The sequence below is a fragment of the Babylonia areolata genome, chromosome 2 (genome assembly GCF_041734735.1).
Source record: "Babylonia areolata isolate BAREFJ2019XMU chromosome 2, ASM4173473v1, whole genome shotgun sequence".
Lineage (NCBI taxonomy): Eukaryota > Metazoa > Mollusca > Gastropoda > Neogastropoda > Buccinidae > Babylonia > Babylonia areolata.
In genome coordinates, this window is record NC_134877.1 from 41,576,779 (window position 1) to 41,720,957 (window position 144,179).

Genomic DNA, 144,179 nt, shown 5'->3' on the forward strand with positions numbered 1-144,179 from the left:
GTATACTGCCACACAATGAACATACATGATGCATTTCTGACAATATCCACACAATAATGGAACACATACAGAAACTGCATCATGCAAAACATTTAGTATACTGCACCTATTGCAGCACCTGGTTATCCAGTGAACTGAAGATGACATCAATTCAACATAATCTTTTTTTTTTCTCTCTTTATCCAATACTTAATTTGAAGTAAGTTCGCAGAGACTCTCACCAATATTTCAAACATCCACACCTGGGTATATCTATGTTTGTTGTTGCTGTATTTTGTTTTCTGGTTTGGACTCATCATTTACAGTATGGTTAATAACTGCCAGTGTTTTTGTTTGCATACCTGTCTTTTATCCACATACTTTCGAGACTGATGTTTTATGTTTGTGATCATGATTGTTGATACTTTTAATCTTTGAAAACTAGCTATACATCTTTTTTCAGGGAAATTTATTTAAAATTATAAACCAGAAATATCTGCTGTATTTTCATGCATTCAGTGAATACAAGCATGCATATATAACGAAAGAAACTGCATCCTATGTAAGTTCATGAAACGGAATGAATATCAGTAACAATATATAGTGAACTTACAGACTTTTTTTTTTAACATACAAAAACATAGGCAGATAGAGAGAGAGTGAGTGAGATGGACAGTGAGAGAGAGAGAGGGACAGGCAGACAGACAGACAGACAAAGACAGAGACAGGGACAGAGACAGAAAGAGGCAGCAAGACAAATACAGGTGTTCTAAAGACAAGTTACTGATTCCATATGCAACATCAGGGTTGCACTTTACACACAATATACAAACATAATGATAATACAACATTTATAAATGAACATTCAAGCACCTTCTGCTGTATTACGATACTGTGTGATTTTTTAGCATATTCATACGGGCAGGAACGTGCACTCTGTGACAACAATCAATACAGGAGACAGAAGGCGCCAAAGTCATCGAGAAATGCAAAACCTGCACAAATATTTATGTGCCCATATTTACACAATAGTTTACATCATCATCTCTCCAGCAAAGTCACAATGCAAACCACAACAGAAGGCAACACCTTGAAAGCTAAAATATGGCAAGTGTTCTTTCCAACCATCTAGAACTCAAATTCATTGTGTGTGTGGTTGGGATAAAAAAATAAAATAAAAGGAAAAGAAACGTACCAGTCTATACCATTCACTGACAATCCATTCCCAGCATTTTGTGAAAAGGATTGAAAATCGTGATTTCCAGTTTGTGTGAAAAATGGTAATTTTTCAGTTTATGCGATACCCCCCTTTGCCCCCATCCCTCCTCTCTCCATGGACAGACTCCAGCCACCAAACCAATGTTTGCAGCTTATTTTGATTTCTCTTTTTCTCTTCCTGATGTCAGACTGTCTGGGGACAAGTTTTAAATACACTGTACATCCAGAATGGGCTATAGCAGACGTACCTACCTAAGAATTTGACAATCAGTTCTACAGTCTCCAAAATTCCCAAACAAACCAAAATTATCAGTCTCATCATGAAACATTTGCTTCCAGTCATATTACAGCACATACACAGATCAAAAGAGAGAAAAAAAAAAAGCAGCTCTGAGCTTGTCACAGCTGTAGACAACTTGTGTGCTTATTTTGCCTATGGTGGTTTTTAGCATGCATCCTCTTCATCACTGCTTTATAGTCTTTTCAAATACTCATTCCTTTTCTTCACCATGTTGGTTTGTCATATCATTTTGTGGCCTTCATAAATTTCTGGTTCCAACAGAATTCTCATACATGCATGCGTAAACTGCCACTGTGACCATCTGAAAAAATCAAACGTGCATGATCTTATTCCTCAGAATGGCCACATATTTGTCCTATTTCCATAATGTGGTGACATTTCTGTTGTTTTCCAGGGAAAACAAGCATGTCTGCAGAAGCAGTCATGACTGAAGTGGACGACCTTGAACCTTAGACACATGAAACAATGCAAGAGGCCAAAAACCAGTCTAATGCAAAGTGTGAACATCAAACCAATCTATCAGATCCAGACACTCCCCATCTATCAATCAAACTTGCATAAAAGTATACTTTTTTTCTGTTCAATTCATCAACTATTCCACACGTTATTGTTTCACTGGCAGACTTCTTTTAACGCTGATGTAACAGCAACCAAATCACTGCCATCTGCCATGTAATGAGCAGGAAGTAAACTATCAGAAAGGTTCTTTCATTTCAACACTGAATCACGTAAGTGTTTGGCTAACTGCTTCCATGCAGTGCCTGTTTGATCCATACAAATGACACTGTTCAGACATATAAACACGTCGTGTTTTCTGATCACTGGGTTAGACAAGCTTTACCCACCATTTTATTATTTTTTAAAGTGAGAATGATGATATTTATGGATGAAAAATACACATTAGTAATCAAGTCATTTCATCATACATTTGAGCACTCACTAACAGTCAGCAATCTTTATGTCTGACAAATCTTTTCCGTAGTACCAAAAAATACCTTCTGGTCTAACAGCAACCACTTGCATGCGTTTCTGCTTACCATTTGTGTACGTGTGTGTGATCAAACAACACAAAGTCATGAACATCAACATAGCATTATATTGAAAACTTGAGATTAGTGACACTGACAGACACACAAATAACAACACAGTTTACATTATGCGACTTGGTAATTCAGTATACATAGGTTATATGTTTACTAAAATTGTATACCAAGGTAAGACTGGCTAGTGACTCGTCAGTCACAACAAAGGTAGAGGAGGATAGGGGGGTTATGGGAGGGCTGGGGTGAGGGGGCATGAGGGAAGGGCGGGAAGAAGGGAGGCACAAGCACCACCAGGCAATCCACATTCAGATTATGCTAGTCCAAATGCAGGTTGAGAAAACTTCCCCCTACCATCACCCAGTCCCCTCCCTATTCTCCCTCCTTCCTTTCCTCTCCTTGGTTGCTGTATCACACGGTAATCTCATTCAAATGACTAGACCAGAGTTTATATCATGTAGATGGTACAGCACCCATAACCCCTATAGTGAAGATGTTCAGTCTCTCCACTTCATGTTATGCAGACACTGGAAATCAAGTACAATCAAGCTCTTAAAAGATACTATCCACTTTTCAAGGCTTGTACTCTTTATATCAGGGCATACATGAACAGATGAGAAGCTAAATATATGTGTATGTATATATATACATATTGGTCACCCAGCTGATGTTACACTTCAAGTCATGTGTATTACAATACTGTTGCATATGATGCCCTTCTTCCAAGACTTGTTGGGAGTTTGGTGTTGGGAACCCAGTGTTAAGTAATGTTGACTCATTCTACACCCAGAAAAGTTAACTCGTACCATGATTACTTCCCCTGTGGACCAGGTACAAGTGTTCTCATACCAACATACTATTCTAATTTCATATATCCTGGCTTGGTACAACTGGCGTTCTAGGCTGAACCATTTATGGATTCCAGAAGCATGAAAACGAAGTTTTGTTTGACTGATTAAATCAAGGACAAAAGTGATGTTAACTCCTTCTACTCCAGGAACGAGTTAACTCGTACCATGATTACTTCCCCTGTGGACAGGTTACAAGTTTTCTGCCTGCAGATTACGATAAATATTATCAGAGAGAAAAAGAAACAGAAAAAATGAATGCCTATACACTTGTATATAATATGTATATATGAAAGGATTTGACAAGAGCAATGACATATCTCATTAAGACCCATAGAAATTACATTAAACTGTCCACTTTCTGAATACTACTGTTAACTTGCTAAAGAAAATCACATGAAAGAGATAAAATGATTTCATCAAGACAAAACAGTCCACAGTCAGGCTTTTAATTAGTATTAATACCCATCAGTACATTTCAATAGTACATTAACAAAAAGAACCAAAAAGAAAAAAAAAAGATTTAAAATTCCCAAGTAAGTAAACCAATTACATACTGATATTACTTAAGATAACAAAAAAACAAAAAAAATACAACAAAAAAAACCCTTTTGTTTCAATTTAATATTTTTTCATCTAATTTGTATTCAAGATCCATGTGCCAGTTCAAAAAAATTCTTTTTATATAAGCCTTTTAGAAAGTGATAAACCTCAAGATGGACAAAGTTCCATTGGTTTTTTTTTTCCCTCAGTCACAAACTTGAGTAGTATCACAGTAGAAAAATAATTTCTACAGGGAGATTAAACAGAACTGTTCTCAAATGTAAGCAACCTACCTGTTGCTTGTCCAAATGATAAGCCCAGTTCTGTTTCTGTACTGGTCTCAAACAACATGATCCCCCCAAAAACGTTAAGGGAACAATACAAATATCATGAGCAATGCAACATTAACTTTTTGTTGAAGAAATATCAATGACGACATGACATTCATCAGACTAAGAATCTAAAGCTGAAGGATAATATGGAAAATGATGACTACCCCCCCACCCGACCCCCCAAAAAAAATCTTATTTGTGGTTGTGTGTTTTAGCTATTTCAGACTGACACACACAAAAAAAACAAAACAGGAATCATCATCATAAAAAAACTGCATGTGACTGAAGTCTGACTGAATGACACAGGAAACAAATAATGAGCGCCTAAAGGCAGCTTTAAGTCAGCTCAAACCACGTCGACAACCTGTTGTTCAAATGACTATAAAGTGCTTAGAGTTTGGCCTCTGACCCAGAGGACTGGCACAACATAAGTATCAATAATAATATATATAAATATATTGTCACAGTAATGTTGCATCAGTCATGTAAGTTGTTTTTTTTTGTTTCATTTTTTCCCCAGGTGATTTTCATATTTCTTTTCCACTGTGTCATAAACCACATGAACAGCCCTCTTTTACATCAAGTGAATTATTGCAGAATTTAACTGATATATGTATATAACTTGAATCTACATAAATAACAGCCGTTATTTACATGACAGACTGGCTGGCACTTCTAGTGTCTCATTTTATGCTTTGACCTCCCTGAATTAGTTGTGTAGGTACTAAAAATACCCATAAAATAACCCTTTGCTAAATGAAACTTATATCTGTGTTTCAATAATTAAAAAAAAAGAAAGTGTTGTCACAGTAATGGAATATCAAGAGAAAGCCAAACTACAATAAGCCTGGAGGTTCAATCCCCCCTCCCTTAACTCACTCGGGACAACAAGTTTTCTCCCTTGCTTTTCCCCACAGATGGCCCATTTGTAAGGGTTTGGAAAAAAATTACAAAAAATACAAAATACTGTGTAAGAAAATGAAACTTTCAGAACTGGTTTATTATGTGTTGAGCTATTACATATAAAAAAAAATCAAATTTCTCATCTTATTTTTACAGTTTTGCCATATGTAGAAAATACTGCCAATTTTTCATCCCGAATCACCATACCCATGCTCGTTTTCTGCATTAAATTCGCTTTCTTCTTCATCATCATCCACCTCTTCAATGTCCGACCCTTCAGTTTGTAGCATTTCAAGTACTTTGGCAACCCTAAAACATTGGCGTCACTGCCTTGTTCGCTTCACAACATTCTCAGAAGAGCCCGCTTTGCTAACAGGCTGGCACGCGAGTAGACGACCGGTCAGTGACTGTCAGCGTGTGTGCGAGACAGGCCACACATCCCAGGCTGACCAATCATACTGTTCGATTGTGGAGTGACCCAGAATAGCGCACTCTGCTTGGCTAATCACATAATCACGTGTACAGCGCATGATGGAATTTTACTTTCAGAGAATGCTATTCCATTCCTTCGTCCGAATCCGAATGTGTTTTGTGTAGGAATGCGTGAACATTCCTTCGCCCAGAGAGACTTAATAACAGAGATGATTATAAACAAACATAAACAAACAACTAAAAACCAAACAAGTATGCACAATTAGTTTTATATCTACCAAAAAACCAACCAAAAACAACAACAAAAACACACACATAAAAAATATGTTTCCGAAAAAAAAATATTCTAAAGGTAGGATATCCATTCACAAACATATCAAATACTAACCAGTCCACGAATAAATAATTAGAAAAAATTCAACTCATCTGCCTCTGCAGCACAAACTTTATGCACATGCACATGTACACACAGAGGCAGATAGTCATTAAAAAAAATTTTTTAAGTATATATAACAAAGCAAAAAAACGAATAATATAATGAAAAGTCTTGTCTATGCCGATTTAAGCAATTTTTCACCTCAAGTCATCATTATTTCATCCTACAGATTCAATTATTCTGTATCTAAATCAACATCCCCCTTCTTTCATTCCATGATAATAAAATGTGTACACCAAGAGCGTTTAAGTTTATTTTGTTACTTTTTTGGGGGGTGGAATGTTTTGATCATGTGTTCTTCAGTTTAACATCTATTCTGGTAGTATGATTTTACACAAACGTTTTGAAGGGGATGTTTTTTGTACAGTAGCCATTTTCATTTATTCTCTTGATTCTTGTCTTGAAAAGAAATATATTTTCATTTTGATGTTGATGGGCATAAAAAAAATCATGTACAATCAGATTCAGAATAAGTGTTTACTATCTTTGACTCATTCAGTAACAACCGACATACATAAGCATAAATTTTGTAAATAATAAAAATGATTCAACTCATTAAGTGTGGTTTATTTTTTGTGATTTCAGTCTGTTTGTTTTTGAACTCTCTCTCCAACATGACAATGGGCTAAATTACACATGAAGGTGAACGTACTGGGACTATCTCCCCTCAAATATAATCCAGCAGTTAAGACTCTAAAATGATGCCAAGAGTTGCCTGAATGAACGTACTTTATTTACTTGATGATTGTTGCTTTCCTGGCAATGGAGTCCATTTCAGGGCTGAAAACACATTATCATAAATAATATAGATCAGTTATTTGGTGTTCTTTTTTTTTCTTTTTTCTTTTTTTAACTTCAAGGAGAAAGCAAGACCAAGACAGAATTCCTCTGGCAAGAGATACACACAGAAACCATGAAAATGGCAACCACACTGACCAACTCTTACAACTAATAAAATCAGATTAGCTAAGGCACCAACATTATGCTTAAATTATACTTCTTTTTCTTTTATGGTGTTTTTTTTGTTGTTTGTTTTTGTTTTGTTTTTTAAGGAAACCAGGAAAAACTTGCTGAACTTAACATTGCTGCTTTGTTGTCTTATTCACAAATGACACTATTTCCAGACTGGTCTGTGGGTCTTCAGATTCCTAGCTGATCTGACTAAAGAGTTTACATCACTTCACAAACAATAAAATAAAATGAAATACAATAAAACAAAATAAAATAAACTTGATGGTTTGAGGAAACTATGGAGAAACTCCGACACCTCTAAACTTTAATCTCTCTGATGACAATGCAAACTGTCTAGACTCTCTTTGAGCCAGAAATCAAATAAAGCATAAGCAAAATAGAGCAAGAGAGATATATCTAAGCACAAAACAAGTAGTGTTACCCTTCGAATTACGGAAGAAAATAACCGTTATGAATCACCATTCTCTTCTGTACAGATGGTGTATTACCAAAGATCCATTCCATTGTAATGTTAACCATGACTTTTGATAAAATAATAATAATAAATAAAAGATAAAGAGGAAGCAGAATTTATTTGGACTGTATCTGACAGTCACAGACCACTTCATTACTGGCTACTTGTTTTGTTTTTGTTTTTTCCTTTCTTATGAAGAGACAAGAAGTATATATGGAAAACATTCAATGTGATTACCATGAATTCTGTAACATCTGTATTCATCAAGAGACAGGTTCCATAGCATGTCAAATCATGTACCTGTCATAATTAATACATCTACAGATTCAACACTGTGAACAGTATTAATTATCAGATAGATACATATACCACAATGTTAAATACTCTTTCTTTCATATTCATCAGAGAAACATTCCACAGTATGTCAATCAAGGAGGCAAGTTTCATCATTTCGATTAAGGGTCATTTTGTCATTAAATCAGCTAACTAAACTTTCTTGCCTTGACGCCAACTATCTCAACTCCCTTGGAACACAATTAATTATCTGAACTGTATCTGAACTTAGTTTTCCAACCTTTCTGTTTCAGGAAATCAACTGTCTAAGCAGCTATCAACTACTTAAATTTTCCTTGCCATGAAGTTAGACCATCTTACGATTTAGCTCACACACAAAAACCTATGATCCTACCCAAAGTACATTTATTCAGTAAAGAATAAATCAAATTTGATTTCTTTCTCATGTGTGATCCTTGACAACAACCTAATTAACCTGGGTTACCATACAAAATGAGACTCGGAGTCAGTACTACCAAAACCCTTTCTAACTGGAAGAATCAAGGCAGTCCCGGTACAAGTCTTTTCCAATTTATGTCATACCATGAAATATGAAGTGATATTCCTTCACTTGAGCAATAATAATTGTGTAACATTCCGTCAGACTTCTTGTCAGGTTTCTGAGTGTTTCAACAGCGTTCAACCTGTGACATGGATTGTAGTTCAAAATGATATGGTTGGTTAGCTCAGGATTTTTTTCCCCTCATGAATTTGCATCCATGGATGAAGTTTTGTTCAAACAAATCAAAATATGTAAGGTTGATGAAATGATTAAAATGCTGGCTGTTTTTATTATTATTTTTCTACTTTTTAGCTTTTTGATCAAAAATACTGATAATTGGCCAATCTTTCTGGTGAGTTTTAATGGATATGGAAAGCCTCGGTTCACAGATGCAAAGCTGAATCAGTTGCTGTGCACAGACACACACAGACAGAAAGACTACATGGTGCATGACTCCCAACAGTTTTCACATCCCCAAACCCTACCCAACCACCCTCCCATGTTTGAAGCAAATGAAAAGGTGGAAAACAAATGAACATGCGTAATCTGAGGTGGAAATGAGAAGGCCATGCATAATGTCACATGAAGAAATACAATCTTAACTGCATACTTGACCAACTCACTGTCAGCCCAGTTTCTTTCAACATTCATTTGCCAACTTTTCACTGTGAAGATGCTGACTGAACACCATCAGACAGAAACACAGTGTCAGACAAACATCTTCAACTGTTCTGGCACACGATAAGACACACACACACCAATCCAGTTGGCTGTACAATTCGTCACAAGAGCTACCTTCTTGTCCTTCAGTGAAGACATTTGAATCAGACTTTTGCTCCATCACTTCTGCCAAAGTATGTCTCTGACAAACAAAAAGCCTTCCTGGCACGCACACCATCTCTCGCACCATCCCCCACCCCCCTCCCCTTATCAACATGAAGAAAAAAAAAGTGCTATGCTGGATCTACCTATCAGTTGTTACTAGCGTCTATGAATGGCATCACACGAAACATCAAGTCACTGTGCAGGTACATCGATTCCCCTGTGGTCCTTTCTTGGCACTGTCTGGGTGGTGACACCGCCATCAGAGTGATGTGTACACACTGACGCTGTCAACAGACCGGCCGCTTTCCTCCAAGCCCCAAAGCACCAAAGTCAATGTCCAAAATTGCCTCTGAGAAACGAAGAGTTGCAGAACGAACTTTGAAAAGACCGGCCATCCAGTGACGTCTCCAAGTGGGGTATGAGTATGGTCAAGTGTGCACACTACCGGGCCGGAGCCTCTGGAGGAGGTGATGTCACCAAAGCAACCACTGACTTAGCAGGGGACGCAGAGCAGCACATTAGGTGGGTGTGAAAGTTAGAAGACAGGGAACGAGAGAGAGAGAAAGAGAGAGAGAGAGAGACATTCACTCGATGCACTTTGAAATGAAGTCCAAAAAGCGGCGAGCATACTGATCGGGTCTTGCGGTAGATATTTCAGCACCGGTGCCATGTTTGACAGTCTTTGCTGCTTGTGCTGTGCGCTTCTTCATGCCATACTTGGTCAGCACGTCGATCAACGCAATGAAATACACCTCCGTCTTACCAGAAGCTGCCAAACACAAACAACACTCTTGTCAGTGATTCATCAACATAACATTCATCTTCATTATTTTCTGAGCATTTAATGAGCATGCACATTAACACACAAAGACAGCCATTTTCCCACTCCCACATGTCCAAGACAGTTTGATCTGAATGTGTTCAAACATGAAACGACTTAAACCCAATGATACTTTGAGGAGACTGAGGGGCAGGGTATAATGGGGAGAAGAGATGGGGACAATGCATAGATTGTGAAAGTAAAAACAACAGTGTCACAAATAAACTGCAACATTCTTTGTTGTTGCTTTTTTTACACTGGGGGAAGAGCAGGAAGAAAAGTTAAATCCTTACCAGGGAACTTCAAGTTTTACATTCTTGAAATGTCATTCTTCAATGTTTACATTCTTTATGTTATTCTCCAGGGAACAGACTATGATGACCATTTCTGATCTTATATTCTTATCTGAAGTGGTATCTCAGTTCATAACCTTATGAACAGCAGGCACTGTTTCTTTATATCTAGTCAGGACAAGCTCAGACATATGTGTACTCACCTAATAATACTTGCTATGGTTACAATCTGAGTAGAAAATACAATCACCAAGAAAAGAAATTCCCTTGAAAAGATCTGCTTTCAGTACTATCTCATACTTTTTCTGCAAAAAAGATTCTGTTCAGTGGTACTGAGTTTACAAACATAAATTTACAAGGTACTTATCATCATCAGCAAAACTACAATCACCAAGAAAAGAAATTCCCTTGAAAAGATCTGCTTTCAGTACTATCTCATACTTTTTCTGCAAAAAAGATTCTGTTCAGTGGTACTGAGTTTACAAACATAAATTTACAAGGTACTTATCATCATCAGCAAAACACACACACACACACACACACACACAATTAACTGGCCTGATAAATACATACACAGTATTTTATCAGACAGAAACGCTGACAGAAAGATAGCTACATCACCCATCTGTCAATCATTTTCAGTCATTTGTTTTTGTTTTACTTTCTCTGGCTGTTATCATCACTTCTAAGAAGAAACTAGCAAACAAACAGATGACCTTTACAAACAGGTCACACAGGAAAAAAACACAGACAAAACTCAAAACTCTGCATCTTGATGATGAATGAAAACATTAAAAGACATGCAAGGACCATACTCACTCTCTGCAGATCGAATGCCAAATCTCTCCAGCTCTCCGTCCAGCTCTCCACTGAAAGGCGGCATGGGCGTGATGGGCTGGGGGGAATCAGGCGGGGTGGGGATCCCATCCCCTTCCTCATCCACCCCGTTCTCCTCCTCCTCCCCGCCCTCCTCCGCCACCTCCTCCCCCAGCCCCTCCTCTTCCTCCTCTTCCTCGTCTGCGGGCACGGGGAAGGTGTTGCGCTGCAGTTTGTCCTGCGCCGTGCAGTCATGGATGCCCACAATCAGGCTGTAGTCCATGATGTGCAGGCCCGACAGGAACTGCACAACCACAAGCAGGGGATGCAATATCAGCACAGCACAGTACAATGCAAAATTTTAACCTCCTTATTCCAGCAGATATGGTTCCATTCATGGATCAGTCAACACACCACAAACAGGATGGAATTCAACATCACCACGATGCCAGTGCAACACAAACCTGTTTTTTTTTTTCTTCCAGCAGACATGACGTGGTGTATATGGATCAGTCTGTTTGCTTGATATGCTGAAACTGATAAACCATTCCGGGCTTGCTGAAAGAAAGCTGCTCCCCCCACCCCACCATTCCTCCTTTCCCAATCCCTTATTCTCTGGGCTGTAGGAAAAATACCACTATGTTGATGGGATGAAAAAAAAAATTAAAAAAACAATCACTCCAAAGATTAATCAATTTTTCCATCAAAGAGAATCACAATGACAGAACCAAGAAGTCTTTCGTTGGTTTTGTTTCAAAGAAAGCAGAAAAATAAATACAATTATCAATGAAGCAAGGAAATGGGGGTGGTAAGGAACAATGGAAACAAGTAAAACAAAACAGACATACCAAATATATAAATACACATAAAAAAAATAAGATAAAATAAATATATAAACTATATAAAACATAATTATTCATTAAAAGAAAAAAAACAACACCAAAAACCCCCAAGTATACTGACCTCTGTATCTTTCTGAAGCATCTGCATGACCTTCTCTTTCTCTTCAGTGCCGACACTGATGACTGCGCCGTCGTTAACAAAGTCGTTGTCTTTGAACGTAGGCAGCTCTTTCGCCTGCAACCAACATAGCCAGCACTGAAACGCCCCTGTTAGAACACCGTCCATACTGATCGTTACCAGATCTATATAAACGAAAAAATATAACAATAAATATCACGGAAATTTCATTTTCAGTTATGAATCAGAAATGAAACCAGTACTGAAGTACAGCTATCGATAGGAAATAAAACAAATATCAGTCATCATTAGTGTATCAAATATCAAATAAGTCAAATATCAGTCATCATTTGTAATCAATTAAAAGAAGACAAACATAAAATCAGGTCATCATCAGTAATAAATCAGAATCATTACAATTAAAGACTGAAGTAAATCATCATTCCAGTCAGAAAATATTTATCAGTCATTCAGTATCAAGTCAGAAGGCACACAAGCACATTTTATATATAAAAAAAAAAATAAAAATTAAAAAAATAAAAAAATAAAAAAAGCAAGGTTTCTCCCTCAAAGGTGCAAGTTTTCATTTTGGATATAAAAAAAATAAAAATAAAAACCAAAAAGCTGAAGTAAACTGCCACCCTTCAATGAATGCAAGGCAAAAAATATGTCTTAAGACTTATAACTATAGCTAAGATACTCAGGGATATGTCTTCACCACTGGTGAAATAAACTGCGAACAGATTCACAAAAGCAAGCACTCAATGGTCCAAGTTGCCCAAATATCTCATCACTGACATCTCATTTTCATCCAACAACTTACCCGCTCTTTGTTGCTGGCCTGCCTGTCAACTGTTGAACCCTGGAAAAACAAAAAAACAAAAATTTACTATCAGAAAATGTCAGGAACATCAAACTTTACAAAGCCATCAGGCAAACCAAACACTCAAGCTATTATGTTCAATTCTCCTCACACATATACCACATAAACTGAAACAACAGAGCCTTGGAGGAAAACAAAGGTACTGAACAACTGTTCCCATCATTTTTGAAAATGACTGCAAAGATTCACAGAGAAACCAAGTCGGGAACAAGTTGAAGGGCTCTCTCAAAGACAGCGATAGCAGGTACCCACAGCACCTTCATCAGCTTGAACAACAAACTTCCAGAGTCACCATTGTTCTCACCTCACGATCTCCAGACACAGACTGCTGAACCACCTCTGTATCTATGAGTCTCACAGGAACATAACATTTTCAAGTATAGGCCACTGCTCCTAACAAAGGGGTGCAAACACATGATGATGGAGTCTCCCGTCAGTCCGACGGATGAGTAGGCAGGCAGGCTTATCTGTCGGTGTGTGTCCTCAAATGGGAGAAGAGGCAAACACATGAACATATAACAAAAACAACAAATAATATGTGGTCAAGTTTTTTTCTCCTTTTTTTTTTTTTCTCCTTTTTTTTTTGCTGCCCCATCATCTGCACCATTTCAGTGGCATTACTCCCACACAGCTCATTTAGATTCCCCCATACACGGCCACACCCGGGTTTGTCCGTCACAGTTCCAGTGTTGGCAGTCCTCAGGGAACTATTGATCTTAGGTCACCAGGAGGCCAATCTGTGGTCAAGTTTGTTTCTTGTTAGAGAGAGAGAGAGAGAGAGAGAGAGAGAGAGAGAGAGAGAGAGAGAGATACACACTCTGGGATATATACCTTCCAACAGAGTACTGGAGAACAAGCCCATGTAAACAACCCTTCTGTCACTGAGAAAATGAATATGCAAAGACACCTAACAAACAAAAACAAAACAAAACAATTTTTTTTAATGTGATGTGGTGTATGAACAGATGATTCCCCACCAACGTGTTCCATTTTTTGTTAGTGAGATGATGGGAGCAGGATGCATAAGAATAAAATAACAAGTGTAGATCTCCACAAACAGGGGGAAAAACAAGCAGCTTGTGATCTGTTGTTTTTCAATCAACAGGACAAAGTTAATTGTAATGCAACTAGACATGAAAAACTAAAGAAAAAAAAAGCTCACTAAACTTCTCACAGAACAAATCAACACATCTCATTAACCTGAATTCAACAGACAATGCCACACAATGACACATGCAAAACAATCCGTGAAGATTTGCAAAGAACAAGGACAAATCAAACGCATGATAGATGCATCATCTATCCCCTCTCATCATGAACTGGTGAACCCTTATTTACTATTCTGTTATATCAATGACCAGGCAGACCTCTAGCACAGTGCGCAGTTGCAGCTTTGACATAAAGAATGTGCCTGTACATGCGCATGCTCACCCCCACACAAAATCTATGCCTCTCTCTTACTTGCACATCTGCATACTTATCAAAACATGAACGCACAACAAACATTCATGCAAATTCATGTATCATAAACTCAGGAACATACTCATTTACCTACACACAAACACATGCACATATCTATACACACAAAAACATAAACTCTCTCCGCATAAAAAAAAAGCCAAGGGGAAAGAAACATGTTATGATTAAGGGCCTGAAATCATTATAATAAAGCATGCTTTTTAAAGCTTTGTCTGAAAAGACAGAGAGAGAGAGATGGGAGGGTGGGGGTGGGGGTGGGACGTTCATAAATAGAACATTATCAAGGTGTAGCTGATGAAGAAGGGTAGGGATTTTTCTTGTGGTGACTGTGTGTGTGTGTGTGTGTGTGTGTGTGTGTGTGTGTGTGTGTGTCTCTCTCTCTCTCTCTCTCTGTATGTTTGCTCTATACAGACCCATGCATCGCAGACTCTGGGGGCAAGGGGTGTGTTCGAGGCTTTTTTTTTCCTTGTTCTTTTTTTCAACACAATTAAATAACATCTAAAAAGGAGCAGGGGGGGCAGAGAGGTTTACTGCTTTCTCAATCTTCTAGCAAGGAAGGGCGGTCACCGAAAACAATCACATACATTGACAAGCAGCAAACATTTTAAGTGTGCCATGCAACAAGACCTGTGTATAAACTTGACCAAACCCATTTCAAAGATAAACACTTCAGCAATGATAACAAGAAACAGAAGATTAAGAAAGAAAAAGTGGGGAGAAAAAAGATTGAAAACATGTAAGATTTCTTCTTTTTTTTTCTAATTCAGAGACACAAACAAAAAAACAAAAAAAAGTAAAAGAGTGAGAGAAAACAGAGTGTGATTGTGCCTTTGCTCATGTGTGTGTGCGTGTCATGTGTGTGTGTGTGTGTGTGTGAGAGAGAGAGAGAGAGAGAGAGAGAGAGAGAGTTTAAATGTATGCGCATGTCAACACATGTGCATTTGCATGCATGTATGTGTATGTGCAGGTGAATGAATGCACCTTTGTATCTCTTGAATGTGTGTGTGTGTATGTGTGTGTGTGTGCACATGTGTATGTCTGTGTCCATTTTTTTATGTATTTATGTATGGGGCAAAAAATGTTAACTATTCTCAATTACATGGGGGTTTTGTTTTTGTTTGTTGTTTTTGTGTTGTTGTTTTTTTGTTTTTTGTTTTTTATATTTATCATAGCACACTCAATAATACCTCAATGATACTTTTCATCACACTGTACTTGACCTTGACAACTGAACTATAACCTTCACTTTTTAAAGTGATTACGTTTTGACCATAATCAGTCACTGTACTGATGAATATTATATGCAAGACCTTGTATCTTTTTTGCCTACAAATTTATTAGTATATACTGCATTGTGACCTTGACCTTTTACGTCAATAGGGATTGTGCTGCTGCAATGGTGACTCACTACATTATGTGATGAAAACTGAATGTAGACATAAGTTCTATTGAACTTTTTTCTACTTTGCCAAATAATGATCCTGACCTATGGCCTCTCATCCTGCTTATCATAATTATCACAATGAAGGGGATGACTGGAAAAATCTAATCAATGCTTACCATCCAAGTTTTGTTCCTATACCCACTTATTCCAAGAAAATACCTATCCAATGTTCACCAAAGATATATGCCGACTCTGACAACCAAGACCAAGTAATTACTGGTGTGTAGACTCACTCTGTTATCCAAGACAAGGTGATAACATAGACTCACTTTGTTCATTCACACACACACACACACACACACAGAGTAAAAAATACACACACAAAAATGAAGAAGGGATGAGAACTATGGTAACACTTTAGAGGCAGAGCAAAGCACCACCTAGAAACTATTAACAATCAACACAGCTGACACTATAGCACCCACCTATGCAGATGACACACATTAAGTCGCTATGCTATCCCCAGCCACACAAGCCAGTTCTTTTGACCCATGAACCTTTTTTTCCTCCCCAATCATCATCATCATCATCCGTTGCAGCAGCAACAGAGGCAAGTCAAAGATATTCTGCACCGCACTTGGCATCTTGTTTCTGTGGAGGGGATAACTGATATGTTTATTGGGGGGGAGCTGATCTGCTTGCCTTCAACCTGTGTGGTGAAGATCAATATTCTTTTTTCTGCTGATGCCTTTCCCCGACAATGGCATGAACCCCTGTTCTCCTGACTCCTCTGGGCCTGGAGAGACAGAAGTTCCCCTTCATGCGTGTCATTTTACTCTGTCGCTGTTGTCTTTTCTTTAAAAGGCGTCCTTTTTCACTTTCCTTTCCCCTCTTTCCCCCCATAATAAATGTGAACAAATGGACACTAGTTTTATCAGTTCTGTCAAGTTCCTCCAGAGGAGCAAGGCTCTTTTTTTTGTGCTGATAACTCTAACCTAACATGGTCAATTTGCAGTGTTTATGCTGTTTGTTATGTCAAAACATGTGACAATGTTATACAGCATCTCTCCTCCTCTCTCCCCTTAAAGGCCCCTTCCAATTTCATGCCACTCTTGCCTCAGCAGCATCCCATGGCAACATTATGTATGGACTGCTGAAGGAGAGGATGAGAAGATTCTGATCGAGCGAGTTTTTGTCTGGCATAATGTGATGCATGTGCATGTCCTCTGTGTGTTTGTGTGTGTGTGTGTGTGTGTGTGTGTGTGTGTGTGTGTGCATAAGCATGTGCGCTTCAGTATGAGTGCCGACTGGCATGCATACAAATGAAGGTGAATGAGAGCATATGCATAAGAATGTGTACTGTACAAACACTAACAAATCTTAGAAGCTTTTTCATTAAAAACTCGAATCGCTGTTTTTTCCGCTTCTGATATTAAAATGATCACTTCCTAAACACCATATCTGAAGCACAATCTCACAACACACAATACATACACATTAGCATGCAAACTTCACTCATACACACAGAACAGAGACTTTTTATAATATTTAAACCACCTCACTCTTAACAAAGAAAATCAAATCTCAATATGCATGAAATGCTCAGTGTACATCATGATAATAATGATGTGAATACAACAGTTACTGCATCTATTCTCGAAACAGGACTCTTTACAAAACTGGGTTAACAGAAACACATAATATATACACACACAAACTGTCATACGAGTTATTAAAATCTTTTAATGAATATTAAAAAAAAAAAAAACACTAAGAAAAAAAACCACTTTGAAATTCTAATCTCACCTTGAGATCGTATTTTTTGTGAATGGTGAGCCGGGGACTGAAGACGTTCCTCATGACAACCATGTAGGTTTCTGTGTCGTTCACTGTCAGCCTGTACATTCCCAGGTACTGAGGCAGTAACGTTTGAGCATGGCACTCCACAATGTACTGTAACACATGCAGCATAGCCCCAAATCAAGCATCAGTCAGACAATGATGCACTGCCTTCCCTGATAAAATAATAACACCGAGAAGGCACTGTGGTGAGTGCCATACCATTGCTACACTAGTAGTTTAAACACTGTATTAGCTTGTATTGAAAAGAAACAACATTTTACGTGTGCACGCGCGCGCACATGTGTACGCAGCTTGTATGCCTGCGCTTCATGCACATACACACATTTGACAGGATGTGTGCCAATCACTAAAATGATTTTACCTCCCCCTTGACCAAACGTCACAGAAAATGACAACATTACGCTGATACTAATCATCACTCAATCGATGATGATTTAATCAGTGTATTTGATAAACATCATCTTAGCAAAGGAAGCCAAAAATAATCAATATTCTAAGAAAGAATCAATATTCTCATGAAGAGAGGGGTGAATAAACTGATCCAGAAAGGAAAAGAAATAATACATGCCTCCAGAATGCAAATAGCCCCATTTGGCTGGAATGCATATAATGCAATCAGCCACATCCACTGTGCAGTAAATGGTGTGGTTTGCATTTTATTTCCTCCACGCACCCTTGTCTCCACACTTTACTGCTGGCCATCAGCATACATTGTTCAGTCTTTTGTGAAAGCTAGCTTCATCCCACCCCCTTTCTTCTTCAGACTGGTAAGGATGGTGCCTGACGACTATAATGACCATAACTACCCCCTACCTTTTCAATCTTCTTCTTGGGAAAAATGAATAGGTGAACAACAGAATCAGGATGATGGTCCTGATGTAAGAGTGAACAGGATGGGGTTTGGGGGGAAGAAGTCATCAATATCTGTGCCATGACAATAACTTTAAAGATGGTCTGCTGTTGGGATTGAGAAAATAAAAAAACTCATATAGATAAAATGGCTAAATATGTGTTCTTCCCTAACCACAGAGTTTACAAATCAAATTTCATGAAGGCTAGAAATTCTATTTAACACGGAAATGAGATAAACAACTGATGTTTTTTTTCCATCCAGCCTTGGGACTTGAGAAAGGGTTAATGTGTATGAATGCAGTAGAAGAAAAACAATGTGTATGAATGCAGTAGAAGAAAAACAAAGACATTACCAACAAAGAACAAAACAAAAAACAAACAAAAAACATATATACACAAGAAAAGCATCAAACTATGCACACACTCAAAAGAAAAAAATCAACAGACATCTAACAGGATCACAGAAGCTGGCATGAATACATAAACAAACAAACAAAATAAAATGATACTATTTAAATCAATGAATGCTGCTAAAAACAAACAAGAAAGTTCTTTTCATCAGAATTTCTTCTTGTCCTGTTGAATTCATTGTATTTATGATTGTGACATTTTGAGATAGAATATTGCTTAAAATCAAAACAAATCAAAACAATCTTGTAAATTGAATTCAATTATACAACCAATCAACAATTAATGCTGCATTGAAAACATGGCCTTGAGAGTCCCATCCCGGCCAAGGAAAACATTTTATTGAAAAGATCCCAACATACCAATGGAGATAAGTAGTTTCCTCAGCCACTTGAGAGAACTTCCTTCCACTTTCTGAATCATTGTTTGCTCAACTGAACATGAATATTCACCATACCCACTCAAATGCACATACCTTAATCTGCTCTGCTACACTAAATCACCCACATCTGTGACACAGCTATTCATAAAACTAGTACTGTACCCTTGCTAACACACTTTTTCTGTCAGAAGAACAACAGAACAAACAAAACACCCATGTTGGACCTGAAAATATTTTTGTCACATCAGAATAACAACAAAAGCTGAAATGGAAATGCTGAAATGTTCTTTCAATTTATCATGTTAAAAAAAGAAAAAAGAAAAAAAAAGAGCATCTATAATAACAGTAACACACACAAGAAAGCAGGAAAGGAAACAAATTATGTGTTTTTATGTGACTGTGAGCACACTGTGGAAGGACCTACGGAAAATACTGTGATTACATATCCAACTCACTACACATAAACTACATTATTACTTTCTCTCCCCTCCTCTTTTTTGGCATCCTTATGCACCTCGAGTATGTTTCACATGTATGGATCACACTGGTTATTAGAACATCACAACAAAACACTGAGCTACAAATCAACTTAGCCATGGAAAAAGCTCCCTCTATCTATCTTTCAGTAACACAAAAACATCTTAAGTACCCCCTGTTTTGACTAAAGATAATCATCACCTTGCAAGCGAATACACATCGAAGACACAATCACACAGGAAAGGTATGATTTTAAACTGTATAAACCACAGCACCAATCAAAACAATGATGATGCCAAGCAGTCAACATGCTAATTAGACTGTTGACATACATGCTCTCACCTGATGATACTGTTTGAGTATGTGATGCATCATCTCCACCTCTTCCGACACAAGTGTTTTGATGAAGTAGCGTTTATCACGAGACAAAAACAATCGGGCACCACTCTTCCCCGCTGAATCGGTGGACATGATGTGTTTTGTCAATGAGACCTGCAATTCACAATGCCAGTGTCAAAAATGAGAGAATGGGTGATTGGGGGGGAGGAGGGACTGGAAAGATGGGAGGGAAGGAGATAAACATAGGAAGAGAAAAAAAGATTGTAAAAAAGACAGAAAAAAGGAGAAAGATACAGTATATTACAGCACGAAACGAGAGAGAAACAGAGAGACAGACAGACAAACACACAGAAATGTCAAACAAATTATGTTCAAAGTGGAAATCAGTATCTACATTACACATGCTGCCAAACAAACATGACAAAAATCAAGAGCTCAGCTGGAAAGAGAAAGTAACGCACAGTTTCAACACAAACATGAACTGCTGTTAATGTGGTGGTGCCAACCTTTCAGAAACCTAAAGAGAAAAACTGAAAACAGGGGTGGATGTAGCTGGGGGGGGTGTGGGGGTGACAAAGGCACAGAACTTCAAGCCAAAGAATCAAGTTTTCAATCAATATCTGCAAGAGGTGTTGTGAAGAAGTAAAGAATTTTGCACATCAAACACATCTTTTACAAAATCATTGCAAAACAAATGCAATGAAACATGAAGACCAAAACAAATGGTATCCTCTTATTAGTCTTAAGTCAGGAATGATGATAGATTTAAAAAAAAATTTTTTTTAAGTAACACAGCTTTCTATCAAAACGGTCAAGACCAATCAGCCAAACAGATTTTTCAACTGAATAAAGCAAAGCAAACCAAACCAAAACAAAGCAAACAAACAACAATAGAGTAATACCCATATCAGCTAAGATACCACGTATCTGAATACAAAATGTAATGCATGCAGTGGCAAGTCCCAAACAGATTAAGAATTCTCTGCAGAAAATACAGAAGAAATGTGTCCACTTGACATGCAGCACTGTGTTCTACCACCTGGCAGGTTTGGACACTATATACCAATGTTTGATTCCAAGCAAGCCATAAAGATCCATTGCAAAACATTCTTTTATACTTTAGCAATGTAAGGGGCATAAAAGGAAAAGATACAACACAGCCATGAATGTGGTCTGATTGGACTGCTACTGCTAACTTGATGCATGGATGATACAATGCAAGAGAACTCTGTTATAACAATTCTGAATAAGCTGACTGGCATCTAGTTTCCTCCATGTTTGTTTTTTTAACCTTTTCGGTGATTCTGTGTAATGTAAAAAAATACAAATAAATGAAATAAAAACAAACATTTAAAAAGAACTAAATCACAGCCATACTGCATTGCAGATTCATGTTACTAAAGTATTTCTGATGCACAGGTATTTATATTACCATGCTCATAAATCACACACACACACACACACACAGAGAGAAGCAGAATGGAGACAAAGCAGAAAACATTAGATCTCTTCCAAGAAGAGACTGAAAACGTACCATGTATTGTGTATCATCTATACCGAATCTGTCCCGCAAATTCTTGAACACAAGGGGGCAGTACTCTTTGACTTTAAAGTGGCTGGGCATGCTGTCCCTGAAAGAAAGCATGGTACACATTGTTACAATGCAGTTTATTTCCTTGCTCTGTCCTTCTCCCCTACTCTTTCCCTCCTCCTACTCTCTTCCCTTTGAAGGTGAGTAATACAACTTACAGGATCAAACGCTACCGAGTTAAAATTCCTTATGATTTTTAGTCCTTCAAAATGCCAATGGACCATAAGGAATTTAACTTAATTTAAAAGCATGTCCATAAAGGCTGGAATCATCTAAGAAATGAAGCACCAAATTTTTGTACTGCTACTGAATTTTCCTCATCTTGATCTGGCCTTTCAGCGCAAATCTGTTGTTGTGTGTTGGTTTTCTGGGGGTTTTTTTGGTGTGTGTGTGTGTGTGTGTGTGTGTGTGTGTGTGTGTTTTGTTTTTGTTCTGACTTGGAAAAATGAACCCAGGCATCCTCTCCAGCCTCAATCATGGCTATGAATGAGCATCTTTTAGCTCACCATGGTTGCCAGGTATGCAAGATCTTTATAGACAGGAAAGTGCTACTGGATACATCATAATTTAAAACAATTTCAAGGAAGAATCAGCTGATCAGCTCCTTGTCCTTGTCACCGCTGGATGATGAAAAAGAGACTATCCTGTACACTTGTCTGAATTCCCTCCTTCAAGAAGTATCATAATCTGATACTCAGAATGCTGCAAGCCCTGACAGGACAGGACCAGAAATGTGTTTTAAGTATAAAATGAAATCTTTCATGTCGCCTACCCAGTGCCTGTTAAGCCAGGTACAATATAAAACCAGTTCAGCGGGTATGAATAAAGGTAGTTTTCTGTGTAAAAATTTTGAATAGGGTCTGAAGTTCTATTTTTACATGGGTAAACATTGTGGTTTTGTTAATACCCAGCCAAATCCTCAGCATGTGGAAAGTAGCTTTTTGTCATGAAAAATATTCTATTTTCAAAATGAATACATCCAGGAACACTCCGGGCTTTTTCCCCCAATGATTTTCTATTCAAAGGTCACGCAAAAACGTTTGTTTTGACACACTCAGCATGCACATATGTACTCATATACACTTGCTCTCTCACACACACATGTGCACACAGACACAAACACCCACCCACCCACACACACACACCCACACACACACCCACACACACACAGTTTCTCTCTCTCTCTCTAACAAACACACACACACATACACACACTGAGGCTTTTCTGTAAACATTTCTGGCAGCACGAAGTAGGTACACATAATGATATACATTCATATTTTTGTGTGTAAGTTAAATCTATTTGGGTGCATTTAAAAAACAAAAACAAAAGAAACATGTTTTCATTTCAATCATGTATATTCTAATTTAAATCTGATTATGCACTGGTGTCACCTAAACACAATACCAATCTTGCAATAGCTGTTTTCTTATTTGAACAGAGTGCATGCACTGAATATCCTCACCCATGATATTTGTGTCATTTCCATATCTTGCTGTCATCCTGTATGTGCAAGCATGTGTGTGTGAACATTTTAAATAGAAGAAAAGAGTACAAGCTCTGTGCATGCATGCATTTCTGCATGCACACACAACAGATTTGGTGAGTAGCTTTGGTGCTTTTATTTCAGCTCTTTTTTGCTTTGTATTTGTAAGACATCTCTGGATACATTTACTCTACAGTTCCAGAAGACTACAGAACTGTATGTACAGAAAAATCAGCATAACCAGTGATTTATTAACACATTTCTTTCTAAATAACCCATTCATATAAACATAATGTCATCTGTTTGATAATATGGGATTTTTTCGTAAAAAGACACACATATAAATATGTCTTCGTTTTCAGCTGGATGATTCCTGCTAATATATTTGTTAAACACATAGTGGTCTATATGCATGTAAAATACAATACAATCTTGTTGAACACGTGCTTGTCCACTTACAGTGTAACAAACAGCCTTCTGTTAGATGCCTGCCAACTTACTTGTTGAACATGTGGTTGTCCACTTTGATCTTGCTGTAGGACTTGAAGTCATCAGGCATCAACATAACATGCATGTTGACACGGTTCAGCTCACTGACCTGTAACAGACAAAGGTTCAACATGTCATCACTGGACTGCACATGCCCTAATTTTGGTATGAATGCTATACCAATGTCAAACACCTGCTAAAGCGGACGTACACCCCCCCCCCCACCCCCCCCACCCCCCCAATGCCCCATTACAGATGCAACAACACCAACAAGCCCACACAGAAATGGTATGAATGTATTTAAAAAAATAAATTAAATAAAATAACGGAAAAAAAATTACTTAGAAGGAACAACAACAAAAGTACTCATTTCCTTCAACAAAGTATCCAAAGGATACTGATGGGTATGGCCACACTGTCAATTACTAAAGAAACACTTCAAGTTTACTCGGGGGGCCCTCATCTCAACCCCACTCACTCCAACATTTAAACACAGATAACCAACATTAAACACAGGAAAGCATCATTTCAGTCCACACTTTCTCTCTCACTCTCCACAAGTGAGTATCATGTATATGTGCGAGTATGTGAGTGTATGCGAATATGCAGTTGACCAAGTTTCAATTATTATCTCACACACACAAATAAATAAAAAATATATGTTACTGAAGCACAAATGTCAAGAGTGAAATCTGACCAAGAGTCCTCAGGAGCAGAAAAGAAAAAAACTGAAGCATTGAATTGTCTTTCCCTTTTGAACATGGAACTATCACTGTCAAACATGAAAAGGTGAAATCCTTGAAGACGCTAGCAGGCTGAAGAAGTGGTCCTCCGAACGAAGCGTCAGTAGCAACGTTGGCAGACCCGTTGCCGGTACCATGAGGCGGGTGGTCAAAAATAATGTGACCTAGAGACCAGTGGAAGATCCAACGCCACGAAGACGAACACTAAATGGAGCCTCTTGGTTAGAACAGCGTCCAGGAAAACTTTGACCAGACAAAAAAAAACAAAACAAAACAAAAACCTGCAACCACTGGCCTACGCACCAAGGCAGAGCTGAAGCAGCAAGGGACCAACTGGACTGGAATGACCAGAACAGCTCAGAACAGAGTGCGATGGTGAGGGGTCGTCGATGGCCTATGCTCCACCAGGAGCGATGGGCAAAATGAATGAATGAATGACTGGCCTACGCACAGCGACAACAACTAAAGGTGCCAAACACAGAAACGAAGATACACCGTACGCTGATATTCCCATCTGGCGGACACTTGGTTGTCAACAGAGGGAGAATAGAACAAACAACAAACAACCAAACAACTGCAGCAGCCAAACGCCGCTCTCCTCATGACCTCCTCCAAGGACACTCTCCCCAAGATCCATTAAACACCTACGTCAACCTACAAATACATTATACACGAAAACTTTAAGAAAAACTTAACACATAAATTATGTCGCAAAACATTGTTACACAACCATGGCACGCCTCTGGCCCTACAACCAGCTACAAAGAGAAACATGCATGATAAAAAGCCTGAGCACAAACAACAGCAACACACCCGCCTCAGAAATAAATCCCAGCAGTACACTGCACCCGCCAACTTCGCCTGCCGAAAAGGGGATGATAAAGATTCAAACCCCCATCTGAACAAAAAAAAATATATAACAAAAATACTACAACCTTTTGGTCGTCTGTGACAACCAAGATGGAAAGAGCTGCCTGTGTGAATGACTTGAGAGAGAGAGAGAGAGAGAGAGAGAGAGTGCATGTTTGTGTTTGTATGTGTGAACAGAGAACAGAGAACAAAGTATGTGAATATGCACATGCATGCTTGTTAAAAAGAAATTTGTTTGAAAGTAGTATGGATATGTGTATGAATATGCAAGTACGAGATAAGTGTGTCAGTACATGTGCATCCAAGCGCACATGCATGAGCACGCACACAGGAATATGTACACTGTGAACTCTTTGAGATGTCACTGATCCTCAACTATCTGTTCCATACTTGTGATCATCTTAATCCCTATTCAACACATGAAACCTTCAGCAACATCCTAAATATCAATGACAGCTTGGATCAACTTGAAAAAGTGTGTGTGTGTGTGTGTGTGTGTGTGTGTGTGTGTGTGTGTGTACGTGTTTGGACATGTGTATGCTTCTATGTGTAGTGTTGGGCCTGCATACAGTTGTTTGTTGGACCTTTGTGTCTGTGAGACTGCAAACTGTTGCATACATGTTGTGCATGTGTGTGTGTGTATTTGCAAAAAATTGTGTGCCTGCGTGTGTATGAGTGGATGGAGGGAAAATCAAATGGGCAACAGGAAAGGGCAGGGAGATGACCTGAGGTTATCAGGGAAGATGAAGGGGGTTGTGGGGAGAAGGGCTATAAATCTCACTTCAATTGATTTTGTCAAAGCTAAAGATAGTGCGTTTGTGCAAGTGCTTGTTCACACAATGTTTTCCTTGACAGCCCAGTGTTTTAATTACGCAAATATTATGCTGGTGATGTATGGATCTATCCATTTGACATTAGCTGAGATTGTTTTTTTTTGTCTCCTTCCTTTCACATTTCTATAAACAAAATTCTGCTTTATCATTACTCGTAAATTCTCAGTACGAGACATCATAACAGGCTTCTAGGAGTTCTTCACAACAATGGAACAGTTGAGAAACAAAGAAATGCCACTGATTCAGTTCAAATTATTGACCTATAAACTATTTCTTGTTCAGAAGACAAGTGATAACTGTATCATATGCAGTCAAGTGTGTGTGTGTGTGTGTGTGTGTGTCTGTGAGTAAGCGTGGATTCATGTTATGTGTGTAAATTGTAAAGACAGAGAAGGCTTGGACAAAGTACATGGACAGATAAACTGAGACCTAATGGCTTGGACAAAGTGTGAATGGACAAATAAACTGGGATATAATGGCTTGTGTGTGTGTGTGTGTGTGTGTGTGTGTGTGTGTGTGTGTGGTGTGTGTGTGTGTGTGTGTGTGTGTGTGTGTGTGTGTGTGTGTGTGTGTGTGTGTGTGTTTACAACAGATTCACATCATCGGATCATCAGGAAATGTTCAGTAAGGTAATTAATCAACTAAACCTGAACTGAACTATTCAACATCTGATTCTATGAGTATGACATACACCCATTTATGCCTTTATAAATGCACCACAGACCCTCTTCTCTTCGATCACTTAATGGATTGGTGGAACACAAAAGCACATACAGAGATGGGTGTGTCTCCAATGTTATTACACACACACACACAAATCTGTTTTCCCCATACCAAGGTTCTTCCTTCCCCATACACTTGCCAGCTTTCTGTTTTCCTGATCAGTAGGAAGCTTAAGATGTTAGAGCCATTTTCACAGAGAAAAGGAAACAACGCTGGCTATTGTTCGCCCCAAGCATTCCCTTCCCACCTTTTTCAAACGATCACCAACTGCCTCTTAAAAAAAGAAAAGAAAAAAGGACCCTTCTCCACTTGGATTACTCATGTCTGGTGCACACAGTTTCCTCTTTCCTCTCTTTCCTTTCTCTTCTTCTTTTTCTTTTATGTTCGTGGGCTGAAACTCCCATAAAAAAACAAATATATATATTCACTTACAGTACAAATGTTGAAGTAGGCTTTTACAAGTATGATCATCTTATACCCTGCTGTGAATGCAGCAGTATTCTGTTTTCAAGTGTGAGCATGCTGGGTATGATAAAGATTCCAAAACCCACATAACACTGACATGGAGTTCACGATCTCTTACATGCATATTTGATCATCTGCATGTTTTTGTACATGTGAAAGGGATTATTATACTAGTAGTTTCCCCGGGAGACTGGAAAAAACAATCTCCACTTTTAAACCATATGGTGACAGGACAGAGGTTCAAACCTTGGACCCTCAGACAGTCCAGTGCTCTAATCACTTGGTTATTTCACCCTTCTATTAGTCTAACATCCAATGATTAACTTCATCTATCCAAAACATAATGACAACGTATATGTGAATGAATGATATTCAGTCGTGTCTGACTATCACCACCAGGACAGCAGTGGAGGTATCTGCTGTCCCGACAATCTGGGCTAGAATTTGATTATGGTGGAGAATTTCTTGCCAAAGTTACATCACCACTTTCTCATACAAGAGGGTTTTTAGGACAGCTGGTGTTGGGATGGTTCCCAAAGGACGACTAGCCCCCAAGGCTGCAGCACTAAGAGCCAGTACAAATCTTGCCTCCTAATTGCATAGTATGGCCAGGAACTTGAAGAGATGGAAGCCTTCAATTACTTGGGAGCAACACTTACAAAGGACGGCAGGTCGAACACAGAAGTGAAGATCCGCCTTGCAACAGCAACATCAGCAATGGCAAAACTGGACAAGATCTGGAGGAGCAGGAGCATTTCCCTTGCCATCAAACTCAAACTGTACAGATCTTTAGTGCTCACCATTCTCCTGTATGGATGTGAAAGCTGGACACTGTCAGCCGAGCTTGAGAAGAGGATCCAAGCATTTGAGATGAAATGCTACCGAAAGCTGCTCCACATCTCATGGGTCAAACACAAGACCAACAACTATGTCCGGAGCAAAGTCGAAGCCTTTGCCGGACATCAAGAATCCCTCCTGGCCACCATCAAAAGGAGGAAGCTGACGTGGTTTGGCCACGAGACCGCCACAACACCCTGTGCAAGACCATCCTGCAGGGCACCACTGAGGGCGGAAGAAAGAGGGGAAGACCAAGGAGAAGCTGGACAGATGACGTCAAGACCTGGACTCATCTGAAGATGCCAGAGCTGGTGTCAGAGGCCAAAAGCCCACGACCCGGTGGGTCACGGGACAAAAGGTGAAAGGTGAAGGTGAATTTCATAGCACTTCACAAAAGACTAAGCTGTAAATTAATTCACATTGCAGTGGAAAAACCACTGATAATATAGCTCTCACTCTGATAATATTTTCTGTCCGTTATATACTAAATCAGTAAATGAGCCCTTCCTTTATCAGCCATCCATGTCCTATCCATTTCAGTTTCAAGGAGGTGTCAAAGCGTGTGAACTAATCCATGTGCATTACACCACATTTGCTGTTGCAAAAAGAAAAGCAGATGCCTGACCTTGACATACACAAGCCCATCATTTGATCTGGCTTCTTCTTCTCCAATTCTTTAACAAGCAGCTTAAATGCATTTGAACCACCTTTTTTCTTTCAACAACGTGAATTTTCAAATAAATCCAGATACACTGCAATCTTTCAGTTACCTTTTAAAGTCCAATCTAACGAATGATCACCAGCATTCCTGAAACTTTTCTACTAAATAAAACTTTTGCATGCATGTGTGTCATTGTGCATGTAAGCAAAGGTGCATAAAACCTCAGAAACCATTCCAAGGTCACTCACAACCTCCAAAAGTACTTACTTCTCAAATGATCAAAATCTGATTTAAAAAACAACACACACACACACACACACACACACACACACACACACATTATATATATATATACCACTTGTTTTTGCACCCTAGAAACCACAATACCAGCTTTTAAAATAAATGGTCTGTGGCACGGATCAACAGATGCAGAGTTTCAAATTTAACAAAAAACTATCACCAGTCACCTTCACTCTGAAACTGGGTCAAAATACACAATAATACCCCCTGGCCCCCTCCTCCTTCAATACCACCCCTGAAACTCTCTCCATCCAATGGCAATCTCCATCTTCATTGTTGAGAAATTGCATAGCGAAAAGGAAAAGGAGTGAATTCTAACATTTCATCTCCAAAACTCAATCTAATCTTTTTCTCCATCAAGAAATGTATGGCTGACAGCTACTAGAAAACACATAATTTGTAATGAAAAAAGAAGAAAGAAAAAGAAACAAAAAAACAAAAGAAATGTGACGCAGGCCAATATCAAACACAAGAGAAGAGAGCACAGAGGAATGATCTTTCTCTGTTGTCAGTGACCTACAAAAAAAAGAAAAAAAAAGGGCAATAGGCAAGGTATTCCATCCACATTGAAGCTGCGTCACATCAACTCAAGGGGAAAGAAATGAAAGAAAAAAGCTGCGTCACATCAACTCAAGGCCGAAGGGGAAAGAAATGAAAGAAAAAAGCTAACATGTATGACAGGACTATGTTGGTTTATTATGACATAATGCCACAACCAAGACAACACTCGGCAGGAAATTAACACACACAGTTCAGGTATTAGGCTATCAGAGTCCTATATCATCAACACAACCAGTGGGGACTGATTAAACACACACACACACACACACACACAAGAGGTTAAACATTAACAGAGCATTATGTACCAACACACCTGTCATGGAAGCCTTTTTAACTTTAAGGGATGTTCTGCAGGTGTATACATGAACCAGAAAACAAAAAATCTATAAAGCGTTTTTATGACAATTCCTCTATCCATATATTATGCACATATAGGTATTCACATTACATAATGTAGAAAACTAATTTGAAAATGTTGTATTACTCAACAATACATTTCTTAAGTTATTCATCTATGACTCACAGTATTTGTTTGTTCATCTACATATTCATTACACGTCTGTATATTCAAAGGCTTTTCTCTCACACATCACTACACACACTCACATACATGTCCATACACATTATCTACACATGCAGACAATTTGCTAGCACATTTCATCTCTTAAGCAGTTTTGTGCTTTTGATTGATCAGACCAAACCCACAATCGAAAGTGACAATGTTCATGAATAGTAAAAGCTCTGAGGGGAGTTTTTCCACCCATTCATTTTGACTCCTGGCATTGCTCCACTGAGCCGCTCAGGAGACGTATACAGTACTGTCCAGTCACACTCCTCCCTATCGATGTTCTCTTCTCCATTCCCTCTGGGAGGCTGAGGCAAATCTAATAAAGAATCTCATCAGAGTATTGAAGATACCCCCATAACACATCTGCAGTAAGTTACAGGCATACCCCTAAAAGTATCCAGCATATCTTATTGGACAGACTCATACACCACTCTGCAATGTAATCATTTTTAATATTATAGTAGTTATTAAAATCGGATTCTTTTAAACCCCAATGTACATAGTTTGAGAACTGAAATTTCATTCTTTTGGTCACAACAGCAAATATATTCAACCAGCATATCAAAAGTCTGCTTGTGTGTGTGTGTGTGTGCGCGCGCGCGCACGTGTATGCATGCATGCGTGTCTGCATGGATGCCTGCATGCATGCATGTGTGAATGAAGGCATACACGTCCATCCATCTGTGTATGTACATATCATTGTGCACACACACATGCATGCATGAGTGAGTGAGTGAGTGCTTGTGCTTGTGTGTGTGCGTGCATGCGTGCGGGCATATGTGTCTGTCCATCTGTCTCTACACGAACATGCTCACACACACACACATGCATGCGTGCATCCAAGGGTGTGTTAACTTCATGCTCGCACATAATCTCGAGCATACTGATGTAAAGGAGAGGCATGGATGTATATGAAGTGGAGAGCTGAAGAAGTCAAATTTAAAAAAAGCAAGGAAGAGAGAGTAAGAGAAAGACAGAGAGAGATATGGAAGCCTCCAGACCAGCTAGGATTATCTATCTGTCCACAGCAAAATGCATTAATCATCAAGGATTTCTCTTTTATCCATGGGTGAACCAAATGTAAAGCACAGGAAATGAAGTCTATCTTCGGGCCGTAATGGGCACAGTTTTCTTTTCACTTCCTTGTGACTGAATGGAGAACACCCCTTTTGAAACCTTTACGAACATGCTTTTGGAAACCTTTATGCAATATTTCATAACTGCCACAATCAACATGATAAAATCTAAGTTTACATGAGAAGTTATATTCAAATGCCACAATTACCCATACAACTGTCCAGCAAACACATGCTCAGTACCATTCACACATGCATGTTCATGCACACAGATACACACACACACATGTACACAAACACACACTATATTAGTATATATATTATATATCATGTTATTTTCCTGACCCTAGCCAGTTCCTGCCTTCAGGACTCAAATGAAATGACTGGGGCCACAGTCAAGTGTTATCTATTTCACAGATGTATATCATTTACAGTGCTGCTCACATTTCTTGACCAACACTGCAAGGGTCTGTTTCCTCAGGTCGAGTTGCCTCTAGGGCAAGTTACTAAAGGAAGCATACTAATGCCACAGTGCATTTATGTAGTACTGAACACTGAACTTTTGAATTTAAAGGATTTCTATTGTTCGCATCATCATCATCATACTCGTCCATCACAAAAATACAAAGTATCCCAAATTGTGTGGCCTTTCATGCCCTGTTCCCATGGAGACAAGACTCCCAGAACAGTAGAAGAGTCTCAGAGAAGACTCCATGACAAGTTTCTCTTTTGATTTCCCATTCACTTCTGTCTGTGGTAAGTTCACATCAGAGTCTTCAAATCTGGCAGATTCAAAGGGATTGTCACTGGATGGAACAATGGCAGTCTCTACTCTAGGGGTGGTGCTCACTCAGCCTGGCTCATTGAAATCACTCAGCAGCAGCACAGGATCTTCTTTAATGGGTAGTCTCATGGCAACCTGACATACAAACATTCCTGAAAGCTGCTGGCACTGGGATGGCAATGGAATAAGCCTGGGTGTGGCAGTGTGTATGGGTTGAGAGCTATAAAAGGTAATGCAATCAAGACAGTATGAAAGGTGGAAAGGCAAAACCAAACCCCCCCAAAATGAAACAATAACAAGTAAACACCTCTGTACTGGCACATTCCTAAAACACACCTTTCAGCTATACTAAATGTGAGGGGAGTTGGCAAATAGGCCAGCCAACCTTGTAAATATACTGTATATATACAATGACAGGAGACTGACATTAGTCAAAAGTCTTTCAAGTGTTAACACAAGCTCCAGCTGCTCCTCATGGTCTGCTTCAGAAATAGTAATTTCCCTACATTTCACTTTCCCTTCTTCTGACAAGAATGTTCTAATGTTTATGCATGGCAACCAGCCTGACAAGACAATAATAATAATATATAATTTATTGTTTTGTTTTTTGTTAATAACAATTCAATGGCCATTTCAATCTCTTCATCTCAAATTATCTACTCCATTCAGCAACTTATCAATTTTGCTCCTGAAAGTGCATACATCAAGACATCCCTCACTACCACGCCCCATCCCCACACTGCACTCCTTCATCCCTTCATCCCCTCCTCTCCACCCCTCTCCTGCGATCACTGAGTGTTCAGCTAAGGAAGGCAAATAACAATGCTGGAAGAGGTGATGATTTATCCTAACGAAACTCTGTATTGATTTGCCTGTGTTTTTCATGTCAGGGTGGGTTCCAATGCAACTGTGCAACTTTTCACCGAATGCCTTCTTCTTCTTCTTCTTCTACAACTCAGGGGGTGTGTAGACAGTCGTGCTTCCATTGTTGCCACTGCTGCTGCCACATTGATTTCCAGACTTCCAACTTATGCTGCTCTGCTCTTCTTCAGTCTTCACCTTACCTGATTTTTTTTTCTTTTTTCTTTTTTAACAATCAAATGTCAAAGGTGAAACCTGGTCCTTGATGACGCTCATGTGTGTGTGTGTGTGTGTGTGTGTGTGTGTGTGTGTGTAAGTGTATATGCATGCAAACAGGAGTAAGCGTGTGCATACCTGTATTGCCCAATGTAAGGATACAAGCCAAAAGTTTGAAATACAATTTCTTCTTTCATATAAAATAAATAAATAAATAAATAAATCATATGACTATCATTTTCCCCCCCAATTCCTGAATGTTGTTTTGCCAATGCTTTTTTCTCCTCACAGCATGAGTGCATGCAACAGTACAGAATTATGCCACAGCAATGGTCTTTATCATTCCTCCATTATTCTCATTAGCCTAACCATGTAATGATATACACTGATTTGTTGTTAGAGCTGAAACCTAAACATGTGACACATGTAGACCAATTAGGGACATGGCACTGCACTACATTATAATGCTGTGTTTGGGCTAGCTTAATCATTCAGTTAAAGGCAGCCATGGAAGTGTGATCAGGCTGATGGTAGTTCAAAGACTGATACACTCTCACTGGAGCACTGCGCAGAATATCTTTATGGATGGCACCTTGCCCACCGAACCCCACCACCAACCTCCGAAACAACAACAGACATCAATAGATCCAGTCATTTATAGTCTCCAGACTGTTTAAGTGTTTTCCCTAAAAACAATTGTGGTAGACCTGGCAAACAGATGGAATAATATTCAACAACAACAGAATCATTGAGATAAACAGTCTCAAACAGACATGAAATACAAGAACAGGATGACACAGCAGGCTTGAGATTTTTTTTTTTTTTTAACTCATTAGACTCAGCAGGAAAAATGAATTATTGAAGCCTGACATCCAGATCCCAAAAGATGACATTTCCTTCTTTCAAATCTTTTTCTTTTCTTCCTTTTTTTTTCTTTTTTTTTAACATACCGGTAGTCCTAAGGAGCTCTATATTCTGCATCAAGGACATATCAGAACTGTCCACACCCATTTCTATCTCTGTCTGCATGTCAAAAGAAGATACACACACTGACTCAGTTCAAATCCAAATGACAAGACACAAGCCTAAGAAGATATATCAAGGAATACACAAACCCACCTCCACACAAAAAGATCAAGACCTGATTGCTTTCCCATTTACTGCTTATTTCAATCAGAAATTAGCAAATCATTATTTGTACATTATAGTCAATCTTTCTGAGCTTTCCTTGTTATACATCTTCTTGGCAAACAACTACTATCCGGCCCTTTACTCTCCCACGTCCACAAATTCATGATCCCGATCAATGGGCTGGGTGATGCTCACAGACATCAAGACAAGAACAAGAGACTGCGGAAATGGCAATGGTTAATACTTTCTGCCTCAACGAGTCCACCGAAATGGGTAAAAAAAACAACAAAAACATAGGGGGAAGGAGAATCAATAAAGCATATTCCTATTAATGTCATATGGGAGTTTGAAGGCGTTCTCTATTTTGATAAGGAAGTCAATAAAAGCTTACCGTTTCAGAGCACAGAATGGTCATTAATGTCAAAAAATCAAGATTTCTACACACTCTTGAAAAACAAAGAAACACACAATCAGTTGTACAGAGAAACAACAAGACAATGCAACAAAAAAAAAAATAAAAAAATAAAAATAAATAAATAAATAAATTAAATAAATAAATAAAATAAAAATAACAATCAAACAAAAATTGGTTTACTGTAACTCTTGGACCTCCTGAAGCTTGTACACATATCCCTCCTCCAACCACCACAATCATTTATTCATGTTACTCACATCATCGTCATGCACAGGCTATCTCAGGAATAAAAAACAAAAACAAAAATAAAAATAAAGCGTATCAAAATTTAAACACCCAATATTTAACACACTAACACTGATTGATTCTTCAAGCTAAAAAGGATAACTTAAAGAATCAGGTTTTCTTGAATCAATATGATTTTTTTCACTTCCTTCAAATTTGTCTCTGGTGAACAACATATATACTGGGATCTTCAACAATTGACAGCAGTAAAATGCACCAAAGCTAATCATTTCAAGGGTTTTTTTTTGTTTTTGTTCTGTTTGTTTGTTTGTTGCTGCCTCATTAGCTGACTGTTTCAGTGGCATTACTCCCACACCGTTCATTTTGAGTCCCTTATAGTTATACACAGCCACACCCAGTTCATCTGTCACAGTTCCAGTGTCAACAGTCCACATGGAACTATCGATGTTAGGCAGCCAGGAGACCACACACCAGAGGTGACCCTGCACTGCTGCTGAGTCACTTTAGTGGTGTTCAGTAGTGCCTGTTCTGATTCAATGTACTTTGGCCACCACCTACTATGCCCCCTACTGACGACAATAATGGCATAGTCATGATACCAGACTGAGCGAGCGTCCATGCCCAGAGTGGAGACTGACACCACATCTCTCCAAAGACAGTCCCCTATGAATCTGCTGACAATGAAAACCTTGACAGGACCCACCCCAACAGGGAAGTAGAGGGGTATTGAAACCATGAGAGCATGGCATGAAAGGCACATAATTTGTGACATTTCCATGTATTGATGATAAGGAAGAAAGAGGAGGATGACGATGATACTATAGAGGTCCATGTTTTAGGTTTGGGACTATGTGACAAGGCTGCACTCTACACTTTCTGTCATTATGATATCTCAGCATTAACCATGCTTGAGAGACTGAGACGCTTGCAATGTTGTTCAAGAAATTTGAGCAATACACCTAAAGACGCATTAATGAGTTTGTAATATTTGTTTTAAAAATTATTCACCAATGACAAATGTAAGCTGAGAAGTCTGTGCTCACATCCGTCAAATGACAAACACTTAGCATAAGGCAGTCAGATATTCACCTTTATTTCAAAATTTCAAGTGTGAAACAATTCAAATTTCAGCATCAGAATAATACAATACCAAGGGGGAAAATGATAATGAGGAAGTGGAAGACAAAGAACAAAAATACCCATCACTTCCTCACACACACACACACACACAAACAAAAACACACGCACAAACACACTGTTATGGACACACAAACACAGACACAGACACACGCAGACACAGACACACGCAGACACAGACACAGAAGGGGGTGGGGGCAGAAGGGAAGAAAGCTTGGATGTTGATCCGAAACTTACTCTTTGGATAGCAAGTTTTCTTCTCAATAAAACTCAGTCCGTCCGCTTTCATTCTGCCCACTCTTCTCTGAACTCTACTTCTACTGGTGCACCCCAAGGTACAGTGCTGTCCCCTGTTCTATTTACACTGTACACAAATGACTGCAGAGGCACGGAGGAAACTCCTGCCATAAAATATTCTGGTGATTCAGCTATTGAAGATCTGTCCAACTCTGATGCTATTTATTTCAGTGAAATTAAAAAGTTTTGTTCTTGGTGTGAGGAAAACTATCTGGATCGCAACATATTGAAAACAAAAGAAATGTTAATAGATTTTTGGAAAGACCCCTTGCCTGTAGCTAACCTTGTTATTGATGGTCAAACAGTGGAGAGGGTCAATGAATATAGATATTTAGGGACCATCTTAGACAATAAGCTGACTTTTGACAGACATGTTGATTCCATTCATAAGAAATGTCAATCTAAAATTTTTTGTTTACAGAAGCTTAGAAATGTTGGTATAAATTTAACTATTCTTCAAAGTTATTATTGATGTTGTATTGAATCAGTGCTCACAGTTTCATTTATGTGCTGGTATGGAAGTTTGGGAGTGAGGAGTAAGTGTTTTGAACGATGTCATGAGTGTAGGCAGTAAAATTGTGGGAGTGAAACAAGCTAGTATGCAAGAGCTGTATGAAAGTCGAGTGGTTAAAAAAAGCAGGCAGATAGCAATTGACAACCCCCATATTTTAGCAAAGTATTATGAGCTATTGCCATCAACACGACGCTACAGAACTTTTAAGTTGAAATCCAGAGCTCTGAAGACTTTTATTCCACGTTCAATCCACCTTTTAAATTCTTGAGAACTGTGTGTGTGTGTGTGTGTGTGTGTGTGTGTGTGTGTGTGTGTGTGTGTGTGTGTGTTCACTGAGCTTAAAAACATGATAATTGGTTATTATGAATGTGCAATATGTAGGATGAATAATGTGCAATATGCAGAATGAATGTACAATGGAATATGTCTAATGCTAACGTCCATATTCTAAATATATTTCTGTTAATAATTACGATGTAATAATTAATTGCAATGTTTTAAAAGCAAATATGCGAAATGCTTTTATATGAGAACATATGTTTATTACTCTTGTTTAATCAAGTAAACCGTGTGTGGGGGGTGGGTGTGGGTGTGTGCTGATTATCTGGTTGTGGTTTTCCGCAATTTATCTTTATTCTTATTTTATCTGTCTATTATAATCAATGTGCAATATAGTAGGCTATGCTTATAATTATATTCAAAATAATGTTTCTTAATTCTTTCTGTTTTTATATTAAGAATACCAGTTACTACCTGCAGTGTGTGGATGTATGTATGAAACGGTGTATGTGATATTTTTTACATTTGTGTCTTCGTCATATTTGTAAAAGCTGTTGTTGACTTTTACAGTTATGGTCCCCATGTTGTTTACTTGTCTATGTTGTGATAAAGCACCTGACCAAATTTCTCCAGTTGGAGATAATAAAGTTATTCTCATTAGGACTTAAGACAGTTTCTATTAAACTGTGATATAAAATGGGTCATGCCAACTCCTTGTTCTATATGACATTTATAATTATGACACATATAAAGATATCTAAAATCAAGATTCAGCCATGAAATCAGTATATAGTTTTCTAAATCAGCAAAAGTTTCACATTTTACATGGAGTCAGTATGAACTTTTTTTTTACACCCAGTATGATAGTTATTCTAGTCTGAAAGTGGGTCTGTGTAAGTGGGTGTGTGTGTGCGGTGTGTGTGTGTGTGTGTGTCTGTATGTGCGCGCACACACGCGTGCGTGTGTGGATTTTCACAGCCAGTTAACTGATATTGATGACGAAGACATTAATGGCTAAAACCCATCCATAAACATGATAAAGTGAAAGGACAGGTTCATTGACACATATGTTTTCATCACAGACAGAAGCACACTCACACACAGTCATGCCCTGGCAAATTCTCTCTCTCTCTCTCTCTCAGAAAGGGAGAGGTTTTTTGTTTTGTTTTTAAATCATCCTTGTAATCATGGTGAAATGGCGGCAATCTTCTCCAAAAGGCAATATCACAGAGATTGCAGTCATCTATTTTATAACACCTGAGCCAAACAGTCAAAATACATACATATTTATATAAAAGGGGGTGTGGATGGGTGACATGATGACTGAACCTCAAAACTGCCTGCAGGTAGAAAACAAGAATTTCATTTTCTAACCCCCCACCCCCATCCCCCTGGAAATAATGTTTCCATCATGGTTATAAGGTCAAAGATCTGAAAGATAAACAGGAGCAAGAAAACAACTTGATTGAAGGGCAGCAAGTGTAGGGAAAGGAGGGGCACAAATGCACAAGATAAAAAAAGAAAAAGAAAAAGAAAATAAAGCAAAAGCAGCAGTATGAATGAGCCCCCACCCCCTTACCCCCTCCACCCAAAAAGCAAATCAACTGCCCTCCCCCCCTATCACTTTATCATGGATATATATCAATTATTAGATGATTTTTCAACCCCAACCATCTCCTTATAAATCAGAACTGGAGCATCCATTGATGTGTGCATATGTTCATGTGTATGCAAGTACATGTCAATGAATGGGCTTTTTTCCCCCACCCTGTTACATGAAAATTGAAATGATTTCATCAGTCAGCGTGATTCTATTTTTAAAAACTTGCATGTACTTCAGTTTACTCATAGCATGTTCCCCCCCCCCTCCAGGAGTGATAACCGGTCACTGGTATTCAGTGATTCACTAGTGATTCAGCACATTTGATTTAACTGTTAACATACTAAACAATAGTTAATCAAATATGCATCAAAGTTCACCCAAGCTTTGGGGACGCTGTTCACTGATTTCTCAGTCAGTGTATTGATATGAGTCATTAACAACTGATGGAAGTGTCAAAATATCCTAGTTGACAAAAGCATTGTCTGACCATTTGTAACTGACAGACTGATGGCTGACAAAACAGGATCTATCACACCACATTAAGTGGCCATTCACCTTTGGGGCTTTTTTTCCCCCTTCTTGTGACAACTAGACCAGTCTTAAGGCATGAATCAAACAGTATGACAACTGGCACACAGAATCAAGCACTATGAATAGACCAACTATAGCCTGTTCATTGCCATTCTATCAAGATGAGTGTATACTTACACTTTTTACAGAAATTATTTTGCTCCATTAAATCTATTCTTTTTATTGGCCAACATTTTAGAATATCCAGTAATCTCCGGACACACTTCATTCAACACTGAATTTAATGATTATACCATAGACTAGGAATGAAGGGGAAACAAAGAAAACAAAGACAACAACAACAAAAACAAGCGAATAATAAAATGTAATTGTGTGGGCATGAGCAGGTAAATGTGCACATGTATGTATGTGTATTTATACTATGTACTGATTATCATGCTGTGTTTATGAGAGAAGCTAGAACTAGAAGAAGGGGTGAGGTGTGAATTAATGGGTATAATCAGTTAATCTAATTGATTGATACTAGTACTGGAGAAAAAGAATTTTTTTAAAAACTTTAAAAAGACATTCTTCACTTCATTTAAACATTCTTCTTTTTTTTTTTCAAATTCCCTCAAAGCTTGACAAAGTGCGATGAATTACACTGCTGGTCAAGCATCATTTTAGCAAATGTGGTGTAGCATAAATGGATTTTTCTTTTTCTTCTTCTTCTCCGTTTGTGGGCTGCAACTCCCATGTTCACTCATATACGTGTACACAAGAAGGCTTTTGCGTGTATGACCGTTTTTACCCTGCAATGTAGGCAGCCATTTTCACGGGTGTGCATGCTGGGTATGTTCTGGTTTCCATAACCCCCGAATGCTGACATGGCTTGCATGTACACACGAAGAGGGTTTAGGCACTAGCAGGTCTGCACATATGTTGACCTGGGAGATCAGAAAAATCTCCATCCTTTACCCACCAGGCGCTGTTACCGAGATTTGAACCCGGGACCCTCAGATCAAAAGTCCAACACTTTAACCACTGACTACTGCACCCATATGGATTTGTCTGAACGCAGTGACGTCTCCTTGAGCAACTGAAGCAAACTGCTGTGATATGAGATATTGTTTATGCTTCTGTAAATGCACCAATGAGAATAAGCCATGAATGAATGTGTGTGTTGTGTGCATACATGTATGTGTATGTGTGTGTGTGTGTGTGTGTGTGTGTGTGTGTGTGTGTGTGTGTCCATGTATCAATGCGAGCTGGTGATGTGGAATGGAGAAATGCCATGTCTAGTGTGATTTACTGTGTGTAGTATGATAGGTGAAATGCTGAGCTTGCTTGCATTTATAAACACATGCATGAAATGAAAATTATGAATAAATGTACATACAGCGTGTGTGTGTGTGTGTGTGTGTGTGTGTGTGCGCGCGCGCGCGTGTGTATGTGCGTGTGTCTATGTGCATACACGTATGCATGCCAATCTGTGTGTGCGTGTATATATGTATGTGGCTGGGTGGATGAATGGGTGGGTGGGTGACTGCATTCAAGTGGAGACTGGTGGTTGAGTTAGCCAGCAAATAAAGCGCATATTTTTGTGCATTGTATACTTTGTAATGTCAAAAGTATAGAAAACAATGTAGAGATAATTATAAACAGGCCTTGTAGAACTTACATAAACATGACTTAAATCATTTCAAAAACATGTATGTTTAACCATGCATCTAATTTTCATCACTTTATTTGCAAATTTATGTTTACTTTCAACTTTGCATGCTTTATATTATATTCTTTCAACATGTGAAGGTCTGTATTACTTTGAGTCTACATGGAGGGTGAAGTAAGTGCTGAACAACCATGACACACAAAGAAAGATTGCATGCTGCCAGCAATATGCATGGGGCTACTATTCTTATTTACTTTCTGATAGCTAATCCAATTAGACAATTTGTCTATAATGAATATGAATGTGTGTTGTGTTGCATGTGTATAATAAGAACATTGTGTGTATGTGTGTGTGTGTGTGTGTGTGTGTGTGTGTGTGTGTGTGTGTGTGTGTGTGATATGTGTTTATAACTATTTAGTATTTGATTTTACAGGTTACTTCACAATAATATAAACAAAAAAAAAGGGAAACACTATAACACATTAACAGTATGCAGATATGGATTCCTGCAGATGTTTTGCCTGTAAATTCAGCAGACACTCCTATCCTTACATGCATCCACCCCTTGACAAATGATATATATATTATATTCCTTAACTGTCACATAAACCACACCCCTTTATCTTTTCGTGAGCACCCCACTTGTGTGTAATCAGGTCAACTACATATGGCGATATGCACACTGCTAACACTTATTCTTAAAACACAAATTAGCGCATATTCACACGTTATGTCACTAGAACATGTCACAATATTACATTTTGCAACTCACTGCAGAAAACTGTGTCAGAAATGTTGTATTAGTCTAGGTATGGGACTAACACTGCTGCCCATGCTTCATAAATCATCATTGTTTTAATGGTTATAGTGCCTGAGGCTGAATCATTAGGAAACAGTTTCAGACAAAATACATTCCCTTTCTCCTTCCTTACTTTTTAACAAAATTTGGTACCTAAACGGTTAAAGGACACAAATATGTATTTTTAAACAATTCATAATTTTGCGCGTCTTCCTTTAAGAATCTGTGTGAAAAAATGCTGCTATTCTGTTCCATTTCAGTATTCATATCCAAAATAAACAGCATTCTTAATCGATTAAAGATTACAATGTGAAGGGGAATAAAATCGTACTCCAGATTGAATGTTTGTTTTCATAATAAATAATGCTCTGAATGTTTTGCCAAGATCAGTCAATGGCAGAAAAGGGGGTGGTGAAGCGAGGATATATACTGCTTCTAACGCCAAACAAACAATTACAGACTAAACAGGCTACGATATTCAGATAAACAACACAGAGTCCTTACCGTGTGATTTATGCCCCACATAAAGACACTCAGCAATGGTTCGTTGGCACGGAAGAGCTTCTGTTTGGGAGCGACAGCCTTGAGTTTCAGCTGCTTTCGCTTCGCAGTGACTCCAGACATGATGATGCGAATATTGCACAAAGCCGTTGAATACAGGGAAGCAATGCGATTTGCTTTTTTAGTCTTTTTCTTCAGACAGAAAGACTTCCTACGCTGATATCAAGCAGCCGCATTGTCTTGTTGTCTAATCGACGGGCCGCAAAATGCTCGCAGCCTGCAAGATGGCGAAAATTTCCCAGCATCCAAACGCTTCGAAGGGATATAACTCAAGTTGTCTCTTTCGTTTCATTGCTGCACTGGGCCCCGCCCACTTGGAAAGAAAAAAGGGTCAGTTGGAAAACTGAAACTTGCTGTCATCCGGGACTTAAGTTTATTCCGTCGTGTCTGATTGGTGGCTGAATAATATCACACAATGAAAAGAACCAGCATTCACACTATATGCCATGATCAATGGTGAGCAAGTTGTCTTCTGTGCATCGTGTAAAATAATTATGTCACACGATCCAGCGTAGCGTTGCGTTGGAAGAGCGGTTCAGTCCTCAAGCTTCACAAATCAGCCGTCCTTTTCTGTCTGCTCTGACACACCGTGTGTGTGTGTGTGTGTGTGTGTGTGTGTGTGTGTGCGTGTGTGTGTGTGTGTGTGTGTGTGTGTGTGTGTGTGTGTGTGTGCCATGTGCGTGTGCGTGTGTGTGTGTGTGTGTGTGTGTGTGTGTCCGAGTGTGTGAGTGCATGCCAGTGTGCGTGTGTCAGTGTGCGCGCGCTCGCGCGCGCGTCAGTGTGTGTGTGTGTGTGTGCGTGCGTGCCAGTGCGTGTGTGTGTGTGTGTGTGTCGGTGTGTGTGTGTGTGTGTGTGTGTGTGTGTGTGTGTGTGTGTGTGTGTGTGTGTGTGCGTACGTACGTGCCAGTGTGTGTGTGTGTGTGTGTGTGTGTGTGTGTGTGTGTGTGTGTGTGTGTGTGTAGTCAGTGTGTGTGTGTGTGTCAGTGTGTGTACAGTGCCTGCGTATCACAGGTTAGTGAGTATAGTGATCAATATGCACTCTTTGCTATCCTCAGCATCTAACTTACAGCCAGTATAGGTATTAATCTTTTTTTCATCAGAAAGGTGATATCAGCCTCTCACTGATGTGTGCATCGTGCTAATTGATTTCACTGTTAGCTAACACCGTCTGGGAGTCCTTTAGTGGTCGAACCAATAATAAATGATTGTGGAAATCAGTTTGAAGAGTTGTTTTTGTTGGGCTTTTGTTTGTTTGCTTTGGGGTGGGTTGTTTTTTTTTTTATAGTCGGCATGGCTTTCCGACTTTTTTTCTGTTTTTTCTTCTTCTTTTTTAGATAGAAGTCAAATTTAAGAAACCATCAAATGGGGAAATAGACAAGAATTACTTTAAGAACACCAGTTTTTGATTAACATAAACAAAAGGCGTCAGAAAAAAAAATTTCCCGGCGGTAGCCTAGGCTTTCAACTCTTTTCCGGTTTTAGTCTTTCTGGCACAATTCTTTCTCTTGTTTATGTTTGACTGAGCTGGCTGAAAGTACATCGAAGCAGAAATTGCAGCCGGCAATCGGTAGTCAGTGAAAGTTAAAAAGAAAAATCAATTATGCAAGTCACTTAAAGATCATGTACCCCAAGCAGAGTTCCCTTGGTACCTTTACATCGGAGCGCCTATATGCGCGCGCGCGCGCGCACACACACACACACGCATGCACACATGAGTCCCTGTCAGTATATCTATCTCTGTCTCTCCGCCTGTGTGTCTGTTTCAGTGTCAGAGGCTGTAAGTTCGTCTGCTCCTTTGATTGAGCCAGTACTTTATTTGTAAATAGATATTGCCCTGCATAGACAATTATGAATTCGACGGGACTTCTTCGTTCAGTTCGTGGGCGACTGGGCTTTTTCGTGTATGACCATTTTTATCCCGCCATGTAAGCAGACATACATCGTTTTCGGGGGTGTGCATGCCAGTGCTGGGTATGTACTTGTATCTATAACCCACCGAACGCTGACATGGATTGCAGGATCTTTAACGTTCATATTTGATCTTCTGCTTGCGTGTACACTCGAAGGGGGTTCAGGCACAAGCAGGTCTGCACAAAATAAGTTGACATGGGAGATCGGAAAAAATCTCCGCCAGGCATCGTAACCGAGATTCGAGCCCTGGACTCTCAGATTGAAAATCCAACGCTTTAACCGCTCGGCTATTGCGCCCGTCATTCGACGGGACAATAAATAAGTCTCTTGTGAAGACAGGTCGTACATTAATTAAAATGTACGAAGACTTCACCCCTCTCCAGACCCCCAGGATTCCCCATCAACCTCAGCCCTACCCAGTGCGGGAATAGCAGCCAGGACTTACTACCTTAGAACTTCACTACTGTTTGGCAGCCGGCCAATGAGGAAGGTTGCAGAATGGTTAAGACGCTCATGACGGGTGCAATAGCCGAATGGTTAAAGCGCTGGACTTTCAATCTGATGGTCCTGGGTTCGAATCTCGGTGCACCTGGTGGGTAAAGGGTGGAGATTTTTCCGATCTCCCAGGTCAACATATGTGCAGACCTGCTAGTGCCTGAACCCCCTTCGTGTGTATGCGCACGCAGAAGATCAAATACGCACGTTAAAGATCCTGTAATCCATGTCAGCGTTCGGTGGGTTATGGAAACAAGAATATACCCAGCATGCACACCTCCGAAAACGGAGTATGGCTCCCTACATGGCAGGGTAAATTAAAAAAACAAAAACAAAAACGGTCACACGGCGTAAAATGTTACATGTCTGTCTGAGTGTGTATGTGTGTGCGTCTGAAATCTGATTGAATGACAAAGGAAACGAATGATGAGCGCCCAGTGGCAGCCGTCAGTCGGCTCTACCCAGGTAGGCAGCCTGTGGTGCAAATGTCCCCGTGTATGTAAAGCGCTTAGAGCTTGGTCTCTGACCGAGGATAGGCGCTATATAAGTATCCACATCAATCAATCTACCAATACAGAGAGTCCGTGAGAGACTGGTTTCGAATCCCGCTCTCGCCCTTTCTCCCACGCTTGACTGGAAAATCAAACCGAGCGTCTGGTCATTCGGATGAGACGATAAACTGGGGTACATGTGCAATACGCACTTGGAGCACAGAAAAAGAACCCATGGCAACCCTGACGCTTGTCCTCTGGCAAAATTCTGTGGCAGAAATCCATAATAATAATAGTAATAATAATAATAGATAAACAAATGTATATGCATGCACTCAAAGCCGTTTGGTTATGCTACTAGTCAGGCATCTGTCTAGCAGATGTGATATAGCGAATATGGATTTGTCCGAATGCAGTGACGCCTCCTTGAGAAATTGAAACTGAAACTGAAACTTTGGCAGCCAGGGTTCCTCCATGGAACTCCAAACAGACTTCTCACCTGGACAGACACACACTACTCACCCCCTCGAACAACTTGACCTCAGTGTGTCAGCCAATAGCTTGTTGAATTTACCTCTGAACATGCATTCTAATTTGGATATTTTAGAATACTTTCTTGACAATTGTGTCCAGTAAGTCTGTCTGTCTGTTAAATACCTCCTGTGTCTTTATTGTTTCTCATTCTGTCTATCAGTGTGTTAATTTTCTCTCTCCCTCCCTTCTCATTCTCCCACTCCTTCTGCCTCAAACCTTCTACATCTGAGTTAAAGTGCAGTCCGTCAGTTTAACTGACAATACAAGGTCTTCAGAGAAGAAGCCCCCCTTAATCAAATGTTTCGGCACTTAACTCCTTACACTCTAAGGGGGCCGGGCCGCACCCAGGTCATGACTTCTTTTTTTTTCCAACCTGGTCCTCAGCAGGATCGAACCCGCGCCTCCAGGGTGATCGCCACTTCACGACTGAGTCACCTTTCTGGCAGACGTTTTAGCCACTGAGCCATTGTATGCCTAGTTGGGAAATGTAATCCTTATGAAGTCATTCCTCCTCGACCAGATCCAGCTGGAACTCTTTTCTGTTGATTCTGCCATTGCTTTGAGAGCCCTTGTCCTCTCTCTGCCAGAAATCGACAGTTGTTTTATGAGGCTGTAGGCAGATGCGCTCACAAACCCTCTTGCAACAATCTCTATTGTGAGGACTTTGGCTTGGAAGCCATTTTCTCTCAGGCTGCTGGCTAGACTCACATTCGGTCTTGTATATGTGTGCTTCCTCCATTCTGCTTTCGTATGGCACTTTGAGCGCAAACAGAATCGCTTGTTTTGTTGCTTTGGAGTCGAGTACTATGTCAGGTCTCATGCCGCTCTTGCTGATGATTTCCGTGTGTTTCTTCCCCTCTGGTAGGTCATCTGTGAATTTCCAATCTTCGGCACCATCCAGCAGCCCACGTTTCCATGCTTTGGATGTTACAGCTGTTCCTAGCCAGACTTTTTTGCCTCTTGCAGAGATAAAATCCACTAGAAATTCTGGTAGTGTTGGTGCTCCTTGGAGTGCTCACCACGTGTGCAATTTCTTTTAGCACATGTTGGTTGTGCTTCCATGTGTACCATCCCTGGCTTAACGCCACTTTGCAAGAGCTGAGGACATGTTTCACTGTTTGTTTGCCATGGCAGAGTGGGCACATGGTGCATCTCGAGAGCCAGTTGGATCATCTCATGAGGAACTGACCCGTACGCATTTGCCAGATCCAGCCATACTACATCTAGGTCCTTTTTCTCTGCCTTTGCTCTTTGGATGGCATCCCAAATCATTGTGGCATGTTCTACACAACCAGGAATTCCTGGGATGCCGCTTTCTGGACTGACATATCCAGGTTCTCATTTTCTGAGGTATTTTGTCAGAAGATTTTTCCTTCGACATTCGGGAGCGATATTGGTATGAACTGGCTGATGGTACTTGAGTTCTGCTCTTTCGTGATGTACACGCCATCAGCAATCATCCACTGGTCGCTGATCTTCAGGTTCCTCCATGCTGATATCATTACTCTGTGGAGCCACTGAAGGACTTTAGGACATTTCTTGTACAGCAGGTACGGTATTCCGTTTGGCCCTGGTGATGATTAATTTTAGCCCTGACATTCTTGACCACTTTCTGTACTTCCTGAAGGGTTGGTGGTTTATCGCTGAGCTTCTTCTCTGGTTTCCTGGGATGGGCCAAGCCCTTGAGATCAAGTGGTTTCTTGCTTTGTGAATCGGAATATGTTTTAATGAGATGCTGTTCAAGTGTTTCTTTGTTCACTGTGAGTGCCCACGATTTGGGCTGTTCGAACAGTTTCCTGGCGAATTGAAAGGGGTCTCGGAAGAAGCAGACTTGTGTTTTCTTCTTTTTGCTCCTTTTCTTCCTTGCTGATTCTGCTTTACTGAGTGCTCTGTGCTTTGTTTTCAGGTCTTTCCACAGTTTATGTAGGCCCTGCTTCTCAAATTCTGAAGCAGTTTTCATCCTTTCCTTCAGCTTTCTTTTTGCATTTCGGATGTTATCCATTTCTCGTTGTCGCCTGGATTTTTGAGGAGGTGTTCTTGTCTTTGGTTCTTTCACTCCATAGATTTCCCGACAGGTTGCGTACACGATATCTCCGTCAGTGGCTAACTTGTGTTCCCAAGGTGCTCTCTCCTATCAGCGCATCACGTTTTCGGACTATTTTCTGGTCATCTAACTCTTCCCATTCCGTTTTTGCACTGCAGGTGGCAAGTTGAGTTTCTGGTGTTTGGCTTTAAGATTTTGTACAAAAGGTTCGTCAGAATTATCAGCGTTGATGTCCTTGGTATTGTGGTTTGAATCCTGGCCTTGGTTTTCCGACGCCTTACCTGCTGCTGCAGTACACTGCTGAGCATTCGTCAGATTTTTCGGACAGCCGTTTTGGTCCTGTGGATTTTCATGCCACGCTCAGTGGAGAATTTCCGCCAACAGACACATGGGATTTCCATCGGTTGCGAAATCGTAGTCCGTGTAACATTTCCAGTCGTGATTATCTTGGCGCCAATGGATTCATCATTCTCTGCCCCTTTCGGTGAATCCTGAGAGCATCTCTTCTTTTTGGAAATTGAGGCTATTTGATTAAGGGTAAGGTGAGCTGCCGACCCACGGGATCCGAGAGTCTAGTCTTTCCCAGTGTCACTCGGTCTCCCAGATCGTCATTTAGACTGTTCCTGAAAGTCAATGGCTTACCCATGTCTCAATGATAAGAGACTGTAGGGAGAGCTGGACAATACAAGGTCTTCAGAGAAGAAACCCCCCTCAATCGTTTCGGCACCTAACTCCTTACATTCTAAGGGGGCCGGCCCACACCCAGGTCATGGATGCTCTTGCATTACCGCCTTTTTTTTTCAACCTGGTCCTCAGCAGGTTCGAGTCACCTTTCTGGCAGACGTTTTAGCCAATGAACATCGTACGCCTAGTTTGAGTTGGGAAATTTAATCCTTATGAAGTTTACTTTCATTCCTCCTCGACCAGATCCAGTTGGAACTCTTTTCAGCTGATCAGTATATTGCTTAATCACTATCTTGACATAGATTAATTTTCATGTCTCTTTCTCTCCCCCCCCCCTTTCTCTCTTACCCCTTTCTCTCTCTCTCTCTCTCTCTCTTTCTGTCCCCCCATAAATTTTCACCTCTCATTTGCCTCTACCTATGTAGTGCTGTAAATGCCACAATATTATGTGCATGCTGTTTTGGTGTAATGATTTTCCCCTTTGATTTATCTTAATGTTTTCCTTCGAGGGCTGGATGAAAAACAACAACATATTCTTGCTTACTGTGTTATCCTCAGAAAACAAATTTTTATTCATTTCAATTCAGTCATCTCCCCCCCCACCTCTCTCTCCCTCTCTCTGGCACTCTCACACGCACGTGCAGTGTGTAAGGATGCATGCGCCCGTATATATGCATGTGGTTACATGTTTGTGTGTGTGTACATAATCATAATATTTATTGTGTGCTCAATGTGTGTGTGTGTGTGTGTGTGTGTGTGTGTGTGTGTGTGCCAATGCCGGGGTGCCGTGTGCGTGCCTGTATGTAATGTATGTATTTATGCCTAGGGTATGAATGTATGCATTATATTCATTTGTGTATGTGTGCGTGCGTGCATGCGCCTGCGTGCGCAAGTGTGTTTGTTCAGGCAGCCGAGCCAAAACACGATTTTTCCATTTTCCATTGTTTCACTGAGCGGGAAACCGGTATAATAGTATAATTGGGGGCGAGTTGGAGCTGAGGGTGAGGAGGGGGTGGGTGTGGGGCGGGAAGTGGGGGTGGGGGTGGGGGGGCGGGGGGGGGGGCTCGCTGATCGAAGGGACGTGGAAAAAAGTCATTATGTGTGTGGAGGAGTTAATTTGCATCTGACATTGTTCCACACTTGGTCTGTCGCCTCCCTGGGGGTCCTCCACCCTCACGCTCCCCCACCCCCACGGCACCCCCCCCCCATGATGACGTAACTGAACTTTGCTTTTACGCTGCAGGCTGGAAAGTAAATTGACTTGGCGATCCTCGAAATGGGCGATGCCTTTGAAAGTCACTCGGTCTTTCTAAGTTGCCATCGTACGCGTTCTTGCTTGCTTGCTGCGTCCGTCGAGACCTGGTCTATTTCGTAGCAAGTTTGATGAAGAATTGACGCATACAGAAAAAAAAAGAAGAAAAAAGGCGGAAAAAAAAGTCAGTCTGCCTGTCTGTCTGATGACCTGAACACTGTTCCTATCATGAACAGTTCCCCCGCCATGCTTCCCGTATCCATTTTGAGTGCGTCATTCATCCCCTACAGTCCGGCCGGGTCTTCGATTTTTTTTTGATTAAAAAAAAAAATTTTTTTTTTAAGAACTCTTTTTTTTTCCCGCTCCATGAAAATACAGTTGTTGTTGGTTTACAGAGAAACAAAGAACAGAATAGCCGCCACTGGGAAAAAACAACAACAACAAAAAACAACTGTCAGCGCCACGCTGAATGTTGTGTGTGTGCCAGTGTGTGCCAGTGTGTGTGTGTGTGTGTGTGTGTGTGCGCGCAAGCATGTTTGCATAAACAGGGAAGAATGTATGCGTGTGCTTGCGTGCACATGGTGGCGAGCGCGCGCGCGCGCGTGTGTGTGCGTGTGTGTGTCACATTGATCCAACCCGGTGTGTGTTTCTGTGCGTGTGAGTGTGCGTGATGATTTCGCATCGATGATGTCACACTAGTATGCACGCGCGCGCCGTGTGTTTGATTATATGTCAGTGTGTGTGTGTGTGTGTGTGTGTGTGTGTGTGTGTGTGCGTGCGTGCGTGTGTGTTTGGTGTGTGTGTGTGTGCGTGTGTGTTTGGTGTGTGTGTGTGTGTGTGTGTGTGTGGTATGTGGTGTATGTGTGTGTGTGTGTGTGTGTGTGCGTGTGTGTGTGTGTGTGTGTGGTGTGTGTGTGTGTGTGTGTGTGTGTGTGTGTGTGTGTGTGTGTGTGTGTGTGTGTGTGTGTGTGTGTGTGTGTATTTCTCCGACCTACTGGTAACAGGTACATCCCAATGTAACCTGAAGGGAAATCGTGGGTTTAGTTCGGCAGGGGATGGGTAGCATTGCCGGGGATAGGGGTTTGATATGCTAGCGATCATCGAACAACATCACCGACAACACCAGCTGAACAGCAACACACACACACACACACACACACACACACACACACACAGACTCGGACAAACAGAGTGACACACACACTGGGTCACACACACACACACACACACACACACACACACACACACACACACACACACACACACACACACACACACACACACACACACACACACACACACACACACACACACACACACACACACACACGACTGGGCGCGCGCCTGAAGGAGTGAGGCTGAGAGAGAGAGAGAGAGAGAGAGAGAGAGAGAGAGAGAGAGAGAGAGACAGAAACAGAGACAGAGACAGAGACCGACACACACACACACACACACACACAACTACAGTTGAATGAATTGAACTAAAAAAAAAGTTTTACGGGTGACTGTGGCACTGAGTAAGCAAGACAATACTTTTTTTTCATCCACTGAGTTCTCGAAGGGAAACTCAGTGACATAAAGCAACACACACACACGCGCGCGCTCACACACACACGCGCGCGCGCGCGGGCGCACACGCACACACACACTGGCACACAGGATATATATATATATATATATATATATATATATATATAGAGAGAGAGAGAAGTTGTTTGGAATATAAAACAAAGTAAAGTTGGAGTCTGAAAAAAAAGAAAAGAAAAAGGTCATCATTGTGTGGGTTAGCCAAGTTTGTAAAAAAGAAAAAAAAAAAAAAAGGTAATCAGTAACTGCGTATCATAAGAGCTCTATCTCGATCTCAGTCTGGCTGCAGTGTCCGTTGTTTTAGTCTCTTTCTCTGTCTCTTACATTTCCTGACAAAGGCAACAGAATACAAGTCTGGGCACCGCCCGCCTCCCCAACAGTGCAAGAAGCAAGGGGGACAATTCCTGTGCAGGTTGTTGTGAAAGAAAAAAACAGGATATCGTGCATCTTAATTCCCTTCGACGATCAACTCTCTTAGAGTAACGTCCCCTAATATACGTATTGTTTTTCCTGCTGATGGGTGGAGACACGTAGTCTGCTTATTTGACGAGAAGCCCTTTATGCTTGTAGCTTTTTAAACATAGAATTAGAGGGAAATCAGGCTATTGTGTGCATTCCAACCATGAGGTTTTTCAGGCGAAGAAAAAATAATCTTGCCTATTGTGTTATTGGTATAACCTTTGTCGTGGTAATGTTGTGGTACTGGCAAAGTGGCAGCGAGTCACTGGAGTCTGAGATCTCAGACGAAGTGATGAGAGCGCGTGTGAAACGTTTTGTCAGTTATCAGCACAGTGAGTCGAGTCGTGTTGGACCAGGAGAAAATGGAGTGGCCGTTTTTCTCGAGGGTGAGGAAAAGACTCAAGCAGAGGCCCTCATGCCCAAGGAGGCATTCAACCGGATTGCCAGTGATAAGATTTCGCTTGAGAGATCCGTTCCTGACGTGCGGGATCCAGCGTGAGTGACCCGGTTTATGTTTTCATGACACCGGTTTTCTTATTTGTTTTCTTTGATGAAATGATGGATCAATCACGTATATATAAATTATAATATTAAGAGAGCCTTCAATTACTTAGAGTTAGACAAAGATAGATTTCTCAGTTTATATAAAGCATTAGTTAGATCGTATGTGGAATGTGGTAATATTGTGTGGCACCCATACCTTAAGAGACAATCTATAGCATTAGAAAGGGTCCAAAGAAGAGCAAAGAAATTATTAAAAGAATGCAAGAATATGAGTAACCAACAAAAACTTACATATGTAAATCTACATTCACTAAAAGGTAGAAGAGTAAGAGGAGATTTGATTGAAACTTATAAGATATTAAATAACATGAACGATGTAAATGCAAGACATATCATTAGAATGTAGTACAAGGAACTCAGTAAAGAAAATTTGTTTAGAACACTGCAACACCAACATTAGAAAAAAAAAATCATTGGCTAACCGAATTGCACAAACATGGAATGCATTACCAAAGTTAAACTTGCACAAAATAGTAACACGTTCAAAAATCTCCTTGACACCAACACCATCTTAAAAGAAAATTTATTTGACTATGAATATGATGAATAAAACAAAGTTTCTTGCAGAAGTGTACTTGCGTACACCGCCCGACAAAAACAAACAAAAGATGAAAATAAATAAATATAATAAAATGGAAGAAGTGAAGATGAAGATTTGATGGGACATAAAAAGGCCGAGAGGTCTAGGCAGATGACTGCCAGTCCCTATGCTACTACTACTACTCCTACTACTATCATATGTAGAGAATGCTGGCTCCTCTTGTCTTGTCTTGCCTTGTCTATAATCCTGTGATAATCCCAGTACAGGGTAACAATCCACAATATCCTTCTTTAGTTTATGTCAGTCACTCAGTGATTATGGTTAAGAAATATCAGCTTGCTAACTATTGTAGATAAAAATGAATATCTAAAATTCTGACAAGTGTACGCTTTAAAAAAAGAGACCAATCCAATCGATTATATAAGACATTTGAATATTTTCACTTTCAGCACACTGGTTTTGATAAATAATGCGATAACTCCCACACCAGTCTTTTTAGTCAGCTTAAACCAAGGAAGCTCTCATGCAGTAATTATCCACTGTTTCTATTATCAGTTCTTGTGTAGGGACTCCTTGTGCCAAGATATTGGTCCAGTGATTATGAAGCCCTTGACAGGGGACAGCTCAGAGGACTGCATGGAAACCACATTAGAAGTTTGTCAGTGTGTGTGTGTGTGTGTGTGTGTGTGTGTGTGTGTGTGTGAAAGTTTTATTCTGTGGTGGTACTTGAATAAGCAGCAACTGGTTATTATTATTTTTTTTACATCAAGCCATCTGAAAGAAAGAAAGAAAGAAAGACGGAAAGAAAAAAGTGAAATACATATATATATCTACATAGATCTCATTCTCTCAAGATTCTTATGATAATGAAATAATTAATGTCTGTTTTACACACACTCACACACACACACACACACACACACACACACACACACACACACACACACACACACACATATATATATAATTTATATACATACACATGTTCAAACACCATACCCCCCACCCCTCTGTATTTCCCACAGACATCCACACATATAAGTATAACACAAACTTATTTCCAATAAGAGCATACATAAAACATTTCATAAGAAATAGATAAAGTGGTTTACTAATAGAGCTCTGTAGATTAGTATTACAACTAATCTTTCATAGAGTTATTAAGATGGTTCGTCAGATATTTTTAAAACACATTTTTTATTCTTAATACTTTTTAAACTGGGTGGAAGATTATTGCACAAATATCCGTCAGAGTATGGGAAACTGGTTTTGTAAAGGTTATTTCTTGGTCCAGGTATACATAACATATGGATTTGTCTATGAGTATGATCATCAGTTTTAAAAGTATCTGTAATCTTTGTAGGAGTATTTTCATTTTATATAACATTGTGCTTGCAAACAACCTTGTTAAAGTACAGCCAGTTGTGGAATGATAATATGTTGTGTGTAATCCACAGGGGTCAGGGAGCTTGACTTCAACAATATTGATTTAAATGCTCTTTTATACATACGATGAATAAGTTTTCAATTTGTATTGCTACAATTATCCGATAAAGTTGATGCATAATCTATAATTGGTAAACCATGTGCTCAGAAAAAAGTTAACATGAACGGACGCCATGGATCATTTTCATTTCTGCTAACTGAAGTATTTTATTGAAGAGATGTTTTCCTTTGAAGGTCATATGGTGTGTGTGTGTGGTGTGTATGTGTGTGTGTGTGTTTGTGCATGCTTGCACGCATGTGCATGTGAACATGTGTGTGTGTGTGTGTGTGTGTGTGTGTGTGTGTAATTTAAACAAAATTTTATTCAGTAAATATGTCACACATGTACAGATAGACAGCGGAGCAACAACAAGCTAATAGCTTATATCGTGCTCATATCGTGTGTGTGTGTGTGTGTGTGTGTGTGTGTGTGTGTGTGTGTGTGTGTGTGTGTGTGTGTGTGTGTGTGTGTGTGTTTGTCTCTCTCTCTCTCTCTCTCTCTCTCTGTGTGTGTGTGTGTGTGTGTGTGTGTGTGTGTGTGTGTGTAACAGTCCTGTTGCTGAGTACAGGAGTTTACCAAGGTGCATGTAGCAAAGAGAAAAGAAATCCAGTCCAACACTTTGGTATTATTGACTGTCATAAAATTTATACTGTTTTTTTTCTTTCCTTTAGCTTTGATGCATGTATTTATATTGTCTGTATTTCACTGTTTATGTGTGTGTGTGTGTGGGGGGGGTATAGGTTTGTGTGTGTGTGTGTGTGTGTCTGAGAGAGAGAGAGAGAGAGAGAGAGAGAGAGAGAGAGAATGAATTAATGAATTTTTATTTCTGAGGGTAATACTAATAGTAATACAGTAATAGAGTAAGCAGACACTGCTTGTTTTCACCCAGCCCTCGAAATGGAAACATGTCAAAAGAAAAGGTGTGAAGAAAACTGCAAGAAAATGACTAAATATTAAACAAACAAATTCATAGAAAGACAAGAAAATAAACAGCATTACAACAAACATCATAATCATAACAATCAACATGTATTTCAAATACATGTGGAGAGAAAAGAATTAAGAAAATAAGTGAGAGGAGACAAGAAAATAGGTGAGAGGATGAGAGAGAGAGAGAGAGAGAGAGGGGGGGGGGAGAGAGAGAGAGAGAGAGAGAGATATGTAATGAAATACAGTAATATCATATGACAAGACATAACATGAATACAACCACTCTTCTGAGCAGAATTTGTAAATATTTCTGTCAGGTATTCATGACACATTTTTATAACACAGTAAAACTTGTATGGGCATTAATACTAGTCAAGATGTTGTTCCAGAGGCAACTGCCAGAGTATGCTAGACTCAATTTGAATAAATCAATTCTAGGCAGTGGTACCATTATCTTGTTGATGTTATATATTGTGCTTGTATTTGTAACGGAGGAGCAAAACCAGACATTATCTTGAACTTAAAAAGTGCCTTATTATGAATGATTTTCCATTTCAATGGCAGAATACCTAAGTCTTTGTAATCAGAGACAGTCATTGACGAAGATTTCAGATGTATCAGCTTTAGGCCTCTTCCATGTGGACTCATAAGTTGTTTAAGAACATTTTCACTGGCAGAATCCCATATTGTTGAGGCATGATATACATGTGGTTCGATATAAGCATGGAAAAATAATTTACGGCAATGCTTGTTTAAGAAATGCTTTATTCTGGATAGTTGATGAATCTTTTTGGAAGAATTTTTACAAGTCATCATTATATTTTGAGACCATGACAAGTTATTGTGAATAACAAGACCAAGTACTTTGTGATGACTGTCTTCCTCAATCATTACGCCATTGATATACAACGGAGAATGGGTAGGCAGAAGTTTTGGCGCTTTTGTCTTGTGGTAATGACAGGGTATTTTGTCTTTTTTGGATGCAAGCACATGATTAAGTTTAGACAATGTTACTATATCATTAATACTTTGTTGCAAAGTAAGAGATACTCTTTCTATTTTATGATGCTTAGTGTGGATCTTTGTGTCATCTGCAAATAATTCACATGATGGTTCAATAAATAGGGGTAAATCATTAATATAATAGAAAATGAAATAGGTCCCAGAACAGAAACTTGGGGAACACCATAATTTATGGGTAAAATCTGAGATTTGAATCTGTCAGCTGAAACCATTTGCTTTCTGTCAGACAAAAATGAAGACATTAGCTCTAAAGTGTTGTGAGATAACTCATATGCTTTTAGTTTTCTGATGAGAAGAGTGTGATCAATAACATCGAATGCCTTTGCAAAATCTACAAGAAGAACACCTGTTATGTCATTGTTGTTAATATCATTGAGCCAGCAAATTGATCAATGAGATTGGTTAGCGCTGTATGACAGGAGTGGTTAGGCCTAAATCCTGATCGATTCGGGTGAAAAAAACTAAATTCACTGAAATGATTGAGCATATGTTTCTTTAAATGATTCTCAAACGGTTTAGATAGAATAAATAGAAAAGAAATTGGCCTATAATTAGAGGGATCCGAGCGATTACCATGCTTGAACATAGGTATAACTTTTGCAACTTAAGATGCCTTTGGAACCTGACTTTTTTATATACATAAATTGTAAACATAAGTCAGTGCTTTAGCAATAATAGAAGCAGCTATTTTCAAAATTTTCCCATCAAAATCAAGGCCTCTTGTGTGGTCTGTCTGTTTTAAGTGAACAAGAGCATTGTATACTTGATATATGCACATAGGGGGAATGTTCAAAGTGGATGTGATATTTTTGGACAAACAGAAATCTTTTAGAACATCTAACTGATTAACGTTAGTTTTACTGGATTTTATCGTAGAGCTGGCTATATTGCAAAAATGACTATTTAGGTTTTCCACAGAGATATCTTTGGGTAATGGGTGTTGTGCAGTTTTGTTGTTATTGGTTAGCTGATTGATAGCTTTCCATATCGATCTACTGTTGGCTTTAGAGGAAATCATTTCATGAAAATACACAATTTTTGCTGAAAGTTTTAAACTATTAACTTTATTTCTTTGTGTTTTGAATTCCCCTTGATTCCCCATTTCTAAAAGCTTGTCTCTCTGACGGATTTCGTTTGTTATGTTTTGAGTCATCCATGGCTTTTTAGGATAATTTTTGATGCGTTTTGTTTTAAACGGCGCATGCTTATTATAAACATTTAGGAAATTGTGATACCAGACTTCAAGTGCTTCATCAGGATTAGTAAACTGGTAAACAGATAACAAACATGAATTCATTAAATCAAACAAAAATAGATTTCTATCAAAATGTGAGAAACTTCTATAATTAATTATCTTAGGATAGTTTCGGGGAACTTTAAAGTCATGTTTTGCCCATATGAAGCAGATTGGTAAATGATCATTGCATGCAAATGTTGGTTAGCATAATTCTAATATATTGTTAGTCGAGGAAGCATAGATATGATAAGTTAGTGTTGCAGATGTAGAAGTTATCCTTGTGGGTTTGTCAATTAATTGAGTTAGATCAAATGATTCATAATATTAGTCCAAACATTATTGAATTTCAATAAATCTTTGTTAAAATAGCCCATTAAGATAATTTCATCAGATACTAGTGAAATATCATCCATCATATTTGTAAGTTATCTATCTGTCCAATCTGCACGTTCAGCGGAGTTCCTATAAATGAAGCCTAATACTATTCATTTTGCTTTTTTTTAAATGTACTTCAATCCACACTGACTCTATATGATATTTTTCAAGCGCTTTAAGTCTCCTAAAATGAATGTTTTGATGAACGTGAACAAGCAGACCTGTTTCATTTAGATTGGCTGGATCTTTGTGAATAAGATGGTAGTTTTGCATTGCAAGTTCCAGGTCAGATATGTGCTGAGATAATCTTGAATCTGCGAAACCAAATATATGAAAACCTTTACCAGAATTATACAATATATGGGATACATCACTCAATTTATTTATCACATGATTTATATCAAGAAACCCAACTCTCAAGCCATCTTTTGATGGCCAAAGATTACATGTATTGGTAATAATAGTCAGCAAGAGAAGATATGATAAATCCAGGGCAAAAGGACAAATAAATGGAAAAGGATAATCTAATGGTGCACTAAAGGTATAATTAATGTTAATCAACTTGTTAGGTATGTCAACAACTTTTGTATAAATATAACGTTGAAAAAATCAACAGAGAGACAGAAATAATTGTCACTGAACTGATAAGTGCGCAAAAATACAGCAAGAACAAAAGGCAGCAGTGTCTTCACTGTTGCAGGATTTCCTAAAACAACAGGCTGCCGATTTGCCAGGTACCTTGAACTGAGATGCATTCAACACAATGTGAATGTAATTATTAACTAGCCACATATTTTGTTCCAGCATACAGTGACGCATGAGTTTTAGCTTAAGCCATACGAATGCACATGGGACAAACAAACAGGAACAGAGAGAGAGAGATTCTGTGAAACTAAACATGCACTTGTAAATGCTCACTATGTAGATATGAACACAGCACACAAATATGCACACATACACATTAACCTTTGTTGGCTGTCGCTTTTGACTGCACACGGAAGCTCATGTGGGTCGTCCATGACCCATACTGCTGTCGCTTTTGACTGCACACGGAAGCTCATGTGGGTCGTCCATGACCCATACTGCTGTCGCTTTTGACTGCACACGGAAGCTCATGTGGGTCGTCCATGACCCATACCGCTGTCGCTTTTGACTACACATGGAAGCTCATACCTGAGAGACAAAAACCTGTATATTCCTCCAAAGCTTGTGTGGGTCGTGCACGACCCATACTTTGTAAAGAGACAAAAACCTGTATATTCCTCCAAAGCTTATAACAAAATATAGAAAAGGAAAACATATCGTAACAACTGATTACACACACATGAGCTCGCACATGCACACACAGACTCACACAAACACATACACTCAGAAGAAACACATGCTCACACATTTGCACACATGCACATACACACACACACACACTCACACACACACACGCACACACAACTGATCACACACAGTAGTGTGGGGGTAGTGGGAGAGTAGCGCGGTAGTGAGGCTATTGAAAGTAAAACTTCTTTATTTTCCTTCACTAATTGCAATTTAAACCTTCTGAAATCACTGCTAAAAAGGTATGGGTCGTGCATGACCCACACAAGCTTTCGAGGGGTGACCACGTTTTTTCCTCTTAAAAAAACATGCGTCATACACGATCCACACAAGCGTCTGTGTGTAGTTAAAACACCACCTTTAATTACTCATTAACTAATTAATTTTTTTTTCATTTTTTGGCAGAAGTTGGCCTTTTAGGTGTAGGAAGCATTTCTGAAATTTCGTAGAAAAATATTAAGAATTGGCTGAGATATTTGCGTTTTTGTACCCTTCTGGGTCGTGTATGTCCCACGATAGCCAGCGAAGGTTAATGCTAACATATTGTAATATAAATATATATAAAAAGGCATGCACATGTATCAGGTACATTCACGCACATGCACATAACAAGAAATAGAGAATGACCTGGAAATTAAGAATATGTCAATACATTTGCATACACATGCACATGCATGTGTGCTCACACACACACACACACACACACACACACACACACACACAGTGTCCTACATACACACAGTGACACACACACACACAAAGCAGAGTTTTCTGTGCCAGTATATATTTATCACATTATGTTAACTCTTCCATTGCTTATACACTGAATTATCATTAATTTTTGTTTTGCCTATTACGCAAACAGACAATACAAGTTTCTTCAGTGCTTATTTCTGAATATAAAAATCCAGTTCCTGTTTGCACACAGTATATCTGCTCTCTCATTTGTTACATGTATTAAGTGATCATTTTCCCCTGGTTGTTTTGATAGATTGTGTAACTGTAAGATTACCAATGTATTGTGTGGATCTTTACTGGATATGTAATCCTTTGGTTCAGCTTAGCATGGATCTAGTGTCTGAATCCTGAGCCATTGAGATTACACTAATCTAGATAAGATCATTTTCTCCTGGAGAAAAAAGATCTTTTAGCCTTTGTTGCTCTTTTCAGATGCAAGAACATTGTGTATCCCAGAGATCTGCCAACTGCCAGTGTTGTAATAATATTTCACAACGAGGCTTGGTCACCCTTGCTGCGCACGGCACACAGTGTCATCAACAGATCGCCTCCCCATTACCTCCATGAAGTCATTCTGCTGGATGATTTCAGTGATAAATGTATGTTAGTATATTGATTATATGTGACTGTTGTCATGCTAAATGCTTTACACGTTATTAAAATCATATTTAATCTATGTTATATATTTCTTGAGTGAACGTGTAATCCTGCACCATAATAGCTCATCATTATTACTCTGGATCATAGATCTTGGTCATTTAGGACTAAGAAACTTGATGTGTCATCCCAATTAAAATATTTCGAATTGTATATACATTGTGTATTGTTTCTTATATTTGGGCTAAATGAATTTTATAGCTGTTTTCAGTGTAATATACAGTGAAAAATCTTGCAGTAAATTTGCCACTTTGACTGAAGCAAGCATCATGGCTTACTATGATGTATGGTAGTGATAACATTTTTGTTTTTATTATCATTTTCGATGCCATATCATTGCTTATAATTGTTATTTCTCATTTTTTTCCACTCAAGGCAGAGCCCATTCAGTTAAGGTGCAGCTGGTTTTGTTGTTGACTGAATCTTTGCAGTCAGTTCTGGTGATTTATTTATTGTCCAAGGAAATGGTTAAATAGATTGCTAAGTTTTTATCACTGATCTAGAACTACATGGATAGCTAATTGGCCAGTAAAGCTGAAGCCAGCTGGATGCCATATTGTTTCTCATATCCGGCCGTTAGTCCGTTGACAAGTTGTCTGCTAACTGGTGGTAGTTTCTGAACTGTAACCATGTATCTTTGATGAAATTGTGTTATGCTTGCCCCCACGACTTGCCAAATGTTGTGTCTTGATTGAAATCTGCCAATGGTTTATCTACCAAAGTCGTTACAGGAAAACAGTGCAGTGACGTGGCGCAAACTTGCAGTGGAGACACACACAGGAATGTCAGCTTAACTAACGATGCTAGCAAGTGAAAGCTTGCCATGAAGCCAGCTCAGCGCTGGGCTACACATATGAAGTCACCGCTTCACGCTATTCTGACACGAGAAGCAAAATGGCTGATTGAACACTTCGGCTAGCTTCAGTTAGCAAAGGCGCTCAAAGAAGGCATGCGCTATCCATGTATTTTTAGAACAGTGGTTTTTATCCTGTGTACACTTTGTACAATTATTAGATTATTCATATGAAAATTAGGTGACAGTGCCTAAGCATTGTAAACAATATCTTTATCTATCTTTAAACTGTTCAAATCCAGAAAAATAGCATTGGTGCATTGTGTGTGTGTGTGTGTGTGTGTGTGTGTGTGTGTGTACTGTTTGCACTTTAGTATAGATTATTAGTTATTTCAGAGTTCATCTGTTTTCAAGTTTAGTCTTGAACAAAATATAGGTATTAAACATGAACATTTACACACACACACACATTAATTGTTGTCATTTTTCAGCCTTTCTGGGTGACGAATTAAAAGAATATGTAAAGTCGACATGGCCAGATGGCATTGTAAAAATAGTGCGGACAAAAGAGCGAAGTGGTTTGATCCGTGCCCGAATTGCCGGAGCAATGGCAGCCTCTGGTGACGTTCTCATCTTCCTTGACTCGCACTGCGAAGTGGGACCGGGATGGTAAGAAATATTATTGTAACTTAGTTTCTTTTTAAAGATGATATTGATTTATCTTTTCAGGATATACTTATTTTTCTTGTTTTTGTAAACAGAGAGAGGAATTTGGGGAAGGGTCGTTAGAGGAAGGGGGGAGGTGGCGGAAGGAGGTGGGGGGTGGGGGGGTGAGGGTGGTGATCAGAAGGTGGATGGATGGTACTTGAACACTCAAATTTACTACTGATTTAAAGGAAGTCACTGACTCATTATTTTGATTGCAAGATATTTCAGTTTCACCATAGTAAGTGTACTGAAACGTATTGATCCACTGTCACCTAGTGTTGCATGATTGCAAGGATGTGTTCTGCATAAAATGCTGTCAGATAATTACATAATGCACAAGGATATAGAGAAAATGTGTGAATTTGATCTGGGTGGCATGATAATGTGAGCTTGAAAATCTTTTCTTGATTGTAAGAAAAAAAGAGAATAACACTGATGAGCATATATATATATATATATATATATATATATATATATATATATATATATGTATGTATGCTTTGGTTTGTATTTTCCAGTGAGCAGTATAAATATGTATACTTGTCTTAGTTTGTATGTAATGGTACCCATGGGCAGTGTGACTGTACATGCTTGTTCTTCTTTCTTCTCTGAACTTAAATCTTTTACGTCTCAAGTCTGTCATTGTCACTTTCTGTTCTATGAAGTTGGGGGGAAAAAAAAGAAAAAAAAAGAGAAGAAGTAAAAATTGGGGGTTGGAGGTGGGGATGTATTCACTGTACTTTTATTTTCTGTCATTGGTATCACTTTACAGAATAACAGTGAGTAGGTTTGGTCATCTGTCTGTGATAGTGCATCAAATGTTTTGCCTTTTGATTACGTAAAAATCCAGACCTGTCAGATTCTAACTTGCTTTGTCAAGTTTTGATTTTTGGTATTTTAAAAGAAAAGAAACCAATAAGATTAAACTTGTTCTGGACATCCTATGCCTGAGGCATAGCATGGATACCACTATGCCTTATTTTGCGCCTGATCATGAGTAACACTCAGGCATCAAATTCTGATCAGTTAAACCGGTTCTTCAACCTTTCAACAAAGTACCGGTATTTAGACAACTAGGGAAGGGACACAACTTTTATGAAATTTTCAGTCAGCCTACTAACACATTTTTTTTTTAGTAGCATTTAAAAAAACCCAACTTGTTGTTTGTTTGCAAGTTTTGTAGGTCACGATGGCTAGAAAATTATGTTGAATAAAAAAGAATTTCCTTTTCACTATTTGGCAAGTATTTAATCATCTGTTAATCTGTTCTCAGACCTGTATAGTGATTTTAACCCAGATGGTGATGTTTAGAAATGTCATTGTAAACAATGACAGCTGAGACAATACGTCAGTGATTGTCACTAGCTGTCATCTATTCATTTTTTTTAAATTTAATTTTCATAATCATATGAATATAACTGCTTTAGAGTGGAAACATCAGGTGAGACAATATGACAAAATGACAGTTATCTACATTCTACATGAATTTGTTATGACTTTTTGAATCATCTAAAACATAATTAAAAAATTACTGCTGTAGAGCTATAATATCATCTCACAGGTGGGAAAGTAAACTTGCAAAGGCTGTATTTCTTGCTGTGCTGAAAAAAGTTAACTAATCCTATTTATATTTATATATTGGTTTGTTTATTCAAGAAGTTGTTTGCATTACAAGATTTTAATTTTGTATTAAGCGTCATCTGTTATTTTTCTGTCTTTGTAACTTACACAGCTAATTGGATGGAGATCTTTATATAGTATCATAACCATTGTGTCTTTTATGTAGACTTGCAGACCATTGGATGTGACTCCAATAATTGTTTATTAAGAAACCAGTGAAAAAAGATGATGAACTGTACTTTTACAATAAATACACTCAGATTCCTGTGCAAAAAACAAAACAAAAGCAAAACAACAACAACAACAAAAACAAAACAACAACAAAAAACAAACAAACAAAAACAAAACAAAACCCCAAAACAAACACAGACACATTTTCAAAGAGAACTCTGAAAAAGATTGTGGGTGGACTGTTTTGGTTTTACTTGGTTTTTTCTTTGTTTTTTTTTTCTTTTTCATTTTTCTTTTCATTTTTACCAAAAAAACCCAGAATAGTGCTAAAACTCTGCAAAAAGGGATCAATCCAGATCTGTAGTTTTCTTTGTCTCTGTGGGGCTAAATGAACATCCCAGATTTAGAGAGATTTACTAAAAGTAACATTTATTTTCATTTTGGTCTGTAGTTGTAGTTAGTTAAATGTAGTTCCACTAAGGGTTCTTACTTGATGCTCAGGGGATATCTTAATTATGTAATGTCTGTATTGTAGCAAGGGCAAATGCTTGGTGTTAAAATAGAAAAGCTTGGTGCTTCAAATGAGGAAACCATAACATATGGTTTCACCAGATGACTTTCCCCTCGAAATCATAACTTTGTAGTATTTAGTATTTGTTGTATCTTTTTTCTTTTTTCTTTTTTTTTTTCCAAATTCTGAAATCAGTTCCTACCTGAAAGAAAACAGACAACAACAACAACAGAAAGAAAAAAAAAAGAAAAAAAGTTTAGTACATGTATCCATCAAAAAAATATTGGCAATTCTGATGGTATTAGTTTAAGTTTTCGGTGACAGATCAGTAAGTGTAATGCAGGACTGAGCCCATGTTGGCTGGGATAAATGAAGACGGGGAAAGCAGGGCTGTTGGTTTTTGGTGACAGATCAGTATGTGTAATGCAGGATTGAGCCCCTGCTGACTGGAAGACAGGTTTTTAGTGACAGATCAGTATGTGTAATGCAGGATTGAGCCCCTGCTGACTGGAAGACAGGTTTTTAGTGACAGATCAGTTTGTGTAATGCAGGATTGAGCCCCTGCTGGCTGGAAGACAGGTGTTTAGTGACAGATCAGTATGTGTAATGCAGGATTGAGCCCTTGCTGACTGGAAGACAGGTTTTTAGTGACAGATCAGTTTGTGTAATGCAGGATTGAGCCCCTGCTGGTTGGAAGACAGGTATTTAGTGACAGATCAGTTTGTGTAATGCAGGATTGAGCCCCTGCTGACTGGAAGACAGGTTTTTAGTGACAGATCAGTATGTGTAATGCAGGATTGAGCCCTTGCTGACTGGAAGACAGGTTTTTAGTGACAGATCAGTTTGTGTAATGCAGGATTGAGCCCTTGCTGACTGGAAGACAGGTTTTTAGTGACAGATCAGTATGTGTAATGCAGGATTGAGCCCCTGCTGACTGGAAGACAGGTTTTTAGTGACAGATCAGTATGTGTAATGCAGGATTGAGCCCCTGCTGGCTGGAAGACAGGTTTTTAGTGACAGATCAGTTTGTGTAATGCAGGATTGAGCCCCTGCTGACTGGAAGACAGGTTTTTAGTGACAGATCAGTTTGTGTAATGCAGGATTGAGCCCTTGCTGACTGGAAGACAGGTTTTTAGTGACAGATCAGTATGTGTAATGCAGGATTGAGCCCTTGCTGACTGGAAGACAGGTTTTTAGTGACAGACCAGTTTGTGTAATGCAGGATTGAGCCCCAGCTGACTGGAAGTTTCAGTGACTGGAAGACAGGTTTTTAGTGACAGATCAGTATGTGTAATGCAGGATTGAGCCCCTGCTGACTGGAAGACAGGTTTTTAATGACAGATCAGTATGTGTAATGCAGGATTGAGCCCCTGCTGGCTGGAAGACAGGTGTTTAGTGACAGATCAGTATGTGTAATGCAGGATTGAGCCCCTGCTGACTGGAAGACAGGTTTTTAGTGACAGATCAGTATGTGTAATGCAGGATTGAGCCCCTGCTGACTGGAAGACAGGTTTTTAGTGACAGATCAGTATGTGTAATGCAGGATTGAGCCCTTGCTGGCTGGAAGACAGGTTTTTAGTGACAGATCAGTATGTGTAATGCAGGATTGAGCCCCTGCTGACTGGAAGACAGGTTTTTAGTGACAGATCAGTATGTGTAATGCAGGATTGAGCCCCTGCTGGCTGGAAGACATGTTTTTAGTGACAGATCAGTATGTGTAATGCAGGATTGAGCCCTTGCTGACTGGAAGACAGGTTTTTAGTGACAGATCAGTATGTGTAATGCAGGATTGAGCCCTTGCTGACTGGAAGACAGGTTTTTAGTGACAGATCAGTTTGTGTAATGCAGGATTGAGCCCCAGCTGACTGGAAGACAGGTTTTTAGTGACAGATCAGTATGTGTAATGCAGGATTGAGCCCCTGCTGACTGGAAGACAGGTTTTTAGTGACAGATCAGTTTGTGTAATGCAGGATTGAGCCCCTGCTGGCTGGAAGACATGTTTTTAGTAATAGATCAGTATGTGTAATGCAGGATTGAGCCCTTGCTGGCTGGAAGACAGGTATTTAGTGACAGATCAGTTTGTGTAATGCAGGATTGAGCCCCTGCTGACTGGAAGACAGGTTTTTAGTGACAGATCAGTTTGTGTAATGCAGGATTGAGCCCTTGCTGACTGGAAGACAGGTTTTTAGTGACAGATCAGTATGTGTAATGCAGGATTGAGCCCTTGCTGACTGGAAGACAGGTTTTTAGTGACAGATCAGTTTGTGTAATGCAGGATTGAGCCCTTGCTGACTGGAAGACAGGTTTTTAGTGACAGATCAGTATGTGTAATGCAGGATTGAGCCCCTGCTGACTGGAAGACAGGTTTTTAGTGACAGCTCAGTTTGTGTAATGCAGGATTGAGCCCCTGCTGGCTGGAAGACAGGTTTTTAGTGACAGATCAATATGTGTAATGCAGGATTGAGCCCTTGCTGGCTGGAAGACAGGTTTTTAGTGACAGATCAGTATGTGTAATGCAGGATTGAGCCCCTGCTGGCTGGAAGACAGGTGTTTAGTGACAGATCAGTATGTGTAATGCAGGATTGAGCCCTTGCTGGCTGGAAGACAGGTGTTTAGTGACAGATCAGTATGTGTAATGCAGGATTGAGCCCCTGCTGACTGGAAGACAGGTTTTTAATGACAGATCAGTTTGTGTAATGCAGGATTGAGCCCCTGCTGGCTGGAAGACAGGTTTTTAGTGACAGATCAGTTTGTGTAATGCAGGATTGAGCCCCTGCTGACTGGAAGACAGGTTTTTAATGACAGATCAGTATGTGTAATGCAGGATTGAGCCCCTGCTGGCTGGAAGACAGGTTTTTAGTGACAGATCAGTATGTGTAATGCAGGATTGAGCCCCTGCTGGTTGGAAGACAGGTTTTTAGTGACAGATCAGTTTGTGTAATGCAGGATTGAGCCCTTGCTGGTTGGAAGACATGTTTTTAGTGACAGATCAGTTTGTGTAATGCAGGATTGAGCCCTTGCTGGCTGGAAGACAGGTGTTTAGTGACAGATCAGTATGTGTAATGCAGGATTGAGCCCCTGCTGGCTGGAAGACAGGTTTTTAGTGACAGATCAGTTTGTGTAATGCAGGATTGAGCCCTTGCTGGCTCGAATAAAGGAAGACCGGAGAGCGGTGCTGTGCCCAGAGATAGACCTGGTAGACAAAGACACACTGCAGTACGGTGGCACTGGTAGTTTCTCCGTGGGGGGGTTCTGGTGGAGCCTGCACTTTTCCTGGCGCCCCATTCCCCAGCACGAAAAAGCACGGCGGGCTGCCCTCCCCGACAGCTCAGTTTCTCCCATTAGGTATAGTTGTGTTGTTTTTTTTTCTCTGAAGCATGTGTGCATAGAGGAATAACTAGTATAGCAGCTTTTTTTTTTTCATAGTTTAAAAAAGTTTTTGTTTTTGTTTTCTTTTTGTTTTGAAAACCATGTTTTATGGACTACAAGGCAGGAGTTGTCACCCCCTTGAGTTGTGCTTTGCCCGACAAAGCAAGACAAGGGAAGGTGAGAAGTTTATTTCTTGCGCCCCATGGAGGGGCAGGGCATCGAAGCAATACACTCATGCACTGTTCTAACAAAAAAGAGTGATGTCAAAAGCTAAACAAAAACAAACAAACAAACAAACAAAAACAAAATAAAGCCCATTCAAGCAAACAAGGAAACACTCATTTACAGGCCATTTTTTTGCCCAGCATATCACCCCCCAGCAGCAGACGAAATTCTATCAAAAAGAAATATGTATGTGAACTGGCTGTTACAGTGTTAGTGAATAAAGTCTATGACAATAGGTAATGGGAAACTCAGATTGTGAAACTGAGATAAAAATACACTTAAATCATCGCCTCATGTTTAACGACATCAGCATGGCCTTTTGGAAGCGCATGCATTGAGCTTGATGATTTTCATTGTATATAGACATTTTTGACTTAGTGCATTACTTTTCCTTCAGACCAGAGATTCTTTTTTTCGGAGCCTGACTTTTGTATTACTTGCTGGCGGGGCTGAGCAGCATGTGGTTAAATCAGTTGTGGGATAATGTTTTTGTCGTTGGTTTTGAATTGTTTCCTTTTTCAGCCTTCTTCAGTCTGTGTTGTTTTGAACGTCACAGCAGTATTGTGCATTTTAACAAAAAAGATCAATATTTCTCATAACATGGTCATTTTTATGGGCATCTTTTGTTTATTACCTCAAAGTCAAACCATCTGTTATTTGCATTTATTTTTCAAAATCGCCTTGCAGTCCTTAAGATATGTTTTCAGATCCTCTTTAGTATCACACCACTCTGTTGGATCAAAGTGATCTGTTTATTCTTTTCAATGGAACCAGAAGAAAAATAAATTGTTTTGCAGTTTTCACAGCTGCGTTGGCTTTGTTAGAGTGCATGAAAACATTTAAGAGTTAAATGAAATGTGTTCATCAGAGTGGTGTGTATTAAACTGGCTCAGTTCACTGTGTACATTGTATTTATGTGTTCGTCTGCAGGTATAACAGCCTTTGTTTGTAAGATACACAGTATTTGTGTGTGTTGGTCTGCAGGAGCATGTGGTATGTATTGTTAAAAAAAAAAAGAAAGAGAGAGAAAGAAAAAAAGAAAAAAAAGGTACAAGTTCTAATTCTGATGGCGTGTGGTGTTATTTATCAGCCTCGTCTTTGTGACTGCAGTTGTGTATGCTCTCACATGTAATTAGAATTTTTTATATTTTTATATCTGTATGTGTAATTACTGTATGATAAAAAAGATGTGGTTTGTCATTGTTGTGGATACAATGTGAACTGTGTATTGTGGCTTGTCATTGTTGTGGATACAATGTGAACTGTGTATTGTGGCTTGTCATTGTTGTGGATACAATGTGAACTGTGTATTGTGGCTTGTCATTGTTGTGGATACAATGTGAACTGTGTATTGTGGCTTGTCGTTGTTGTGGATACAATGTGAACTGTGTATTGTGGCTTGTCATTGTTGTGGATACAATGTGAACTGTGTATTTTTTTCTTTTTCTTTAACCTGTGTGTGTACTTGTTATTCAGTGATTTTTTTTTTTAATCGCTGTGTGTATGTGTGTGTGTGTGTGTGTGTGTGTGTGTGACAATTAATTGTCCTTGTTGATTTGCCATATCATACCCCAGTCAACATAGTACAGTGTTTGTATGTTGTCTGGTAGCAGCTGTTGCTCCTCTCTCCCCTCCCTCTCTCCATCCATTCCATAGTTTCACAGCCTGCTGTCTCCATGCACTTACTGGTTTTGTCTTTCATCCCACTGGTTCAGATTTATGCGTGCAGTGTGACTTGTGAGAGTCGAGTGTGAAAACCCTTTGATTTTTGTCTGAACACCAGATTCAGTTGCTGTGTACATGCACTACTACTTCTTCTTCGTACTGCATGCTCTTCAACTACTTCTTTTTCTTCTTGTTTTCTTCTTCTTCTTCTTCCTATTAAGATTCCATGCTATATAAATGCATTTCTTTTCTTCTTCTTCTGAATTTCTTCTTTTTCTTCTTCTGCATTTCTTCTTCTTCTTCCTCCTCTTCTTCTTTTCTTCTTCTTTTCTTCTTCTTCTTAAGATTCTGTGCCATATAAATGCATTTCTTTTTTTTCTTCTGCATTTCTTCTTTCTGTATTTCTTCTTCTTCTTCTTCTCCTCTTCTTCCTCACCATCGTCATTATGCATTAATTAATTAAAGTGTTGTTCCTTTTATTGAGTATGTGACATGTGTTAACAAAATCCAAATATCCTTACATGGAAATTCGAACATTGATTAAGAATGGTAGAAATCAACACCGACAGTTTCATTGATAAGAAGATATTCCATTGCATGGTATTTGATTCATTTTTGCTTTAGACAAACAGTAATTGTTTCTTTTAGTCTTGTACCTTGTACATTGTGTGTGTGTGTGTGTGTGTGTGTGCGTGCGTGCGTGCATGCATGGGTGTGTGGTTGGGTGGGTGGGTGTGCGCACACTTGCTTTTTAGTTTTGCTTGGTTGTTTTTGCATATTAGAAGCATTTCAGTATTTGCTTTGCAGTTTGGGTATTTTTTGCTTTTGTATTTTTCCTGATTTGCTTCATTTTTTTCCTATTTATTTTGCATGCTGGATTTGCTGCTTTGTTTATTATCATTAATACTCATTCTGATGTCTCTTGCTCTTTTTTATTTATTTATAATTTAAAAAAATTTTTACTTATTTTTTAATGCATTACAGATCAGCTCATGTGAATCAGATCAAAAAGTGCTTCTACTACTGAGTTCTACAGAATGTGTGACAACATATTTCATATTCTTCACAAGCAGAGAACAAAAACTGGTGTATGAAGCCTTTGAACAATGCACAGCTTCAAAGGCCAGTAAGTGATATAATTACGCGTTGGTAGTTGTCCATGTTTTAAACTCAGTATTATCTGATTATTTCCCCCCCTTCCATCAGTTTTGATATTGTTGCAAGACTTGTTAACAGAACTTCATGTCCCATGTTGGTGGACAGATTGAAAAGAGTGGGGCTAGTGTAGACAGAAGAAGAAGAGATGATGTTACTTTACACTGCTGCTGTTTTCCTGTGTGAGGCATTGGGTTTTTGGTTTGATTCCCTTTTGAGTTGGATCTTGGCATTTGGAACTGGTATACATTTTGAATGGCACTGGAAAGCATTAAAAAGAAAGGGGCTGTAGATTTATTATTTTAAAAGAAAAGTCATTCTTAAAAAAAAAAAGTCATGAAAAAGGAAATGTTCCAGCAGAAAAATAGGATTGTGCACTATGTGTTTGAATATAATAAGCTGTTTTCATTTTTCTGAAGGTTTAGGAAACAAATGTAGAAAGTGACGACCTCAGCAGAGAGAAAGGTTTTGACCTATCTGACCACTTCACTCATCTAACACTAAACACAAAACAGACACTGCCAAAAGGATTGATGTCGGGAACCTAGTTATAAACAATTGTAAAGCAATACCCAGCTGAGAAAAACAATACCCAGCTGAGAAAAAGCCACATAAAAATAGTGTAACAGACACAGACAAAGACACACACACGCACACACACACACACACACACACACACACTTGATTATTCTAATACAATGTAACAGAAACAGACACAGACATACACACACGTACACACACACACACACACACACACACACACACACACACACACACACACACACACACACACACACTTGATTCTGATACAATGTAACAGAAACATTTGTATAAAATTCTGTAACATATTTTGTTAAAGGTGGGTGGATGAAATGAAAGAGGGTGATAACAGTTTTCATTTGTCATTTATACATCCCCACCTGTATCTCTAACCATCCTTACTTTATCTCTCATTCATTACTTACAGGCAGTTTTCTGTTTAGAAAATGGGACCAACCCAGCCAGGATTTTTTTAATTTAAATTTTTATTTTTATTTTTATTTTTATTTTTTAACAAAATAACACTCAGTAGTAAAAAGTATGGTATGTCAAAAATCTGATTGTACATATGAAACAAGCAGAATCAGAGCTTTCGTCTCAGTGTCTGGGATGCGTGACATTTTCATGGTTGTGGCCTTTTGCTTGCCATAAAACATGGTATGTCTTAGTGGGAAGCTTTACAGGTGGATCAATCATTTGTTCACACACACACACACACACACACACACACACACACACACACACACACACAATGAGTTCTTTATGTTCAGTCACACACACACACACACACACACACACACACACACACACACAGAGAACAAGTACTATGTGTGTGTGTGTGTGTGTGTGTGTGTGTGTGTGTGTGTGTGTGTGTGTGTCTCTCCTCAGTTGCTTGTTCCCATTTCAGTGGCCCCCAGGACAGCAAAACTGCAGGCCTTTTTGAAACTTTCTCAGTTCCAACGGATGGCTTACCTCCTAAGTGTGTTTGCCGTTGCAATATTGATTACCCATGAATGGTAAAACAAATACACTTGGAGACAGAAAAAACAAACACGTAAAAAAACAAAACAAAAAAACAACAAACCCACCCCAGAACACAAAGGTTGCCATTGCACTGTGGCAGTGTGCGCTGTCCTGGGGAGAGCAGCCTGCATTTCACACAGAGAAATCTGTCGTGACAAAAAGCAATGCAGTACAGTATTTTCTTCCCCTCTACTAGACCTTGAGTGGTGGTCTGGATGCTAGTCTTTCGGATGAGACGATAAACCAAGGTCCTGTGTGCTGCATGCACTTAGTGCACATAAAAGAACCCACGGCAACAAAAGGGTTGTCCCTGGCAAAATTATGTAGAAAAATCCACTTCGATAGGAAAAACAAATAAAACTGCACGCAGGAAAAAAATACAAAAAAATGGGTGGTGCTCTTTGTGCAGTGACACGCTCTCCCTGTGGTGAGCAGCCCAAATTTCACACAGAGAAATCTGTTGTGACAAAAAGAGAAATACAATACAGTACAATACAATACAATACCATGATAGTGCCCATGATGACACGGATTTGTAGCCATAGTTACTATGTCCACACCCAGTTTTTAGTGCTTAGACAATTCCAGTTTCAGACAGAGTGAAACAGGTGTTCTGGTTTAACTCCTCTGAAGATCCTAAACCTTTAAAACAACAACAAAACTTGCTACTGTAAGTGAACAATTCTTTAATTTTGGGAGGACAAAATATAAAAAAGTAAACTGAAAGTTCTGAACGTGAGTAAAGGAAACGTTGTACCATATGTAGCCAGAATCCGGAGAATCTTTACCAAACGAGTATTCCATTACCCTTCATGAGTGCATAGGAGGATGACCTTAAAGAAAACACACACAAAAAACAACAACACACCTCTTCATCACACCTGATCTACGTCTCTTGCCCCATATTGAGACGCAGGCTATCAACAAGCGCGCTATAGCCATCCTGGTCCTGTGCCAGTTGCTCCAAAATGTTAGTTTATTTTCTTCTTCTTGTTTCTGTGGCAGCATCTAACCCTCATTCTTTGGCACCAGGGTTTGGGACTGGCGTAGGTGGAGTTAACGGTACATGGGAGGATGACTCTTAAAAAAAAAAGAAGAAAAAAAAAAAAGACCGGAAGAAAAAGGATAAAGGAAAAGGATGACCAGACCTGCTCACTGACTATCATGGTGAACTCCATTTCTTGGACAAATGGAGTGAAATTAAATAATAGACAGACTCCCCCTGCTGGGCTTTGTACCCCCATGTAAACCACCGCTCAGGTTGGAGCCCATGTTAACGCGCATAAAGGAGAAACGCTCGGCCGTGGTGTGCCCCATAGTGGACGCCATCGATGACAACACTCTGCGCTACTCTCTGAACGGGGGCTACAATGTAGGGGGGTTCACCTGGAGTGGCCACTTCACCTGGGAGGACGTTCCCCCCAGGGACAAGGAGAGTCGTAAATACACTGATCCTGTTAGGTATTGGATTTTTACCTGCTTTGACTGTTAAGGTACTGTTTTGTGGTGTGTTTTTGTTTGTTTTTTAGGGGTGAATTTTTAAATTTGTAAGTGCTTGTATTCTTACATATCTGTCAGTCTATCTGTCTGTCTATATATTATACACACACCTATGCACGCATGCATATATATTTTATTGCTGAGTATTTTTTTGACTGCTTCTTTAGGCAAAAAAGAAACCACACAGACTCACATGCATGAATGCATATATGTGTACACATGCTCCTGCATGTACATGCAAACCATCTGACGCCTCACCAAACTACATGCAAGTGTGTGTGTGTGTGTGTGTGTGTATGTCTGTGTGTGTGTGTGTGATTGGATGCTTATGATCATATCAAGAAGCTGAAAACCAGTATGCTTGATTGATAATTTACTGATGAAAGAAATAAAATTTAACTGCACTAATTATAATTTGGTCTCTTGAAGTTTGGCGTTTTTAGTTGTGCAATGCTTGTGTCAGTGTATGTAATATTACAGTGGATGGGAAAGGTTGCTGAGATTTTGTGCTTTTCTATCTGTCAGATTGACTCCTTCTCCAAACATGCAAATTATTGGCAACGGTATTGGAAGTATTGATTTGTTCTTCCTTTGGCAAACTGCAAAATAATGTTTGCCGGTGTGTGTGTGTGTGTGCCTTTGTTTATTCATTATTGCAATATAATGTGCCTCTATTCATTTATTATTTAAATATTATTTTGCTGTTGTTCATGGTGTTTGGGTTGTTCATTTGTTTTATTTTTTACATTTAGTAATCTGCCCCGCACAACCCTCAATTATACCCTTAGAATTTTTAAACAGTTGTTGAGTCTCTTTCATGTTATTTTTGTTTTCTGTTGTCTTCAGTATGTTGTCTCTGCCATCCATTCATTTACGTTTACTGCTTTGTCATATCTGTGTGTGTGTGTGTGTGTGTGTGTGTGTGTGTGTGTGTGTGTGTGTGAATTTATACTGGTAGAAAATAACATTTTTTTCAATGAAAGCAACTTTGCATGTGAATAATATATACATTTCTTAATAAGTGAAAAGTGTTGAAGTAGTGTTTTAGGATTGTTAACTATGACATGATGCTTCACTGTTATTACTATTATGTCAAACTGTTACATTTTATGTCGGTGAATTATAGGGATAGATTGACTATATGTGTCAGTGTTGTTTTTTTTTCCTGTCAACTCGGTCATGTGTTTCCACCTTTGAGTATTATATTGTATGTGTGTATGTTTATGTGGTGTGGTGTGTGTGTGTGTGTGTGTGTGTGTGTGTGTGTGTGTGTGTGGCTGCATATTCACAAACCTTTGAGACAGTTGTGCAACATACAGTTACACCCTCATCAGATTTAGTGTTTTGTGATGTTTGCCAATGGCCCCCCCCCCCCCCACCCAAACCCTCATCCCCCCAAACCCCTCTTCCTTCCCCACTTTTATTTTTTTCTTTCTTTGGGACAGATCTCCCACCATGGCAGGAGGTCTGTTTGCTGCTGACCGCAAGTACTTCTTTGAGATTGGTGCCTATGACCCTGGCATGGACGTCTGGGGAGGAGAGAATCTGGAGATCTCTTTCAGGGTCAGTCCACCTGTCTTTGTCCACCTGTCTGCAGTGTGTGTTTTTCAGGGTCAGTTCACCTGTCTTTGTCCACCTGTCTGCAGTGTGTGTTTTTCAGGGTCAGTCCACCTGTCTTTGTCCACCTGTCTGTAGTGTGTGTTTTTCAGGGTCAGTCCACCTGTCTTTGTCCACCTGTCTGTAGTGTGTGTTTTTCAGGGTCAGTCCACCTGTCTTTGTCCACCTGTCTGTAGTGTGTGTTTTTCAGGGTCATTCCACCTGTCTTTGTCCACCTGTCTGCAGTGTGTGTTTTTCAGGGTCAGTCCACCTGTCTTTGTCCACCTGTCTGCAGTGTGTGTTTTTCAGGGTCAGTCCACCTGTCTTTGTCCACCTGTCTGCAGTGTGTGTCTTTCAGGGTCAGTATGTCTGCAGTGTGTGTTTTTCAGGGTCAGTCCACCTGTCTTTGTCCACCTGTCTGTAGTGTGTGTTTTTCAGGGTCAGTCCACCTGTCTTTGTCCACCTGTCTGCATTTTGTGTTTTTCAGGGTCAGTCCACCTGTCTTTGTCCACCTGTCTGCATTTTGTGTTTTTCAGGGTCAGTCCACCTGACTTTGTCCACCTGTCTGCAGTGTTTTTCAGGGTCAGTTCACCTGTCTTTGTCCACCTGTCTGTAGTGTGTGTTTTTCAGGGTCAGTCCACCTGTCTTTGTCCACCTGTCTGCATTTTGTGTTTTTCAGGGTCAGTCCACCTGACTTTGTCCACCTGTCTGCAGTGTTTTTCAGGGTCAGTCCACCTGTCTTTGTCCACCTGTCTGCAGTGTTTTTCAGGGTCAGTCCACCTGACTTTGTCCACCTGTCTTCAGTGTTTTTCAGGGCCAGTCCACCTGACTTTCTGTGCCTGTTGTCAGCTGTGGTGTGTGTTTTTCATGGTTAATCCACTGGTCTTTGTCCACTTGTCTGCAGTGTGTGTTTTTCAGGGTCAGTCCACCTGTCTTTCTGTGTCTGTTGTCAGCTGTGGTGTGTGTTTTTCAGAGTCAGTCCACCTGTCTTTCTGTGTCTGTTGTCAGCTGTGGTGTGTGTTTTTCAGAGTCAGTCCACCTGTCTTCCTGTGTCTGTTGTCAGCTGTGGTGTGTGTTTTTCAGGGTCAGTCCACCGAATGTTTTGGAGTTCATATGTGTGGGTGCAGCTGTGCATATCATTTTGTTTTTACCTTTCATGGTCAGTCCACTCATTGTTTACATGTGTGTGTATGTATGTGTGTGTGTCCATGTGTGTGTGTGTGTGTGTGTGTGTGTGTGTGTGTGTGTGTGATAGAAAGAATAATGATAACAGTGACAGTACTTTTATTTACTGCTTTCAAACCTCTCAAAGTGCATTTCAGTAACATGTCAGTCAGACACAAAACACTGAAACACACACACACACACACACACACACACACACACACACACACACACACACACACACACACACATATATATATATTGGGGTAGGAAGAAGGCAAAATACATGCATGTCGCTGTGATGGTAGTGTTCGGTGTGATGTTGAATAAAAACAAAAAAACATACATCAACACTTGTATAGAATGATGTATTCACACCACATGGTTCAAGTACACCACTTGAAACCATCGCACAACCACTTGACTTGAGCAAGGTTACATTCATGTGTCAACAGTTCCAGTTTCAAGGAAGTGGCAGAAAGTACAGACACTGTCGCTGCTACAGTTGTATATAGTTGCTTTATGGTATCTTTGGGAATGTCGCACTATCATTTTCTGATTTATGTACACGGTTTTGGTTTGAAATGAGTTAAAGTCCTGATATGGCCAGTGTGGTTGGCTGGGCCATAAGCCAAGTGAATGAATGAACGAATGAACAAACGAATGGGTAAATGAATGAACGAATGAATGAATGAATAAATGAATGAATGTTCCACCCATTTTTGTAGCTGTTCAATCCTTGGAACATTTGTATACCTGCACACATTAATACAGTACTGACAGGACATCATTGCAAAGAGCAAGAGCACATGTTGGCAGTGTTTTAAAATTATCGAAGGCATGAAGAATAAAAAAAACCCAAAAAGGTCAGAAAAATTCAGAAAACGATTTAATGATGATGTAAAAAGAGAGAAGCATTGAACTGTGTAAGAGAAAAAGTATATGTATTCAAAAGGAACACAGAATGAAACAAAAAATTGTAAGGTTTTTAAGTATTTTGAAACGATACTGCATTTTTAAAGGCATATTTATGTAATTTGGGGTCTTTTGTTTTTGTTTTTGTTTTTGTTTTATTGTTTACCAAAAATACTTTATTTTCACCAGTGTTTGTGGAAGTGAACTTGTGAACTGATCACATGGCAGTCAGAACTCTGATGGTGGTTGTTGTGTACAGGTATGGATGTGTGGGATGATGGTGGTGGTTGTGTACAGGTATGGATGTGTGGGGTGATGGCGGTGGTTGTGTACAGGTATGGATGTGTGGGGTGATGGTGGTTGTTGTGTACAGGTATGGATGTGTGGGGTGATGGTGGTTGTTGTGTACAGGTATGGATGTGTGGGGTGATGGTGGTTGCTGTGTACAGGTATGGATGTGTGGGGTGATGGTGGTGGTTGTGTACAGGTATGGATGTGCAGGGTGATGGTGATTGTTGTGTACAGGTCTAGATGTGCGAGGTGATGGTGGTGGTTGTGTACAGGTATGGATGTGTGGGGTGATGGTGGTTGTTGTGTACAGGTATGGATGTGTGGGGTGATGGTGGTTGTTGTGTACAGGTATGGATGTGTGGGGTGATGGTGGTTGTTGTGTACAGGTATGGATGTGTGGGTTGATGGTGATTGTTGTGTACAGGTATGGATGTGTGGGGTGATGGTGGTTGTTGTGTACAGGTATGGATGTGTGGGGTGATGGTGGTTGTTGTGTACAGGTATGGATGTGTGGGGTGATGGTGGTTGTTGTGTACAGGTCTAGATGTGCAGGGTGATGGTGGTTGCTGTGTACAGGTATGGATGTGTGGGGTGATGGCGGTGGTTGTGTACAGGTCTAGATGTGTGGGTTGATGGTGGTGGTTGTGTACAGGTATAGATGTGTGGGGTGATGGTGGTGGTTGTGTACAGGTATGGATGTGCGGGGGCTCCTTGGAGTTCATCCCCTGTTCCCGTGTGGGCCACATCTTCCGCTCAAGTCACCCCTACACCTTCCCTGGTAAGGTGTAGTCTGTTCACTCACTGTAACTGAAGCACACCTGGCTTAGTTGTACATTTTAGGCTTGTGTGTGTGTGTGTGTGTGTGTGTGTGTGTGTGTGTGTGTGTGTGCGCGTGTGCGCATTTACGTGCATGCATGTGTAATTTGTTTATGAAAAAACATCAGCCAAACTTACATGCATAAAGATAACATTTTGGGATCAGTCAACCAACATAGAGGTGCCCATAATATTGATTTCTTTGGGTGTGTCATACCTTTTTTTTTTTTAATGGAGACAGACAGAACAGGCAGACAGACAGACAGACACAGGCAGGCAGGCAGGCAAACAGGCACATATTACACACATAATGCATACATACATACATTCTTTTATTATAACTTGTCACATTCTGTTGAATCATAGTATGTTACAATAAGTTACAGTACCTTGACTTTTGTGGCAAAAAAAAAAAAGAAAAAAAAAAAAGAAGAAAAAAAAGGCAGAGTAAAAGAAGGGTGTTGTTTATTGACATTTTTTTTTTTTTTTTCATTTTCAATGAAATACGTAAATGCATGGTTTTGATGTTGGTTATTCACAGTTATGTTTTCAACAGACATTTCCTGAAGAACCTGACAGAGGTGTGCCATTTTCTTTCTGCAGGTAACAAAGATACTCATGGCATCAATTCCATGCGCTTGGCAGAAGTGTGGATGGATGAGTATAAGAGGTTGTTCTACACACACAGGCGAGATCTTCTGGTAAGTATTTCGTGTAGATGCATCAAACTGTGTATGTGCATGTGTGAGTATGTTTGTTCATGTTTCAGTATGTCTATGTATGTCTCTGTGTGTCTGAGAGAGAGAGAGAGAGAGAGAGAGAGAGAGAGAGAGAGAGATCGACCACACATGTTTGGAGGTATGTATTTCTTTGTTTCAAAAATGTTCGTTGACGTTGTTATCAATTTGGCTTTTATTTTGCCATGATACAGTCTTTGTGACAGGTTTCTGACACCCAAGAAATGGTTTTATTTTCCCAGGGGCAGGATTACGGGGACATCTCAGAGAGAATTGAGCTGAGGAAGCGCCTGAAATGCCACAGCTTCAAGTGGTACCTGGACAATGTTTACCCTGAGAAGTTCATCCCCGATGAGAAAGTCCATGCCTGGGGAATGGTAAGAATCTATAGACTGCAGATACAGGGGAGAGGTGTGGTCTTTAGTTTTCTTTTGAGGAGTGCAGACACAACAACAGAATATGTTATTATCTCCAGTAAGAGAAAATAATTTGTGGTGTGACATACATTAACAATGCAACAATGCACAAGAATCACACTCATCTATTGTGTGTATGTGAAGGGTAAGCAATGTTTAAATGTTATAAAGTAAACGGCAGATACAATGATCACAGTCATACACATGAAGCAATGCTTGTCAACCATCTCTGTGAAAAGATGGAACCTTACGAAAGAAACAGGTGGTATTGATTGATTAATTCAGCTCTGCTTCTTTTTCATGTTTATGCCTGTGTATTCCAAATGTCCTGTAAGTTTGTACCAGCGTTTGGTTTCTAATAACCCATATTATTACATTTTAAAAGGCAACAGATGTGCAGACATGATGACCTGCTCTTACAAATACAAAAGGGTGAATATTACATACCCGTTTCATTTGCTGTCGAACAAAGGAAAAAAGAATTACAGTGAATGGTCTCATTTTTGAGAAAAATGATAATAATGATGATAATAATATTTTTATGTAATGTTAACAGTAATGATGATGATGACAATAATAATAATAATGATGATAACAACAGCAGTAGTAGTAGTAGTAATAGTAGCAGCAGCAGTAGTAGTGGTAGTAGTAATAAATTTTATTGCAAAATCTTGTGCTGAAACAAATCAAAGTGCTTTTCATCCAATTTTTCATGCCAGTTTAACTCTGAATCAAAGAGAAAGACAACCAAAGAAAAAGAAAAAAAAAAAAGAAAAAAAGAAAAACAACAACAACCCCCCCCAAAAAAAAACAACAACCCAACAACAAAAAACAAACAAAAAACCCACCACCAACAACAACAACAACAAAAAAACCACACCAGAAAACCAAAAACACCAACAACAAAAAGTGTAGACAGATTGCAAGAGGAACTGTGAAGAAGTTCTTATGGAAAGAGGCAGGTTTTAAGGTTAGATCTGAAAGAGCTGATTGCAGGGATTTGACAAAGCAAAAGAGGGGAGATCATTCCAAGTGCAAGGTCCAGAGACAGAGAAAGAGTGGTGGTCAGGTCTTGAGTGTTTGAAAGTGGGAATGCAGAGCCTGGGCAGATCTGTGAATGGCATGTTGTGAGCATTGTGACTGTGAGATGTAATGTTGGGCTGTGTTGTGACTGTGGGGGTGTGTTGACCAGGTGCGAAACCCAGCCAGCAACTTGTGTCTGGACACACTGCAAAAGGATGAAAAAATGGAGTTCGACATGGGTCTCTACAGCTGCCAGAACGGTGCCAGTGCAAATCAGGTCAGCTCTCACAGTGCTTGAATACATGTCATTATTTGTCTGTTTATTATTTACAAAATAAACGTAAAACAAAAGCAAACCCAAAAGAAACACCAAAAAAAAGAAAAAAAAAAGAAAAAAAAAGTTAGTTCTTTCTCCTCTCTCTCCCTCTCTGTCCTTCATTTGTACAGGTCTGGGATGAAGGTGAAACATCTGAATGGTTAATAGCGCTGGGCTTTTAACCTGGGGATTTGAATCCCAGCTGGGTTAAGCGTGGAGTTTTTTGTTGTTTTTTTTACCTATAATGTCAATACTTGTGCAGTCCTGCTAGTTTCTGAAACCCCATCATGTACATACGCAAACTGAAGACCAAATACATACTTTAAAAATCCCGTACTACATGTTGGCATTCAGTGGATTTTTGAAGCAAGAATATATGCACAGCAGTGAAAGCAGAATGTGGTTGCCCACTTGGTGGGGTAAAAACATGTGCTAATGGTAAGCTTTCAACTCCCTCCTGTTCTGGGAAACAAATAAATTGGGTTTTTTTTCCAGCATGACTGTTCTTCAAATTTCATTCAGGTCGTTTCACATTCTGCTCTCACAAATGAAAATATTTATCATACTGTGTGTGTGTGTGTGTGTGTGTGTGTGTGTAGTCACATTTTGGTGTGTGTATGTAACATAGATGTAATGTTTTATGTTAACAAAGCGTTTTTGTAAATCACCTAGAGCAGATTTCTGGATAGTGTGCTATATAAGTATCCATTATTATTATTATTACTTTGTCTATCGATGCAGAATAAAAATATAAAATCGGTGTGAAGAGTCTTTTATCTGAATGATTTAAGAAACAATTATCAAGTCGAAAAATATGTGTATTCATTGGAAATGTTAACCACATTTTTTTTTTTAACTAGAAAATGGTACCCATACATGAATCTTCTTGAAAGCAAAAACACTGGAAAAGTTACCTAAAGTTTTTACTAGAAAATGGTATCGATATATGAATCTTCTTGAAAAGCAAAGTGTCGTGAAATCTCAGCTGGACAGTAACTGTACCACATGTCACTTGTCACTTCTTTGTTCACAACATCTGATGGATACCGTGACCTGTAAAAAAGTGAATTACAGTTCTTAAAAAAAAAAAAGTTTCTATATCCTTATCTAAGTAATGTGTGAAACATGTTTTGAAACATGTTGATTTGGTTCTCTCATATGATGGGTGCAATAGCCGAGTGGTTAACGCGCTGGACTTTCAATCTGAGGGTCCCGGGTTCGAATCACAGTGACGGCGCCTGGTGGGTAAAGGGTGGAGATTTTTATGATCTCCCAGGTCAACATATGTGCAGACCTGCTAGTGCCTGAACCCCCTTTGTGTGTAAACGCATGCAGAAGATCAAATACGCATGTTAAATATCCTGTAATCCATGTCAGCGTTCGGTGGGTTATGGAAACAAGAACATACCCAGCATGCACACCCCCGAAAACGTGAGTATGGCTGCCTACATGGCGGGGTAAAAACGGTCATGCACGTAAAAGCCCACTCGTGTACATGCGAGTGAATGTGGGAGTTGCAGCCCACGAATGCAGAAGAAGAAGAAGATGATGAAGAAGGTCCTCTCATACATGTGTCTGACTTGTGGTGGTGACCAGGTGATGTCGCTGAGTGTGACCAACGACCTGCGGAGGGAGGAGGCGTGTCTGGACAGCCTGGGAGAGGATGGGAGCACCGTCAGGCTGCGACAGTGCCACCACAACAAACCCACCATGAAGTGGAAGCACGATAAGGTAGGGATGATGGTAATGATTCTGAAAATAATGTTATTGATAATGGATGATGATAATAATAGTACCACTACTACTGTCACTTCCACTGCTGCTGCTGCTGCTACTGCTGTTGCTGTTGCTGCTGCTGCTGCTGCTACTACTGCTGTTGCTGCTGCTGCTGCTACTACTACTGCTGCTACTACTGCTGTTGCTGCTGCTGCTGCTACTGCTGTTGCTGCTGCTGCTGCTACTACTACTGCTGCTACTACTGCTGTTGCTGCTGCTGCTGCTGCTGCTGCTGCTGCTGCTGCTGCTACTACTACTACTGCTGCTACTACTGCTGTTGCTGCTGCTGCTGCTGCTGCTGTTGCTGCTGCTGCTGCTACTACTACTACTGCTGCTACTACTGCTGTTGCTGCTGCTGCTGCTGCTGCTACTGCTGCTTCTACTGCTGCTGCTGCTGCTACTGCTGCTACTACTCCTGCTACTACTACTGCTGCTACTACTACTGCTGCTACTACTGCTGCTGCTGCTGCTACTGCTGCTACTACTGCTGCTGCTGCTGTTGCTGCTACTACTGCTGCTACTGCTGTTGCTGCTGCTGCTGCTGCTGCTACTACTACTACTACTACTACTACTACTACTACTATTACTGCTGCTGCTGCTGCTAACAATAATGATAACAATAACAGTGGTAGTAACAATTATGTTGATGATGATGATGATGATGATGATAACAGTAATGATGAAAAAAAAAGATGACGATAATGATGATGATGATGATGACGATGATAATAATGACAATATTTATGAAAATAGAGGTACTTATATAGCGCTTGATCTTGTCCAAAGACAAAGCAGAGTGCTTATGCACCAGTCATCCACACACATACACAAGTCTAACCCAGAGGGGTGAATGACAAAACCGAAAAAACAACAACAAAAGACACATGTAAATGGAAAGCTAGAGAAACTGCAGATTTGAAAGAGAGAGAGAGAGAGAGGGGGGGGGGGGGGGGATGGAGGTGGGGGGGGGGGGAGGGGGGGAGGAGGTACCGTGCAGTTTTTGTGATGCTTGAAAAATTGTTGTTTTCTGTTGACAGAAGAAAAATGTTCTTTTTAGAGCGGTCAGTCATGGGGGAAAGTAAAGGAAATCTGTTCCAGGTGTGAAAACATTTTTGAAAACCCCCCACAAACAAAAGTTTTATATGTGGATGTAAGATTTATTAATAGTTATTTGAAGATGAGAAAACAGCAAGTACTGGGAGAGAGAATCAGCTCTGTGTGCGTATGTATGTATGTATGTTTGTATGTATGTAGCAGAGAAGAGGAGGGAATGTCTCATGAGCTAAAGGGCATAGCTACTGATAGCATTTTCATGGGTTGTCCAAATTAATCTGACCCCCCCTCCCCACACATTAATGCGCAATATGCGCACAAAAATCTAGGAGGAGAAGGATCTGTATTTTAAAAAATTTTTTGAACAAATATGTTCTGAGATTAGATTTCAAAGATTTGATAGTGGAATGGACAAATATGTTTTGAGATTAGATTTGAAAGATATAATAGTGTAACTGTGTCTGTTTTATGGAAAGGATTTCCAAAACCAAGGTCCGTTGTGTGCAAATGTTTGGAAACCAGAGTACTTGCGTCTGCAAGGCGGGACTTCAAACGTGTGTGTACCAGACAAAGAATTCAGGCCAGGGTGGGGTGGACTGTAAATCTTAACTGGGTCAGAAAGATATGAGGGTGCAGAGCCAGTCAGTAAACTAAAACATATGCAAGCTGTTTTGAATTTCATTCTCTCAGATATTGGAAGCCTGTGTAGCTTATGGAGAAAATGGAGTGCACGGTTTTTTGCAACAGGCTTTCAAGATAGGGTCAAGCAGTTGGGAATTTTGAACCGTTTGTAGAGGTTCTGTGACTGAAGAATGCAAACTGATTGTGTGATCAATGAATAATAAGGCCAGAATAACAAACAGTTAAGATAGTAAAGAGTAGTCACTCTCTCCATTCAAGATGATGCTTATGCCACAGATTCAGCAAGCACACAGGTAAAAAAAAAAGAAAAAAAAGTACATTGGGACAAGCCAAGATACTTTCTTTAAAAGGAAGTGCCAGGCTTGTCTGTATACCAATCATTTGACATGTGCACACAGCAGCAATGATAGAAGAAATGTGCAAACACCAATTAGCTTTTATTCAAGATTGGCATAACCTCTTTAGTCCAGATTAAACCACACAGAACATGCGAATGATGCAGAACAAACGCATGGTGGTTTTAAGGTTTGAAATTGATTGTATGGTTGTTGATTGCAGGAGAAGAACAAGTTGAGACAGGAGAGCTCTGGTCTGTGTCTGGACTAATTGTTGATTGCAGGAGAAGAACAAATTGATACAGGAGAGCTCTGGACTGTGTCTGGACTGATTGTTGATTGCAGGAGAAGAACAAGCTGATACAGGAGAGTTCTGGTCTATGTCTGGACTGATTGTTGATTGCAGGAGAAGAACAAGCTGATACAGGAGAGTTCTGGTCTATGTCTGGACTGACTGTTGATTGCAGGAGAAGAACAAGCTGATACAGGAGAGTTCTGGTCTATGTTTGGACTGATTGTTGATTGCAGGAGAAAAACAAACTGATGCAGGAGAGCTCTGGTCTATATTTGGACTGATTGTTGATTGCAGGAGAAGAACAAGCTGATATAGGAGAGCTCTGGTCTCTGTCTGGACTGATTATTGATTGCAGGAGAAAAACAAACTGATACAGGAGAGCTCTGGTCTGTGTCTGGACTGATTGTTGATTGCAGGAGAAGAACAAGCTGATACAGGAGAGTTCTGGTCTATGTTTGGACTGATTGTTGATTGCAGGAGAAGAACAAGCTGATTCACGAGAGCTCTGGACTGTGTCTGGACTGATTGTTGATTGCAGGAGAAGAACAAGCTGATACAGGAGAGCTCTGGTCTATGTCTGGACTGATTGTTGATTGCAGGAGAAGAACAAGCTGATACAGGAGAGCTCTGGACTGTGTCTGGACTATTTGTTGATTGCAGGAGAAAAACAAACTGATACAGGAGAGCTCTGGTCTATGTGTGGACTGATTGTTGATTGCAGGAGAAGAACAAGCTGATATAGGAGAGCTCTGGTTTATGTGTTGACTGATTATTGATTGCAGGAGAAAAACAAACTGATACAGGAGAGCTCTGGTCTGTGTCTGGACTGATTGTTGATTGCAGGAGAAGAACAAGCTGATACAGGAGAGCTCTGGACTGTGTCTGGATTGATTGTTGATTGCAGGAGAAGAACAAGCTGATACAGGAGAGCTCTGGTCTATGTGTTGACTGATTGTTGATTGCAGGAGAAGAACAAGCTGATATAGGAGAGCTCTGGTCTATGTCTGGACTGACTGTTGATTGCAGGAGAAGAACAAGCTGATACAGGAGAGCTCTGGACTGTGTCTGGACTGATTGTTGATTGCAGGAGAAAAACAAACTGATACAGGAGAGCTCTGGTCTATGTGTGGACTGATTGTTGATTGCAGGAGAAGAACAAGCTGATATAGGAGAGCTCTGGTCTATGTGTTGACTGATTGTTGATTGCAGGAGAAGAACAAGCTGATACAGGAGAGCTCTGGTCTATGTCTGGACTGATTGTTGATTGCAGGAGAAGAACAAGCTGATACAGGAGAGCTCTGGTCTATGTCTGGACTGATTGTTGATTGCAGGAGAAGAACAAGCTGATTCACGAGAGCTCTGGACTGTATCTGGATTGATTGTTGATTGCAGGAGAAGAACAAGCTGATCCACGAGAGCTCTGGTCTATGTCTGGACTGATTGTTGATTGCAGGAGAAGAACAAGCTGATTCACGAGAGCTCTGGACTGTATCTGGATTGATTGTTGATTGCAGGAGAAGAACAAGCTGATCCACGAGAGCTCTGGACTGTGTCTGGACGTGGCAGGCCAGCAGAATGACGGACACCCAGTACTGAAACCCTGCAAGGACGTCAACTCTCAGATCTGGACTTTTGAACATTATTTGGATTAGTCATCTAGTCGGCTTGTGTGTGCATGTGTAGGTTATGTGTGTGTGTGTGTGGAGGAGGGCAGGGAGGAGCGTTGAGGGGGGTTGAGTGTTTTTGTGTATGTGTGTGGGGGGGAAGGTGTATGAATGTGTGGTGTGTGTGTGTGAGTGAGTGTGTGTGTGTGTGTGTGTGTGTGTGTGTGTGTGTGTGTGTGTGTGTGTGCGTGTGTGTGTGAGAGAGAGACAAATGTAAAGGGATAAGGGCATCTCCAGAGTGATCATGATCATTATTGTTCTTGTTGGAAAGGGTTTTGCTGCTGTGCCTTTGTTATAGATTTAACTGCTGTGCCTTTTTTTGTTTTGTTTGTTTTTGTTTTGATGACAACTTTGTCATTGTAGCAGACTTTTTGTTTGCACTCACACATCGATTTTTATATACGATGCACGTGACATTTCTGGTGATCTGATAGTTGGTCAAATTATGGAAATTCCTCTTTCGAGTTTGATTCGTAATGATCTTTTCCAAATTGCTATATAATGCTGTTGATGATTAGATGTAACATGATCAATGTAAAGAATTACACAAAGTAATTTTGTGATTGATTGGTAGAAGTACTGTCTTTATTGTTATTTAAATGTTAACATCTTTGGACAAAAATATGTGTGGGTTAGGGAAGAGGTGTGTGTGTGTGTGTGGGGGGGGGGGGGGGGATGGGGGTGTGTGCATATGTGCACATTTAAAGAATTCCAGTGTAGTTATGAAGATTTGTGCTCGTAGTGGTTGCTTTTATTAAGGTTCCCATTTTGTTTCATCCCTGAAACCATTTTATGATAAAACATTTAAAAATTACGATGCAAATTAAGACTAGTTGTCAGTCCTCCACTGCACCTAATTTTCTCTTTTGCCATTTCCTTTAATTTTCTTTCTGTTCTGAGGAAGGTGGCAGAAGGTAAGTGGCAGAAAGGTTGACACTCATCTGCCAATACAGAGAATCTGTCAGGGTTTGTGTTCGAATCCCACTGTTGCCCTTTCTCCCAAGTTTGACTGGAAAATCAAACTGAGCATCTAGTCATTCGGATTAAATATTAAACCATGGTCCTGTGTGCAGCGCGCACTTGGCACACCGAAAAAGAACCCATGGCAATGAGAGTGTTGTCCTCTGGCAAAATTCTGTAGAAGAAATCCACTCTGATTGGTACACAAATACGCATGCACGCTTGATTTATGATCAAGGTCTGACTAAGTGCATTGGGTTATGCTGCTGGTCATGCATCTGCCCAGCAGATGTGGTGTAGCGGGTATTGATTTGTCTGAACGCAGTGATGCCTCCTTGAGAAACTTGAGAAACTGTGTGTGCCCTTATGAAAGAAGCTGTGACCATTCCTTTTTTGAGGCCGTTCGTCATGTGATTTCCAAGAAAATTAGGCTCATGGGGCACTGCCCCAGCAGTAGATTCCCTGCAGGCCATCTCCACATTCAGAAAATGGAAAAGGTGAGCACTCTGCCTGGTCGTGCCATTCTGCACCAGTGGGTCATGGTACAGCATGTGTACTTAAAAGGATTGATTCCATCCTAAAATGTCATCTATTCTAACCAGCTTGAAGTTGTCAGTCTGTGACGTTGACCACTTTGCCATAACAGCTGATGGGCTTTTTTTCTTGCTGTTACTTGATCTGTTCTTGTTTCCTTTGGAAGTTATTGTATATCATTTTTTTTTATTGTATGCTGTTTAAAGAAAAAGAAGAAATTACTATGGAAATAGTGTTTTCTTTTTTGAATTGGTATACTGAGGGTAACAAGCAAAAATCTGGCATCTTGTTTTCTTAAACAGTGATTGAGGTAGATGGTTTCAATGAGACATGTTTTATTCTACTTTTTTTTTTGGAGCATGTTGATGGTGCTGTTGTTAGATTCTGTGTTTGTGGAGAGCTGTGAAGAATGAACATAGAAGCTGATTTAATTGCCACCAGTATGAGATCACATTGTTTGGAAAGATGTGGATGTGGAAGTGGAGTTAATCCTCCATAAATGTGCTGAAGTGGAAATAGTATTTCCACATGCTCGAATATGGGAATGGATTGGTGAAAGAAAATTTTTGTTTTTATAGGGTTGTGATACAATGTATGGTGCTTCGTTTGGGTCAAAAGTCAGATGTTTCCTTAGTTTCGTTATTGCCTGTTCTCTCAATGGCTAACTGATGATCGAATCCACATTTGATAATTGAAATATGCAACAAACAGATGATAAAATGAGATCAGAGGCATTTTAAAGTTGGTTTGTTAAATGCTGCTGTTTTGAATACAATTGACTGAATAAGCAATATATTTTTGCATGCGTCAGCTATGAAATCATTACCATGAAAAATGACATGAAGGGTAATATTTTTAAGATTGCTGAAGTTGTAAGTTATTTCTTTCGAATTCAGATTTTGAAAATCTGACATGATGTATTATTTCTGTAAGCTGTATGGACTGATCTCGGCCAGGCTGCCACTTTTGGTCAGGTAATGTAAATGATATCGCCTTTATATCAAAATCAGTGGAGATCTGGCTAGACCCACATGGCTGCACTTTAAATGTATGATATGGTCAGCATTTTTTACAGACAAGCTTGTTTTTGTTACTTGTTTAGCAGTCTACTGATGCACCCCTTTGAGGCTGTGACATCATCGTCATGAACACAGCATGTTTCATTCATTACTTTCATCCGCTGGTCACTTGGAAGCTACAGTGGTGTTTGCGTGGCATCCTGGTGGCAGGAGCAGAAGAAGGAGAAAAGGAGGAACATTTTTAACACATGGTAAGAGTGATTGTCTCGTTTGTTGAAGGAAGGAAGATCCTTGAACTATAGGTTGAGTGTGATTTTATGCTTGGGGGAAAACTGGGCCTGTCTGTCTTTTTCACCAAGGAAAGTCTCCAGCTTCTCCACTCCATGGGTTAAGTCATTGGGTTTTTTTTTCTGCCAAGGAAAATTGTCAAACCATGGGTGGATTGGTTTTTTATACTGAGGAAAGTCTTCAGACCATCCGTTGATTGCATGTGAGTTTATGCTGAGGTAAATCTCCAAACCATGGGTTAAGTGATTTGTTATTGAAGGATAGAAAGGTCTCCAGATCATGGTTTGAGTGATTGTTTTTCATGCTGAGGAAAATCTCCCAGCCATATAATGAGTGGTTATTTTTTATGCTGAGGAAAGTCACCATCCTCTCCAAAGCATGGGTTGAGTGATTGTTTTTTATGCTGAGGATTGTTTCCAAACAGTGGGTTGAGTGATTTTTTTTATGCTGAGGAAAGTTGGTTTAGTGATTGTCTTTTATGGTGAGGAAAGTCAGTCTCCTAACCTCCAAACTATGTGTTAAGTTTTTTTTTATGCAGAGGAGAGTCAGGTGCGTGACTCGTCTGTGCAGAGGAAGCTTTGAAACCGTAGAGTGAGTTGCTTAGAAGTCCTGGGAACCATTGACAAGTAAATATTGTTTATGTCAAGGAAAATTTTAAAACCATGTGTTCAGTGATTTGTCTTTTATGTTACTTATATTCAGACTTTGCCCAGAAGATCAAGAGGTCATTCTAAATTTCTGTCATTCTGAGATAGACTCCTGAACAGGTTTTTACATGATAGTGAATGAAAGTGTTCATCAAGAAAGTTGAGTCTAAAAGCAGTCTGCCCTGTTGAAGAAGGTAATTTCATGAACAGTTTGATACATGTTTCAAGTTTGTTGGCGCATGTGTAGGGTATGTTATTATGAAGTAGGTGTCTTTCCTACCATACTGTGTCTTTGTTCCTCTCTCCATTTAACATTGGAAGCAGGGTTTTTTCTCCCCCTTTTGAAGCAAAGTTACTTTTTCGTGGTGGTGGGTGCTTGTGTTGAATTTTCCAGAGTTTCTGTTTTAAAATAAAGGACATTGTGTGAGATTGTTTCTTGGATGTAACACCATGTATAGGTATTTTAAAACATAGTTTGTTTTTTTTGTTGAATTGGTTTTACACGGAACTTTGTTTTTACCAGTTGCTATATTATAACTTTTTTTCCCATCTCTTGGAAACCAGGATTTAAAGCAACACCATATCTGATTGTTCTTTTTATTTTATGCACATGATCATAATCATGTCTCTAATTCTTCTGTTATACTTGCCATTTCTTCACCAAGATATGTCTGCACATACTCATACACTTTGTGTGCAGTGGTCATGTGTGCATGCGAGAAAGCAGAGCAGCTCTTTGAATGAGAAGTTTGACTATGGATTGATGAATGAATTCAGACAGTGTCTGTGAGGGTGCAATAGCTGCCCATGTATCGGACCAAGTGTGGCTAAGTTGCTGATGTTTGAGGTTCCTGTGTAGAACTATGGCTAGTCAAAAATTGGATGGTTTGTTATTTAGACTGGGAAAAAATTGTGATAATTCTGTTAAATTTTTTATTCGATCTTACACAAATATTTTGTTTCATGTTTATTTTGCTCACATTGATACCCTAAAAAATAGATGTCTTTGTCGACTTGAGCACATTCCTCTCTTTTACATCTTTGTTACTCCTCTTTGTTTCATTTTCCTATGATGATGTAATGCTTCATGTAATTGAAAACAATGATGTGCACATGTCATCAGCCAGTAAAAACTATAAACTGGGATCCATATGAAAATCACATCAACACTAGGTTATTGCTGTTGAATCAGTAGGATGGCTGTATGAATAAAAGTTTAATTAATTTAATTCTATTTTTTTAATTGATTATGAAGGGTACAATAACTACAAAGAAAATGTCTGAAGAAGGCGATGGTGAGAATGAAATGAAAATGAATGCATTTTGTTGTTGACCCATCTTGCCTTTTGTTAGAGGAACGGAATGAACGAAGAGAATGTTCGAAAGCAGTGAAGTGGAAGATGATGTTTAAGAGCATGATATTAGCACAATGTCAAAGTTAGACAAAGGCACAACAAGAAAGGGAGTTGATAGAAATTAAGAAGAAGAAGAAGCAGTCATCATGAAGGTGGACTTTTAGTTTTTCCTTACCAAAATATGTGCCATAGAAATTCTGTTCCCAAGAACTTGACTTTGTAGCTCAATACATAACAAAATGCTTTGAGGATGTCTACTGAGGTTGGACATGTACACATGCTGTTAATGAGCATGCATAAATCATCTTCTTTTTTTTCCTAAGTGTTCAACTGTACCTTAATTGTTAACCTTCTGTTTACATAGATAAGAGGATCAGTAGGAATCACTTACTGGTAGGTCAAAATATGAGGCCCCTTTTCATCTTATGTTGACTGTGCAGTCATTGTTTTTTGGGCCTTTTTTGTGCTTTGTGTCTCAGTACTCTCTGCTCTTTTTTGGGGGTGGGTGGGGTGGGATCATTCTTCCCATGTTGGATTGCAAAATAAAACTGTAATACAAGTGATGGTGTGATAAGCAGTTTCTGATAAGTTTTGTTGGGTAGCTTATTTAAGGAATGGAGGGTCTTTGTCAAAAATTTCCTTTTTTTCTATACTTAAATATGCTTGAACTTGTAAAAGAACTGGCATGTACTTTCTGAGAAATTGACTTTTAACTCCTTGAAATATGCTTGTTATTTATATACATCTATAAATTTTTATAGCATGTAAATAGTGGAAATGGGAATGTTAAAATTTGCTATTTTCTGATGTATATATTTCTTGATTGATGTTCCTTTATACCCTTGCCCCCTCCCTTACTTTACGCTTTTGGGAAGATCGTGGATGTATTTTATGATTTGAAAAGATACTACCGGTACTTGAAAGTAGCTACCTTTTCTAAAGTAGTTAGAATAATCAGTTGTAACAATTGTAACAATCATATTTCATTGTAATGATCTTTTGTCGACTTCGATGTGACTAGCAATGATTGCAGGAAATTTCAAGTTGGATGCAGCAACCAGATGTTGATCTTGATTGGAAGGTGTACCCAATGGAGCGTAAAATTGTCTCAAGATGTGTGTCCCTGCATATTACACACCTTGTCTCTTGTACCACCTGCGCCCACCCCCCCACCCCCTAACTTTCCCTCTTATCTTTCACCCCCACCATTCTCACCAACCCCACTCTTCCATTTCATATACGCGAGAATATTAAAGTTCCGACAAATGTACGTAACGATGAAAATCACCTGCTGAGCACCAGACCAGCAAGGATATTTTGTTTTCTCAAAACCACATGATATTTCTGGTTACTGGCATGAAGTACTCACTAGTAGGCCTACGTACTTGGATGTATATTATTTCTGGTAATTTGCATAAGGGGTATTTGTGTATGTTTACAAGCACGCAAATGAGCACATGGACAACATATGCTTGCACACACATGACTATTTGATGACACACACACACATGATTTCCCTTTCATCTGTGGGTGTGAGTGCGACCTTGTCAAAAACTCCTCACCCACTTACAATCATGTGCATTGTAAACTCATTTTACTGTTACAAAGAATCAAGTCAGGGTGAGAGAAAAACAGAGAAAGAGAGAGAGAGACAGAGAGAGGGAGAGAAAGAGAAATTGCGCCACTGTGCAAGGATGACTTTGTGAAAAGAATATCTGGTCATAATAAAAACTGTGAGGAGGCACCGTGGCAGAATGGGTTAGGTGCTGGACCTGTGATCCAGTGTTGATCAGTGATCAGGATTGAAGGTCCTGTTTCAGCATGGTGCTGGACCTGTGATCCAGTGTTGATCAGTGATCAGGATCAGAGGTCCTGTCTCAGCATGGTGCTGGACCTGTGATCCAGTGTTGATCAGTGATCAGGATCAGAGGTCCTGTCTCAGCATGGTGCTGGACCTGTGATCCAGTGTTGATCAGTGATCAGGATTGAAGGCCCTGTTTCAGCATGGTGCTGGACCTGTGATCCAGTGTTGATCAGTGATCAGGATCAGAGGTCCTGTCTCAGCATGGTGCTGGACCTGTGATCCAGTGTTGATCAGTGATCAGGATTGAAGGTCCTGTTTCAGCATGGTGCTGGACTTGATCCAGTGTTGATCAGTGATCAGGATTGAAGGTCCTGTTTCAGCATGGTGCTGGACCTGTGATCCAGTGTTGATCAGTGATCAGGATCAGAGGTCCTGTCTCAGCATGGTGCTGGACCTGTGATCCAGTGTTGATCAGTGATCAGGATTGAAGGTCCTGTTTCAGCATGGTGCTGGACTTGATCCAGTGTTGATCAGTGATCAGGATTGAAGGTCCTGTTTCAGCATGGTGCTGGACTTGATCCAGTGTTGATCAGTGATCAGGATTGAAGGTCCTGTTTCAGCATGGTGCTGGACCTGTGATCCAGTGTTGATCAGTGATCAGGATTGGAGGCCCTGTTTCAGCATGGTGCTGGACTTGTGATCCAGTGTTGATCAGTGATCAGGATTGAAGGCCCTGTTTCAGCATGGTGCTGGACCTGTGATCCAGTGTTGATCAGTGATCAGGATTGAAGGCCCTGTTTCAGCATGGTGCTGGACCTGTGATCCAGTGTTGATCAGTGATCAGGATCAGAGGTCCTGTCTCAGCATGGTGCTGGACCTGTGATCCAGTGTTGATCAGTGATCAGGATCAGAGGTCCTGTTTCAGCACGGTGCTGGACTTGATCCAGTGTTGATCAGTGATCAGGATCAGAGGCCCTGTTTCAGCATGGTGCTGAACTTGATCCAGTGTTGATCAGGATCAGGATTGGAGGCCCTGTTTCAGCATGGTGCTGAACTTGATCCAGTGTTGATCAGGATCAGGATTGAAGGCCCTGTTTCAGCATGGTGCTGGACTTGTGATCCAGTGTTGATCAGTGATCAGGATTGGAGGCCCTGTTTCAGCATGGTGCTGGACTTGTGATCCAGTGTTGATCAGTGATCAGGATTGGAGGCCCTGTTTCAACATGGTGCTGGACTTGTGATCCAGTGTTGATCAGTGATCAGGATTGGAGGTCCTGTCTCAGCATGGTGCTGGACGTGATCCAGTGTTGATCATTGTTCAGGATCAGAGGTCCTGTCTCAGCATGGTGCTGGACGTGATCCAGTGTTGATCAGTGATCAGGATTGAAGGCCCTGTTTCAGCATGCTGTTGTGACCTTGGGGTTTTCCTCACTCCACCCTGGTATGAATGGGTATCACCTGACTTTGGTTGGGGAAGGTTAAAACACTGGAGTCCTAGACACAGTGGATATGAATTCACTGCCCCAATGGCTGCAAAAGGCAGTGGGATCTTTAACTGAATTTTTTTTTTTTTTATTTTTTTTTTTTTTACACCTGAAACTCCCACCCAAAAGCTTTGTGTACAAGCACTTGTGTGATCTCATAACAAAGGGAGGAGTTGAGCCTAGCACCTTGAAGGCTTCTGATATCATGTGATCTAGTCTCACGACGTACACATGTACAGCGGGAATGATGTGTGTATTTGTTGTGGACATGGAACTGGGAAAAAGATATTTCAGATTGTGGTTAAAAATTTCCAGTTTGCAATTTAAATGAGATAGGTGTATGCATGTACATATGTCTGTTGGTGGTGTATTTTGAATTCATTAAATTGCTGGATGATATTAAGTAGTCTGGTAACATGTTCACAGCCAATTGATCCTGTCCCAGGATTTTGAAATGATTTCCACTTCATTTCTAATAAGGATGGGTGGGGGTGGGGGGGTGGGGGGGATGAGAAAGGGAAAGTTTGCAAAGTGAGATTTCGGGTTGCTCTTGGACAAGCTATGATAGTTTTGTGGCTGAAAAAATCACAGAACACTTCCCACCCCTTTATATATGTAGTTTTTTTTAAACAAGTTTTTCTCGTGGTCTCAGTAGTCATATCTCACAGGAGTCTCACAATGTTCGTTCACAGAACTGAGACATAAGTAAAACTCCTGAAATTGCTGTGGCTTTGTTTGATGCAGCAGTTATTGTGGGTAAAAAATATGCATTGGTGAAACTTTCATACTCTATGTACTTATGTTTTTACAGACTGTATCAAGTTTGGTCATTTTTTGGTGGCTGCATGGAAGTTCTGGTGGTACAGGGAATAAACATTTAAGTTTTAAAAGTTAATTGAATCTGGATCCTCTGACGTGCGTGTATGTGTGTGCATTCACATGTAAGTGTGTGAATGTGTGTGCATGAGTGTGAACTGAACATTCTCTGAGAAAGTGCTGTTATCACATGTGCAAACATGAGTGTAACTTTATTTCACTTAAAAGCAATGTCTGCTGAATATACCATCCATCAGTAATGAAAATTATTTTACCTGCAAAAATCATAATTTTTTTTTCTGTGCAAGCATTCGGTCTTGTTATAGCCCCTTCCCACATCAATAATAAAATAAATAACGCTTAATTTTGGAGCCAGGTTGAGAGAGGATGGGGCTTGGAACTGGCAAAGCCTGTCCCACCACACGAACCAGAACCACCTCTGTCCCTTGGGTAGATGAAGACGTCTAAGAAGTTGCCCCTGAGGTCTTTGGAAACTGTCCAGTCCCCTGGGTGCAAGGCATCCCTCAGAAAAGAAGCAGTCTCCATGCAGAAGAAGGAAAAAAATAGCTGCTGAAAAAGAATAAGTGTTTGAGCATGTGCAGACTGAAGGTCCCTTTGGGGACTGTCTTGCTTTCTGTCTGTGGACTAGAATTTGATATGAGGAAGAATGCATGTAGCTGTTGCTTATTGCACTTGTGAGCCACGGTAACTATGTAAGACTGATTGTAATTTTATGATTTTTTTCCCTTTCTGGACCATGCTGAGAATCTCCAATGTATCTTCAGAAAGTTGCAGAAAATTTAAATCTAAAGGTACAAAGTAGTGATGTATGGCTCAGATCAGAAGGTGACAGTACCATGACTTGAACCTTACCAGATGTACACAATCATGCAGTCATAAAGTAAAATGATGTCCTGACATATGTCACAAGGAGTCCGATGAAAAGAGGCAAGATTAGGTCCATGTAATTCATTGATGGTGATGAACTATATAAAAAAAAAAAAAACAGTTGTAAAAATCTGGCGTAGGTGAATCTGTTAAACTGATGAGAATGTTGTAGTAACATACTGAATGATATAATGCTGAAGCAATGGACACAAGCATAAGGTACATGGTATGATTTATTGAAGTACTGTGTTACACTAACACATTTTCACACTTCCATAACAAGTACATCAATTTTCACATTCACAATCACTTTATTTCACATCCTCTAACACACTCAATCTCTCTCTGTCACACCCACCCACCCACACACACATCCACACACACTACCAAGAGTCATGATCACATCAACATCTGATGATTCTGAGACAGTTCGTTGCACGCTTCCACAAGCTTTTTCTTCTGCTCTCCCTCCACTTTCATGTGCTTCACCAAGAACATTCTCAAGCCGTCTGCCAGGTTTCTGAACTTCTGCAACTGTGCAATGGCTCTGAAAATCTCTTTGATGTCAGTCATGGACATGGCGCTAAGCAAGGTGGTGAAGGCATGTTTCAGGAACTTCACCAAGGCTTTGTTCAGCACTCCAAACTCTAGCACCTGCACACACAAGATTAGAGTACAATACAATACCATGCAATATTACCCTATTCATTCCTCACAGGAGAAATTTCAGTGTTGGCTCAGGCATACATCAAGAATTACATACACACAACAATGGGAACATACAGGCATAAAAACATGTTTAATCTGGAATGCGCATCAGACAACAATAACTTGTATCATTTACCTTCAGACAGATAAACAGTCTGAGAAACAGGTTCTGATAAACGAGAAGAAAAAGGCTGAAAATTATTGTGGGCCTCATAGGAAACAAAAGTAACACACAAGCTGATACACTTGCGTTTAGACACATTTTCAGCAACTGGCGATGAAGTTTATACATGTATACCAGAGCACAGAGAACTGTTACAGGCATCACAATATAGAAACAGTCTGCTGTGCTCTAAACCAACAACAGTTCAAGAAACTTATGGCTATCTACTGGTACACATGTGCATATGAAAATAAGAATGTCCAGAAGTCCCCACTGCATAACGAGTCTATTTCTATTTTTTAATATATTCAACTGCTGTCTTTTATGTTGAAAGGGTAGCTGGACAGCTAAGCTATATGATCATTAGTGTGTGTGTGTGTGTGTGTGTGTGTGTGAGTGTGTTTGTGTGTGGGTGCGGGTGTGTGGGGGTGTGAGCATGCCTGCATGTGTGTGCTGATGCTTGAACATGCAGGAGTACAGTTTTACACCCTGTTCAACTACATTTCTCTGTGACAGAAAGGTTCATATAAATACACATATACAGATGCAAATGCTGTGTACCTTGAGAACAGACAGGGACAGAGCCTTGGATGCCAGCAGGTGTGCCAGCATTGCAGCTAGGTTCTTCCGGCTGGACGGCGTCAGCTCCTCCATAGTTTTAAACATGTCCCACATGTGGAACTGAATGGCTATCTGTAAACACACATGCCCACATACGTACACACATACAATAACATGCTTCAGATCGTACAGACAAGCCGTGGAAAAACTAAAGTGAGTTACAGAACAGCAAAGAGCATAGAAATGAAGGAATTGACTGTTACTGCCAGTTCAGTTCAGTTGCTCAAGGAAGCACCAGTGCATTTGGACAAATTCATATAAGCTACACAACATCTGCTATGCAGATGCCTGACCAGCATCGGTAACCCAATGCACTTAGGCCTGGAGAATTACTGCCAGTAGCAAAAATGTCTGTAGCTTACTCTGTTACATGCTGGTGGTTATTGACAAAAAGTCTTGATCATTCAAAATTCAAGTGCTATTGAATAAATGAAATCTCTCATTGCTTGTATCAATGGTTCTTCTACCATTTGATGTCCAGGGTCAAAATACTGACGATTATCAGTATTTGGCAGTGAGCGCTGGTTTGGAAAAAAACAAAAAACAAAACAACAACAAAAAAAAACCAAACAAAGAGAGAGAGAAAACCGTGGGAGTAATCGGATAGGTGGGTTCATCAGGGGGCAGTGGGGAAGCTGACTGACACCTGAACGAATGTGTCAAGGGTTGGATCACTGACAGTCTCCTGGGGCAAGATGTTTGAGTCACGTTCTGTCAGTGGTTCCTTGAAACTGCAGTGATTATCTTCACTGGTTTACTTCCTGTGATATATAAAATATCTTTTGAGTGTGATGCTGCAAAATGAAAGGACAGAAAGAGGCACTTAAAAAGACTTATGCAGTTGTAATTTGTTCCATCCATATCACAACTGACCATCCCAGTACTCCCCATTTACTTTTATCTCTGACAATTTTCCTCCACTCCTTATCCATGATATTTTCTTATAAACAAAAACATGAACATAGAAAAGGGGAAAAAAACAGATTCCCCAACAAAATTAAACTAATAACAATTTACCAATCACATCAACAGTTTCTTTAAGTTAGCTCCAAATAAAAACAAACTAGAACCATGCATCCAAAGGTAAAACAGTCATAGAAGGAATACTGTTTCACATGTCACGTCACACACAGTGGTGATTGTAGCCATCTAGTTAGAGTGTTGATTTTCAAATTGAAATTCATAATAAAAAATGAATATCAATAAATAAAAAGGAAAAAGAGGACAGGGCGAGTTATACTGTGAGTTTGGGGAGTCAAAGATGAACATTTGAAATAATTATAAGTACAATTAAAGCAAATTACTTAATGGAATTTGTAAGAAAAAAAAAAGAGGGAAGTCGTTAATAATTTAACAAGAGAAACAACCGATAACAAATTTTTAAAAGTCAGAACCATAAAATTTCCCGGATGACTGCAGATGACACTCTGTCATACAAGTGAGGTCTTATTTACTGACAGTCCAAAAACACTATGAAATCAGCACAGCACTACCATGAAGCTCACGATCCTGAAACACACCTGGGGTACCATTCAGAGACTGGCCCAAGACAGACCTGAGTGGTGCTTATTTGTTGCCACCCAACATGTAACTGTGGTTGGGTTACAATGCTAGTCAGCCATCCAGATGTGGTGTAGCGTATATGGATTTGTCCAAATGCAGTGATACTTCTTTGAGTGAATGGACTGAAATGAACTGAGTCAATCGTTCAGGAAAAAACGTTCTTCAGTCAATTTACATAAAACAGTTAATAAAACATGTTAAATGTGTCAACCAACTCGAAGACCATAGTTTCTGTGTGTGTGTGTGTGTGTGTGTGTGTGTGTGTGTGTGTGTCTGCATGCATGCGTGTGTGCGTGCATGTGTGTGTGTGAGAGGGCATAAGGGGGCAGTTACCATAAAGCGCCTCTCATGCACAGCCAGTTTCTGCAGGAAGAAGCTGTAGTAGGGGTTGTAGGAGGACTCCTGCCGGCAGCACAGCACCGCCACCACCACCATCTCCTGCTGCTGCTTCCCCTTCAGCCCCAGCTGTAGAACTTTCTGGAAGGCGTCCTCATAGTCCTGGCACATGCAATGCAAAAAGTCACAGTGTCAGTAGTGTAGTGTCCGTATCTATGTTGAAGTAATTCCCCTTGAAAAATGTATTCTTCAAGTATAAAAAAAAACAAAAACAATTATGGAACTTTCTGGCATGATCCTCATAGTCCTGGCACATACACAAAGTCGCAGTGTCTGTGTCTATGCTGAAATAATTCCCCTTGTCAAAGATAATAATGATAATAATAATGATAATAACAATAAAAGCTCAGGGCTTGTAAGAAAAAGTTACGAATTAAATGAACCACTCATAACCACTCTCTCTTTCTCTCCTGCCCCTGACACCACTTCTCTCATTCCTCAAACACGCAAATTTAATTGACAGTTGAGAGTTACAAAAAAAAAAAAAAAAAAAAAAAAAAGAAGAAAAAAAAAAGGAAGAAGAAAGAGCTGAACTTTTTGGAAAAAGAAGGCATCCTCATAGTCTTGCTCAAACACAATGTCACAATTCATACTGTTGTAATTCCCCTTGTAAAATTTGTTCTTGAAGTATAAAAAAACAATTACAGAACTTTCTGGAAGGCGTCCTCATTGTCCTGTTGATACACAAAGTCACAGTGTGAGTGTTTATACCATAGGAATTTCCTTTGTAAATTTCATTCTTATACATAAAAAAAGAAGAAAATTACAGAACTTTCTGGAAGGTGTCCTGCTTGCACACAAAGTCACAATGCCAGAGTTTATGCTGCAGACACTTGTAAAATTTTGTTCTCCCAGTAAACCGCCCCCCCTCCCAAAAAAAAAACAACAACAACAACAACACAACAATAACAAACACACACACACACACACAAAGCGATGGAAGGAAATCTTAAAATGAGAAAATGATACGTACATGTCTACGACTGTTTCACTATATCAAATGTCTTTGTATAATTTAGCAAGTATGGCAACATGATTTTTCTTTGAGGGGTGGGAGTGTGGGGGGATGGGAGGGGAGGAGTGAATAAATCAAAGCAAAATGAAAAACAAACACTCAAAACACACAAACAATACACACTTGTCTCTACCTTTACACATATACACATAAGTAAAAAGGAAATTTTCTATCTAAAATTACGTTTAAATAACATACTTACTGTGACCCAACACGTGCAGACTCCGGCAGGGGTCTGACATTCCTGTGCTGTGCAAACTACTATCCGCCTATGCAGAGAAAACGAAAGCAACTACGGCCGATAACCTCCCAGAAGTAGGTAACCTCCCCTTTGTCCCGCTAGCTAGCGCCCTCTTTTTCCAACAGCCATCATGACTCCTGTTCCTGTGCTCTTCATACGGCTAAGTTTTTTTTCGTATTTTCTGCCTGTCTGTCGATTCTCTGGCGTTCTTGCTTTTTGTCAAATTATGTCTCCAACCAGGTCACATAATTATGTAGCTCGATTGGGCAATCGTGCTAAAACTCAAGCTTAACAATCTCCCCCCTTTCCTCCCTGCTGCCCCTTCCAGTCCACAGTGACCTTGCTGATGACAAATCTTACCTCGCTTGACATCAGAATGTAAAAAATGGACCGTCGGACGTCTGAATTGATTCTCAGCTTTTTGGCCAGATGCACCAGTTTCTCACTGACTGCACCAACCACGGAAGTCCCCAAACCTTTTGTCGTTGCTGAGAAATGAAACAAGAAAATGTGACAATTTGTATGATATCAGACTTGAAGCCACGTTCCAAATATGTATGCTTTGATTAAAAGAGCACTTTGCTTTAAAAAAAATCATAGCAAGCTTGAGCCCCCCCAAAACTGAAAATATATATATCCTTTATTTAGAGAAAACAACAGCTTCAGAATGGAAGATGATGGAACACAGATATTTACAGCGATATATAATACAGGTTAGAACCATGGATTATGGTTTTGATTGATTACATCATAAATTTTGTATAAAGAAGAAATGACTCCTATAAAACTTTTGATAATATCTCACATTATGTCTGCCACACTGAACAAGACTTTTCATTGTATCTCCTGATATTACAACTTACCATATTATCGTCATACACATAAAATTTTACAAGTCCTGAGTGTACGAGTGTGCATGCGTGTGTAACTTAAACCTGACTGAATGACACAGGAAACGAATGATGAGCACCAAATGGCAGCTGTCAGTCAGCTCTACCCAGGCAGGCAGCCTGGTGTGCAAATGACCCAGTGTTTGTAAAGTGCTTAGAGCTTGGTCTCCGACCGAAGATAGGCAGAGATACCAACCCGTCAAGTGTTTGTAGAAACAATCAGGAAATTTGCTAGGAACATTTTGAATTTGCTAGGAACACTTGGACTCCAAGCCTTGTTCCTTCCTTGCACTCCATAGCTTAATCCACTGCTCACAGACGCTGTTTGATGCAACTTGATTCTCAGTTCCAGCAGATGATTAAGGTGATTGGTCCACTCAATGTGGTTTCAATGTAAACACGCATGCGGTTAGCTGAGCATCATCACATGAGACCAAGGTTAGTAGTGACTGCCCTAGCCTCATGATTGATAGGTCTGGAGTGTCTGGGTAATGTTACCACAGAAAAGCATGATTATGACCATGCTAAATAGTTGACCGAGAAGGGAGGAGGGGGAACAGCACTGGGGCCCCTGAGGGCCGTCTCCGTGTGGGGACCCGGGTAACGGCGGGGGGCGGCCTCCCCTTGTGAGTCCGCACCCAGCCGCGAGTTCCCACCACCAAGAGAGGATGTGCTACTCCCCCCTCCACCTGCCTCGCGCTGGGACACCTCGGGAGGCGACGCTCGTATCCCTTTCCCCCTGGTCCCCTTCATGACCGTTTTATCGGGACGAGCGTCCCCTCCGCGATCTGCGTCTGCAGACGCATCGCCACGGTCCCTATCAGGAGAAATCATGAGCTCCGGGCCTGGGAGAGTCTCTTGCCGAGTATCTCTCCCAGCATCATGATCCCTGCCTTCGTAGGATGGCATACAAGGCATGGTACCGCGCGTAAGCACCCAACGAACAATTCGATCCCCAACAGAGAAAGGAAAGACAGGATCGACTCAGAGGTAGAAAAATACAAAGGAATTGAGGGAGCCGAGTCGAAACGAGTACACAGAATGTAAGAACAATATACAGGCAAGCCGCATACAACAAAATAAGGCCAAATGAAAACGCTTAATAGCCAAAAAAAGCGTTAGACGAGACAGAGCGAAAACCTGACAAGATGGCGTGGAGAGCCTTGGCCAAAGGAATGATTCAGCGCTTATAGCTGTTAGAGGCGTTTGATTGGCTAAGAGCGGGCCAGACTAAGAGGGGCGTCTTTTCACTGTTAGCCGCGCGAAATTTGGCCAAACAGAGCAAACCATAGGCCTAGTTTGCATCAGTTTGACATGGTACAGTATATGACACCAAAAAGCATGATTATGACCATGCTAAATAGTCGAAAATGAATGTCGTAACAATTATGACGTTGGCGTAATGTCGGAACAAACTGCGATCGAGCTTAACAAAGTACGGCAAAATTGTAACTGTTAGCATTTCTGGATAGGTGCTATATAAGTACACATAACATTCATTCATTCATTCACTTTGACCTGGTACCTCACCTTTGCTGTTGGAGGTATCAGCCTCCAGACGCCCCTCCCAGGCTGACCCCACGATCCACCAGCGCCCTTTGTCCTCTGCCTGCAGCAGGTCTCTCAGCCCTATGTTCAGCTGGTTGTCTGCCAGACTGCCACCTGTTGCAACACAACCCACACTTGTTTCAGTTGTTCCTACATGTGTGCACGTGCCCACGTGTGTGTTTTATGGTGTGTGTGTGTGTGTGTGTGTGTGTGTGCGTGTGTGTGTTTGACTGAGTTTGTGAATGCATGTGTGTGTGTGCGTGCATGTGAGTGAGTGAGTGAATGTGTGTGCGTGCGTGCGTGTGTGTCTGTGTGTGCGTGTGAGACTGAGTTAGTGAATGCATGTGTGTGTGCATATATGTGAGTGAGTGAGTGAATGAGAGAGAGAGAGAGAGAGAGAGAGAGAGAGAGAGAGAGAGAGAGAGAGAGAGAGAGAGAGAGAGAGAGAGTGAGTGTGTGTGTGTGTTTGCGCGCGTGTGTGTGTGCGCGCACTTTGTATCTGACTGAAATGTTATTGTAAAGTACTTGGAGGGTTTGAAAGCGCTATATAAAAGTACAATTATGGTCAAAACTTGGAGACAGGTTTAAGACAGACTCGGATTCGGAATTAGCATTACTGGTAAAACAATGCAAGGTCAGGAATAAAAAGTAGCCCCTATGCATCTGTATAACAAAAATCACAAGCAGTGTAATGTTTTGATCATCATCTGTGAGTATTGCTTATAAACAGTCACAGAAATCATATGAAACAAGCATATTTTCTATTTTCTTTCTTCATTGGAATACTTTAAATAAATTACTTATTAATGAATTCATTTGATCATTTACTGGTGTCCTTACTCATCAAAAGAAAAAAAAGAAAAAAGATGAATCCTGAAGTTCATCCAGTCAAAAACAACAACAAAACAACAGCAACCAGAACACAGGATGATCAACTGACGGCTTCCCACAAACTCCTCCTCCCCTCACATAAAAACAACAACCCCCGCCCCCCTCCCAAAAAAAAGAACCCTTCAAAAGAAACAATTACAACCTACTTTTTATTAAAGTACAGTATGCATTGCTCTTTTCTGTGTGTGTGTGTGTGTGTGCGCACGTGTGTGTATGTGTGTATTTGTGTCTGTTTGTGATTACTTGATGCATGCATGCCCTTGCATGTGTGCGTGTGTACACGCATGTGCTTGCCTTTGTGCACGCATGGCATGTGTGCCTGTGCCCTCACCCCTGATAAATTTCCCAGCCAGCTGTCGCAGGCGGTCGGTTCTCTCCAGGTCGGTGCCGGGCACACGACGCACGTTGTTGTTGCGCACGGCAACCAGCACCTCCAGCATGAAGCGGGCGCGGGAGGGCATGGTCACCCCAGACTCCTCCAGCTCCCGCGCCTTCTGCTGTATGCAGCTGATCTGGTTGCCCAGCGCCTCGGGGTCGTCGCGTCTCAGGTAGAACCCAGCGGCTGAAAGCGACATGCACAGTGCATGAGAAATAGCATTGTAATGTGTTGTATTACTCTTCTATTGTCATAACAGATTTCTCTCTGTAAAAAAAAAAAAAAAAAAGCTGCTCTCCCTCAGGCAGACTGTATTGTTACAGTGAAAGCACCACCCATTTTTTTGTTGTCTGTTTGCAGGTGCATTTGTTTTCCTACCAAAGTGAATTTTACCACAGACGTTTTTCCATGGACAACACTTGTTTCCCTGGGTTCTTGTATGTGTGCTAAGTGCATGCCATACAGGGGACCTCAGTTTATTGTCTCATCTGAATGACTAGCAGCCAGACCACTACTAAAGGCTTATTTCAGGGAGGAGAAAGTACTGACAAGTGTTGGATTCGATCCCACATGCCGATTCTCTTGCTTCCTAGGTGGGCTTACCACTGAGCCACCGCTCCACATACAGTGTGAATCAAATCAAACCATGTAGCTTAGAGCTCAGCTAACTGAGAATGGGCCGTTTCAGGGCTGAACACCTGTCAGTTCATTCCAGTAGTATGAATCTTACCCCTCCACCCTCACTCTCCCCCCCCCCCTCCCCCCCAAAAAAAATTACATCTTACACATTTATCTGGTATGATGAATCTTACTGAAAGAAATCAATAAACACTGTGAAATTTCGTGCACCTAGCACAGATGTGCATGAAGGTAAGGGCATTCTTTTCTCATACACTGCAAAACACACATAAACATGTATACAAGCAAGCACACACACACCGCACATAAACACATGCTCACCTACTTAAACAAACACACACACACACACAAGCATATATAATCATGCATATTAACTGACGTTTTATTTTGCACAAAAAACAAGCTACCTGACTCACATTTCAGAATAAGGAGAAGCAGCTCAATGTCCTTTTCTGTGAAGCACTCCACTAACTGGGACACAACTTCAAACAGCAAGGTATGGTGTGCTATCTGGCAGACACAACATATTCACCAACTGATTTTAAATGATAGAAAACAAACATAATGACATGAAAATGATAACATAATCATGTATCATCATACATTATAAAACATAATCATGTATCATCATTCATTATAAGTATAATATCATTTATACAATAACAAACATATCACATAACATGATGAATAAAAATAATATCACATGTACTTATACATACACCTAATACATGTGACCACAGAACATACCATAACACTACTTACTGTACAATATAACCATCACAATAAGCCATGGCAATACCTTCTGACTCGGATGTATCATGAATTTGAACTGAAAATCACACAGCCTAGCAAAGTTCTAGAAAAGCTTTCTCCATCCATTTATTATTGACGAGTATTAAAGACGTATCTTCCTGGTGTTCTGTTTCTAGATAGAAAACTAAAGAGTGCAGGATCCTAAAACAAAATGAGATGTACTTTGGCCGAAAATCCTTCACTGTCGAATTACCTCATTTGGCAAGAAAGAAGTGTACTTAAAAAAACAACATAAAAAAAAAAAAAAAAAAAAATCTGTGCTCTCAAAGCAGTGGTATACAGGACACAGTCCTTGTGATAAACAGAAAGAACTTCAGAAAGTCCTCCCCATAAAGGCAGCACATTCCAAGGGTAGCAAATGCAACTGTCTAAGAAGAGGCATGACTTTCTTTTAATAATAACTCTCAACTTATAGCAAGATGTTATACAAGCACAAAGACAATGCATCTTGTCTGAAACTAAAAAGGCATCAATTAAAGCACAAACATGTGCTTGTGTATGCAAATATTCCATTCTAGTTTCAATGAGGCGTCAAGCATGCGGACTGATCCATGTGCGCATCAGTGCCATCCGGAAATATCTGTCCATTGACGCAACATCTAGACTTGTTGTTTCTCTCATTCTCTCTCGCCTTGACTACTGTAACTCTCTATTGTCTGGTTTGCCTGCTTCATCCATTCAGTCCCTTCAGCATGTACAAAACTCTGCTGCCCGACTCATCCTCAGAAAGAAAAGATCTGAGTCACATCACTCCTCTTTTGCAACATCACCACTGGCTCCCTGTCTCACACTTAACAAAGTACAAGATCAGCACTCTATGTTACAGATGTATTCACAAAACTGCCCCTTCCTATCTCTGTGGCTGCCTTCACCTCTACACTCCATCTCGCTCACTACGATCGGCTTCGGATCCACTCTGTTTACGCATACCCAGATTCAAACACTCGACTATTGGCCGCCGTTCTTTCTCTGTCTCTGGACCTTGCAATTGGAATGAACTTCCTCTTTCACTTCGTCAAGTCTCCACACTCAGCTCTTTCAAGTCTGGCCTTAAAACCCACCTCTTCCCAAAATAGCCTCCCTTGCCTGCTTCTTCCTTGTCTTTGGTTTCTACAGTTTTAGAGTTATGCAATCGTGTGAATGACTGGTGTGAAAGCGCTTTGATTTGTCTCTGCACAAGATTCAGCGCTATATAAATACCATTATTATTATTATTATTATTTATGTCTGACACACATCTGCATTGAAAATTTAAAACATTCACACGCAAACACACGCACAGAGGGAGAAACAAAAAGTGCAGTGAACCTTGAAGTTGTAGAGATAACACAACAACAGCACTACATTGTCCATGGTATGCTCTCCTCCGTACTGCTCTTCATGACGGAGCTCCTCATACTTTTTGACCACGTGCTGCAAAAAGTATGCTCCTGAAAAAATAGTACAACATGCTTTAAAACATATTTTTTCTTATTGAAGTACAAAATTCATTCCTGCTCTTTTGCCTTAACCCCTAGGCTGCCTGCATGACGAGATAACTCGTCATGGCAAGCATGTATGCTTCGCTGCCTGCATGACGAGATAACTCGTCATCGAAATATTCTGACTTTTCCCTGCTTTGCATTCAGTTCGTTGACAAAAATGCTGGTAGCTTTAGCTTGGGGAATCTTTCTGGATTCTATTCATAGCTAGAAACACCAGCTGCGTCATAAGGCAGTCCTTTATTTGAACGTTTTGGTTGGGTTACTGGCCGCAGTCTTTGCCTGGCTCCTCTCCTCGCTCGCTCAACAAAATGTCGGACTGACTCCGTGCTCAAGACATGCGCTCGTGGCGAACTAAATCAACCAAGATTACTTTCTTTAGCTAATGCTCAGAAAGAATTGGAGCATAAATTCGAAGGAGAAGACAGTGGTGAACATTTATAGGACGATTTGATAGAAAATAAAGGGAGCAATCAAGAGAGTGGCCAAGATACAACTATCAGTGAGTGATGCAGGCTGTTCAACTCTAGCAGACGAATTTTTAGCAGGGCACCGTATGAGCTATTTTCTTGGCACTCAGCCAACGCGGTCTGATGAAGTGACGGTGTGAGAGGGGTGAAGAGGAGGGGGGTGGAGACTGAGGGGGCGTGGCCTCACATCCATATTATCACTTGCAGAAGTCACAATGCATCTATTTCTTTTTCAGTTTTTTTATATTGTGGTTGTTCTAGTATGATTTTGTGTGTGCAGATATCCATTTGTCCAGAAAATGATATTTTTGTGCAAATTACCAGACTAATGTTTGTAATGAACAAGTTGAAAATGTGACAAAAAACAAAACACTGATTTCAAAACAACAGCATGTCACATAAAATGCATAAAATGGGAAAACATCATGTGTTTTGTATTCTTTATTCATTTCCCTTTCAGAAAATATATACTTTTATGGGTCTTTCTCCAATAACAAAGAGCACAGAATTTTTTGAAAATTTATACCCGTTTTTTGTGAAAAAACCCTGGCAAATAGATTTCACTTAAATCTTATTTTCCTGGCAGCGAAAGGGCTAATGTGTGTGTGTGTGTGTGTGTGTGTGTGTGTGTGTGTGTGTGTGTGTGTGTGTGTGCTTGTAATTAAAGCATTTGTTTTTGTTGTAATCTCCCCCGTCCACCCCCAACAATTCTCAAGTAGATGTACTTTTTAAAATACACAATCATATAACATGGCAACTCAACAGAGATACTTGAATACTCTTCATGCCATCAGTCATCACTTCTCAACATCCATCCCTTAGGAGGCGCCAATGCTTAGTAAGTACTGTGTTGGACTTCCGATCCAGTGTTTACCAGTGATCAGGGTTCTAGGCCCCTATTCTGTACGGTTTTGTGTCTTTGGGAAAGGCACTTTACTCTGATTTATCTCACTCCATTCAGGTGTTAATGGGTAACTGACTTTGGTTGGGAGGGTCAAAATGTTGGAAGGATTGGGCTGGGCCCCGCCTTCTTACGCCAAGCTTTGGAAGCAGTGGTTGTGAACTCACTATCCTGATTGCTGTAATAGGCTATGGGACCTTTAATTCTTTTTCAACGTGGATCTAAAAATCTCACACACAGATGGTCGTAAAAGAATACGGAACCTTCAAACCTTTTCCAACGTGGATCTCAGATTCTCACAAACTGATGGCCGCACATGGGCATGGGACCTTTAATCCTTTTTTCAATGTACAGATCACAGATTCTGCCAAGGTTTTCCACTGGCCCACTTCACTTACCCACTTCCGAGCCCACGTTGCCATGGAGGATGGCCACCAGCATGGTCATTTCTGCCAGCAGTCGTTCCGGGGTGAGGACAGGGGACACCACAGCCTCCTTGATCAAGGCGAACAAGGACTGGTTGACGGAGGCCCGGCTGTGCTGCATGTACAGGGATTCCACTGTGTTGGCGATGCCCTGCATGTTGGACTCGCTTGCTCTGCACCACACAGTTTGGATTCCGAATCGTAGTCAAGATGATGCATATTATTGATTATGTATTACGTTACGAGTGCACAAGAAAGTATAAAACAAAGAATTTTAGAAAAAAGGGTGGGTGGGTGAAAACAATGGGGGCAGAAGAGAGAGGCAGACAGAAAGTAGGGGATGATAAGAAACAGAGAGAGGGAGAGGCAGAAAGATTAAGAGACAGAGAGAGGGGGGGGGGGTAAGTAGAAAGAACAAAACAGAGAGAGCTAAAGAAAAAAAGAGAGAGAAAAAAAGACAGAGACAGCCAGAGAAAGAGAAGAGAGAGAGAGAGAGAGAGAGAGAGAGAGAGAGAGAGAGAGAGAGAGAGAGAGAGAAAGAGAGACAGAAACAGACAAAGAGAGAGAGAGAGCAAGGGATAGAAACAAACAAAAAAAAAAAAAAAAAGAATAAAATGTGTCACAACCTTCCTGTAGTTTAGGTATGACTGATGAGGCTGACCATGAAGACTTTGGTTTCAATAACTCAACATGGCCGAAATCGACATTCTATCCTGGCTTTAACCAGTTCTGAGAGATAAAAACAGTTGCAACAGTGTATAATATGAGCATCATTCTCATGGAAGCCTCCACAAACAGATGCATCACAGTGTGGTTTCAGTCTTGCTGAATAATCCTCAATACTGGATGGGAGTTTTCTAATAATGAAAATTGAGTTTTCTCCTCCCTGTACTCTACGCTTCCTGTCATAATGATATCCCAGCATTAACCAGGCCCGAGAGATACAGACACTTGCAGTGTTGGTAGGGTAATTAGAGCAACACACCCAAAGACGCATCCGTGAAGTGAATGACACTCGACTGTGTGGTCCCAGTCTCTCCATTTAAGCCCACAGCACACTCAACTGTGGGTAGGAGCCGGCCACGGGCCGAAAAACCCACCTCCACTAGGATTCGAACTCGCGTCCTCCCAGCCATCAGTCCGCGACGCTAACCACTTCACCACTTGGTCCCTAACATTTTTTTAATTATATTTTTTTGCTAAAAAGAAAAAAGAAAATCAACAAATGTTGTCTTCTGAGCAAAACCTTCATCTCACCTGTTCAGCAAACCTTTTAACTGTTTTTTCAAGCGATCCACTTCAGCTTCCTGTCCGCTGGCTGCCAACAATGCTGCTCTCTTAGCAGGAGGGATGTATGTTCCACCTTGCTCTGCCAAGCATTCAAGTTCATGTTAAGCACTAGTAAAAAAAAAAAAAAAAAAAAAAAAAGAAAAAAAAAAAAAAGCCCACCCAATACTAATAATCAGATTTAATATGCATGTGTACAACCCCTTAAACACTATAGCACACAAAAGCAAGGGGGAAAAAAAGGAAGATGATAATTATACTATGAATAATTTTGATGAAGATGAAAAAAAAAAAAAAAAAAATCAGGTGAATAGAAAACAACTTGCCTTCTTAAAAAAAAAAAAAAAAAAAAAAAGGAGTAAAGTTCAAACATATGTTAAGTTGCAAATTTCATCTTTCAAAAAAGAAAGAACAGATGAAGATGAAGATGAAGAAAAATGTGAGAAAGAAAGACAAACAACCAGAGCTCATACCTTTCTTGGTAACCAGATTTCCCTTGCTGTCTACAAGTCGTCCGTAAATATCCTCTCTCACATTCTCTGTGTCATCACCTTCCCCTTCATCCACCTCCTCATCATCTGTCATCTCCTGATCATCATCATCTTCTCTTTCCTGCTCGGCACCATCACTTTCATCCTCCTCTGCTCCCTCCTCCTCATCATCAGTCATCGCCTCCTCCTCCACACTCCCTTCATCATCATCATCATCATCATCGTCAGAATCCACTTCTTCATCGTCCATGTCCATTTCTTCATCGCCATCTTTTTCATTCTCTTCCTCAAAATCATCACTTTCTAAGTTCTCATCACTGTCTCGGGATTGGTCAGAGTCCTCTTCGTCCAGTTGAAAATGAACCCTTTTTGATGTCTTCTTTTTCTTTTGGGGACTCTCTGTCAACAACATTGATTCATCCGTCAGCATTCTGAAACAATGCTTCATAAACTACTCATGCAGCTTGTGTGGTTGATGTTTTTTTCTCTTCTTTTTTTCAGATTAGCAATGGAAATGAACTTTATTAGACATTTGTTGACATGCTGAAGATAAACAGAGAGATGAAAAAAACAAACAAACCAATATTATATACTTTGGTATGTGCCACAGACTGACTGAGGTGGGAACAACACTACCATTTATTTGTAATATTAGCAAAATGACAACAAGATCTATCTGCAGATCTGATTCTTTTTGAGATGGGAAAATAGAATGTTGGTGGTAGCTGGTGGTGGGGGTGCATTTGGTATTTTTTCAGTTATGAGGACAAAGATACTGAGGAATGAAACAGTTTTTTGCCCTCATTTGTTTCATTTTCTACTCATGTACTGTATAAACTACATTATCATGAATTAATTTCATAATATACATATGTATTAACAATATGCAAACAAAGAAACACCATCTCCTCACTGCTGAAACTGATGATTATTTTCTTCCATGTATGTACTTCTGTGAGCATGTAGGCATACATTTTGGTATGTACTTCAATGTGTAATGGAGTGAGCAAGCAAGTGAGTGAGAGAGAGAGAGAGAGAGAGAGAGAGAGAATGTGTGTGTGTGTGTGACACATGACATATATTTAAATGTGTGTGGGAATGTGCAGGTGAGTGTGTACTATTCAGTGTACAAACAGTGTGTGTATAGCATTAGCATGAATATGATGATCAAAAACATCTGCATTCACATGAACGTGGATGCATGCTTTGGACACATAATACATACCTGTATTATACAGGTGTAAGAATGTGTGTGCACATCATCAACACAAGACAACTGCCCCCCACCCCTCACCCCACCCGCCCCATGCCCCCCGACTTACCCGGTTCTACATCACTGCTCTCTTTCTTCAAGCTCTTCTCTTTTATGTTCTTGACAGGCTTTGATGCTGTCAACATCGCTCTTTCTTCTGGCAAGCTGTACAGCTTCTTAGAATCCACAACATCCAGCAAAACTTGTCATGTCAAGGAACTTTCCTGCATTTGTTGCTTAACCACTCCCTCAAAAGTACAGAGCAACATCTACTAAAAAGAAGTAACGTTTTTAAACATTATATATACAAGGACATGAAAAAAAAAAGCAAAAAAAAAAAAAAAAAAAAAAAAGCTGTGGTTGACTGTATAATTTGTTGGAACTTGGATGGGAAACAAAGTGTGTGGCACACATGCCTGACATGTGTGGGAAAACATTCTCTCCCATGGGAAATGCACACAGACTCAGACATACACACAAGCACACATATAACACTCACAAAGAAGAACAACAAAAACAAAACTAAAAAAACAAACCCACACACACACAAAATTAAAACCCCAAACAGGCAATCCATCAAATCACTACCAGTCAACACCAGTGACTAGCATGAAAATATTCATAAAAGGATACAATCCAGTCCATCATCCACAAAAGACTTTGGCAGACTGGCTCTCTTCTTCAGCTTTAGCTGCTTCTCCAACTGTGCCAGCTGTTTGCGTTCACGCGCCATCACAGCATCCTAGAAATATACAGCAGACAGTCACGTCAACATCAAACAAGCAATGCGTGAAACGGGTTTGCATCCTAGCATTGTACTGTAAACATCTACATATATGTATATATGCATCACATGACAAACAGATCCTAACTACATCCTAAAATCATAGATATGTGTGTGTGTGTGTGTGTGTGTGTGTGTGTGTGTCTGTGTGTGTGCATGCGCTTGCATGCATGTGTGTGTATGTGTGCAGGTGTGTGTGAGTGACTGTACACATGCATGCATGACTGCCATGTGCATGCAAGCATCTCTGAATGCAAACACACACACACACACACACATATATATATATATATATATATACACACAGGTAACAATCCAAATATTCAACTTTCAAGTAATTTAACTATACAAGTGATGCCTGTTGGTGCTGTCCTTCCACCAGTATCATTTACTTTTTATGTTTCTTTCAGATACACATCATACAGACCACTTCACCTCCTGTGGTTTTTTCTTTACTTCTGCAGCGACTGACTGTCCTTTGACTCGCCTCTTCTTGACCAATGCTTCTTTCTCTGGTCCACTTGTTTCCTCCACTTGTTCACTCCTATCCTTTACTGGCTTTAGACTACTATTTTTCTTTGGTCTGCTCTCTTCAGTACTCTCTGGTCTCTTCTTTGATGCAGTGTCTTTCAGATTTTTTCTAAGTTCTGTGGCATCCCTTTTCTGTACTGTATCCTCAAGAGCCTGAAATGAAAGAATGAAAGAGAAACAATATCATTTTAATCATACATCAGTAATCATAAGTCACATCTAAGTTAAGTTGTTTTTTTAAATATTTTTTTTATAAGTCACATCTAAGTTGTTTTTTAAAATAATTTTTTATCTATTTACTTTTTAAGCCTGTCGTGTCTCTTTATTCTGAGTGTCATTGTTAATGAAATGACCATTAAAGAATGATGCTGTCGCTCTGCTGGTGTAAGTGTTGTATGCGACCAGCCCTTCCCCCCACCCCCTCCTTCACCTTCGTTGAGGTGAGAATGGTTATCATCTTCCAACAATCTTGAGGTAGTTGCTGACCTTGAAACCAAGCATAACTAAAGGCGCTCGGTAAGTGATCTGGCAAGGTGTATGTGTGGGTGGGGGGTGGGAATGGGGGTAACACACAGAAACCGACTGAGCCAACATTGCAATATCTGTCTTGTGCACAATCCTTGATCTGGTCTTCAACTACCAATAGTTTATTCAATGAAGGCCATGGCCCCTCATAAAGGAGGCACATTTCAGTTCAGTTCAGTAGCTCAAGGAGGCGTCACTGCGTCTGGACAAATCCATATACGCTACATCACATCTGCCAAGCAGATGCCTGACCAGCAGCGTAACCCAACGTGCTTTGTTGGGCCTTGAGAAAAAAAAAAATGTAAGCAGATAGATAATGAAATAAAATACAATGCGAACAAAAAAAGCACGGTGAACAAACATCCCAAAGCAATACATTGATCAGAAAGAAAAGTTGCAAAAATTATAATCAAGAGAGTTAGTGAGAGAGAAAGAGAGAGGGAGGAACGGAGAGAAAGAGTGGGAGACAGAGACAGGGAGCTCTAGACAAAGAAACAGACTAATACAGAGATATCATGTCTTGTGACTAGACTAGACTGAAAATGATATGCTCCAAATTCAATGCAGTTTCTCAAGGAGGCATCATTGCATTTGGACAAATCCATTATATGCTACATCACATCTGCCAGGCAGATGCCTGACCAGATGTGTAACCCAATGCGCTTAGTCAGGCTTTGAGTGCATGCATATATATATTGTGTATCAGAGTGGATTTCTTCTACAGAATTTAGCCAACAACACTCTCTTTATCATGGGTTCTATTTCAAGCACCAAGTGCGTGCTGCACACGGGACCTCAGTTTAAGCACCAAGTGCGTGCTGTACATGGGACCTCAGCTTATCGTCTCATCTGAATGACTCAATACTCAGTTTGATTTTCCAGTCAAACTTGGGAGAAAGGGTGAGAGAGGGATTCAAACCCAGGCCCTAACAGACTCTCTGTATTGGCAGATGAGTGTTTTAACCATTCTGCTACCTTCGCTCAAGGTATGCTTTATCATGAATCTTTTCCGTATTCAACTTTTGTCTCTTTACATACCTCAGAAGATGGTTTCATCTTGGAAAACCTCTGCAAATACTTCTGATGCATGTTTTCCTTTTTCTTTTTTCTTTTTGCTTTCCGGTTTGCTTTCCTGGACAAACAACCCACTTTGTCCTGAAACAGAATACAAACAATATTCTAACAACACACAGCATTCACTGTAACTGTATTGGAAGAATACTAACAACAATGACGGAGACAGAATGATTATTTCATTTACATATACACAAAACATATAAATCACTCATATGAGTTTTACTCAGTTGATTGATATAACAACTGTGTCTAATAAAATAAAGCACTATCTTGACTAAATAACTGTTAATCAGCAGCATTCTGGAATTAATGGGAGGATAATGTTGAACTACCTTAAAATCATCTGGGTACTGGTATCTCAACAGTTAACCAATGTACAGCAGACATGTTGTATGGTTGTCAAAAGAATAGTTAAATATGAATTACAATTTTATATTCACATTGCAGATTTCTCAGTCATTCGCTGATATTGCAGACTCTCAGTTCTCAGTCAATGTCAAAGAAATGATCAACTGTGGACCAAGGTCACTAACTTATCAACTTACTCAAGTCACTGTTATCAGTGTCAATATTCTTTTGATTTTTTGCTGACATACTCATGATACTGTTCTCCATAGAAAAAATTTAAATTGCTAAAATTATTACCTTGCATGTCAGTCTCTCTCTCTGCAGTCAAAGTGTCACACACACACACACACACACACACACACACACACACACACAGACACACACACATTTGTATGCATCTCCGCCCTGATCACAGAAGAAGGCGACACAAGATGTCTGTGGCAGAATGTGAAGAGTAAGAGATGTGATGCAACTGGAGTGGCTCCACTGAAGAAAGCGGGTTTAACATACAGTGACCACTAAAAGAAGGCCAACATCTTAAACGAGCAGTTCTGTTCTCTCTTCGCTGAGGAGGACCTGACAGAGATCCTGGAGCTAGGCAAGAGCCCCTACCCAGACATGCCTAACATCAATGTCTCTGAAGAGGGCATGCTGAAACTGCTGAGGAATTCAAATCCTCAAAAGGCAGCTGGTCCAGATTACATTCGCTGTCGCCTCCTGGTTACAGTAGCTCGAGAACTGGCCCCTGCACCTGCCCACCTCTTCAGACTTTCCCTTGCCACAGGAAAAATACCTGAAGTCTGGCAATATTCTACAGTCCATCCAGCATACAAGAAAGGAGACCGGAGCTCCCCAGCAAACTACTGTCCCATCTCCTTGACATCTGTCTTTGGCAAACTGATGGAACATATTATTCAAAGTGCCATCACATCACACTTCGACAAGCACAAGATCATTTCCATGCCCAGCATGGATTTAGCAAAAGAAGATCCTGTGAATCACAATGATGCTCACAGTAGATGACCTGACCGCAGCGCGTGACGAGGGAGGACAAACGGATACCATCTTGCTGGACTTCTCAAAGGCCTTTAACAAGGTGCCTCACCACTGCCTCCTTCTCAAACTCTGTCACTACAAAATCCATGGACAAACACTTTGCTGGATTGAAGAGTTCCTCACCAACAGAATCCAGCAAGTGAATGTTGAAGGATGCCACCATCGGCCAAGTGACTTGCAGGGTTCCTCAGGGATCTGTCCTTGGCCTGACTCTGTTATTTACATCAAAACCATGGTCTGTCTGTTTGCCGATGACACCATCCTATACTGGCTGATCAGGTCCCAAACAGATACCAATGCCCTCCAAGAAGATTTGAACGAACTTGACCATTGGGAGAAGGCCTGGCAAATGTCATTCAATGCCGGCAAATGTCATGTCCTCTCAGTGACAAGCAAGAAAAAGCCCTTCCCTACCACCTGCTGTCTGTATAATGAGGAACTGCAGAATGTGGAGAAAGCCAAATACCTAGGTGTAGAGTTGACAAAGACCTTCACTGGGGAGCACAGGCCACAACAGCAACGGCAGACAAGACCAGCGCCTTCATGTATATAAACCTAAGAGGATGCCCCTACACTACCCAGACAACATGTTACAAGGGGCGTGTGAGGCCCATCTTAGAGTATGCTGCGCCAGTCTGGGACCCTCTGCAACAGTATCTCACAACCAACCTGCAGATGGTGCAATACAGATCAGCTTAGAGAATTATGCATGACTTCTGCCACACCATCAGTGCAACCGAGCTTGTCTCCAGGCTGAAACTCGAGCCCCTCAAACCGCGCCGCACTGCAACCATGGCCACCATGATGTACAAGATCATGGGTGGCTTGGTTGAGGCAGCACCCCAGGAAGGTACTCTAGTGCAGATAAATAGAACCATCCGAGGCCACCCAGAGAAACTACTGGTCCCCTACTCCCACACTGACTCCCACAGGCACTCCTTCCCTTCAGCTGTTCGCCTGTGGAACCAGACCATATCATCTCAGCCATTTCCCCTAAGTCTTTCAAGACGAGGACTGACGCCTGGCTGTGAGCCTCAGCCTCAGTATAGCTATGGTTGAACTAGGGGGCTTAACTGTCGAACAAAGACATCGGTCTCCTAAAGCGCACACCCCTATTGGGAATTGTTGCCCTGTTCAAGGATTACCACAGGATTACAGACAAGACAAGCACTCACACATGCATACCAAGAGCTCCTTCCCAGTCCAACCCACTAAAATAATCAAACATGATACTTGACAGTGAAAATGTTAACCTAAGTCAGTCACTTAAGACTGTAACTTTAGTTCGCATAAAGCTGACAGCAGGTTCGGTGGGTCTATCATTCTATGTTTTATAAAAGGTTATAAAATCATATGAATATTGGAGGCAACTGATCAAGGGAAAACTTATGAACTCCTCACCTTTCTGTGGTGCACGCCACTTTTATTTCTATTTTGGTGTGTTCGTTTCATGTTTCTGAGGTAACACAACAAAGTTGGATGCACAAAGTTTCACGTGTTTAAGTTATCGGTGAGACAACTCTCGCGGAATTAGAATGTCTATTTACATTGTTTTGTACAAAATAAGACATGCCAGCAATTACATGTTCCTGTGCTTTTTGCGTGATGAGCTAAGACATCAGTGGTGTCGGTTTGAAAACATCTTGGCCTTTTATGCAAATAAAAAAACCCATGAAAAGTCAAAGAAACTTCTACATTTGTTCTTTTTTTGTTTTTATTTGCAAAATTATACGGAAACCTCTGGTAAAAAGATGTGCGTGGACGTCAAAACTTACCTCCCATGTTCGGCTTTATGAAACGTGGAGATGAGTGATCAAAAAATCACGTACCGGTGCAGCACTGTGTGTTCAGTGCACATCAGTAGTTGAGATATATTTTGTGAAAGAAAATGAAGGAGATGGTTGGTGGTTGTTGTGTTTGTTCCGATGAGCGCGGGTGGAAAGAGAATCCTTTGGTTTACTGTGACGGACATGGCTGCAACGTCGCTGTTCACCAGGGTAAAATTAGAATACTGTATAAATCAGCGGAGAGGAAAAATGGAAATGATTAGTGTTTGTGTATTAAATATGCACTGTTAGCGTATTGCCAATGCTATTTGGGGTACTTTCTGTTGTCCCTGTTATCCCAATACAATTGCTTTTACACATGTTATCGGTAGAAATAATGAGAAAGAAACGAGTTGCACGAAGGGTGGCCGCCATACTGAGCGAAAACGTTCACAAACACAACAGTGTTTAGCAAAGCAAAACTCCATCGAGTGGAAACCAACAGCATGACACCAATATCTATATACTACTTACAAAATGGCTTAAAAAGTAATCGTGCAAAGAATCCAGGAATCATATAGTGATACATCATTCATTCATTGTGTATATTTTCACAGTTTGAGTTTCCCTGTCAAGTAATGAAGTAGAGTTGTACACATGCACAAAGTGATTTATATATTAGTTTCCCTGTCAAGTAATGAAGTAGAGTTGTACACATGCACAAAGTGATTTATATATTGCGTGTAGGGTCCCATGCATGCTTGTGATTATTTCTGTTTTTGACTTAGACAGGGTATGTTGTAGGAGCCAGACTGGCTATATGTACACAACGGGGGTGAGGACGGGGACAGGGATAGTGGGTTAGCTTTGTAGCTTTTTACACAGTACGCATGCTGCTGTCATTATGATGGTGGTCCTACATGCTTGCTAGCAGCTGGTGGTCGTCGCTCAACTTGTTCTAGTTTACAGTTGTTCTTACAAAGAACAAGTTTTTATGTTCTTGCTACTGGAACCTCTAATGTTCTATTATTTTTCCTGGCTGGTCTCTCTGCGATGTTGCTGGAGACAAAATCAGCAAAGTGCTTAGGCTGGATCAGTGGATGCGGCATCTGTTTGTTGCTTGTTCTTTTGTGAATTGGTCAGATGGTATGGCTGGCACAGACCTTTTAACCACTTGTTTTAAGGAGAGACAGAGGTCTTGTTATCTCTCTTTCAGGCTTGGAAGCTGCAGTTCTTTCAGCATGGTTGAGAGACAGCCAGGTTCTTTATTTCTGTAGTCTCCCTTGATGAAATGTGCTACTCAGTGTTGTATACTTTCGATCTTGTCAACATTGCCTTTGTGGTAGGGGTCCTATACCACTGCCACATACTCAAGTATGGATCGTACAAGTTCTGTGTATGCGGTCATCCTATAGGCCTCTGACTCCTGATGTGCTGCTAGAAGGGCTTGCTGTTGTTGGTGCTCAGGCCATCAGTGATGGTGTTGCCGATGTAGTCTCTCTATGCTTTTCTCATCTGTCTCCTGCACTGCATCTGGACAAATTTGAAATTTGCCCAGTCCTTTGTCTTCTTAACTTCTTGTCCTGGTGAAGAGGTGCCTTTTCTGTCGAAGTCTCTTCAGCCTATTGTTCAGCCCATGGCAAGTTCTTCCTTCCATTGCTGAGCTTGGATGGTACATGGGAGTTTGTGGCTTGTGTGTCTCTAAGGCTTTCCATGTGGTTTTCACATCTGACCCTTGGTTGTACTTGAAAAGTTCTCTGACCTCATCCTTCATACCACTCAGGTCAGCATTCAGGTCATCCCAGTCAGTGCGTGTGAACAGGTGGATCTTCCTCCTAAGTTGACGCTGGTAGAAGACTTTTGAGTTGATGTTTGTTATGGCATTGACATGGTCAGAGATACCAGGGACAGATGAGTTCTTCACCAGGGTTGGATTCGTTGTGAAGACCAAGTCCAGTACATTGTTTTCTCTCATGGACTCGGGTGAGCTGGGCTGTCTGTGACATTCAAAAGTGCCTCTTGCACTTGGTATTGAAGGGCTCCTGGTGTGGGAGTGCCGTTTTTCCAGTTCACATCTGGGCAGATGCAGTCACAATAGAATTATTAACACATATATATCTGTGTAACCAACATCATGAAAAGAAATGGCAAGGAAATTGTGCCCTTTCTTACCTTTGTCTTGTCACCAAGAACAAACTTCCTTGCCAAATTTGTCATGGTCAAACAAAATCTCAGTTGAAATCTGGCCTCAAATCACATCTACAGGTACCAATGCTTTGTTTAGGTATTGGCGGAGTGTGTGTGAGTGTGTGCGTGCGTGCGTGCGTGCGCGCGCGTGCATGTGTGCATGTGTGTGTGTGCTTTGTCATGGACACATTTCATTTGTCTTGCTTAAACACATCTTGATTTCAATCTTCATGCCTTGTTTTGTGAAATTTTTGTAGTCATTTACCCACCCCCAATCTACTCCCATACTGATATTAATTGACTGCTGGAGAGTTACATGGCAATCTTGGATTTTGTGCATTAGCATTTTGATTTAACTTTTACTGAAAATCATGAGCTATGCCAAAGGCGATCAACATAGGCAAAAGCAGCAAACGTGCTATCCTCCTTTTCTTCAGTTGATAACTTCCATTGCTACAACCAAACTCCGTACAATGAAGTGCCATCATATGCACAATAGAAAAAAAAAGTTGAATAAAGAAGCCTGCTGGTTTGCACATTCTGCCTCTCTTGATAGCCTTTGTTGTTTGCAATTTAGGAGAGCTAGTCAATTTTGAGAGGCAGATCATGTGACGTGCCTTTATAAGTCATGTAAGCATGGAACTTTCCAGTGGTCTATTGTCAGTGCTCTGGGCCCCTGCACTAAGGAGGTAGAGTGCATAATAATATTAATATTAATGAATTTATACCCATTATTTTCATCATTATTGATAATATTGAATATAGTTAAGAAGGGGAACTGTCAGTGTCTAATGTCAGTCAATACACACACACACACACACACACACACACACACACACACACACACACACACTGATACAGATACAAATATAAAATCTATAGTTCTGTGCTATATATGATTTTTTTACTTTTTGGGATTGCACCTTGATGGATTTTCATCATTCAGAGGGTTCAGGCTGTAGGTTTTCATTTCATGATGTTTTGTTCAGTTGGACTTAAACGTTAACCCTTTGCTAATAGCTTGAGGATTAGGAAATTCCAGTTTCAGTTGAGCATTTAAATATTAAAGCTAAGTTAAAGCTAACCGTTCAGGTATACGTTATTTCTTCTTCGTCGGTTTTTTTTTTTTTTTTTTTTTTTTTTTTAGCAGTCAAACCCCATAAAGTTGAAGGATAACAAATGTATTTTGACCAGTGTCAGTTTGTCAAACACTGCTGGAGTAAGGCCTGAAACCAGGCCAGTCCACTGGTAGGTTGGTGTGACGCTAGGTCCAGTAGCTGACTGCAATGCCAGTTTACCTGACTAAATGATATAGGACCTGCTCAGTGGGAAATAGCCCTCACCTAGTATTAGCAGACATGATACTGGCAATTTCTTTTTCCTAACCCATCACCTGGATTATCAGTGGTATTTCTTTCAGTCCACTGACATTTTTCTTAAAAACACAAAAAAGTTTTGCTTCCTTCATCAATCATAACATGCTAGTACAGTAACAACAACAACCACTCCCCCCCCCCCCTTCCAAACAAAACAACCCCTAGACTATAAAGATCAATTAAATCAACATCTTGAGTCAGTTGTAATTATTTCAACATAAGTCGTGATAAGAGGAACAAGATCAGGTTTGCAGGTCAACAGGAATGATGAGGGATTAACCCTCTTTTACTGAAATCGGTTTACTATTTAGAAACTGAAAAAAAAAAAGAGTTCAACACTCCATAGTGTTTATGATACTCTCCATTGTGTGTTTATGGTATCCATCTTATTTTGCAGCTTGTTACGGCATAATATCAGTTCCTTCTGGACCTTGGTATTGCCGGAAATGTGAATCACAAGAGAGAGCAGCACGAGTGGTAAGTATTGTTAATGTCTTTGACAGTGTCATTTATAACAGATCTCAGTTAGTGAAACATTGCTTTTCAGTGTTTCACTTTTTGGGTAACATGCTTTGTGTTAGGCTTTAGAATTTATTTTAAGTTAACATGTATTAATTTATATGAATGCTTTAGTGTATTAAAAGCTTTAATTTAATGAGTAAGACTGAGGAACTAAGAGTAAGACCCAGTCAGAGAATGATATTCATTAAAAAGATATATAGATCAATATATGCTTTTGAAAAACAACGATAGTATACTATATCTTTGTTTGAAATCAGTATTGAAGAAAGTTAAGTGGATAGCTTTGTGGGAATTTCTTTCTTTCCCTTAGTCTTTCACTGCCTATGTGCATACACTGCATGTATGTCTGTCTTTCTGTTTGAATATTTCTGACTTTAGATTCAGTATTCAGCTCTCTCTCTCTCTCTGTCTGTCTTTCTCTCTGTGTGTGTGTGTCTCTCTCTCTCTGTGTCTCTCTGTCTTTCTCTCTATCTGTTTCTCTCTGTCTCTGTCTCTGTATCTCTCTCTGGTTCCATGGATCATCTCATTCCCTCAACCCTTCTCTCTCTCTTTGGAATAAGACATCACAGGACTTTACTGAAATTAGAGTGAAAAGTTGAATGTCTTTTACATGATCTCTTGTGATACATGGGCTGCATATATATATATATATATATATATATATATACATATATATATATATATATATGAATTATTGAGGAAGTCTCATCACTCTTGAACATAAGTTGAGAAAAAAAATTGAGCAGCTTATTTGATATTTCTTTTGAATCTGATAGTTTAACATTAATATTTAGTTGAATGATTATTGATTATTATTATTGAATATGTCGTCCAGACATTACTGACTACTCTGATCACTGACAATGGGTACACAATTTTCCCAGTCTCTGTGACTCTTTCAAGTTGGTAAATACATTACTTTTTACCATGCAAGAACTTTGTGCAGTTGTGGAAAATTTATTATAAAGAAGTTGAACTGTCAGGCCCAAAGATGAACATGGACCATGATGGATACAGAATTCATGGCACAGGTACATATAAATAGTGGACATCAATGATGCCTGATTTCAGGCAGATTATTGTTTCAGGCATGCAGCCTGGGTAGGCAGTCTACTTCGCGAAATACAGATGGAAGCTGCCATGATACGTGTATATTTTTAAAATGGTATCACAGTTTTAGTTCTTTTGGTTGAGATTTGGACAGACACATGTGCCAGATAGGTAGATAGATAAATAAATATGTTTAATGCTGAAGATGTGTGATTAAACAAAAATTATTTTTCTGTTTTGTTTCAAAAGAGATGCGAGCTTTGCCCTGAAAAGGATGGAGCATTGAAGAGAACAGATTCAGGAGGTAAATTCTTTTTTTAATTTTTTTTTTTATGACAGCTATAAGTATAACACACACCACACACACACACACACACACACACACACACACACACACACACACACACACACACATGGACACACACAGGCACATGGACACACACACTCAAAAACACACACACACACCCATGTGCGTGCACACACACATTTACACACACACACACACACATTTCCAAATGCACACACACACACACACACACACCCACACCCACACACACCCACACACCCACCCACACCCACACACACACACACACACACACACACACACACACACACACACACACACACAAACATCCATGCACATGCACATGCATGATTGTACATGTGAATGCACAAACACATACACATACATGGATACTTATTACTAAGTTAAATATATGCAGAAAATATTTGTTGTTAACTTAGTGACCACACACACATATATTATATATTTATATTTAATATTGATAACATGAGAACATGCCTGTGTATGCACATGTTCACAGACACAGATGGACACATACATGCACACATGTTGAGCTTGAGTGGGAGGACAGGATTAAAAACCATTTTGATTTTAACTTTGTTGTTGTGAATTACACTGTATCATTAATCATGTCATTATGAGTTACTGATAATTATATTCAGACTGTTGAAGGACTCTTGTGTTTGTCCATTTCTGTTTCCTTAACATCTGATTTTTCTCTTATTATGTAATGCCGCTGGAGCATACTCAAGAAAAAAAGAAGCAAATAGATTTTCCTTTGTCTATTTACCACTGAATAGTATGTTAGATTTTACAACACCTGTCTGCCTATCTATCCATGGCAAAAAACAACTCTTGTATACTGTTTGTCCTACAGGATGGTGCCATGTGATATGTGCTCTGTACATCCCAGAAGCCTGTTTTCAAAATGTGGAAACTATGGAACCTATTGTCCTCAAGTCTGTCCCTCACGACAGATTCAGCAAGGTAGGTGTATCAGTTGATAAAATTTGTTATTTCTGAGTAGAATATTAGTTGATTTCAATAAATCAAATGTAATTTTAGGTTTTTATAGTAAATAAGATGGATTTCTTTCACAAGAGTGTTGTCTTCCAAGGATTCTACGTTTACTGGTTTTTGCTTTTTATAAACCATGACTACTCTCATTATATTTAATATCCAGAGGTAGTAGAGAACTTGATAATTAGATCAGTTTCAAGCTGCTGTAAGGAATTCAGTTGTTTGACAGGGATTTTTCCAGCGGAGAAGTTGAGGTGAGAGTACACACACTTTCTTTGTGTTCAGGTCTGCTACATTTGTGAGGAGAGGAAAAAGGATGCTACAAAGAACTACTCCGGTGCCTGTATGCAGTGCAATAAAGCAGGATGTCGGCAATTCTTCCATGTCACCTGGTAAGCCTTAGGCACTTGTGTGAAGCTGTGAAATTATTGTTGATACATGGCTTCTTAATGTTCTTGTTTTAAGTTTGCTATTGACCAACTGCTAAAATCATGGGAAACTGACCATCACAGATTGAGTCATATGTTCCCGTTTGTGGTTAAATGGCAAGAGAATGTACATTCTCAGTGGTGCAAGTCATTTATACAAGCAAGAAATTTGGAAGAGGATAACTGCATGTCTGCCACTTGCAATAGGGTTAGAGTGTATATTTGAGGGAGTTTCCAGTGTTCATATAATTTCGTTTTTGAATCGCTTTGACATTGCAACTGAAAAAATGAAATCATTTCATGATGTGAAAGGGCTGGTACATCTGTGTGGTGATGTGAATGTCATTTTCTCAAGGAGGCATCACTGAATTTGGACAAATCCACTTGTTCCATGTTTAAAAATTTTTATTTTTATTTTTTAGATAGTTGTGTGTATGATATGGTGTTTCATGTAAACTGACCCTATTTGTATATTTTGTAAATATTTATATGCAAGCCAGTTATGGAGCTTGCTTGAACTTGGATTTTCTAGAGGACTGAATAGAAATTGTTTAGTAGCTCTGTAGGCTCACATAAACTGTAGTCTGAGGTGTGGTTCACAAAAAGAAAAAGAAATAAAGTGATTGAATGTTTTTTTTAATAGTTTTTTCCCGACTGCATCATCGTGTGTGGGCGTGTGCTTGTTTGAATGTGCGCGTGCGTACGTGCATATATGCGTCTGTAGTTTGTATGCACTACCAGTTCATAAGCAAAGCAAGAACAAGAACTACTACCATCAGGAATATGGGAGAAGGGAATAATGGACCAAGGAAACATATTTTAAAACGGAGAAAAGTACATCCTTTCGTCCGATCCTTCCACTGATGTTTCTTCAGATTTTGTCTATCACAGCCCATGTTTGGCCTTTAGAAATAATTCATATTCTGTGCCACACTTTTTTATGTACCTGTCACTGAATTGTAATTCTTTACCTCTTTGTGGTCATACGCTCTTTACTGTTTTGTTATCTGAAATATTCTTGATAAAACTGATGATTGTATTCTTTTTAGGATGCACTGCACTTTTGATTAATAGACGCACCTGTCTATTGAAGAAAGAAAAATATATGTGTCATCGGATATCACATGTATTCAGAACTTGTTTTTTCTTCTTGATTCAGAAATGCCTTGGGGTAAATTTATGATTGTGTTGAAAGAACTTTGATTTATGATATGTGGTTAATTAATTTAATTGATTATTACTTTACTCTTCAGTGGCCAAAGTGAAGGTCTCCTGTGTGAAGTGTCTGGTACGAGGGGAGACAATGTGAAATACATTGCCTACTGTTCATACCATTTCAAGAGAGTGGTAAGACTTGTGCGTCTGGAGTATGATCTTAATTTCTTCACTTTATGCCCAATGAGCCCATGTTAACCCTTTCACTGCCTGGGAGATAAGAGTTAAGTGAAATCTATTTGCTGGGGATTTTTCACAAAGAATGGGTATATATAAGAAAAGTTTGTGGACTTTTTTATTGGATAGAGAACCATAAAAGTATACATTTTCTGGAAGGCAATTGAATGAAGAATACAAAAGATGTGATATCCAATTTTGCATTTTTTCAAAGACACACAGTTGTTTTGAAAGCAGTGGTTTGTTGTTTTTTCAATCAGATTTTCAATTTGTTCATTTTGAATATTACTCGTCATTTACACAGTAACAGAATATTTTCTGGACAAATGGATTATAACTATGCATACAAATTTTACTAGAAACCACAATATAAAATATATTTCAACCACATTTGTACATGTCCAAAGGACCATGCTGATTGTCTGGAGTACTTTTTGTTCCTGCCTGGATAAAATTTGCATGTATGGTGTACCTGTTGGAGTGTATACTGAGCATACAAACTGCTTTCCTCATACACAATTATGAATTAGATTATGATCTATAAAAAAAAAAAAAAGAGAGAGAAAAAATCAGTGCAGTCTGTGCTGTGTGTTTATTATTCCTGTCTCTCTTTTATTGTCTTTGGCATTGTTGTATTTCATTGATTTGCTTTCAGATGTAAGGAGTTTTGTGCATGTGTGCGTGGGTGGGTGCAGTCTTTGCTGTCACTGTGTTAGATCTTAGACTTGAACTTTGTGGACAACATAAATAAATGCTATATGACTGGAAAGTATGACAACACTGTTTGAATGAATTTGTACAGTATTGAATCTTAATGCTTAAACCACCAAATCATCAGTTGTTCTGTTTTGTCCATGCAACAAAGCTAACAAGAAGTATTGGATTTTGGTGCAGAGAAAGGATGGCAACGTGAAAACCATTCCTGCCTTCATACCAATTCCAGCTGACAATACCACCCCGGAGACCGCATCAGAAAAGCATGAAAACGGGACATACAGGCTGAGTAAAGAGAGAAAGGTCAGAGTATGACTGCAGATTTTAACAGTGGGGAATGGTGTTTAGTTTTAGTTTAATGGATATGTTTTTTTAATTGCGCACTCATTTATTTATTTATTTATGAAGACATCTCGCAATTGCGCATACTCATATCAGCAGTCCATTGTCGCTTCATTGATTGTATTGAAAGATGTGCCTTTTGATAACAAAACTAGGCCGGAATACATGGCTGTCCTGTGAATTAAAATTCTATTGTTGTGCTTGTAAATGTTTCAGAACTTTTATTTTTCATAGTTTTATTTTTGGCTACATAAGTAGATCCTGCTGCTATGAGTGGATATTATAGTGTGTAGTTGTGGGACAGAATATTGTCATTCACTTGTTTTATTTCTGATTACACAGCCAAATGTTAGAAGCACTTGTGGATAAGAAGGATGCAAAATGATAAGTTAGAACTTGCTAGAAAGAGGTTTAGTTATTAGAATTCATCCAACATTTGATGTATGCACTGAAAATGGAATCCATACATTTGTGATTGTTTATAATTTGTATGGTGACACAAGCTGTTAAAAAAGCTGTGCACACAAAGAGCACTTACCATGTGTTTTCATTTCATGAGAGAGGAAAATTCAGCTGAACTGGATGCTTGCATAATGTCTGTGTGTGTGTTTGTGTGTGCAAGTGTGTGTGTGCGCGTGCACATGTATAAGATTAAGAACATGCAAAAGTGTTGTAAGTTTGGTCATAGAAATGAACCAGACAGACTTAAGTGGACAAACATCAGAAGTGTTGGCAGCTGTTCTGTCCTTGGGCTGCTTAACAAGCTTGTCCTTCCTCCTTGTTTCAGACTGCCAGTAGAAGCAGTTCCATTGGTTCCGAGCCCTCCCCTGCCCTTTCAGAAGCTGTTGGGGACCAAGAAGTCCTGCAAACCACGAAAGGGGAAGTGAAGGGGGAGCCTTTTCACACCACGGCATCTCAAGAGACACCCTCCGCCAAGACCATGGCCAGCACCCGTACTCGCAGACACATTTTTGCCAAACCAGAAAACTACACCACTGAGTGCTTTCCAATCAGCAGTGCCGGTCACAGTCAGCCGAGCTTTGCCACAGCTGGGACGTCTTCAGAAAACCTGTTCACTGCACAGTGCGATACGTTGTTGAGCAGTGGGCGAAGTGGTGGTATCTTTGGGTCAGTGGCAGCCAGTGGGCTTGCCCATCAGTCTGTGATTGTGACAAATGAACAGGGCTCCTCCAGTAATGATGGGAAGCAAAGCAGTGCAAACGGATTTGTAGGACAGGGGAGTTTGCTTTTAGCTGCTTCATCATCACTAGGGTCTACTTCGGAGACTACGAAAGGGAAGCAGCCATGCGCCAAGTAAGATGTGTGTTGTCATGATGTGAGTGTGTGTCTCACATATTATGATTTATGAAATCAGGAGAAAATAGTAACTTATGCTTGTGGCATTTATTAGGTGCATGTGCTTACTGTGCTTAAAGTGGATTAAAGTGATGATGGCTTTCTTAGATTAGTTGCTAAAAAGTTTCCTCTGCATTCTGCTTTGACGGAATTTATTTACTATTTTCATATCATGTTCTTTTTTTTTTACAGTTCTTTTTTTTTAATATAAAATAAATGCTGCCTTTCTGAGTGGTAATATTTGATATGTTAAGCCAGTTGTATAATAGCTTTACACAGTGAAAACTGAGCTTGTAACACATTTTACATTGTGCCATAAGCCACATATTTTATCGTAATGCTTTAAAAAAAAAAATGGCAGTCACTATTCCATTATTTTCTCTTATTTAGCTTATTGTGTATGTGTAGATTGGTTACACATTTTGGAATGCTTTGTTACCAACTGTGTGTCCCACTGTGCATATATATATATATTGTCCGTTTCTGTTTTTGGAACTGCTTTGAATTGGATTTGAGTTCAGAGCAGATTTCACAGCTGCCAATCTCTTTTTCTATTCCCACATTCTCAGTGTTTACCCCCTCTCCCACCCCCTCAAAGCCTGTGTTGGAAAAGTGATAAAAAAAAAAGAAGAAGAAAAGAGAAAAGAGTACAGTTGAAATGTCATTTTGTGCATGTAAAAATCATCAGAAGTGTATTATAAACTCTACTGGAAGATTTGTTTGTTGGTCTGGTCTTCATTGATCAGCTGTAATAGTTGGGCATGAAAATGGTTCTAGCTGAAACCCAGATGTCACATGAAAAAGGTGGTTCATCAGTAGCAGTACCCAGGATCCCACCAAATCCAGAAGATTGGCAGCTGTTAAATTTACTTCTTTTTTTTTTTTACCTCCACAGTTTGTGTTATGGTCAGGAATCTTGTTAGCAGTTAAGACTAATAGTGTGGTTGGGTGTATATGATATACTCTGTTTAAATTTTCAGTGATAGAGGCAAAATAGATAAATACTCAAAAAATGAACAAACAAAAGCAAGAACAACAAAAGGGCCGGTTTTCAAAAGGGCCTGTCCATACACTCTAGCCACTGTATGATCAAGGAAAAAGAACTCAAGAAGGAAAACATTTATTATTTACCAAAATGCTTTGAAAATGAACCCTTTGAGTTTGAAACTCACAATCATATAATCAATTTGTAGGTAGCAAGTGAACAGCTGAACAAAAGAAAATCAGGCAACATCAAAAACATTGTTTTTGTACACAAGAACTTTCAAAGAAACAGCCTTGAAACATTATCATTCATCATTTAGAATGGTGACACTGATCCAGAAATAGATTCGAAATAGATGAAGGGGTGTTGTCTCCTGTGTTGTGTATTTTTATACAATTAGTGGTCTTTGTCAGAACAAAGGGGAGTACAGAAGGGAAGCATCATCTTACTATATATAACTGTGAGCTGGTCTTGGTGTGCAGAATTTTGTGCTAGTCTAAGTACACAGAATAATTTGCTGAAAAACAAACAACAACAACAACAACAACAAAAACGCACACAAAAACAACTGTTTCTCAAACATACTTCTTATATACATGTCAGGAACGGTATGACTCACTGCCTTGTTTACTGCTGACTCACAATCGCTTGGGCTTTTCATATCATTATTAGACCCTTAACTTAATCAGTACCCTAATCTATGTATTTTGATAATGTCTGTTAGACCCCTAATTTAATCAACATCCAAGTCTGTGTTAGAGTTTTAGACTACCCATCATCATGAGAGCTACTACTGTCACAAGTTTATCAAAATCTGGTCAGTTGTCTGAAGCAGTTCAAGTGCTTTTTGTGTTGTGTAATACCATGTTGTTTTGTATTGTTTATATTGCATGTGCCTGGAAATCCTGGCTGTGCTGCTATTTTCAAGTATTTTGTGATGCATTTGGGCATTCACAGTCACGTGCACTTGGTTAAAACATGTCCAGAGGCTGATAAATCAGACACAGTTATAAAGGTTCTGAAACCATCATTTCCATACCAATCGGCATACTTGTGCAGGCATCACTACAAAAGCATTGTGCACATGTGTTCACATATGGGATGTCATTGTCAGTGTACAATGAGTCACTTGCTATGATCAGTTGATTTGTCAGATTTACACACTCCACATTCCACATGACAGTTTAGACTGTCATCCTACCCACTAATTTGATATGATAAGTACTAACAACAAAACGCTGGGGGTAAGTTTTGATTGTTGATATTATTTACTGTTTAAACAACAACAACAAAATTACCGGGTATGTTGATCTTATTCTGTTAGAATGTAACATTTAACGGCAGAGGTAATACCTTTCATTACTATTTTCAGATGTTATCTGCAGAGCTAGTAGAAGGTGGTGGTTACAATGGGGGAGTACATTAACATTTGTGCAAGCGTGTTGTAGCTGTCTAATGCTGGGATTTGTATGGTGGCTAGATCACAGGCACGTAGAGGCAAGAGGGGAAGGAAAGCTGCTCAACCTGCCGCTCAAAGGAAGAGAAAAACTTTGAGCAGCGACCAGTTGGCTGGTGCAGTGTCTGCTTCAGGGTGAGATTGTGTTACCAACCTTAGGCTAGCATCCATCCCTTCCCTCAGTGTTCAGACATGCTGTTGCCCTTTCCCTGTCTCTCACTTCACGCAGACAAGAGAGACTGAGAGGAGTGGAGTTGGAAGGGGGCAAACAGATGGAGAGAGACAGGTGGTATCATTGTGTATTGATAGTAAATATGAAGTTGTAGTTGTGCACTAAACTTGTACAAATCTTTTAGTAAGGTTTTGTTTCTTAGCATGTGGGCAGTAGGAGAATGCCGACAGATTAGTGAAGGATGCAGTAATTTTATATGTTATTTGTAGGCAGTAGGAAAATTTAGTGTCAGTTGCAGAGTTTTGAGACATAGATAAAGGATATATATCTGTTAGGTGTATTGAATAACTTGCAATTTTTATCTCATTTCTTAAGGAGTCTTAGATAGTACATCTGTAGCAGAAACTTTTAAAGATGTATTTTAATCTTATCAGTATAGTCCATTACTTTAGATATTTTAAAATATTTTTACTTGTTGTTTTGTATATGTTTATTTTGATTTTGATTTGTTGCATTTCTTCCATACACGTAAAGGTGTAAATTCACATAATCACAAGCACATGATTTATGTACTTGGCTTTTGTATCAATATCAGCATATGCATGAAGCTTTAAATTTATGAGCACATTATGTCATGAATTTCATTTGCATCTATAGATATGCTTGCTGCAATGGAATATCTGTATTGTATGATATATCCACAAACTTTTCAAGTTTGCTTGGTTGAATGTATGCTGCATAATATATATATATATATATGTTTTGTTGTTGTAATTATTATTATGAATGCATATGTATTTAGGAGATAAAAGACTGATAGTGTATGTTTCGTTTACTTTGGCTTTTTGACTCACTTGTGTAAACAAAGTGAGTCTATGTTTTAACCTGGTGTTCGGTTGTATGTGTGTGTGTGTGTGTGTGTGTGTGTGTGTGTGTGTGTGTGTGTGTGTGTGTCCATGTGTCCATGGTAAACTTTAACATTGCCATTTTCTCTGCAAATACTTTGTCATTTGGCACCAAATTTGGCATAAAAATAGGAAAAATTCAGTTCTTTCCAGTCATCTTGTTTAAAACAATATTGCACCTCTGGGATGGGCACAAAAAAAAAAAAAAAAAAAAAAAAGGAGCCATATTATATGCAAACTGAATTTACTGTTATATTTATATTTTTTTTATTCTCTAAACTGGGCACTTTGATCTGATATTCTGACACAACAACAAGAACAGTCATTTTTATCATTTTTTTGTTCAAACAGGAACTTCTTTTGCTAAGCATGGAAGTTATATTTATTTTGCATGTCTTTGGTGCAGATAGTAATAAAGGGAAAGTAATCTGTAATTAATTCTAGGGGGCTTAATTTGCTTTTAACTGATCTTTCTCATCTTAAACATTACATTTTGAAATTATACTCAATATGTGACATAAAAAGCTTGTGTGTTTTACTCTCAGTGTACAGGGCTTTCACTGTGTTCATTCACCCAAGTGGTCTTTTTCGGAAAATACTAAAATCAGTACGACGAGTGGACTTTATAGATCTATTGGCTGAGCCCTTAAGGTCATGGGCAAAAATCAGTTGCGTACACATATTTATACATATTCAAAGCGCGTGCTCATATTCTTCGTGAACGCGAACGACGCCATTTTGTTTCAAGTTGTTGACCTGCCCATTCAATCCTATATTCAATCGACAATACACGATAACATGTGATGGAAAGTTGGAGAAGGAGACCGTTAAATATTTATTCAGAGAAAGATTTGTGAACGCCTCATCACTTACTGGATTATGCCCCAAACTGTCATGAAAATATCCACAGAATCAGTTGGAATTCACAGTTAAAAATAATAAACCATGAGAGTTAATACCCTTGAATTGATGAAACGCCGTAAAAATTTCCAGTCTTGACTTTTCTCAAAATGAATTCCTTTTCACTTCATATGACGTTTAGAAGTACTTGTACTTGGCTCTACATGTTATTAGTTTAACAAAATACTCAATTTTCATATCAACTTTAAAACTATAAAATTAAAATGAACATAAAAGAGAAATTGAATCGACCGTGTCAGCGAACTTGTAAGTGAACTTGTACATCTATCTAGATCCAGAGAAAATGGCTAAATGTTGCAGTGTGCTTGCGGCGATAGCCACGTCTCCTTTACTGCGGACTTAAAAAGAATTTTTAATTGCTCTAAAGATTTTTTGAATGCCCAAGATACACCAGAATAATATGATTTAAACAGCGTTCTCACTGCAAATACCGCAATCGATTTATCACCCTTTAAAAAAGCATGTTTAAATATTATGTTTTTGAATGTCAGCTAAGGAGCCACGATAGTGTAATGGGTAAGACAGTTTTTTTCACCCGAATCTGCCATTGGGACTTTTTTTTTCTTTTTCTTTTAACCCGAAGCTTTATAATAACAAATACAGAACACATTTAGCGATAGATTTTTTAAAAAGTGTATCACAAGTGAGTCTTGAAGGCCTTGCCTCTTTTGTTCTAATTATCTTGAAATGATAAGTACAATGAGAGAGAAAGAGAGAGAGAGTGTGTGTATGTGTGTGTGCATGCATGTGCATGCTAGCATTTGATTTGTGCATGTGGATATTGTGTGAGAATGGGATAGTGAGAGAAAGCTTATGACTGCTACTGTACTGAGTGTACAGAGCTGCATTTGCAATATCAGCAGTTGCATGGCTGAGATTTTTTTCTCATGTTCAGAGAATCTTGTTCATTTTCATGTTTTGAAAAATTATTATGATCTAACTTAACTTTGTGCGGTTATATACATGCATACACCAGAACAATAACAAAAGAAATGTCTCTGATACATCTTTGCATGTACCATGTGTGCACTCACTGGTGCATGTGCCTTTAATTTTCAATGTGAAAAAGAATGTATGATTGTGCATACTCTGAGTCGGACATATTTATTTATTATGTGGATTATTTTGAAGCCATGTTATAGTTATAATAATCTGAACACATGTTCAATTACTCATCAGATTGTGATTTTGAAGATGAACACAAATGAATGATTAAACCACTGTGCTTTTCTAAAGATAAACACAAATGAATTAATAACATAAAATCTTCTGAAGATGAAAACAATTATAAACAATTAAGTCTTTGTGTTTCTTTGAATATGATTTTGAGCACAACTGAATAAGCCATTGTGCTCTGAATGTGGACACAGATGAATGAATGAGTCATTGTGCTTTTCTGAAGATGGGCACAAGTGAATGAATAAATAATTGTGCTTCTCTGAAGATGAACACAAATGATTGATTTAGCTGTTGAGCATCTCTGAATAACATTTCCTTTTCGAATTACTTCAGGCATCCCATGGCTGGTGGCACAGTATTTGGAGGAAGTCCGTGTTTCCAGAGTCCTATCTCCTTGAGTAGCTTCTCTGCACCAGGTACAGTTTTATGGTGACAAATGTGTGCACACACCTCTCATATTCCAGAACCAAAATATAGAATGGAAGATATTTTCATGATCCTTGTTCAAAGATTGTGTTTTTTCCTCCCCCAGTAACCCATGGAATACATGGCATTTTGTACACCTTGTATTGTTTTCTGTTGTACTTTATTTAATTTTCATCACAGTAGATTTCTCTGTGTTAAATTCAGGCCGCTCTTCCTTGGGAAAGTGTGTCATATATATATATATATATATATATATATATATATATATATATATATATATATATATATATTAACAGTGTTTTTAACAACCGTTTCTAAAAGAAATTTGACAACAACCCAAATTGCATTCCTGCCCTGGGACTTTGTATCCACCCACACTTAAAACACCTGAGGTCCTATTTGATCTGACCTCACACCGAAAAGACTCCACCAGTTTCTTGGTCTATAAAAACTATTTTTACGAACTCTGCCACAAATTTCCCTCATTTCACAAACTCTACACTGACAGTCCCAAGTCTGAGGATGGTTGATCAGCATCTGATTTTTAAAAGTAGATTACTCATAATTTAATTTTTATGGTCTGATTACTGTATTTTTTGTTATCTTAGCTTGAAGTAGATGCTAACGTGGTGACAGCCTTGAGATGGCTGTTGTGGCTGGTAAAGCTCTCAGCACTATAATTTGAATTGATTTGACTTCTTTTTTCTGTCTGCAACTGCAAGCGTATTTGTTTACTATCAAAGTGGATTTTTCCTTGAATTTTGTCAGGGCAACCCTTTTGTTGCTGCACACAGGACCTTGGTTTATTGTTTCCAGATGACTAGCACCCAGACCACTGCTCCAGTAAAAGGGGAAGTAAAAATACTGGTTAGGTTCATTACCATAGGGCCACTGTTTCCTGGCATATGACGCAATTCGTTTGGAAAAGACTAATTTTGTGTAGTGACAGTAAAGATTACCTGTGCTTTCTTGGTAGGATGAGACCCATATCTTCAGACTGCTTTGAGGTTGAAAGAGACCTTCCCTTTTTTTTTCCACAGAAGCAACATCCCTTGCTGTGTTTTTCTGTGGGTTGATAAAGACCTGCTCTTTTGTGTAGATAATTGATCTTTTGGTCTTCTTCGTTGCATGACAAAGCAACCTGTGTTTATTTTTAAGCCTTACATTGTGTCTCCAGATGGGGAGACGTCGAATAGAACCTCACCGTTTGCGCTGCCACTGCCACCAAACAGTATTCCCAGTCAACTGTCTCATGAATTAGACCCTGAGAACGGAAAGTAAGTCCGCATCCTGTATGTGAGTGCAGCAGAATTTATATTGGGCGTGTTGGTGTGTTTGTTTTTGATGATTGGCGTTCTCTTGTGTAGCCTTTAGTCTGTTTTTTTGACCTTCGTTTAGCAAAGGATGCTGGGGAAAAGCTGTATGTCCTGTATTCAGAGATGTGGATCTTTTTATGGTGTTACGTCTGATTGAAACTTACCTGGAAAGAATTTGAAACCAGCAAAGAATTTGAAACTTGATGTTTATGCGCAGGAGCATATGTAGGATGTACTTTGTACTGGACCACAGTGTATATCTACATTTCTTTACCAGTAAGACACAAATTTTGTGCACAGGTAAGTTCTCCCAGTTTTGTTTTTGTTTGTATTATTTGGGATCAGTTCCAGTGAAAGAGACAGAGAGCTCACCCTTCCTCCATTCCCCCCCTCAACCCCTTAGGGGACTCTGTGGGTTCTTTCAGTTATCAATAATATCCCCATCTTCTGAAAATTCTGTGCTGGAAATTCTCTTTTCTGTCGCTCTCTTTGCTTCTGACTCTTTCTATTTTCTTTCTGTTATTGCTTGCTTTCATCTGCCAAAAATTATTTTCCAGGTTTCTTTCATATCAGGTTTCCTTGGATTGATACCAGCATGTTTTCAGCTGTGTTATGTATGGCTCTGAGTTTGGCTCTAAGCAACTTCCAACTAACACAGCTTTCAGTTACTCCAGAGTGACAGGTATAGTTTGTAAGCTTGAAATGGTGTTGGTTGACTGACCTGATCCAAATCCTGCACCCATGACCCAGTTGGAAGAGAAGACGTGTGTTTGTGTGAGTGCGCGCATGTATGTGTGGTGCATGCATGCACACACAAAGATAGGGGAGGGGGTATGTTATGATGTTATCAGCGCATGTAAAGTATTGTCTGCCTTGCTTTCACAGCATCGCACAATGGATTATGGTGATGTTTGACAAGTGACTTGATGTCTGCTTATTGTTTCAGAACACCCAGGTCATTGATTGAGTTCCTGGAGCATCAGTGGGATGATACGGCCAGGTTCCTCATGGAGCATAGCAATGAGTTTGATGGTGTGTACTACATTGTGCTTAACAGCTCACCTTAATTTGAACTTCCAGCCCTCAATTTGAAATAAAAATTATTGAAAAACTTTAATTTACCTGTTAACTTCAAAAGATCAGCCATCTACAAATAAACGGATTTTGTCTCAAGTGAAACTTTATCAGTATCTGATGTTTTTAAAAGGAAAATACTGATAATATGGTTATTTTGAAAAAGTGAAAGTTGATCACCTGATTTTTTTAAAGAAATGACTCATTATTTGGTTTTTATTGATGTTATTTTGACCATCAGCATATATTAGTACTGTTTATCCCCACAGATAGGTAGTCAGTTTTGATGTTATTTTGACCATCAGCATATATTAGTACTGTTTATCCCCACAGATAGGTAGTCAGTTCTATTTTGTAATATGTAAGCTGCTTTATTGCTTATATTCAGAAAAATAAGTTTGCTGAAAATTTAGATTGTGGCTGAAAGACATTATACTGAATCATTTGAAAAATTGATCGGCAGGTCATAGAAAAGAAAAAAAAATTTTTCTACCAAATACTCACATGCTTCTCACCTCACTCTACAAAAACTAAATTTCAGAAATTTTAACTAGCAAATTAATGTGAAACATGTTCTTTTCTTGTTAGCAGAATACTGTGATGTAGAATACTTGAGGAAGCAATGCCTTGCAATTGCAGTCAAACGTACTATAATACAGGTCATCATGATATTGATTTAAACCAGTCTAGAGTGTTGAGCCCTTTATGTAAGTGTGTTGTGGTGGATACAGATCGTCATGATATTAATTTTTACCAGTCTGGAGTGTTGTACATGTGTTGAGGTGGATACAGATCATCAGTATTTTGATATAAACCAGTCTGGAGTGCTGAGTCCTGTATGTACTTGTGTTGGGGTGGATACAGATTGTCATGATATTGATATGAACCAGTCTTGAGTGGTGTACATGTGTTGGGGTGGATACAGATCGTCATGATGTTGATATGAACCAGTCTTGAGTGGTGTTCGTGTGTTGGGGTGGATACAGATCGTCATGATATTGATATGAACCAGCCTGGAGTGGTGTACGTGTGTTGGGGTGGATACAGATCATCATGATGTTGATATGAACCAGTCTTGAGTGGTGTACATGTGTTGGGGTGGATACAGATCATCATGATATTGATATGAACCAGTCTTGAGTGGTGTACGTGTGTTGGGGTGGATACAGATCGTCATGATATTGATATGAACCAGTCTTGAGTGGTGTACGTGTGTTGGGGTGGATACAGATCGTCATGATATTGATATGAACCAGTCTTGAGTGGTGTACGTGTGTTGGGGTGGATACAGATCATCATGATATTGATATGAACCAGTCTTGGGTGGTGTACGTGTGTTGGGGTGGATACAGATCATCATGATGTTGATATGAACCCGTCTGGAGTGGTGTACGTGTGTTGGGGTGGATACAGATCGTCATGATATTGATATGAACCAGTCTTGGGTGGTGTACGTGTGTTGGGGTGGATACAGATCATCATGATATTGATATGAACCAGTCTTGAGTGGTGTACGTGTGTTGGGGTGGATACAGATCGTCATGATATTGATATGAACCAGTCTTGGGTGGTGTACGTGTGTTGGGGTGGATACAGATCATCATGATGTTGATATGAACCCGTCTGGAGTGCTGAACTCTGTATGTACTTGTGTTGGGGTGGATACAGATCGTCATGATATTGATATAAGTATCAGTATCAGTAGCTCAAGGAGGCGTCACTGCGTTCGGTCAAATCCATATACGCTATACCACATCTGCCAAGCAGATGCCTGACTCGCAGCGTAACCCAACATGCTTAGTCAGGCCTTGAGAAAAAAAGAAAAAGACAGTGAAAAAAAAAAGAAAAAAAAAGAGACTAAAAATAAATGAAAAAAAAAAGTAAAAAAAAGAAAAAGAAAAAAAAAGGTAAATTAAAAAAAAAAGGAATAAAGTAAAAAAAAACAACACACACAAGCAAACAAAAAAAAAACAAACTTAGTCTGGAGTGCTCAGTCCTGTATGTACATGTGTTGGGGTGGATACAGATCATCATTATATTGATATAAACCAGTCTGGAGTGCTGAGTCCTGTATGTACATGTGTTGGGGTGGATACAGATCATCATTATATTGATATAAACCAGTCTGGAGTGCTGAGTCCTGTATGTACATGTGTTGGGGTGGATACAGATCATCATTATATTGATATAAACCAGTCTGGAGCACTGAGTCCTGTATGTACATGTGTTGGGGTGGATACAGATCATCATGATATTGATATAAACCAGTCTGGAGCACTGAGTCCTGTATGTACATGTGTTGGGGTGGATACAGATCATCATTATGTTGATATAAACCAGTCTGGAGCACTGAGTCCTGTATGTACATGTGTTGGGGTGGATACAGATCATCAGTATATTGATATAAACCAGTCTGGAGTGCTGAGTCCTGTATGTACTTGTGTTGGGGTGGATACAGATCATCAGTATTTTGATATAAACCAGTCTGGAGTGCTGAGTCCTGTATGTACTTGTGTTGGGGTGGATACAGATCATCATGATACTGATATAAACCAGTCTGGAGTGTTGTAGGTTTGCTGGGGTGGATACAGATCGTCATGATATTGATATGAACCAGTCTGGAGTGGTGTACGTGTGTTGGGGTGGATACAGATCGTCATGATATTGATATGAACCAGTCTGGAGTGGTGTACGTGTGTTGGGGTGGATACAGATCGTCATGATATTGATATGAACCAGTCTGGAGTGGTGTACGTGTGTTGGGGTGGATACAGATCATCATGATAGTGATGTGAACCAGTCTGGAGTGCTGAACTCTGTATGTACTTGCGTTGGGGTGGATACAGATCGTCATGATATTGATATAAGTATCAGTATCAGTAGCTCAAGGAGGCGTCACTGCGTTCGGTCAAATCCATATACGCTACACCACATCTGCCAAGCAGATGCCTGACCCGCAGCGTAACCCAACACGCTTAGTCAGGCCTTGAGAAAAAAAAGAAAAAGACAGTGAAAAAAAAAAGACTAAAAAAAAAAGACTAAAAATAAATGGAAAAAAAAAGTATAAAAAAAAGAAAAAGAAAAAAAAAGGTAAATTAAAAAAAAAGGAATAAAGTAAAAAAACCAAGCAAACAAAAAACAAAAAAACTTAGTCTGGAGTGCTGAGTCCTGTATGTACATGTGTTGGGGTCGATACAGATCATCATTATATTGATATAAACCAGTCTGGAGCACTGAGTCCCGTACGTACATGTGTTGGGGTGGATACAGAATCATCATTATATTGATATAAACCAGTCTGGAGCACTGAGTCCTGTATGTACATGTGTTGGGGTGGATACAGATCATCATTATATTGATATAAACCAGTCTGGAGCACTGAGTCCTGTATGTACATGTGTTGGGGTGGATACAGATCATCATTATATTGATATAAACCAGTCTGGAGCACTGAGTCCTGTATGTACATGTGTTGGGGTGCACAGTGGCGGTGGTGCTGGGGCAGCTGAATGAGCTGAGGACGGAGAACCGGCAGCTGGAGGAGCAGGTGAAGGCCTTGATGGCCCACCGGGACCACCTCATGTCAGCCATCTCCCAGCTGTCCATACCCTACACCACCACGCCGCAGAGGTTGCCAGAGCCTTGTCCAGCACAGCTCCCTGTTGCTGCAGACAGTAATCTGGTAATGATCATGATAATAATCTAATTCATATAGCACCTTTTCGTGTAAAACATGCTCTGTGGTGTTGCACAATGTAAAATTCAGTGTAACATGCATTTAAACTCTTGAAATGACAACTTCTATACATAACCCTGCACAGATATCAACACAAACAATAGTTATGGTTGGTATAAAAACAACAGCAACAAAAAACAGTCTCATGCTGTTATTTTTCTTCTGTGGAATTGTACTGTTATAATATTTCATTGGTAAACCATTCCTACACCGACACACCTCTGAGGTTACCAGAGTTTGGGGCATCACAGCTCCCTGCTGCAGACCAATAAACTGGTCAGTGAAATAAAACAAAAACCACCTCAAGTCACTTTTTCTGTTCAATGGATTTGTAATATTTATAACTTTTGTTGGAGAACCATACATCTCACTCACGCTATCTCACTCTGTGCCTTTGGAGCTTCCTATTGATGACATTGTTGTGAAAATGTTGTCTCATTATCCCTAACTTTTATGTGTCTCCCCTTTCTTCTCTCTTCATGGCTTTGTTTTCCTGTCTGCTTGTCCCTCTCTTTTTCCTGGGTGGAATAAAGCATGCACGCTTGCTTATTTCAATACCCTGGTTAGATATATTAGAGAAAATTTCTTTTTGTTTCATTTTGTCTCTGTCCGTCTGTAAGATTTGCCATAGCAGATGCCAGCAGACTAAGGATTAAACTGAATACACATGGGTTATTTTCAGACTTACATGGAGGTGGACACCTCAGCTGTTGGGGCTCAACCGATGCCCACCAGACCCATTTCTGAGCCTGCCCACCTGCCTGTCAGACTGACCACGCCTTCTGGCTCTCAGCTAGGTGAGCAGATTTGTGTTTCTGTCATGTTGTTTCTGGGGTGGTTTTGGTGGTTTGTGTTTCATTTCATTGGTCTGTTTGAGAAGAGACTTCTCTGTCTGTGTTTAGCTATTTGTGTTTCATTTCATTGGTCTGTTTGAGAAGAGACTTCTCTGTCTGTGTTTAGCTATTTGTGTTTCATTTCATTGGTCTGTTTGAGAAGGGACTTCTCTGTCTGTGTTTGGCTATTTGTGTTTCATTTCATTGGTCTGTTTGAGAAGAGACTTCTCTGTCTGTGTTCAGCTATTTGTGTTTCATTTCATTGGTCTGTTTGAGAAGAGACTTCCCTGTCTGTGTTTAGCTATTTGTGTTTCATTTCATTGGTCTGTTTGAGAAGAGACTTCTCTGTCTGTGTTCAGCTATTTGTGTTTCATTTCATTGGTCTGTTTGAGAAGAGACTTCTCTGTCTGTGTTTGGCTGTTTGTGTTTCATTTCATTGGTCTGTTTGAGAAGAGACTTCTCTGTCTGTGTTTGGCTATTTGTGTTTCATTTCATTGGTCTGTTTGAGAAGAGACTTCCCTGTCTGTGTTTAGCTATTTGTGTTTCATTTCATTGGTCTGTTTGAGAAGAGACTTCTCTGTCTGTGTTTAGCTATTTGTGTTTCATTTCATTGGTCTGTTTGAGAAGAGACTTCCCTGTCTGTGTTTAGCTATTTGTGTTTCATTTCATTGGTCTGTTTGAGAAGAGACTTCTCTGTCTGTGTTTGGCTGTTTGTGTTTCATTTTATTGGTCTGTTTGAGAAGAGACTTCCCTGTCTGTGTTTAGCTATTTGTGTTTCATTTCATTGGTCTGTTTGAGAAGAGACTTCTCTGTCTGTGTTTGGCTGTTTGTGTTTCATTTCATTGGTCTGTTTGAGAAGAGACTTCTCTGTCTGTGTTTGGCTGTTTGTGTTTCATTTCATTGGTCTGTTTGAGAAGAGACTTCTCTGTCTGTGTTCAGCTATTTGTGTTTCATTTCATTGGTCTGTTTGAGAAGAGACTTCTCTGTCTGTGTTCAGCTATTTGTGTTTCATTTCATTGGTCTGTTTGAGAAGAGACTTCTCTGTCTGTGTTTGGCTATTCGTGTTTCATTTTATTGGTCTGTTTGAGAAGAGACTTCTCTGTCTGTGTTCAGCTATTTGTGTTTCATTTCATTGGTCTGTTTGAGAAGAGACTTCTCTGTCTGTGTTCAGCTATTTGTGTTTCATTTCATTGGTCTGTTTGAGAAGAGACTTCTCTGTCTGTGTTTGGCTATTCGTGTTTCATTTTATTGGTCTGTTTGAGAAGAGACTTCCCTGTCTGTGTTTAGCTATTTGTGTTTCATTTCATTGGTCTGTTTGAGAAGAGACTTCCCTGTCTGTGTTCAGCTATTTGTGTTTCATTTCATTGGTCTGTTTGAGAAGAGACTTCTCTGTCTGTGTTTGGCTATTTGTGTTTCATTTCATTGGTCTGTTTGAGAAGAGACTTCTCTGTCTGTGTTTGGCTATTCGTG

General features: G+C 39.7%; 4 protein-coding genes across 5 annotated transcripts in view; 2 read left to right on the plus strand and 2 right to left on the minus strand.

Annotated features, from left to right (window-relative positions):
• Positions 1 to 4,485: 4,485 nt before the first annotated feature.
• Positions 4,486 to 42,511, minus strand: LOC143301467 (phosphatidylinositol 5-phosphate 4-kinase type-2 alpha-like). Its single transcript, XM_076615779.1, has 9 exons — positions 42,247 to 42,511; positions 23,653 to 23,750; positions 21,609 to 21,705; positions 20,078 to 20,227; positions 17,560 to 17,706; positions 12,831 to 12,869; positions 12,011 to 12,124; positions 11,051 to 11,351; positions 4,486 to 9,887 (listed from the first exon to the last, which is right to left on the minus strand). The coding sequence occupies exons 1-9, from the start codon at positions 42,364 to 42,366 to the stop codon at positions 9,703 to 9,705; spliced, it is 1,251 nt and encodes a 416-aa protein (XP_076471894.1). The 5' UTR covers positions 42,367 to 42,511; the 3' UTR covers positions 4,486 to 9,702.
• Positions 42,512 to 51,807: 9,296 nt separating this feature from the next.
• On the plus strand, positions 51,808 to 87,614 carry LOC143301474 (putative N-acetylgalactosaminyltransferase 9). Of its 2 annotated transcripts, none has more exons than XM_076615791.1 (11): positions 51,808 to 52,255; positions 60,419 to 60,585; positions 61,928 to 62,105; positions 67,576 to 67,791; positions 75,369 to 75,486; positions 78,580 to 78,667; positions 79,309 to 79,406; positions 79,685 to 79,819; positions 81,051 to 81,158; positions 82,794 to 82,928; positions 86,813 to 87,614. In XM_076615791.1, the coding sequence occupies exons 1-11, from the start codon at positions 51,924 to 51,926 to the stop codon at positions 86,948 to 86,950; spliced, it is 1,713 nt and encodes a 570-aa protein (XP_076471906.1). In that variant the 5' UTR covers positions 51,808 to 51,923; the 3' UTR covers positions 86,951 to 87,614. The 2 variants fall into 2 exon arrangements, with proteins under 2 accessions (XP_076471906.1, XP_076471914.1); XM_076615799.1 differs by lacking the exon at positions 67,576 to 67,791 and adding an exon at positions 73,684 to 73,884.
• Positions 87,615 to 97,070: 9,456 nt separating this feature from the next.
• On the minus strand, positions 97,071 to 118,775 carry LOC143279454 (nucleolar MIF4G domain-containing protein 1-like). The gene is made up of 16 exons (XM_076583496.1): positions 118,651 to 118,775; positions 115,807 to 115,923; positions 114,148 to 114,396; positions 113,562 to 113,670; positions 112,999 to 113,130; positions 111,659 to 112,075; positions 111,156 to 111,267; positions 109,872 to 110,071; positions 107,930 to 108,051; positions 106,225 to 106,318; positions 105,125 to 105,355; positions 103,885 to 104,016; positions 101,825 to 101,952; positions 100,146 to 100,310; positions 98,190 to 98,321; positions 97,071 to 97,411 (listed from the first exon to the last, which is right to left on the minus strand). The coding sequence occupies exons 1-16, from the start codon at positions 118,699 to 118,701 to the stop codon at positions 97,157 to 97,159; spliced, it is 2,646 nt and encodes an 881-aa protein (XP_076439611.1). The 5' UTR covers positions 118,702 to 118,775; the 3' UTR covers positions 97,071 to 97,156.
• A 291-nt stretch (positions 118,776 to 119,066) lies between these two features.
• LOC143301490 (uncharacterized) overlaps positions 119,067 to 144,179 on the plus strand; it is a 29,178-nt gene continuing 4,065 nt past the window's right edge. Inside the window, exons 1-14 of the mRNA XM_076615809.1 lie at positions 119,067 to 119,246; positions 122,976 to 123,055; positions 124,400 to 124,454; positions 125,332 to 125,441; positions 125,760 to 125,866; positions 127,156 to 127,249; positions 128,189 to 128,311; positions 129,138 to 129,664; positions 132,172 to 132,282; positions 135,658 to 135,740; positions 136,928 to 137,027; positions 138,013 to 138,098; positions 141,626 to 141,822; positions 142,559 to 142,673. Coding sequence (XP_076471924.1) covers positions 119,138 to 119,246; positions 122,976 to 123,055; positions 124,400 to 124,454; positions 125,332 to 125,441; positions 125,760 to 125,866; positions 127,156 to 127,249; positions 128,189 to 128,311; positions 129,138 to 129,664; positions 132,172 to 132,282; positions 135,658 to 135,740; positions 136,928 to 137,027; positions 138,013 to 138,098; positions 141,626 to 141,822; positions 142,559 to 142,673 — 1,897 coding nt within the window. The 5' untranslated portion in view covers positions 119,067 to 119,137. The remainder of the gene's footprint in view (positions 119,247 to 122,975; positions 123,056 to 124,399; positions 124,455 to 125,331; positions 125,442 to 125,759; positions 125,867 to 127,155; positions 127,250 to 128,188; positions 128,312 to 129,137; positions 129,665 to 132,171; positions 132,283 to 135,657; positions 135,741 to 136,927; positions 137,028 to 138,012; positions 138,099 to 141,625; positions 141,823 to 142,558; positions 142,674 to 144,179) is intronic.

What these genes read in the sequence shown, in the direction of transcription:
- LOC143279454 (XM_076583496.1), bottom strand. Translation starts at nt 118,701, where the DNA reads ATGAAACGAACACACCAAAATAGAAATAAAAGTGGCGTGCACCACAGA. An exon ending in AAATCTGGTTACCAAGAAAG is followed by an intron (nt 111,268 to 111,658) that starts GTATGAGCTCTG and finishes AATGCTTGGCAG; the next exon opens with AGCAAGGTGGAACATACATC. An exon ending in GCTTCTCCTTATTCTGAAAT is followed by an intron (nt 105,356 to 106,224) that starts GTGAGTCAGGTA and finishes TGTCGCTTTCAG; the next exon opens with CCGCTGGGTTCTACCTGAGA.
- LOC143301467 (XM_076615779.1), bottom strand. Translation starts at nt 42,366, where the DNA reads ATGTCTGGAGTCACTGCGAAGCGAAAGCAGCTGAAACTCAAGGCTGTC. An exon ending in TGCTTCAGAAAGATACAGAG is followed by an intron (nt 11,352 to 12,010) that starts GTCAGTATACTT and finishes GTGGTTGTGCAG; the next exon opens with TTCCTGTCGGGCCTGCACAT. An exon ending in TGGCATTCGATCTGCAGAGA is followed by an intron (nt 9,888 to 11,050) that starts GTGAGTATGGTC and finishes TGTGTTTGGCAG; the next exon opens with CTTCTGGTAAGACGGAGGTG.
- LOC143301474 (XM_076615791.1), top strand. Translation starts at nt 51,924, where the DNA reads ATGAGGTTTTTCAGGCGAAGAAAAAATAATCTTGCCTATTGTGTTATT. An exon ending in AAGTCCATGCCTGGGGAATG is followed by an intron (nt 79,820 to 81,050) that starts GTAAGAATCTAT and finishes TGTGTTGACCAG; the next exon opens with GTGCGAAACCCAGCCAGCAA. An exon ending in ACGGTGCCAGTGCAAATCAG is followed by an intron (nt 81,159 to 82,793) that starts GTCAGCTCTCAC and finishes GGTGGTGACCAG; the next exon opens with GTGATGTCGCTGAGTGTGAC.